Source organism: Hyperolius riggenbachi, chromosome 2, assembly GCF_040937935.1.
Source record: "Hyperolius riggenbachi isolate aHypRig1 chromosome 2, aHypRig1.pri, whole genome shotgun sequence".
Taxonomy (NCBI): Eukaryota; Metazoa; Chordata; class Amphibia; order Anura; family Hyperoliidae; genus Hyperolius; species Hyperolius riggenbachi.
Genome location: NC_090647.1, coordinates 281,761,146 through 281,887,921, shown reverse-complemented (window position 1 = coordinate 281,887,921; position 126,776 = coordinate 281,761,146). Strand labels below are relative to the sequence as shown.

Genomic DNA, 126,776 nt, shown 5'->3' with positions numbered 1-126,776 from the left:
AGTGGTAATTCCTATTACGTCCTATGGCTGTGCGTCGTGCACCCAAATCTCCTGCGCCATTTTTGCCTGACTCAAATGTAGCCCTTCATGAGCTTCATTCAGTAATTTTTTTCTCTCAATGCAGGGTTACTTTACACTAGCTTACAGAGGTGGCCATCTAAGAACAATGGTGATTAAATTGTTAACCCTTGGCAAAAAGCTCACACATTTGCCACCACATGTATTTCAGTTAGAACAGGGGTCTCAAACTCAATTTACCTGGGGGCCGCAGGAGGCAAAGTCAGGATGAGGCTGGGCCGCATAAGGAATTTCACAAAATACTGAAGCAAACTATTTTGCCTATTTTACTTATAGTTCGCTTCAGTGCTCCCATTACAAGTAATCCGCCGTGTCCCAGCCGCAAAACAAGGGCTGCAGAGCCCCCAAATCGCCCGGGGGGCAATCCGCCGGCATTTCCTGTAGGGGCAGAGCTGCTCCTGACGTCAATCGCGGCACATCGCCGCCTCTCCCCGCCCCTCTCTGTGAAGGAAGCGTGAGAGGGGCGGGCAGAGGCGGTGATGCACCGCGATTGACGTCAGGAGGGGCAGAGCTGAAGCTGAAAGCTCTGCCCCTTCCAGGAAATGCCGGCGGATTGCCCCCAGGCGATTTGGGGGCTCTGCAGCCCTCGTTTAGTGGCGGGGATGCGGCAGATTACTTGGGAGCACTGAAGCGAACTATAAGGAAGCTTTTGCCGGCGCGGGCCACAAAATATTGTATCGAGGGCCGCAAATGACCCGCGGGCCGCGAGTTTGAGCAGTTATGAGAGTTTGAGAGGGAAATGCCTCTCAAACTCTCATAACTGCTCACTGCTGCCTGGCAACTGCTCACTGCTGCCTGGTAACTGCTTGCTGAGCACACAGTTCAACTGTACGTGGAAATGAGCCCTAACTGCGATTTTGACACTTATAACAATGTCTGAGACACTTATTATCTTGCTCAGACTTTTGCAAAAATACAGTACAGTAGTCTTTTCAGTGGCAGGAATATATATTTTAAAAAAAAAAGAAATAAAAAAAAGTTGCCAGGCACAAGGTCTGGCAGCGCAGGAGCGCCTGCAGAGGTCGGGGGCCCTGGGGCAATTGCTCCCTTTGCATCTATGGCAGCGCCAGCCCTGCATAGTCACCCACCCCAATTAGCGGACAAGGTGGTATCAGCAAAGAATAGAAAAGCTGGGTTTGATAATAGGAAGTCCTAAACAATAATCCAAGCCTTATCAAGCTGGAGTTTTCACATAATACTTGAAGTGACGTGTGACATGATGAGATAGACATGGGTATGTACAGTGGCAAGCACACTAATAACTATGCTGTGTTCCTTTTTTTCTTTCTCTGCCCGAAAAAGTTAAATATCACGTATGTAATTGGCTGACTCAGACAGTAAGTGACTACAACTATAAAACACTTTCCTAGCAGAAAATGGCTTCTGAGAGCAGGAAAGAGATAAAAAGGTTCAATGGTTCATAGATTTTAGCTCTGGCGTACTTCAATGAATGAGTCATTGATCAAAAACAATTTTTAAAAAAGTCATTTTTAGGAGAAGTAAGATAGATACAATCGTTTATTTTCGCTTCAGGTGTCCTTTAACCGCTTCAGGACCATAGGCTTAAACCCTCCTAGTGACCAGGCTATCTTTTACAATTCAGGCCACTGCAGTTTTAAGGCCTCGCTGCAGGGCCGTACAACTCAGCACACAAGTGATTCCCCCACCCCTTTTCTGCCCACCAAACAGAGATTTCTGTTGGTGGGCTCTGATTGCTCCTGATATATATATATATATATATATATATATATATATATATATATATATATATATATATATATATATATATCTATATATATATATATATATATATATATATATATATATATATATATCTATATCTATCTATCTATTTATTTATTCCCCTGCCAGCCAGTGACAGCGATCGGCTGTCATAGGCATCAGCCTATGAGAGCCGATCGGTCTTGTGCCTCTCCAGGGGACGGCCGAGTGTCACGGCTGTCCCCAATACAACGCTGCCGTAGATCGCAGCACTGTACAATGTAAATAGGCACGTTCTCCTGCAAAACACGCCCCCAGGACTTTATGCCAATTGGCGTTAGGCGGTCCTGGGGGTCCAATTGGCATGAGGCGGTCGGCAAGAAGTTGATACACCTGGGGCCATATGTAATTCACTTTTCCACCTGAGTTTTCTCCTAGATGATATTTTCACAATTTGTAAATCAATTGCCTTTTAAACCACCAGCAAGCAAACTAATATTCAAAATAATTTTGACAGTACTTTTTCACCTGCTTTTTGGTACTTTTTCCATTGCAAAGTGCTAAAAAGTTATTTTAAATTGAAGATGAAAAATTATCTCCTAGGAGAGAACCCCAGGGCCCATATACAATAAAGTTTTTTGCCTGAGTTTTCTCCAACGTGATATTTTTAAACTTGTCAATAAAATGCCTTTCAACCCATCAGAAATCAAGAAAATAGTCAAAATAATTTTGATAGTATTTTTGTACTTACTTCTCTCAGTACTTTTTCAGTTGAAAAGTGCTGGAGAGTTATTTTAAATAGAACATGAAAAAGATCTCCTAGGAGAAAACTCAGGAGAAAAAGTTAATTGCATATTAATACCACCAGCAAGCAAGAAAACACTGAAAATAATTATGATAGTAATTTTTCACCAACTTTTGGGTACTTTTTTTCTTTTTAAATGCTTAAAATTTATATTATAGAGAATATGAAAATAACCTAGGAGAAAAGGTGATTTGCGTATAAGCCCTGGACGGTGTTCAGACAGTATGGAAAAGACCTTTTGCTCGTTATAATCTTCATAAACAAGGCAACAGAAGGGGAAAGGGCTGCAGTTCCCACAAGTTGCCACCAGATGGTGCTTTTGAACTTCGTGATGTAAGAAAGTACTCTGTGAGGAAACCAATGAGCTGTGTTTTCAACAAATATCACTTTACAAAACCTAAATACCACTTATTGTAAATACATATATATTCAATAGTTGTGTACAAATTCTTTTTAAACAATGCTTTATGGTTTTAAGTAACATACTTATTCAGGATTATTTATATGAGTTATAATTTTTAACACTGATTGTATATCAGCTGATTTGTGACAGTCAGCTTGATCCTGTGCTTAATAAAGGCCCATTTCCATTACATGCAGTGTGGTGCGGCTTCATAGCTAGCTGCATCGCACAGCGGGTGGCCTGAAACCAATGCACAGCAATGGAACAGTTTCCATTGTGTGCATTGTGTGCAGAGCGATCCGAGAATCTGCAACATACTGCAGATTCTTGCACATCCGCATCCGCCCGCCATCCCCTCCATACACTTCCGCATCTCCCAATGCGGAAGTGACGCAAACAGCAGCAGAAGTGATGCGGCTAGGTAGCCGCACTCGCATCACTTCCATAGGCAAACGCAGGGGTGGGGATTACAGCTGCCCAGAATCCCCCCTCAGACCAGGGTTGGTGCAGTGTCTGGGGAAAGGCACAAGTTGAGACACCAGGATATCTGCAGGCATCCTGCAGCTGACAGTCCTGGCCCCTTTCTGTCCCTGCTATAGTTGACTTTGGATGGAGCAGCAGTGTGTGTACAGAACATGGAGCAGCTCTTGGGAACTTAACAGTCAGGTATAAGCACATGTGCCTTGCTGTGTGAATGCTTCACTTTCCCATTCATTACCATTGTCGGCTGTCCTCATTATCTGTATCCAAACTGCTCCTGATCAATCCAGTTGTCGATCGGTAGCAGATTGAACATTTCGGAAATGTCAGATCCTGCTGTCAGTCAGATGGGATTATGTGTACCCAGCATGATGTCCTACCATATTATTACACTGTATTGTGCGCAGCTGAGGTAGACCATTCATGAATCCTCCCCTTGAAAATCCTCGGTTTGCCCCTGACTTCATAGTGGAAATGGGCCCTTAATAAGTACAAAAAAAAAAGAAAAAAATACAAACAGCTTGTTAAAAGATCAGGTGACAATAAACAATCAGGTAACACTGGGACTACAGAATTTATACTAAAAAAGGGTTTTGTTTTTGGGCGATGATACCAGTGGCCAGTAACAATACGATTCTTTGCACAATTCTCCAGTTCGAGATAGTCACCAGTCTTTGAGATGAACATTGTTCTGTATTGATTTGCCTATTAGCTTAAATAAAGGAAACTATTCCTTAAAAGGGAACTGTAGTAAGAGGTATACGGAGGCTGCCATATTTATTTCCTTTTAATCAATACCAGTTGCCTGGCAGCCCTGCTGGTCTATTTCTCTGCAGAAGTATCTGAATAATACCAGAAACAAGCATCCAGCTGGTCTTGTCAGATCTGACTTTAAAGTGATACTTAAGTCTACAAAAAAAATGACTTTTACTCACCTGGGGCTCTCCTCAGCCCCCTGCAGCTGAACGGTGCCCTCGCCGAGTACCTCCGATGCGCCTGGTCTCGCCGGCGGCCACTTCCGGTTTGGCCGTCACCGGCCGACAGGCTGGGAACGCAGCTGATTATCTGCGTCCCCGGCCGCAATGGCGTTATAGAGGGCGCTATTGCGGCCGGGAACGCGGGTAATCAGCCGCGTTCCCAGCCTGTCGGCCGGTGACGGCCAAACCGGAAGTGGCCGCTGGCGAGACCAGGCGCATCGGAGGGACACGGCGAGGGCACCGTTCAGCTGCAGGCGGCTGAGGGGAGCCCCAGGTGAGTAAAAGTCATTTTTTTTGTAGACTTAAGGTTTCCTTTAAAGTCTGAAACACCTGATCTGCTGCATGCTTGTTCAGGGGCTATGGCTAATAGTATTAGAGGCAGAGGATCAGCAAGGCTGCCAGGCAACTGGTATTGCTTAAAAGGAAAGAAACATGGCAGCCTCCATATACCTCTCTCTTCAGTTCCCCTTTAAGAGATTTCCTGCTGGCCACCTAAACCATAGTAGCTCCAAACTTGCCACTTTTTTCCACTTTTATTTATTCTGTATCAATCTCACCGCAACGCTAAAGACAGCCTTCGGGGACTACCACAGCAATGTGTGGTAATCTACCTTCTGGCTGCAGGCCAAGCAGGAAATGAGGCTTTCTAGTTCTCACTTCCTGTGGCTGAAATTTGCACGGAAGTGTATTAAAAATATGCTTCTGCGCTGCAACATGAACGCCAAAAAAAACCAACCTGTCACTATAGACTTGCAGGACTTCCGATTGCTGCATATGTAGCCCAACTACGTGCTGTTGCCCGTGTATCAAATTAATGAATTCCAGTGGATCGCACCACACCAGGTATGAAATGCCACAGACTTTTATTGGTGTAGTGTTACCCTGTGGCAAAACAGGGTAACGCAACGCTTGGGTGTGAAAGGGGCCTAAATGTTCCCAATTTCTTTTTTTTTCGTACCTGAATGAAACAGATAGTATGTCACACTGAAATGGCTGCTGTGCAGACATCAGAGTTAAAAGAGGGAGGGTTCTAAATATTATTTCTACCACACATACAATTAATCTTCTCATTAATTTATGTTCAGTCCAGGGTTACTAGTAACTTAGAAAGTCAGAGAAAGCCACTCCAAGCACAAAGCATTTCTGCTGTCCAACTGATGCTTAATGGATGCTCAAATGCATATTAACAGTTGTATAAATGCTATGATCAAATGTGGAAACCACACAAGCAGTTGGTGCTGGCTGTTGTCATGTGACAGAGGTGCTGGCTGGAGATCCATGTGATTGGACCCCAGAATTCACATGACCTTTCGCCTTCAGTTTACCAGAAGGTATGTGGGAGACTCTGAAGTCAGAAGAAAGGTCTATAGTCTGATGAGGCTAAAAAGAAGTTTTTGGTCTATACATGTTTCAATCTAGGCTGGATCTGGCAATTACCGGTAATCTATCACTCCTCTTTAAGAAAACATTCAGGTGTTAAACCATCAGTGTATCACCACCTTGCTCCACTCACTCTCTCTTTCACACTGGGGCTTTAAATTGCACGGTACGCATGTGAAGCAATGCATTTAATTGTAATGCGACGTTATATGGTAGCGCACAGCATGACTTGCATCCTGATACACACGGTGCGTTCCCGCACCTGATGCGCCGCTCGATTCCCAGCCGCTCGATTATTTCCTAGCATTTCCAAGCGCATTTCGATGATTGTTAGGTCTCTCATGTAAAGTATGCCAAATCGACCTAACGATCCATCGAAACGCAAATCGGACATGCCGGAAATAATCGAGCGGGCGCAAATTGGCGGGAATCCAGCGACGCAACAAGTGCGGGAACGCACCGTGTGTATCCAGCATAACGGATTCCATCACAATGCACCGCTAACACGCTGATGTAAAAGTACCATTACAATATAACTGCATCACGTAAGCAATGTGATTATATTGTCTGATGCAACGCATTAAGACACCCCTGTGTGACTGATGTATTCACTCCAGTATATCCAATCAATAAACTTCCAGTCAGTTTTGGACACTTTATTAAAGTAGACCCAAATAAAAAATACAAGATTTCAGAAATAAAATCTATTTTCTAAATTATAATAATAAATAGCATGTCAGAATTCTAGCGGTTTTATTTATGCAGGAAAAGATGTCATATGTATATGTGTTAAGTTTTAATGTTCTATGCAAAATTTCATCTTAAAGTGAAAAGTTTAGAGTACTTTATATTGCTCTGTGACATAGCATATTCCAGGCTGTGAGGCCTATAAGATTATTCTAGTTACAAAAAGTTAGAGCATTCTTGTTTATGCTAGTGCGTGGCCTTGATATTTAAAGAGGCTTCTGTGTGAAGACAGAAAAGCAAGTTAAACTTACATTACTGCAGTAATTATAAATGCACATAATTATTACACACAGATATTATTAATCTAAATATAAATGATCAATACAGACCCTTTAACCTCCCTGCCGTTACAAAAAATTGCTGCGCACGGCAGGGAGGGTGTTTTTTGGCATTTTTTTTTTGTTTAGCATGTAGCTAGCCTAGCGCTAGCTACATGCTTCCCCCCTCCCTGCGGCGTCCCCCCGAATGCGCCGATCGCCGCCGGCGCATTTACCCATCCGGAAATCCCGTTCTGAACGGGATTTCCAGGAGGGCTTCCCCCGTCGCCATGGCGACGAGCGCGATGACGTCATCGACGTCGTGACGTCAGAGGGAGTCCCGAACCACCCCTCGACGCTGCCTGGCACTGATTGGCCAGGCAGCGCACGGGTCTCGGGGGGGCACCCTCTGATGCGGCGGGTTGCGGCGAATCGGCGCGGAGCGGCGGCGATCGTAAGTTACACGCAGCTAGCAAAGTGCTAGCTGCGTGTAACAAAAAAAAAATTATGCAAATCGGCCCAGCAGGGCCTGAGGAATCCTCCGCGGCAGGTTACCCCGAGCTGAGCTCGGGATAACCGGCAGGGAGGTTAAAGAAAGAAATAGTTATTGTTAAACCCTATATAATAGAATCTATTACTTTAAAATATATTTAAAAGCTAGTGATGATTTGGGTCTGTGAAACCTTCTTGTGAGATTGTTTTAGTTTTAGAAGATGTTGACATGTTTCTTAGCTTGAAGGCCAAAGCCAGCAAAACATTTCCCAGACAGAGAAAGTCAAAACATGGAAGATATAAAATATAAAACAAGGGGTTTTCCCAATTAGTTAAACATGACTCCATGATGCCACCACATTATTAATACTGTTTGTTATTTGTTATGAAAGGCTGACCTCTGCCGGTTGAAATTAGATATTTTTTTCAGCCTTTTTTTCAGCTGCATGATGACAAATATAAAAGATTTTACATTTATTGGAGGAACCCCTCCCTTCCTTTCATATTGCCGGGACAGAATCCGGCAAACTGGTGGAGTAGCAATACAAACACAATAAAAATAAAGAAGTGTAGTTCCACGGTCTAGTACAAATTCCATATGAATAAATACAGGGCTTTAAATGAACAATTTGGTCTTATTCTTCTTAAAAATTTCTTCAAAATTGCGGACACACATGTAAACACAATTTCGGATTCCAAATCACAAAAACGACTGCCCGTCTCTTGCTTTTCCTGGACTTGCTATGGTGTCCAGGATCCGTGGGTGATTACCAGTCTTTGATTCTATACAGATTGCGGTCTCATATCGTGTGAGGGTCGACAGTTGATGTGTGTGTATACTGCGTGCCTCTGAGGAAGCGGTCTTTGACCGTGAAACACGTGTCAGGCAGTCGTTTTTGTGATCTGGAATCCGAAATTGTGTTTACATGTGTCCGCAATCTTGAAGAAATTTTGAAGAAGAATAAAAGACCAAATTGTTAATTTAAAGCCCCGTATTTATTCATATGGAATTTAAACTGGTGAAGTAGATGGTGTCTGGCAAAGGAGAGAATTGCTAATGGCTGCCACCTGTATAACCCTAGTTATGAAAAAAGAAGGGTGAAAAGTATGCACTGAAATGTTCATAGGCTTAAAGGAGTGTTTATCTTTGTATGTGTCAGAGAGGTGCAACTAAATGTTTTTTTATTTAAAAAATGTTTGGTTTGGGTCCGCTTTTAGTAATTTTTCCTTTGAGCAGTTGGGAGGAAGAGCAGCATAGTGTTGCATGAAGCAATATATCACTAGCATGGGCAGTAGTCCTTTAAGGCTACTTTTGCAGGTCCGATCAATGTGTGACTAATGAAATGCTGCAGCTGCTGTGTCAATATTTATTATTTCTAAGCTGCATACCTTTTCATAAAATGTGGAATTATTAGTAGCCCTCTGACTGTCCCTAATGGGCACCTCAACACTGTGATATATGTTATCATCGCCAGCAAGAAGCATGTGAGAGGATTCTCTACAGTAGCCCTGATAGACCTATAATGGTAGAATCAATTGAGCATAATACATTCCTGATCAACCCTACTTGTCAGTCACAAAATGGCACGTCTGTTCTGACTCCATCTGCATCTCTATACCACAACTAGTTTTGTGCAATTAGGGACCTTCCACACAAAAGGCTCATCTACACGTGTAGATGAGGCTGCGATCCGGCGGCTCGATTAGCCACCGGCGCCTCTTCCGCGTGCCCGCCGCGTCCCCGCATTCGATTCCCCACTCGTCCCCGCCAGCGCCGCTTATCTTCCGCTCGATTCCCTGCCATTGTCCCCTCGCGGGGAACGAGCAGGGAATCGGCGGTGGGGAGATCCATCCTGTCGGATCTTATCAATCGAGCCGCATCAGCAGCTCGATTGATGAGGAACATCGCGGCCGCATCTACGCGTGTAGATGCGGCTTAAGTCTGTTGTGTCGCAATATAAAATACTATCACACTGCGATGCAGTGATATTTCTATGGGGTTTTCACATCTGGGGCTTTATTCACTAAACTGTGATAGCTGAAATATCACACCTTATCAAAGATAACACCTTATGAAAAGATACCGCACCTTATCAAAGATATCACACCTTATCAAAGTTAACATGCCTTATCAGAGTAGCATAACGAGTGCTACGAACGTATGCCTGCTAATTGGCAATGGCACTCGTCCTGCCCTGAGCCCCTGCGGGTTCGTAGCACTTGCTATGCTACTCTGATAAGACGCGTTAACTTTGATAAGGTGTGATATCTTTGATAAGGTGTGATATCTTTTCATAAGGTGTAATATTTGAGTTATCACGGTTCAGTGAATCAAGCCCCTAGTACAGTGGGTTCAGACACAGTAATGCACAGCATTACTAAATTATTACATATTATTATTACATATTATATTATAACATTATCACAGGACATGTGAGTTTACGGTGGGACTGATTCATACTTCATTTGTACTATATAGTCGCACTGCAATGCTACATTTCGGCTATGTTGCGTTTTGATGAGAATACAACTTCCACAGTGTGAAAGGGCCCTTAAAAATGTGACGACCGCGTCAAGCCGATGTGCGTGATCGCGGCGCCAGGTCCAGAACTGCCTAACGCCAATTGGCACCATGTCCTGGGGCGGGGTTTTGCAGGAGATCACGCGCGCATTTCCTTTTGAATGATGGAGCTCCGCTCCGTCATCAGTCTCCCAGCGGCAATCGCCGCTGGGAGACTGTTAGACGCGTCTAATAACACTATACAGTGCTGCAATCTAAGGCGGGGAGGCAAGAGGATGATCGGCTGTCATAGGCTGATGTCTATGACAGAAGATCGCGCTGATTGGCTGACGGGGGGAGGGTAGTATATTAAAAAAAAAAAAAAAACATCCCGGGAGTGATTACAGCCCACCAACAGAAATCTCTGTTGGTGGGCAGAAAAGGGGAGATCACTTGTGTGCTGAGTTGTACAGCCCTGCAGCGAGGCCTAAGGCTAGTTACACACCGGGACGTTGCGTTATAGTGGACGTTATGGTCGCATAACGTCCCCTAACACAACGCCTGCCGGTGTTGGTAGAGGACGTTGAGTGAGCCGCGTTAAGCGGCTCTTTCCGCATTAGGGCAGTGAGAGTGGTGCTGATTGGCCGGCGGGACCACGTGATGCGGAGTGAAACACTCCGCATCACGTGGTACCGCCAGCCAATCAGCAGCCACCAGTGCAGTGCATATTGAGTAGCCATGTGCGCGGCTACGTAGCGGCCTCTCCCCGCCCCAACACTGAGCATGTGCAAACAGTCGAACGCGGCTTAAGCCGCTGGAACGCTATAGTATGCTGCACGTTCTGAAGAACATGCAGCGTTACATGTAACGCAACGTGGGCAGTCCCCATTGACTTTGTATTGCTGAGTTGGGGAGCGTTACAGGCTGCACTAACGTGCGCCTGTAACGTCCCTGTGTGGAAGCAGCCTTAAAGGAGTTGTCAGGGAAAATGGACACAATGAGGTTTACTCACTTGGGGCTTTCTCCAGCCCCTTGCAGCCGACTGTCCCATGCCGACCTCTCCGCTAACCGCACGGTGCAGAGGCCCACCGCGGGGTCGGCCTTACTGCGCCTGTGCGAACCGCCGCCGTCAATCATCGCCACGTGGTCCGTGGCGCACTGCACAGACGCAGAACGTTCTGCGTCTGTGCAGTGCGCCGCCGACCACGTGGCGATGATTGACAGTGGCGGTTTGCACAGGCGCAAAAAGGCCGACCCCACGGTCGACCTTTGCACCGTGCACGGAGACCGGGACCGTGGTGGGGAGCAGAGAGGTCGGCGTGGGACAGTCAGCTGCAAGGGGCTAGAGAAAGCCCCAGGTGAGTAAACCTCATTTTGTCCATTTTCCCGGTCAACTCATTCAAAGCTGCAGTGGCCTATATGGTAAAAAATGGCCTGGTCTCTAGGGGGGTGTAAGCATGTGGTCCTCAAGAGGTTAATGTAACATTATCTATGTAAAAGCAATACAAATCTGTAATAAAGAAAACAGACATTTCGCAGTATTCACATTTTATTAAGAGCCAAATAAAATTATATGCATATAGAAGTCTAATTAAAATATTTAATCTTCTTGAAACCACAAAAGTTTTTTTTCTGTTTTTTTTTTATTTATTTACATAAAGCAAAAGCTCACAAGAAATGCAAGAGTCCGCTACAGCCCCTCCCCACTGACATAAGTATAATAATGAGTAATCTGCAGAATCTACAGACTAGCTTCACAAATGACCTATGCTAATATAGCAGGTATGTATTGGTATATATTGGACACTGCTAAGAACCACAATGAGAAAAATCTGCAGTGGATAGGAAAATACTGATGATTCCCCAAGTGGAAAATATGAATCTTAAGGATATGTACTGTACTAAACAGGAACTATAGACAAATGAATAATGAATGAATCCATCAACTTAGACCAAATCATACTTTTAAAATGTCTTGTGCAGTTGCTTGTAAACCGTATGTATATATTTAGGTAAACCTGTATGCAGGTGATCTATCCAACAGTACTACTTACTATCAGCAGGCACCATATGGTGTTAATGACCTACCTCTATAATCGCTGTGTGCCTGCACTCCAGTTCCTTAAAGTGTACCAGAGCTTGTGAAAAGAAAAAGTGTTATACATACCTGGGGCTTCCTCCAGCCCCACAAGCTCTGATCTCTCCCACGCCGCCTTCCTCCGCTGTCTGCAGCTCCGGGAACCTGGTCCCGTCACGTCAGCCAGTCTACGCAGAAGTGCGCCCTCTACGTATAATATGAAACGCATAATGCAAACCGCGCACTTCTCTTACATCAGACTGGCCCAGACTGACAGAAGTGACGGGACCCGGTTCCCGAAGCTACAGACAGCGGAGGAAGGCGGTGTGGGAGCGATCAGAGCTTATGGGGCTGGAGGAAGCCCCAGGTATGTATAAATCTTTACTTTTCACAAGCTCTGGTACACTTTAAGGCTTGGTTCCCATCGCGATTGCTTTTCTAAGTGCTTGAGATTTTAAAAGCTCTTGCTAATATTATCCTTTGTGTGTTCTCACTCGAGCAATGTGATTTTTTTACAAAATCCCCCATAACTTTATATTAGCAAGAGCTTTTAAAATCACTGCTTCCTAAAGGTTAACAGGCTAACCTGTCTCTGGGTTGTAGTATGCACTGGCCGCCTGCACAACACAATAACTGAACCTTTTATGGGCCTAGTTACAAAAAGTGGTGATTAGAGGATCTTTCCTTTTTTGCTATCCACAAATTCTAATTTCCACTTTTATAACATAACATTTATATATCAAAAAAAAAAAAGTTGAGAAAAGTTTTTTTCTCCAGAGATGAGCCATTGGATAGGAGAGAATTTAGCATTAATAAGTCATCAGAAGCCTAATTCACTTGCATTCAAAAATGACTAACTATTGGCTGTCCACTTACAGATCGCCTCTTCATATACATACTGTTATTGGCAAAGTGCTAATAATGGCAAAAGTGGCAAACAGGTATTTGAAAGAAACACCTTTGTTTTCCATTATTCCATATGCAGACCATCAGTATTAACGTTGGGCCCTTAGAAAGTAGCAATCAGGTTTGGTGTCACTTTAGAAATGTGGCAATTGGCACAAAAGTGCATTTGAATAGTAAATCATATTAAAAGTGATCATGATGAAGAGACACATTTAGCTGATAACCACTTTTACAAACAGTACAGTCTGGAAAAAATGCCATTTAAAAAAATAATGGTATTTTTCTGCTGAACAGGAAGTTTTCCTCCTTTTAAATGGTCCCTTTAGTAATTTGCACTGTTGTACGGCATGAGAGCACAAGGGATGTTTTGCACTAACAAACAGGAAGCTCAAGTCTTTATAGCAATTGCTGCTTGACAGGAGGGCGCTTGATAATGCGGATAGTAGAATATTAGTAATTCTACTGATATTCTACTATTGCCTGACCTATCTTATCTCAAGCACTAAGTACCTCCCTCCCAACACAAACAGTGGTGTGGGTTACAGCTCCATAATAGCCCTATCACTTACCCCATTGATATTTGGAGTTTGGCTACACAGTAGCTCAACTCCATGCACCGCTTTCTGACTCCCACCCCCAATATCAGGGGTTGGACTACTTGAACCCCTGGCATCACTTAGACCAACTTTTTGCTATTTGGAGTTCGGCTACATGGTAGTCAAACTCTGTGCACTGCTGTCGCAATCTGGAGTTTGGCTATATAGGGCCGCTGGATGCTCCCAATGATGTTAGCTGGAATCCAGCAATACAATAGCCTAACCCGGTGCCCATATTATACACTGGACACTGCTTTAACCACAATTAACATTGTCACCCAAATTACCAGCCTACCGCAGGCTTCTGAATTCACCGCAAAAGTAGTAATTGCCTTCAAGTTTGCTTTAAAGTATACCTGTTATGAGAGAAACATGGCTACTCCTGATTTATTAAGGTTCTTTTGGGCCGAAGACCACTTAAGAATACTAGAGATCCTGTAGAACTGGCCTGGGTCTTGCCGAAATCACCTGTGAGTCTGCAGCCTTCACTTGGGTTATAATATGCAATTTTAAGAGTAGGTGAAACATGAGTGAAGTTAGTGGTTTTGCGATTTATTTACATGCACTTATCCACTGTGCACACTGTTTTATTTTCATAAATTTAGGTCATCTTAGACTTATTCTCACTGTGAAGGCATGGACAATATTGCAAACGCACAAGCACTTATTTACTATCCTTGTTTAAGCAACTCCACTGCTACCACCTCATCATCTTATATAGTTACTGTATGTTGTTCACCAGTCTCCAATTAAGAAACAACGTGGGTAATTCAAGCTCTGACTTTATGGAGTTTGTATATTTCCGTGTTTACATAGTTTCCCCCATAAACCAGGTGTACATTGCCAGGAAGAGGAGTGGTACCTACAGACCACATTCATGTTTGTAACTAGGCGTCTTAAACTGCGAGTTCCTTTGGCACAAGGGACAGATGTAAATAACTACACTCTGTAAAGCAGTTCAGTGTTCTATGAATACAGGAAATAATACTTCCCAGACCATTGTACTGGTCTAGTAACTGAGTATCATAAATACTCATCAGCCTCTGCACATCAGCTTCCATTGCAAAGGGGAAGTGCCTGCACTAGCTGCTTGAAGGCGAGAGGGAAGGTAGAAAGCTGGAATTATGAACTCATTTAGTCCCTGACATTTCCTTGTATAGTTAAAACAATTAGGTTGCATTACAAACTGCAACCAATCAAGCAATAAAAGCAATGTTCTGACTTTCTAAGGTCCTTGTGAGTACATACATTAATCCTTGGATGTCTATGCATCTGAGGAACACCTGTGTCCAGGGATGTACTTTAAACACCGCCTCAAACAACTAAGTTTATTTCTAGTCCTCCAACCGCCTTTATACATTACTGAACGTGTAATGCTCACTCACTGAATGTGTGATTTCACTTTTATTTAAAAATTCCTTTAAAACCATTTTCTCACTAAGTGTTATGTTCTAGTTTCCATGACATTCTCTAATAATAGGTGTATCTGCTTTATATTCACATTTTGACTCCTTTAACATACTATAAGAATTAATGAACGGTGTCTTTCTGCACAGTTCTCATTACACATGGTCCTCATTTGTACTTTGCATTTGCATTATTTATATAACACATTTTCACTGCATTCAATGGTAATTTCCACATGCAGGTGAATTTTGAGGTCTGCTTACACTAGTTCAACAGTGCTTACTAACACAGGTCAAAGTACAGATCTGATGGTAGAAAGAGTCCCTGTAATAGATCTATGCAGGGCACTAAAACATAACATACACAGGCACAAATACTGCCTGTAGACACAGAGGTTAGTTATGCATCTGTTGCTATGGAGAAGGGACAACAACTGGCATACAAAAGGAGCGACTTCCAGCAGGCTGGGTAAGGAGAACAATGTGCTCGGGTTGTCAGACATTTCTATCACTAAAGATCCGGCCTGCCGCATCTTTTAGTGAGGTTGGGGCCTCCCATACACATGCTAGATCTTTGCTTGGGAAAGCTGCTCCAGCAGGTAAAATGAAGAAGAAAAATGAATAGGTAACAGACAGAGCCACTGCTACAGGCAACTCCTCACTTTCCCCATATGCAAGCATCCTCAGTAATGATGGCCATGTCTAGGAGAACCAACGGAGAAGCATGTGATCTGTTTGATCAGCTGATAGATTTGCTAAGCTCTGATTTGCTGTGATCACACCCTGCTTTAGCACATGATCTTAACACATGATCTTGACTAGCAAATCAGAGACTTACATATCTATAACCCAACCAAACTGATCACACTTCTCCATGACATCTCAGACATAACCATCACTAATCCTCGCTGCACATGCATAACTAATGTAAATAAAACAAAATGGTTGATATAACACTGTGTTGTTTTAAATATGTGTTAACTATACATGTGTAAAATGGGAATGGCTGTAAATCCTTGCAATTCATCTTTTTCTTATCTATGCAAGAGCAGTATTTTACTCTAAAGGGGCCCATACACTGGTCGATTTCTGCCATCGATCGATGGCTGATTCAACCGCTCTGATCAAATTGGCTAGAAATCGATGCAGCAGGAAGCATGATCAATCGATTTAATCAATCGGTCCGGATGGAAAATCTAGGTCGATCGGCTGCTGGCAGCAGATTGATGGCCCATAGAGTTGCATTGGATCGAATAGTGCAATAATGCATTTTGATCGATTTTTAATAGATTTAATTCTGAACTCTACTGGAAATCTGTTCCTAGTGTGTGGCACACATCTGATAGATTCCTGTCAGATTCAACCTGACAGGAATCTATCTGATGGTCTAATCTGTAGCAAATCTAAGTGTATGGTCACCTTAAGTGACTGGGGCCATGGGCTCACCTTAAAACCTAAAGCAGGTAGCATAACATAAAAAAAGTCTTACAACTCCTTGTTGATTCAATTGTTATCCTCCTAACTGCCATAGAACCAAAGTAATGTCATCTGTATGAAAATCTGTTTCCCATCCTGGTCAAAGCAGCCATCTTACATAATAATGAAATAGCCATGTTAAAGTGCAACACAGCAATTTTCCTGAATGCACATCTATTGGTTTATACAGAAGCTCTCTAATAAAAATCATCCCCTATTTCCTTCAGTCAGTGATAAAACAGCAATCTATCCCTTGAGAGACCACTGTGGCATAAACCACATACACACATACATATACAGACTGTTGACCAGCAGATATCAGAAGTCAATACCTTGAGTGACAGTACCAGGTTGAGACTGTACAGATGTTTTGCTAGCCAGGAGGCTAATAAAGTATCTGTTACTGGAGGAGAAGAGACAATACGTGGTGCATGATGGAAAACAATGCACTCAAGGGTGTTTGGAGCCTTGCTTAAGATACACCATGCTGGATCTTTAAGCAATGTCAGGGGCCGCTGCACACAAGCTAGATACCAGCTAATATTCCAACCCGAGGCAGTCTGCCCCAGCCGAGTTTTATGTAATGTGCGTATGTAGCTTTAGAGAGGCACACTGATAAGGCTCCAAATAAAGAATCCTCTATAATAAAACCCGTGTCCGTGCGTGTGCCTCCTGTCTCTGTGTAGCGCTGTCCGTGCTTTTAGCTACTGCGCATGTGCGCAGCACGGACCCAGAGACAGGAGGCCGGGGACGGGGCCAGGGAGCCGAGCGGGCGGCGTGTGAGCGGGCGGCCAGGTGTGCGGCGTGCGAGCGGGCGGCCGGATGCGCGGTGGGTGAGCGGGGGCGGGCGTGCGTAGCAGCGATAGGCGGGCGCGCACCCAGAAACACAGACCTAGAGCCCGTTTTTAAACGGGCTTAGGTCTACTAGTGTAAAAATAAACCTATTAACCCTGTCTGACAAGAAGCTTGTTATGGAACTTAAGGCCCATACACACGTCGGATTTTAGCGAACGACCCGTCGTTTGAACGTTCCGTCGTTCGGACGTTTTCGCGTCAAATCCGACGTGTACACAGACTATCGTTCGGGTGATAAGACTGGTTACCAGCGATCCGCCCGGCGGATCGTTGGTAACCAGTCTTATCACCCGAACGATAGTCTGTACACACGTCGGATTTGACGCGAAAACGTCCGAACGACGGAACGTTCAAACGACGGGTCGTTCGCTAAAATCCGACGTGTGTATGGGTTTTTATAATCCTGTGGCTAATCTACTGGAGAAATTCTAATAGTAGCTCTGCTTGAAAAAGTCTGGGTCCTCTGGCAAGTAGGGCACCAAGGGATCCAGGTGCAATGAAATTGATGTACGATTTATCACAGGTATTTGCAGCCATCACAAGGCAGTGCACATTAGCCAGTTCTTGCTAAGTAGATCATGCTTAGCAAAGTGATAGGACTGAGCCACTGGAAGTCCTCGTAGTCCAGTTTCAAAGGTAAAAAAATGGTGGGTGTAGGCAGCAGACTACATACAGGTTTGTGCAAGAAAGCAGTATTAGGACCATAAAAAATACCAACAAAGGGACAAGACTAGCTGCTCAATTTAAAAAAAAAAAAAGAATGAAAATTGAGTAGGTAGTTGCCATTGCATTTGCTTGAAAGCATTTTTGGCTGTGGTTTTTTGTTTATTAAATCTGTTCAATATTATGTAAACTATGAGTAAACAAACCCCATGCAGAGAAAAATATATAAGCTACCAATGCATACTTTCTCCCCAGAAATACTAGTTCCCCAGTTCTCAACCTAGTTCAGTTATCCAAACGCAACAATAAACAAGACAAATTGTCAGAGACAATCATATATTTTACTGTAATGCAAGGTTGCTGGGAAAGGTAGTAATCTTCCTAGTTTGGGTGTCATATAACACCTAAATGACCTGCCCACCAGCTGCAGTCAGAGGGGAGTCATGGGCATATCTGGCCCATGAAACGGGTATTTAGTCCAGCACTTTGCCTCAGTACACCATTTCTATTCACCCTACTTCCTATTACAATTTGCCATGTTCAGGGTTAGGTTTAAAGTGCTCTAAAGTGCAATCCCAGATACCCATTATATCATTTGCATATTGCTTCCTTCCCCCACACAAAGGTGCAAAGTGCCCATTTGCCAAAAATAATAAAGCCCAAATGTCTTTTAGTTGCCTGAAACTATTGGTTGTGTTACCTGTGTACAGGTTTTTCAAATCACTGAATATACTGTAGCTACCAAGGGAAGGTCCCGACTAATAGCATATAGGTGACTGCAGAATGTGATCCAACCCAAGTGTCCAGTCCAAAATGATTCATACCCTTCACAAACTGTCACAGTCTGTGGGAACATTTTTATACCACTCCAAAAAGTCCAAGCTGTTCTAAAGCATCCTAATTACCCTGCTTAATTGGAAACAGCTGTTTCAATCAACTCAAAAGGTAAAGAAACAGCATCTATCTGCAGTTGGTTTGTGGACAGTTATTGCTAAGACAAAGGAGCTCAGTGAGGACCTGCGGCTATGCATTGTGGCTGCTTACAAGTCAGGAAAGGGCTACAAGGCCATTTCTAAATGTTTTCAAGTTCCAGTGGCTACAGTGCAAAGTATTATTAAAAACAAGATGTTCCACACTCTGGAAAATTTCAGAGGACGTGGTCAGAAGGCAAAAATGACATCTGCTCACGAGGAGGATAGTGAGAGAGGTGAAAAAGAATCCAAGGTCACCACCAATGCCATCCTGGCAAATGTGGTGAATCTGGGCTCTGCTGGTGGCAATGTCTCAAGGCAGATAATCCAACGGACACTGCACACTGCTGGATTCCATGGATGCAGACCAAAGAGAAGATCAATTCTCCAGATAAAGCACACAAAAGCTCGCTTGGCCTTTGCAAATGCTCATCTGGACAAAGAAGACAACTTCGGGTTGCCTACAACCCTAAGAACACCATCCCCACTGTCACACATGGTGGTGGGAACCTAATGTTTTGGGGGTGTTTTCCAGCCAATGGACCAGGGAACCTAATCACAGTAAAACGGCACCATGAAAAAAGAGCAATACATGAAGATTCTCAACGACAACATCAGGCAGTCTGCAGAGAAACTTTGCCTTGGACATTTCAGCATGACAAAGACCCAAAACACTCAGCAAAGTGGCGAAGAAATGGTAAACAGACAACAACATTAACGTTTTGGTGTCCTGACTTGAATCCAATTGAGAATCTGTGAAGGGAGCTAAAGATCAGGGTGATGGCAAGACCCTCCAACCTGAAAGATTTGGAACTCATTGCTAAAGATGAAAGGGCAAAAATACCTGTGAAGACATGCAAAAAGCTGGTCTGCAATTATAGGAAGCGTTTGATTGCTGTAATAGCCAACAAAGGCTTTTCTATTAATTATTGAGAATGGTATGACTAATTTTGGACTGGACACTTTTTGCTCAAATGTAAAAAAACCTGAGAAATGTGTTTTTTCCCCCACAATAATGTATCTTGTACATCGTCTTATTATTGTTTGGGAGACACCTATGTAATTTCCCATCCAAAAATGACTTGCTGGTTGAATAAAAGTAACTGTAAGTCAAAATTTGCCAGGGGTATGAATAATTATGGGCAGCACTGTATATGAGCTTTCTCAGCAGTCGGGAATAGTGAAAACCAGCCCTGCTGCCTTTAAATATGTGTTTCTCTGATCTGCTCATTCAAAAGCTATAGTTGGAAGCAATAGTTAGGTTCTGAGTATTACATAGGAGTTGCGTGCAGCAGATTTTTGCAACCATCATCTAAACAGTTACATCTCATAATTAAGTATGGTCAGTGAGATGCTAATAATTCAGAGTTCATTTCCTGCAAATATATGCAGCTTGGAAATGGGCCAATCAAAAGCCACGTTTGATTGGTCTACTTCCAAGCTGTGCAGAAAATGTACATACAATTTGCACCAACTTAAAACCAACATGGCAGCCAGGTAAGAAGCAATTCTTAAAGCTAAGCATTGGCAGCCTACATAAATCTCTTGGAACAACCGTCCAATGGATGCAAACTACAAAAATGTTTTGAACAAATTTAAGAAAAAAATAAATTACATATGGTATCAATTTTTTTTTTAGAATTCAGAAAAAAATATTAGATAGTTAAACGACAAACCTTAGGAAGGAGAAGAGTATTCATGTATGTGTACCATGTCATTAAAATCCTAGGTCATCGAATATCTCTGCAAATTAATTTACAACATTACATGACACTGCAACTCGAAGACATCAGCACCATGACAACTGTTCTTTGTACATGGGCATTTCATAGGGTACTTATTATTTGACCTGCCAACTTTATACAAAATGAGAAGAATCTAAGGGCCAACTTACTATATGCAGAATAGATGGTGCCATTTTAAACATATAAAACAGTTTACAGTTTTGTTTCTTGTAATCAGTGCAAAACGAGAACGTTTCTGCAATATCCTTGCTATTTTATGGACTCGTTTCCGCAAACACTTTGCCAGCTGTGTGCCCCATGCACTGGTAAGTGTTAACTACAGTGATCTAGTTTTTAAACCCAAAAAGGGAAATTGTGTGCGGCACACCACAGCAACCGGGTTTCAGCAGCTTTGAATAGGCAAACTAATGAAGACCAGTTTCACATTGGAAGCTAATGGTATCAGCACACAATTGATCTTTGTATTATGTTCTTAAACAGTCCAGTAAAGACAGAATCTATTGCCAGGTGGTATACAGCAATGGATGAAGTCACTGTCTGAACATGAACAGATACACTGAAATAACTAGGTATTCCACGGAACTATAATCACGACGAACAAAAGGTGTATTAAAACATGAGAATGTCGGCAAGACATGAAATATTTAGCAGCTGGGGACAGGAAATCGTAAGGTAGAGGGAAGACGTGTTTCTGGATCCTCCATCTTGTGAAACTCAGTAAAGTTCCTCAGCTGCATTATCTCTCTGTCACAACAACACAGTCCATACTCTTCCTGCACTTTATCGTCGGGAAAAACGATTTTTAAAAGCTTTTATTGTCTTGGCCATCATTGGAGCAACTTCTGAAAAACAAAAGATAGACACACGTGATGCATTTAACAAATAAATAACAAAGATGAAATAGTTTATTTAGTAGTTCTTTTAAGCTGCCATTGCTTGAATAAACCTGAAACAGCAGTAAAATGGCTCCCTTGTACCTAACCACTTACAAGCAGTGTTTATACCCACAGTTTTATTGTGTCCTACCACTAAGCACAAGGAGACAGCTATTTCCCCTGTGAGACCAAGGAATGGCATGCATAGACCAATCAGAGGAAAGTCTAATGACTGGGTGAGGAGATACCTCTAGTACAAGCTTATCATGGATGAACAATGGTTGTGAGCCTATTAGGGCTCTTTTACACTGAATCAGTTGGTATGTGTTAGTGTGCATTAGTACGCGTTAGTGCGCGTTTTTTCCATAGCAGTGCATTGGGAAGAAGATTTCAGTTAAAACGCGTTAAGTGTGAAAGGTGCCATAGGAAAACATGGGACTTACTTTGAAAATCAGTTTTCTTTCCGTTTTAACTGAGTGCAACTGATTAAGTGTAAAAGGGCCCTTACCGTCTCAAACCACTCATACATAACAAACCATCGCCTTATGCGTCCAAAAACAATACTACCCGCTTACTTGATTTTCAGTTTTATGGCTACTATGAGAGGCCTTATTTCGCATTTTGGATATCTTGCAAGTCAATCCATATCAAAGCTTTGTTGAACATATGCAAGAAACAGTTTGAACACCAAGTAGTCTTTAAAGGGAACCAGAGAGGAATGCATTGTTAAAATAGAAAAAGATTTTATACATACCTGGGGCTTCTTCCAGCCCCATAAGCCTGGATCGCTCCCACGCCGCCATCCTCCGCTTCCTGGATCCGCCGGTACCCGGCCTGTCACTTCCAGCGGACGTGGCCAATTGTCCGCTTCACAGGGGCTCCCCCCATACCCGTACGCATGCGGCTGCGCAGTAGTCAGCCACACGCGTAACTGTATGGAGGGAGCCCCCTGTGATGCGGAGAATTGGCCGCGTCCGCCGGTCGACTGGCGGTAATGACGGGACCTCTTATCGGCAGATCCAGGCAGCGGAGGACAACTGCATGGAAGCGATCCGTGCGTATGGGGCTGGAGGAAGTCCCAGGTATGTATAAAAGCTTTTCTTGATCCTCTCTGGTTCTCTTTAAAGGATATCTATAAATAGCCAAGTGTTATAAAATTACAATGTACAAATAATGTCTAAGTATTATGTAATAGCTGTCTAAGCATTTTTCTATGTTTCTTGTTAAAGAGAGTCTGAAGCGAGAATAAATCTCGCTTCAGACCTCATAGATAGCAGGGGCATGTGTGCTAAACGGGGGTCCCTTCCCTTCTGTCAGCGCGTATCTCTGCCTCTCCCCCACCCCTCTCAGTCTTCCTTCACTGAGAGGGGCGAGGGAGAGGCGGCGAGGCGCCGCTGATAGACGCGACTGGAGGCAGGGCTGCAGCCGTTAGCCCTGCCTCCAGGAGCGACCAAGTCTGTGACCAAGTGTTGCAGTGGGGGGTTTGGGGGTGAAGGGACCCCCGTTTAGCGGCGCGATAGCGGCGGTTTAGCAGGGGCACACATGCCCCTGCTAACTATGAGCTCTGAAGCGAGATTTATTCTCGCTTCAGAGTCTCTTTAAGTATCAAAGCCAAAAGCTCTTCTTTGCTGTGTGTAAGTTTTAGCTGCATTGGAACGATCCATTAGCAGAGGGGAGAGTCTGTGTTTTATGTGAAAGGTGACAACACAGCCAGTGCCAGTCCCTGCGTCTCTAAGATGACTGCAGTGTATTTTTCTTTAACAGTAAACAACTTTAGTGTGAAAATTCTGCTTTGTTATCTTCTCCAAAGTTGTTTAACCACTTCCGTACTGAAGGTTTTTCACCTTCTGTACCAGAGCAATTTTCACTTTTCAGTGCTCCTTCCATTAATTCGCTAATAACTTTATCACTACTAATCACCACAACACAATCGATATCTTGTTTTTTTTCGCCACCAATTAGGCTTTCTTTGGGTGGTACATTTTGCTAAGAATTATTTTATTGTAAATGCATTTTAACAGGAAAATTATGAAACAAACAGAAAAAAATCATTATTTCTTAGTTTCTGGCTGTTATAGTTTTAAAATAATACATGCTATCATAATAAAAACCCACACATTTAATTTGCCAATTTGTCCAATTTATTGCAACGTTTAAAATATTTCCCTAGTACAATTTATGGTGCCAATATTTAATTTGGAAATAAAGGTGCAAGTTTTCAGTTTTGCGTCCATCACTAATTACAAGCCCATATTTTAGAAATTCACTGTAATATACCCTCTTGACATACATATTAAAAAAGTTACCTATGGGAGAGTATGGGAGGTCAGGAGTTAATTTTAATGTGATATATGTGCATTTTATTTTAAAAAAAATGTATGTAGGTCTAATTTTACTATTTAGCCACAAGATGTCTTCGCACATCACTCTCCCGAGTGTACATTAAAGAGACACTGAAACAAAAAAAAAATTCTGATATAATGATTTGTATGTGTAGTACAGTGACGAAATAAAACAATAAGAGCAGAGATATAAGTCTAATATTGTTTCCAGTACAGGAAAGAGTTGAACTCCAGTTGTTATCTATGCAAAAGAGCCATTGAGCTCTACGACTTTCAAAGTCGCAGAGAGCTCTGTCTTCTGAAGCTTATTATCTCAAGTGTCTGTGACTATTTTTTTTTCCCTGCAGAGGACAGTTCAAAAGTTCACTAGCCTGCTCTGTAAAAACATTTAGAATGCCGAGTAGTGTGTAAACTGCAAATATTAGAGAATGATGCAATGTTATGAAAAAAAAACCCATATAACTGAAAATAAAAATATGAGACTATTGTACTACACAACCAATTCATTAGATCATATTTTTTTTTCCGCTTGTGTCTCTTTCAGTATGCAAACTGGACGTAATGCGTGGACGTGTTACTTCCGTAATTACAATGACCGCAGGCATCTCATTGATGCTGGCGATCAATTAATGGGAACTGCATGTGAGTACCCACGCAGGAGCGAGCAGTAATAGACGCATATCTACGGCCTTGTGCAGGAACTGAAGTCCTGTGGGACATAGATATACTGCCGCAAACGGCATAAGTAGTTAAAGGACAACTGTAATGAGAGCAATATGGAGGCTGCCATATTTATGTCCTTTTAACCCTCCTGGCGGTTTGCAAAAAAATCGCCAGGGGGCAGCAAATCTTTTTTTTTAAATTTTTTTTTTTTTTTTTCATGTAGCGAGACAAAGTCTCGCTACATGATAGCCGCTGCTCAGCGGCATTCCCCCAGCCCCTCCGATCGCCGCCGGCGATCGGAGATCCCGTTCAAAGAACGGGATCTCCCGGAGGGCTTCCCCCGTCGCCATGGCGACGGGGCGGGATGACGTCACCGACGTCATCGACGTCGTGACGTCAAAGGGGATTCCGATCCACCCCATAGAGCCGCCTGGCACTGATTGGTCAGGCAGCGCACGGGGTCTGGGGGGGGGGGCGGCTGCGGCGCGACGGATAGCGGCGGATCGGCGGGTAGCGGCGGCGATCGGGCACTGCACGCAGCTAGCAAAGTGCTAGCTGCGTGCAGCAAAAAAAAAATTATGCAAATCGGCCCAGCGGGGCCTGAGCGGTGCCTTCCGGCGGCTTACCCCGAGCTCAGCTCGGGCTTACCGCCAGGAAGGTTAAACAATACCAATTATTGTCAGAGTAACAAAATTAGCTGCATGCTTGTTTCTGGTGTGATTCAGACACTACTGCAGCCAAACAGATCAGCAGTACAGCCAGGCAACTGGTATTGTTAAACCACCTCAGGACCATAGGCTTACACCTCCTAGTGACCAGGCTATTTTTTTTTACAATTTAGGGCTCTGCAGCTTTAAGAGCTCACTGCAGAGCCATACAACCATGCACACTTATGAATCATCATATGAGAGACGAGCGCTCTTGTGCCTCCCCAGGGGACAGCCGAGTGACACGGCTGTCCCCAGTACAGTGCTGCTGTAGATCACAGCTCTGTACAATATAAATGATGATCCCCTGCAATCTCTGCCCTCAGGACTTAACGCCAATTGGCATACGCGGTCCTAGGGGAGCAGCCGCGTTCACACCTATCGGAGAGATGCGGTCGTTAAGAAGTTAAAAGGAAATAAATATGGCAGCCTCCATAGCCTTCTCTTTACAGTTTTCCTTTAAAGGGACTCCGAGCAGTGCAGAAACAATGGAAAGATGCATATCATTTTAAAGCTCTCTTTCTCCTCTTTCCAATGATATATAAACCGCCGCCCTACGCCTTTTAGTTTTCGCTATTTTCGCGATTGAAATTGCCGCGGCCGCGATTTCAATCGCGAAAATAAAGAAATCCAAAAGGCATAGGGCAACGATTTAGGTGTCGCCAGAAAGAGGAGAAAGAGAGCTTTAAAATGATATCCATCTTTCCATAGTTACTTGTATTACACAGGACGACTTTTTCTGCTGAATGGAGCTGCTGACACTGGGGAAAGTGTCGTCCTGTGTAATACAATGTAACAACAGAAAGATGGATATCATTTTAAAGCTCTCTCTCTCCTCTTTCTGGCGACACCTAAATCGTCGCCCTACGCCTTTTAGTTTTCTTTATTTTCGTGATTGAAATCGCGGCCGCGGCAATTTCAATCGCGAAAATAGCGAAAACTAAAAGGCGTAGGGCGGCGGTTTATATATCATTGGAAAGAGGAGAAAGAGAGCTTTAAAATGATATGCATATTTCCATAGTTTCTGCACTGCTCGGAGTCCCTTTAAAGTAAACCTGATCAGAAAAAAAACTTTTGAGATAATTAATTGTATGAAGAACAAAAATCTAATTTTTATTTTCAGTCTAAGGGCTTCATCTTTAAGACTGCATTTTAAACAATAGCCATTATTATTATTATTATTTATTGTATTTATAAAGCGCCAACATATTACGCAGCGCTGGACATTAATTTAGGTTACAGACAATATTTAGGGGTGACAAACAGCCATGACAGTATGATATAAAATCTGCTACGTTATGCTGCAAAACAAATAGAAATAATGACCCTTTGAACTATTTAGCAGTAAAACCTCATCAGCTGGGTTTTTCCAGCCACATAAAACAATTTTGCCTTCAATGTACTTTTCACAGCTGACACCTGGCTGAATATGCAACCCCTCCAAATAATGTACCAGGGAAACAACATTGCAATGCGTAGTCCTAGGGACAGCCCTTTCTAAGTATGGTATAAAGTATACTTTATTCACTAAAAGCCAAATGGTATGGTCACCAAAGTAAAAGAATGTAGTGCTGAAATAAGTATCATCCAGCAACTGCTACCATCACATCTGGAGGGGTCTTTGCTGATCCCCACCTCCTCCGTTTGTCATATGAGTAGGGGTGTAGCTATCACCCACAAATAACACTGTGTTTTATATACACAAAAACAGTTAACAGTACAGCTTTGCGATATACGGGTACACTGTACTTCACGCGGCTCAATAAAGCAACGGTAAAGAAAAGACCACCCACTGGTATGTTATGCAGGTGATTAGCCTTAACACCCTCCACATGTGATCGTAGCAGTTGCTGGATGATACTTATGTTCAGGCATGGGCTTTCAAGTAGTTTACTACTCGAAATCGGAATTCAAATGAAGTCTAATGACTTCACCTGTGACTGCGGGATGGGGGGTTAACTTACCCAGAAGTCTTTGGGGACGTCTGTGTTTCATTATGCGTCATAGGCGTAATGAAAGCCGTGTTCCAAGACTCACTTCTGCGCTTCCTCCTTTCGGCTTGAAAGAGAAAGCACGGTAGTAGTGAGTCTTGGAACGTGGCTTTCCGTACGCCTATGACACGTAATGCAACTCAGACATCCCTGAAGACTTCAGGGTAAGTTAACCTCCCCCACCCCACGGTCACAGGAGAAGTCATAAGACTTCATTTGAATTCCGATTTTGAGTTGTAAACTACTCAAAAGCCCATCCCTGCTTATGTCGGCACTGCATTCTTCTACAGTTTCACTTACCTGGGGCTACTGCCAGCCCCCTGTAGCCGACCTGACATACTGTTCTTCCATTCCGATGCAGCAGATCACTTTCACTTAGCGCAGTGAGTGTCCACTGCACCTGCCCGGCCCTGGCAGCGCGCATCCTCATTCACGTGCTCGTCGTCAGGATCATACTGCACCGAGAGATTTTAACGTACTGCGCCGGACAATCCTGGCCATGAAGATACGCATGGCCAGGGCGCAGTGGAGGTCAATTTAGAAGTCGGCTTCCACTACGAGAAGAAAAGTGAGCCACAGCGGGTCGGCTGCAGTTTGCTGGCAGAAGCCCCAGGTAAGTGAAATTTTTTTTTCAGTTCCACTCTAAGTTTTTAGTGAATAAAGTATACTTTATATTGTTCTTAGATAAGGCTTGTCCTCAGGACTAAGGCTTCAATTCATCAAAGGCTGTACGATAAAAAATAAATAGAAAAAAAAAAGTCCTTAACCACCCTGGCGTTCTGATTAAATCGCCAGGGTGGCTGCGGGAGGGTTTTTTTTAAATAAAAAAAAAACTATTTCATGCAGCCAACTGAAAGTTGGCTGCATGAAAGCCCACTAGAGGGCGCTCCGGAGGCGTTCTTCCGATCGCCTCCGGCGCCCAGAATAAACAAGGAAGGCCGCAATGAGCGGCCTTCCTTGTTTTGCTTAGATCGTCGCCATAGCGACGAGCGGAGTGACGTCATCGACGTCAGCCGACGTCCTGACGTCAGCCGCCTCCGATCCAGCCCTTAGCGCTGGCCGGAACTTTTTGTTCCGGCTACGCTGGGCTCAGGCGGCTGGGGGGACCCTCTTTCGCCGCTGCTCGCGGCGAATCGCCGCAGAGCGGCGGCGATCAGGCAGCACACGCGGCTGGCAAAATGCCGGCTGCGTGTGCTGCTTTTTATTTCACAAAAATCGGCCCAGCAGGGCCTGAGCGGCAGCCTCTGGCGGTGTTGGACGAGCTGAGCTCGTCCAGACCGCTCAGCAGGTTAAAGCTAATGTAACCCCAGGTTTAAAAAAAAAAAAAAATGGCAGATACTCACCTAAGGAGAGGGAAGGCTCAGTCCTAATGAGCCATCCCTCTCCTCTCCCAGGGCCCCCGGTACTGCGCTGGCTCCTCCGTTCTCATCCCACGCCGAGGGGACTTCGGAAGTCTTCGGGAGCCGAGTCCTCCCAAAGACAGGCGGCGCACACGCGAGTGCGTCATAGAGGGGGCGCGCGCGTGCGCAGTGTAGAGAGGCCTGTCTTCTGGAGCACTTGGGCTCCCGAAGCATTTCCGAAGCCTCCCTTCGGCTGGGAGACAGCGGTATTTGACCGAAACTGTCGAATACCGCTACGGGGGAGCCAGGACAGCAGCGGGCACCGGGAGAGGGAGTGCTCTATGGGACCCAGAGCTTCCCTCTCCTTAGGTGAGTATCTGACTTTTTTTAAAAAACGGTTCCCATTAGCTTTAAAATACCATATTCGGTATTTTAGTCTTTTTTGCTAATTGATCAATATTTTCACAGGTACTGAAGAAGTTCGGTAATTTACCGAAGCCCATTGACAAAAACCTGTTCAGTAAAAGCAGATAAGACTCTGTTATATGCTGTTCTTTGTGCAGAGACAGCATTACAATAGTAAGAGGCCTCCCAACATTACTTTAGATGTACATGCTTGTTATACTGCCTCTGCTCGCTTTGAATCTGTCTATTAGTCTTTTTAATATTTCATTTAATAGCCACAGCTTAGATGATCTTCCAGGAGACTTTAACCACTTCACCACTGAGGGGTTTTACCCCTTGAACACCAGAGCAATTTTCACCTTTCAGCGCTCCTTCCATTCATTCGTCTATAACTTTATTATTACTTATCTCAATGAAATGAACTATATCTTTTTCCGCCACCAATTAGGCTTTCTTTAGGTGGGACATTATGCCAAGAATTATTGTATTCTAAATGTGTTTTAATGGGAAAATAGGAAAACATGTGGGAAAAAATTATTATTTTTCAGTTTTCGGCCATTATAGTTTTTGAATAATGCATGCTACTGTAGTTAAAACCCATGAAATGTATTTGCCCATTTGTCCCGGTTATAAAACAGTTTAAATTATGTCCCTATCACAATGTATGGCACCAATATTTTATTTGGAAATAAAGGTGCATTTTTTTCAGTTTTGCATCCATCCCTAATTACAAGCCCGTAGTTTATAAAGTAACAGTAGTATACCCTCTTGACATAAATATTTAAGAAGTTCAATCCCTAAGGTAACTATTCATGTTTTTTTATATATATATTTTATATATATATAATTTCTTATTTTTTTTAATTACAAAAAAAAAAAATGGGGAGTGTGGGAGGTAATTAGTTAATTTATTGTGGAAAACTAATGTATTTGTATATGTAAAATGCTTTAGGGTGTAGTTTTACTATTTGACCACAAGATGGCCACAGTGAGTTTGTTTACATGCGACCTGTAAGCGTCCGGAAGGACGCTTACAGGAAGCAGTACGAGGCTGGGAACATCACAATGATCGCGCTGTTTCTAATAGAAGCAGCGGATCATGGCGGGGTCTTAGATAAACAAACGGGAATGGATTTTCCCGTTCATTGATCTCCGGGCAAGCAGGCGGTGGCGTGCATGAGCGGCGGGAGCGCGGAAGGTACAGATTTCTCCGTCCCTTGGTTTTTTAGGGGGGAAAAAAGGGTCAGAGAAATTCGTACCACGAGGGGTAAAGTGGTTAAACATGCCCTGGTTAGGAGATTTCCCCACTAGTTCCTCTGCATCTTTAAACAGGAACTTAATGGGTTAAACTGCTGAAGGGCTTCAGGGGAAATCTGTTTTGTTCCGTGTTCTCTCTGCTCACTGCCCTGGGGGGTAGAAAAGTTTGTCTCTCAAGAAGCCTGCAGATCCTATCAACGGGAATTGCAGGGGACAAGTGCTGTTTCTATTGGCTCCCTGCTCCTGCCACTCATGGGGATATCCAGACGGAAGGCATTCAAAGCTGGTTTCCGACAGAGGAGAGCAACTGTTACTGATCAAACATGTTACAGTGTTTTACCGCATGCTGTAAATTGTATTTGTGTTGTCACAGCTGATAGCAACTTACTCTTGATTTGTGGTTTACGTGGGTCATGATGTCCAGAGTGAGTGGTGCTTGGTGGAGTTACTGTACAGCTGGTGCTTGGACCTTCATATGAATGTGGCTCTTCAGGGGATAAATGGTTACTGCTGCTGCTGCTACTGACTGGTGTAAATGGCTTAATCCTATATTGAGATAAATATGTCAGTGTAATCAACTGAAATGTTCACTGTAAAATACATATCTTATCAGGTAACTTAACAGAATAATGTCTAAAAAGAACCTCAATGCTTTATGCTGATACCTGATCTTTTCATTTACTGCTGCTGCTCCTGTTCCAAACTTTTCTTGTCTTCTGCGAACATCTCTTGGGGGTTTCACTGCTGTATTTACAAATGCCATTTTTGCTTGTCTAACTGTATTAAAAAGAACAGGAAATGTTTTACAGCAACTTAAACTGCTAAATTTGTCAGGCAGTAATATTAACGCTGGGCCGATGCACACCTGAACCATGTTATTAGGCTGCACCAGTAGATTTAGGTCATGCCAAGTTTGTATTTCAAATCAAATTTAGTGTTACTAAACTGAAAAATATAGCTGCAACCTAGCAGAAGGTTTCGGACCAGGTTAGAAATAAAGCAATAGAGCAAATATCTAAAGCTTCGGTTACCTTTAACTAAGGACAGCAGCGGTCACCTGCTAAATTACAGCACAACGTGCTGTTTAGATGTTTTCACGCTGTACACATCTGAATTGAAAACAAGTTATTAAAAATTCCACCTCTCCTTGTTTAATCAAAATAAAATCAAAAAGACCATTTCCCACCTCATGAGCACTACAATCCCACAAGGTCAATAACATTTGGGGGGGGGGGGGGGGGGGTACTGTGCAAAAAGGAGGCAGCAATGTTATGGACAATAGCTCATTCCCACTTCAGGATCCAAAAGGAGGTGGCAATAACTAGACCGAACAGGGGGTATGAAAGCTGAAGTTCCCTTTGACAATAAACAGGCAAGATTAAACCATAAATTGGGGTGAGGACATATGCTCCCCTCTACACCATGTTACCCTGTTATGTATTTCCTGGGGAAAGAAAACAAGACCCGGATCAATAGCTCCAGACAGCCTATAATGCTGGGCCTAGATTCAACTGAAGAGGGATTGTCAGCCATGAAATCAAATTCCATCTACCCACTGCTCTGTGTTCATTTTGCAGCCTGGAACCTCGCCATGCATCACAAACACTCCTATCTATTCAGAAATAAAGAGAAGGACACCGAGAGCCCAATATATCACGTAGTACGTCTTGATACCAGTTTACTCTCAAACCAGCGTTACCAAAAAGGCACCCACTGCAATAGCAGGTGGGGAGATTAGACCTGACCCCACTCAGGTTAAGAAGTCGCTCTCTGTAGATCGGAAAGATGGGGCAACACCCCCCCCCCCCCCCACCAAGGGTGGACTAGTCAATATACTAGGATGTATAACAGAGGCGCCAACGTAGTATAAAAACGTTTAAAAACAGTTTAAAAGAGGAGGTAGTGGTGGACTTACCTCCTCCAGGAAGACACCAAAACTTGTTGGTTTATGGTAAACATCAATTTATTCACAATACTCCAAAAGTGCAACCCGTTTTGCAGGTTTGTTCCCACTTCATCAGGCAATAACAACGGAGTAATAGCATATAGGGTCAGTAGAAAAGCCAAGTACTTCTGTCTTTTTAAACTGTTCTTATACTACATTGGCGCCTCTGTTACACATCCTAGTAAATCTATTCAGAAAAGTTTCTTCTGTAATAAATCTCATCTGTCAGCCTGGTTCTATTTGGTACATTGTGGCCAAGAAGGAAGCTTGTCATCACCCCTCCAACGTTCCAGCTCCTCACTGATTGGCTAAGGGCAGTTCAGTGTGACATGAGGCTGGAATCTGATCTTGCTGTGCTCACATGTTTACAAAGCAAGCGAGCTAGTGCAGATTCTGGGGGGGGGGGGGGGGGGGGGGGACAAATAAGGGAGGAAATAACATCAGGATGGGCTTCATTAAGAGGGAACCAGAATGGCAAATGCCAGGAACAATTATCTTTATATACTATATAAAATTCACAATTCAATCAAAGCTTGGACAGTACAATACATCTGTTATGTAAGTAGAACAAGTAGATTATCTGCTTATATATGTGTTCTTTTTCCTGGCATAGTATGGCTGACCCTGCTGATTTAACCACTTGAGGAGCGTGGTGTTAATCCCCCTAGTGACAAGGCCATTTTTTACCAAATAGGCCAATGCAGCTTTAAGGCTGCAGGGCCGCACAACTCAGCACACAAGTAATCCCCCCCCCCTTTTCTCCCCACCAACAGAGCTCTCTGTTAGTGGGGTCTGATCGCTCCCCCAATGTTTATTTTCTTTCCATAAATATTTGATTTTTTTTTTCTCTTCATAAATTTGCTTATTTTTTTTAATTTATTTTATATCCCTCTCGCCACCAGCCAATCAGCGTGATCGGCTTCATGCCTATGACAGCCGATCACTTTTGTGCCTGCCAGGGGGACAGCCGTTTCACACGGCTGTCCCCGGTATAGCACTGCTGTAGATCGCAGTGCTGTACAATGTTAAAAGACGGTGGCGATTGCCGCTGGGGGACTGAAGGCGGAATGGAGCTCCGCCTTCCAAATAGAGATGCATGCACATCAGTGCGCCGCCCTCTCCTGCAATCACCATTCCAGGCCATTCACGCCAATCAGCGTGGAGTGGGCCTGGGGCTGCCGCCGCGTTCACGCCTGTTGGCGTGAAGCGGTCGGCAAGCAGTCAAAGAGGATATCTATCAGTACCTAAACCGCCTCCTGCAGCCTTTTCTATACACCATTAGCTCTTATCTAGCTGACACGCTGGATGTGCTCAAAGTGCTACAGGGATCTCCGTGAGTACAGGTGCCAATCAATGTATCAGCCTGTACAGATGCATATAAAACGTTGGGGATCACAACTATACACTGGATAGTAAGGCTGTGGCCTTCGATTTGGGATTTGAGCCTTTGACCAGGGTTAGAATCCCAGTTCAAGCCAATATGTAAAACAGTAAGGAGTATTTGGCAATGACTCCCTGATGATCCTGGTAGCACGTTGAATCCGTCAGGAAAAAAGTGTGATATAAATGTTCTGCGTCTTGTCTTGTCAATAAACCTTTAAAATGCGAAAGTAAAGAGAACTTACTTGGCAATATGGCTACAATTACTGTGCACAGAATAAAACTATTTTTGTGGCTTTTTCCCAACTTCCTCAGGTCACACAGTGCCAAAATGTCGAGCAAAATAAGCAGGAGCTGGCTTGTTTGGCTAGATATTCTGGCAGTGCATGATGCGTACTTTCCCATTTGAAATGTTTGCACTGATCAAAAATTTTACCTTTTGGTTTGTTTGCATGAGATGAGCGAATGTTCTCAGTCAAGGCTTGCAGTCTCCTTTCTCTGGCATCTTGTAGACGAAGGTAAAGTTCCCTCCATGACTCGTACTCCGCTGGAGACTCTTTTTTGAAGTCTCGCTGACAATGGTTCTTCCATAACAAGTCTGTGTCTTCCACTAAAACCTATGACGAAACCAGTTAGGTGAAGGCATTTGTCAATCGAGGTTGTGGCAAAAATCAGGCATTTGTATAGAGAAAATCATGCTGCTTGTCAATCAAGTATGTTCAGGAGCATATTCTAGCTGTAATAGCTGGCAGCTGCACTTTGTGAGAGCCCCAGCACTCCGGGACTCATCCACTACACGACTGGCCTCTGTCACCCACATGACGAGCCTCTGCACTGGTCTCCCAGGGTCAGGAGCCCAATGGTGCAGTATCATTTTTTAAGAGTTGGTATATAACAATGTAAGCGTTATACTCACCAGGGTAGGATGCAACAATCTGCAACCACATTCAGGCCTACGAGAAAATAACCGTTCCCTCTCGGTATTCCAAGTCCACTGAGCATGCTCTGGTCAGTCACACTCCTTGGATTTTGTTGCATACACTAGTGCTTGCAATGTGAAACCCCAAAGGGTTAGGCTAATTTAAAGCGGAATATAACCCAGAATTTCTTCTTTGCTCTAAAAGATTATTTACAGCATATAATATACTAACACAATATTTTTTTTTTTAAGTAAAACAGCATTCAAAGGATTACATCACAGGGCTGACTCTTTCTTCTGCAGGGAGAACCCGCATCCCAACTGCTTATAATCTTATCTTGTGTACAAATTCTTTACTTGATACATTTATGTAAACATTCTCTGGCTGTGCAGGACTTCAGCTGCTGAGTGCTGAAGTGAAAAACAGATCAGAAATAACTGCTGGCAGCATTTACAGCAGAACGACAACAGTTATAAATAAAATGCACCGGCAGCTTTCAAAGTAAATTAACTGAACTTTGGGAAGTTATAATATCTAAATGAATATTAATACTTGTGCACAAAAGCAAATATGATAATTGTATGGGTTATAAAAAGTAGGAAAACACATTTTTGTTGAAAATTTTGTCAGAGTTTTAAACCGCTTTAAGATTGTTGTAGATGCCCTAATAATTCAATTAATAGATTGGTATATCTCGGAGTGTATGGATCTTACCTCCTTAAGGACAAACCACAAAGGTAAGTGTACATTTTATTCATGCACACAACACAGACAAAGCATTTTATGGGTACTGGCCCGCTTCCTCAGGTCAATACAAAAGTGCCTTAGCAGCAGTATAGCACAGATGTGAGCGCCTAACTTAGAGAGGTACTCACGTTCGTGTTATACTGCAGCTAAGGCACTTTTTGCACCCGTTAAACGCTTTGTCTGTCTTATGTGCACGAATAAAAAAAGTACTCTTACCTTTGTGGTTTGTCCTTAAGAAGGTAAGAGCCATACACTCCAAGATATACCAACCTGTTATTAGAATTATTAGGGCACCTCCAACAGAGTACCTGTATAAAAATACATAGATCTGTACATCAATCCTGAAAGAAGGACAAATGATGAGAGACAGAGGAATCTGGATCATAAAGAAGGAGTATTCCTCAGAAAAAGGGAAAGTTGGGAGCTATGGTTGAACGGGCTGCACTCCAAGGCACTGCAACCACTCTGCATATCCTGCACTACTTATGACCAACGGGATATCAGGTAAGGTGGCCGCACAGTTACCGCCTTCTCCAAAGTAGCTCGTTCACCAGGTTTGAAGGAGCTAATATAAAAGCTCTGCCTGGATCCAGCAGTGATTTCAGCCACATTAAAAAATAAAAGCCCATGCTTCTAATTTGCAGCTAGACAGCATCACATCAGTAGACTACTCTGATAGCCTTGGTGAGCCGAGCAATAGAGGAAGATGCTGGAGACCCACACTGGGTGACATTTTCACCAAGACATTATGGAACAGATCTGGAGAGACTAGATTTGCAGCACTTCAACATTTATCTCCCTCAGCTGAACTTAGTATACCCCAAGGGATATTAGATTGATTTTTCTTCTTATCCGGAAGCTGAAAATTTTACATATACAGAAGCCTAAAAATATCCACTAAAACATATACACTAAAACATATACACCTATTGAGCTAAAACTATGGGGCAAGTGAGCACACCAAAACAGAATACTAAACAACCTGATAATTTAATGTCATACTCCCAGAAAAGCATTCCTGCTGTTTTGCAGCCCTAGTGTGGCAACTTGAGCAAATATGGTGCCAGTTATGCAACAAGTTAGATGAATCCAAAAAGCTTCCCAAGAGAAGATTGCCTGGATCCAAACGGCACTTGTAACCTATTGTGATGTTAGCATGATGCATTGGAGTCCCGATGCACGTAGACAACTATACTAAAGGCAAAGTCTTTAGAAAAGAATCATATTTTTAACTCTAGATTACACCTGTTCTTTGAAGGGTGGAGGGAGTGCATATTAAGACTATATTTCTCTAAGTTTATCTAGTTATCATATACCGCTAGTTCATTATATTAGGAGTCGAGTCTCCTACCGCGTATGGTTTGTAGTCTAAGCTCTGATTATTCTCAGCTTTGTAATTTATTTAGTAGAGGTAATATAACAGTCTCTCTTGTTTCTGCCTACAATGGGCTTAATTGTTAAAGTTGGAATGAATTAAGTGGACAGTGTTCCGACTGAGGTTGAGTCAAGACACTCTAGTGATATAACACAGACATACTAACAACAAAGCCACTCTACATGTAAAAACACTCACATGATTATACTCTTCAATTCGGTACAGCTGCTCTGGGGTACACTTTTCTAACACTGGTTCAAGCACTGAATACGGTACTCCTCCTACTTCATAGATAGCTGAAAAGGAAAAGTATAAACATAAACTTGCATCCACTGTGGGATCAAATTCATCCTACTTACTAGCAACGTGAAACAGAATAGCTGGTTGTTACTTCTAATTTATTTAAAAATAAAACTTTTTTATGATCTGCAAAATTTCTGTTCCCCAGACTTTGATAATGAGCATTAGCAAAATGGCAACTCATGTACTCCTTTAATGCTCCAGTATAGTGTATAATGTGTGCAGTGTGCCTCCAGTACTTACAGTCTATGTTATTAGCCAGAACACGAATACACTGTTCATAAAGGGACATCATCTTGGGCAAGTAGGCAGTCTTAGATCCAGAGTACACCAGCATTTTGGAGTTAAATCTACGACCAGTGAATCCAGCACCTTCATCTTCCTCTTGAAAGGATAAAAGTGGAGCTGGAGGAAACACCAAAAACTAGTTAGAATGAACTAATACATCTGAAAAACAAATTCATCTGCATTTATATAATGTTGTTACCTTTCCTTTTGAGAGGAGAAAACTGAACAGGTTCAATTGAAGGAAGTGGACGATAATTAGGCTGGATTGCAGGAAGTGGAATGTCGGGTAAGACAGGAACCTCATCTAGCTGGATAACGGTAACACACACAAAAAAAAATCAATGTTCTTGCAATTCAGTATCATAAAATGATACATTAAAATATCAGCATAAGCTAAAATACGTACATTTACAGGATTCTGCTATTCAACCAAAAAATGGTTACTTGTGACTCTCTACCTGTCAATCTATAACTCACAAGACACTCTGCCCTGCAGATGAATATAGATGCTAAAGGCTGCATAGCATGGAGTCCATGAACACATATGGTCAGTATTCTACTACTGGATTTTTCGTACGGATAAAATGAGAACTGCAGTATCACATTTCCAAATGATTAAAAGCTGATGAGTGACCGAGTCTGTCACGGAATAGCCGTGAGAAACGCAGGTGAATCTAGAGAATTCACAGTCGCTTTCCTGCTCGCTCCCTGTCGGATCTGAGCAGTCGTGCAAGCGATCCGACAATGACATTTTTGTGTTGTTCTAAATCCAGAGATCTGTTCCCCTGTGAGCCAAAGCAGTCTCCCTCTGCCTAGGAACAGCTGGGGGATTTGTCTTAACTGAGTAAGAGCCTGGGGGGAGGTGTTAATTAGCTTGGACATATTCCCTGTGGAAGGCAGAATAACATGGAGGCATGAATTCCCCTTTCTGTTCTGGGAACCAGGTGACACCTAGATGTTAATTAGCCAGCAAAGAGCCCACTCTGCCTTTTGGGAAAAGAAGGATGAGCTCACAGCAGGGGGCTATTCAAAAACCTGCTTTGCCCTAGACTGGCCGGAGCCATATAGGCAGAATAAGAAAGCATGGAGTTTAGGATTTTGAGCATGTTTAAGCAATACCGTTCAGGTGAGAAACGTGAAAGTTATATCATTCTGCTGGTCCGGATCTTGTGAGTATTTTGATATTAAATTTGGGCCACTGGCATAACCAGAACTCTGGGAATTCCACAGTTTTTTAACCGGGCATGCAAACATGCCCAAGTTTGATATCATATTAATCGGTAGGTTCTAGGGATCGAGAATATGTAATTATTATTTGTGTGCCGGCCGCGCAGGTCTGTCTAGAGAAGTGTCAGGGTTATGAGGGCTTGTGGAGGGACCTGCCCCAGATGTGATTACCATAGTCCGGCCTGGGGGCCGACTCTGGAAGCCCGCCTCTGAACTCAGCTCCATTAAAAGTGAATGAGCTGCCCGGGCAAATTAGTCCTCCCATTCCATCTTCCTGAGAGCATGCTGCCAGCCAGAGGACACATGATTGGCGGCCATCTTGTCTGAATTGAAACAAAGGACATCCTCCATTTTGTTTGGATTTTAAAACTTGCTGAACTTTGAATGTATCTCTGGAACAAAGAACTTTGCAGAACTTGAAACCGTTTTGCTTGGACTTTATGATTCTTCCCACAAAAGGACATATTTCCACAAACCCTAAGTATTTTCTCCCTTTTATTTTTTTATACTGGCTATTACTGTTTTAATAATTGTTGATTTTAATAATTATCTGTATATATTATTTATATTGCTTTCAATAAACCGACGCTATCGTCAGTTGTTGTTCTAGCTACCCTACTATTCAGCACGCACACAACTGAACCAGACCTCTGAAGAGACGTTACTATTGGTTGTTTTTGGCTAGACAGAATACAGCGTGTTTTAACTCGCAGGATCAGTCAGGCAGTCGGGTCCACGGGCCCCTACCCGTGGTGGTGGCAGTTATACCCTGAATCGTGTGTGAGTTGTAATTACCCATATCTCACAGGCTCCCTTCTGGTTTGTCTGCGGTTTGTCCCAACGGTTCCTGCGCATTGACTGCGACCAGAGTTCGCACGATCCGTGCGCTGGCACCGTTTGGAAGGCCATTTGCGGTCTGACCACCAGGGCTCCTGTGACAGTGTTAGGCAGCGGTTGGGACCTGTGTTGTGCTGAAAAGTATCTAAGATAGCGCTAGCGCTATCCAGAAACGAACTAATTCGTTGGTGTAGCTGGAAGGCAATATATTTTTTATATATACAGAGAGACTGTGTAGCCAGTACCCCTCCCCAAAAGTTTTATTTTATTTGGCATGGAAATGTCCGGGAACTACAAGCTCATGGCCGTATCAGACCTGGAAAATCTTTGTCAGCTGCGGGGCATTGACACCCTTCACAAGAACAAACAGGACATGGTAAATGACTTGTTTCAATGGGATACCCAGCAACCGCGGGGGCTGGACGTGTCTGCTGAGGTAGACGCCGACCCATCTGACTCAAATGGAGGGGAACCAGAGACTGAGAATCCTGACCGTACAGAGGTTGTGCATCCTGAGGGCCCTGCATTAACAGTTACACAGGAGGCTGTCAGTGTGGTCCCCAATCCCAGAGTTTCTGAAAGTACTCGCCCGGAACTGGCCAGTACGGGACTGTCCATGGGTGCTGACCCGGTAATGCAGCAGGCATTACGAAAGCTGATGGAGACTGACCTGGAAAAGTACATGCAGTACATGGAAGCCCGTGAGGAGCGGGAACGCCAATCTGCAGAACGCAAGGCTGCTGCTGCAGAACACCACGCGGAGAGGGATGCCGCTGAGCGAGAACGGGAGTGCCAACGACAGCATGAGCTAAAACAGGCCAGCCGGAGTTCTTCGCCCAGCCTCCCTGCTGAAGGAGCTGCACCACCCGTAAGTGCAAAATTAAAATTCGCTAATATTGAGAAAGATACAGACATTGACTTGTTTTTGCGGTCTTTTGAAAAGGCCTGCCGTCAGTATCGTCTGTCTCAAGACCAGTGGGCCAGACATCTGACACCTTTGCTGCACTACAAAGCGCTTGATGCTTTCGCAGAATTGCCTATGGAGAAAGATAATGATTATGCCGCTATAAAAGACGCTATCATTACTAAGTACCAGCTGACGCCAGAAGCCTATCGCAAAAAGTTCAGAGCCTGGCAGAAAAAGTCTTCTGATTCGTACCGAGATGTGGTCAGCAGCTTGCTCACCACACTCCGCCAGTGGACTCTAGGCCTCACCAAAGGGTCTTATGGCGTCCTGGAGGACTTGATAGTCCTCGAACAATTTCTGAACATTTGCCCTGCTGATGTACGACAGTTTGTGTTAGAGCGCAAGCCGGCGTCAGCAACTGTCGCTGCAGACCTTGCTGAGACTTTTGCGACTACCCGGGTGCCTGATGCACGCAGAACCGCACCATCCAGCTGGAGGGGAGGTCAGTCCAATACCTCGGCAGACTCTCCTGCCCCTGTGAGCCATCAGCCACAGAGGCCACTCAGCGCAGCTGCTGCACCCAGGCCTGCAGCCCCTGGAGAGGTCACCTGTCACTACTGCCGCCAGCCCGGACACATGAAATTCGACTGTCCGGAGCGGAGACAGACACCACCAGCACCTGCAGCACCTGTACCTCACCCACAGCAGAGGCAACCAGCCAGCGAACCACAGCCTGGATCATCAGATTTTGTCCTGTTTGCCCGCGGAAAGGAAATCCGCGACCGAACCGACCAGCAGCAACTTGTTAGAGTGAACGATAAAGTTGTCACCGGATTCCGGGACACCGGAGCTGACATCACGTTAGTTCACTCACACCTTGTGCCAAAGGAGAGCATCAGCTCCAGCCGATCCCTTGCCCTTACTGGAGTAGAGGGCACCCTTTTTCACATAGCCCACGCGAGAGTGAAGCTGGATTGGGGAGGAGGGGTCCAAGAAAGGGTTGTTGGGGTTGTGAAGGATCTCTCAGTCCCTGTGTTGCTGGGGACTGATTTGGGCAAGCTTGTGTCCTACTACGAACCTGCCACGACAGCCTTGTCGCTCACGGAAGGAGACGGACTCTCCACCCACCACCAGGTACTTTATACACTTGGGGGAGCACCAGGGGGAGGTGGGTCGAATGTGCCCAGTTCAAGGGTACCCGGTTCAATAGTGCCTGCTTCAAAGGCACCTGAGTTTGATGTACAGACTGTCTGTTGTGATTATGATGTAACTGTACCTGAGTTTACTGTACAACCTGTCTGTAATGAAAAAATGTCTATACCTGTCAATGTCATTAATGCATGCAACGATGATTTGAGTAATGCCCGTCTGTGCCCTTCTGAAGGTGTACCTGTGCTAGCAGTACCGCTCAGAACCCGAGCTCAGAACAGGTGGAGGGGGTTCCGGCCTCCTCCCCCTCCTCTGACCGCAGGGACGAGACCTTTCAGCCGCTGGCCTCGTGTGACATGAGCAAGTTGGCTGAAACTGACAGCGTCCTCACAGCAGTACTACAAAGCGACCCAAGCCTGGAGGTGTTCTAAATCCAGAGATCTGTTCCCGTGAGCCAAAGCAGTCTCCCTCTGCCTAGGAACAGCTGGGGGATTTGTCTTAACTGAGTAAGAGCCTGGGGGGAGGTGTTAATTAGCTTGGACATATTCCCTGTGGAAGGCAGAATAACATGGAGGCATGAATTCCCCTTTCTGTTCTGGGAACCAGGTGACACCTAGATGTTAATTAGCCAGCAAAGAGCCCACTCTGCCTTTTGGGAAAAGACAGGATGAGCTCACAGCAGGGGGCTATTCAAAAACCTGCTTTGCCCTAGACTGGCCGGAGCCATATAGGCAGAATAAGAAAGCATGGAGTTTAGGATTTTGAGCATGTTTAAGCAATACCGTTCAGGTGAGAAATGTGAAAGTTATATCATTCTGCTGGTCCGGATCTTGTGAGTATTTTGATATTAAATTTGGGCCACTGGAATAACCAGAACTCTGGGAATTCCACCATTTTTTAACCGGGCATGCAAACATGCCCAAGTTTGATATCATATTAATCGGTAGGTTCTAGGGATCGAGAATATGTAATTATTATTTGTGTGCCGGCCGCGCAGGTCTGTCTAGAGAAGTGTCAGGGTTATGAGGGCTTGTAGAGGCCCCTGCCCCAGATGTGATTACCATAGTCCGGCCTGGGGGCCGACCCTGGAAGCCCGCCTCTGAACTCAGCTCCATTAAAAGTGAATGAGCTGCCCGGGCAAATTAGTCCTCCCATTCCATCTTCCTGAGAGCATGCTGCCAGCCAGAGGACACATGGTTGGCGGCCATCTTGTCTGAATTGAAACAAAGGACATCCTCCATTTTGTTTGGATTTTAAAACTTGCTGAACTTTGAATGTATCTCTGGAACAAAGAACTTTGCAGAACTTGAAACCGTTTTGCTTGGACTTTATGATTCTTCCCACAAAAGGACATATTTCCACAAACCCTAAGTATTTTCTCCCTTTTACTTTTTTATACTGGCTACTACTGTTTTAATAATTGTTGATTTTAATAATTGTCTGTATATATTAATTATTTATATTGCTTTCAATAAACCGACGCTATCGTCAGTTGTTGTTCTAGCTACCCTACTATTCAGCACGCACACAACTGAACCAGACCTCTGAAGAGACGTTACTATTGGTTGTTTTTGGCTAGACAGAATACAGCGTGTTTTAACCGTTTTTATTCGCAGGATCAGTCAGGCAGTCGGGTCCACGGGCTTCTACCCGTGGTGGTGGCAGTTATACCCTGAATCGTGTGTGAGTTGTAATTACCCACATCTCACAGGCTCCCTTCTGGTTTGTCTGCGGTTTGTCCCAACGGTTCCTGCGCATTGACTGCGACCAGAGTTCGCACGATCCGTGCGCTGGCACCGTTTGGAAGGCCATTTGCGGTCTGACCACCAGGGCTCCTGTGACAGAGTCTATTAAGAATCCACCCAACACAGTTTGTAGCTTGTAGCTTACATATATAAACATAAGACAACATGATTTAAGTTGTGAAATCCAATCACTACAGTCAATTCCTCATCTCATGGCTTAGGATAGATAGTATTTATTTCATGCATTGTTAAAATATCTCATGTAATGCTGAAATTAATAAAAGTCACTAACGAAAAGTGTGCACACTTGGTCTATTCCTATTTACATTGTTGCATTCCTATAACTCATGTACAGCACAGGCATAATTGACTGAACATGAAACATTTTACTACACTAAAAATAAAATAACTATTAGGGAGCACTCAGTATAATACAGATTCCTTTATTGATTAAAAAAAATCACTTTCTATGGGTTTATGTAACTCTTAATAGATATTCAACCATCTATTTCACATGTGTACCCATTCATTCCTTCATTCATAATACCTTTCATGCAAAATGAGCCCCTGGTGTCCCCTTTTAGGTAGAAAAAATGATGGAAAATGCAATGGATATATATAAAAAATTCCTTTCTAAAAAAAACCTGGAAAAGAAAACGCAACAACATCTATTGCACTTCACTCTTCAGATACATAAAAGTCCCCCTCGTATCCTATTAGGGTTAATTATTCCTGTATCCTAGTCCACAAGCATTATTTAGCTATTGTGCAATATTCTGTTCAAAACACACCTCCATCAGGGAGGATGCTGCACTTGTTACTTAAAGATCTTTAAAGCATATAAAGACCTTTAAAGCGTATCCGAGATGAAAAACGAACAAGTAACTTGTCTATATATATTATCTAAAGTTTAGATGGTTTAGAGGTAGTGTATAAAGAATAAAGGCCATGCTGAGAATCCCCATGAAGAGAATAATTAGTCCATAGCACTACTACTGTAAGCAACAGCAACAGAGGAGAAAAGTAATTTATAGCTCATTTTACACTGGAAGAAACATTATTTCTTATTTGCATGTGTTCACATGTATTTTAAATGGTCCTTTAAAACATTAATTAACTTACTATAATGGAACCTGTCTATTAAAGGATGGGAGATATTAGGCAGGAATTAAACAGTCAGATCTTGAAGGTGATGTTTCGTAAGGAGGGGAATTGGGCAAAGGTAGTACTCTCAATAAATTTGTCAAGAGCCAAATTATGAAGGTTATATGACTGGGTCAGAGCATCTCCAAACCAACAGGTTTACAAAGACTTCCCAATATGTAGTGGTTAATACCTAGCAAAAGGAGGAAGGACAACTGTTGAGTTTGTGACAGGGTCATTGGCGCTCAAGGGTCACTGATACATGCAAGAAGCACCAGCCTGGCCCAATCCCACAGAAGAGTTACGGTTAAGGAAGGACCAAAAGAAGCATGGGAGATATATATCAAGCATGCGCATCGCTAGGGGCTTAGGCCCAGTAATTTTTTGGGAGTGCTCCGGATATGGGGGTTCAGTGTGCCCACGGAGCTGGCAGTGGTCTGGATGTTCGGGGGTCAGCAGCGTCCCTGCTATTGCCATGGCTGCAGCGTGCAGAGGATGGATGCTTCAAGCCAATGGGAGTCACATGGGGCCAGGCAGCCAATGTGGGAGGAGAACCTCTCCTGCCATGTGCAGCTCCTTATTTGAATGTAAAACCTCCATTTCAGCTGGAGCTGTGATGCTGCTTCCATGGCTTTTCTGTCATCTCTTCCCTCTGCTGTAACATTGGACACCCCCCCCCCCCCCCGCAAAGAGACACAGATCCCGGGAAGAGGACACCGGCCAGAGAGGAGCTTCCTGCTGGAGGGACATTCAGCATGCACAGGCAGACTGCTGTGCTGAATCCTGTGTACATCCCACATGCCTGGAGGTAAAACTGTCCCCCCCTACCATCTTGAGCTGTCCCCCTCTCTGTTTTTCTATGCCTTCCTTCCTTCTTGTACCCCCCTCTGTTTTCATACCCTCCCTTCTTTTGCTCCCCATTTTCATATACCTCCTCCATTTTGTGCTCTCCCCCTTCCCTCTTGTGCTCTCTCTCCCTCTCTTTTCTCTCATATCTTCCACTTCTCCCCTTCACTCTCCAGGAGCTTATCTACAGTCCTCCAGGCCCCATAGCAACAATTTTCTTATCCCTACCATAGCCATACTGTAATGTCCTACCATATTATTAATATGTACTTATATAGCCCTGACATCTCCTGCAGCACTTTACAGAGTACATAGTCAAGTTACTGACTATCCTCAGAGGAGCTCACAATCTAATCCTACCATAGTCTAATGTCCTACCATATTATTATTATGTATTTACACTCACCTAAAGGATTATTAGGAACACCTGTTCAATTTCTCATTAATGCAATTATCTAATCAACCAATCACATGGCAATTGCTTCAATGCATTTAGGGGTGTGGTCCTGGTCAAGACAATCTCCTGAACTCCAAACTGAATGTCAGAATGGGAAAAAAAAGGTGATTAAAGAGAGTCTGAAGCGAGAATAAATCTCGCTTCAGACCTCATAGATAGCAGGGGCACGTGTGCCCCTGCTAAACCGCCGCTATCCCGCGGCTTAACGGGGGTCCCTGATCCCCCAAATCCCCTCGTTTCAGCGGGGGAGCGCTTCCTGGTTGGGGCAGGGCTAACCGCCGCAGCCCTGCCCCACGCGCGTCTGTCAACGCGTATCTCCGCCTCTCCCCCGCCCCTCTCAGTCTTCCTTCACTGAGAGGGGCGGGGGGCGGGGGAGAGGCGGCGATGCGCCGCTGATAGACGTGACTTGAGGCAGGGCTGCAGCCGTTAGCCCTGCCTCCAGGAGCGACCAAGTCTGCGACCAAGTGTCGCATTTGGGGGTGAAGGGACCCCCGTTTAGCGGCGCTATAGCGGCGGTTTAGCAGGGGCTATGAGCTCTGAAGCGAGATTTATTTTCGCTTCAGAGTCTCTTTAAAGCAATTTGCCGGTCTGAGTATTTCACAATCTGCTCAGTTACTGGGCTTTTGATGCACAACCATTTCTAGGGTTTACAAAAAATGGTGTGAAAAAGGAAAAACATCCAGTATGCGGCAGTCCTGTGGGCGAAAAATGCCTTGTTGATGCTAGAGGTCAGAGGAGAATGGGCCGACAGATTCAAGCTGATAGAAGAGCAACGTTGACTGAAATAACCACTAGTTACAACCCAGGTATGCAGCAAGGAATTTGTGAAGCCACAACACGCACTACCTTGAGGCTGTGGGCTACAATAGCAGAAGACCCCACCGGGTACCACTCATCTCCACTACAAATAGGTAAAAGAGGCTACAATTTGCACGAGCTCACCAAAATTCACCAGTTGAAGACTGGAAAAATGTTGCCTGGTCTGATGAGTCTCGATAGTCAGAATTTGGCGTAAACAGAATGAGAACATGGATCCATCATGCCTTGTTACCACTGTGCAGGCGGGTGGTGGTGGTGTAATGGTGTGGGGGATGTTTTCTTGGCACACTTTAGGCCCCTTAGTGCCAATTGGGAATAGTTTAAATGCCACGGGCTACTTGCGCATTGTTTCTGACCATGTCCATCCCTTCATGACCACCATGTACCCATCCTTTGATTGCTACTTCAAGCAGGATAATGCACCATGTCACAAAGCTTGAATCATTTCAAAATGGTTTCTTGAACATGACAATAGGTTTACTGTAGTAAAATGGCCCCCACAGTCACCAGATCTCAACCCAATAGAGCACCTTTGGGATGTGGTGGAACGGTAGCTTCGTGCCCTGGATGTGCATCCCACAAATCTCCATCAGCTGCAAGATGCTATCCTATTAACATGGGCCAACATTTCTAAAGAATGCTTTCAGCACTTTGTTGAATCAATGCCACGTAGAATGAAGGCAGTTCTGAAGGCAAAAGGGGGTCAAACACCGTATTAATATGGTGTTCCTAATAATCCTTTAGGTGAGTGTATATAGCACTGGCATCTTCTGCAGCACTTTAAAGAGTACATAGTCATGTCACTGACTGTCCTCTGTGGAGCTCACAATCTAATCCTACCATTGTCATAGTCTTCTGCTGGGCATACACGGTACGTTTTGTACCGTGTAATCGAGCCGCTGATGGCTCGATTGATAATTTCCGGCGTGTCCGATGCCCCGCCGGATCGGTTCCGCGCTCGATACCGGCGGACAGGACAAAAGAATAAACGAGCGGAAGATAAGAAGCCACCCGCGGGGACGTGCTGGAATCGAGCCAGATGCTCGATTACACGGTACAAAATGTACCGTGCATGCCCAGCATAATATCCTACCACATTATTACTTTGTATTTCTATAGCACTGACATCCTCTGCAGCACTTTACAGAGTACATAGCCATGTCACAGACTGTGCTCAGAATCTAATCCCTACCATAGTCATAGTCTTATACCCTACCTTATTATTATTATTATTATTATGTATTAATATAGCACAGACATCCTCTGCAGCACGCTGCTGTTAGGCGGTGACTGGTGATAGTGGGCCGTGGGTGGTAAAATGTACAAATCTGACCCTGCTGCTGGTGGGCACTTGTGGATCCTTACATAGCATGCCAGTCAGCCCTGAGCGCAGAATCAACGCCAGGCCAGCATCACTGCAGCATAACTGCCAGCCAGGTTAGCACAATATTACCACCAGCCAGGCCTCAGCATCACTGCCAGCCATGCCACCATAGCATCACCACCGCAGGCCAGTCGAGGATAAGACAGAAGCCATGTGAGAGGACTATTCCTAAATATGTGAAATGCTGTGTATTTATGGTATTTAAGTTACACCACTGCTAAGTTCATGTACACTTGATCCCACCCATGACCCTGCACACCTCCCGCTACAAGGTCATGGCCACGGTCAGCTGATCCTACGTGGAAAAGATCAAGTAAATATGTTGAATGCCACACAACTCCCACAAAATGGTCCTCACAGTGAGTGTAGGTTAACAGCAAACCATGACTGTATGCTATGAACTTGAAACAGTTGTTAAATGATGCCCTAAGTTCACATTGAACAGTCAGGACTAATATAGTAGGATATCTGATTGATAAATGTGTACAGGTAATCCCCAGTTAATGATCGAGATAGGGATTATAGGTTTGTTCTTAACCTGAATCTGTTCTTAAAGAAAACCTGAACTGAAAATTTAAATCAAAATAAGCATACACAAGTCATACTTACCTTCCATGTAGTCTACTCCTCAGTGTCTTTCTCCTGTCCCACGTCCTGTTTGTTCACTGCGATCAAGGGAATTTTCCGTCCTCCATTTTGAAAATGGGCATTACCCATAACAGCTTTCTGGTCAGCACACAGTTAAACTGTAACATTGCCCACTTGGGCCATAGGGAAAAATGGACATTACCTGGTACATCAGTTTTCCTCTCAGCTATAACTGACAGCAACTGATATTTTACTGACAGCAACTGATATATTTCAGATCTGACAAAATATTGTCAGAAGTGGAAGGGATTATTGTCAGAAGAAAATGGTGCGCTTCTGAGAGGAACTGATGGCAAGGTAACTATGTAATGTTCATTTGAAGTTACCTCATGTGTTTATTTTAAATATTTTTACTCAGTACAGGTTCTCTTTAAGTCGAAACACTGTGTCATCTCTGTCCACTGTACCTTCTGTGTCACCTCTGGTCCCCCATGCCTTCAGTCTCCCCCTCTGTCCCCGTGTGCTCAGTGTACTTCAGAAAAATGTCATTTTACCGGTTTAAAAAACATTTTTGTTGCTTGATTTTTTTTTTCATTTTATTAAAAAAACACTACACTTTTTTGGGAAAAAAAATTCACTTGTTCCCACAGAATAACATTTCACATTTTCAGGCCATTCGTATTGTCAGACATTCATAAGTTGGGGACTACCTATACTTTTTGGGCTCGTTTCCACTAGTGCGGCGTGCGTCTGCGAGACGCACGCCGGCACTGAGCGGGTGGGCGGGATCGCAGGCAAATCCCATCAGCTGTGCCATGCACGGCTATGGGATTCGCATCCTCCGCTGCGAATTCTGCAGGGGGCTCCGGCCGAATCGCTACAGCAAGCGATTCCGCCGGCGGCGCCATTCTCCCCTATGGCAGAGTTTCCCCGTGCGATTCATGTGCGGGGAAACTCTGCGGAATTGCGGCGGTTTCCGGCCTAGTGGAAACGGGCCCTCACAGGCAAATCAAAGTAGAACAGCAATATTGTAACATTAATGATCTCACCTTGCTGAAAATGGTTGATGTGGCTTCTTTTTTGCTCCTTTTGTCAGATTCTGACTTAGATTTGTGTTTGGAAACCTCTTTTCTCTCTGATTTGCTCTCACTCTTTTTGTTGTTCTTCTTTTCAGGTACGCTTGCTACCGGCTTTGGAGCTGGTTTCTTCCTTTTGACCTGGTTCTGGTCATAACTCAGATAAGATTCAAAAGACATAGTTGGTTTCTCATATACATCTTCCAAGTCAGGGTCTACTGGAGGAAGGGAGAGTTTGATCGATTTTTTTTCAGTTGCCTCTGTTTCTCCTGGTTTTATTTTAGCTTTTTTTTTCTCTGGTTTGTCCCTGTGTGAGGACTCTTGATCTTTTTCCGATGGTTTTCGTCTCTCTGAGGACGGCATATCTATTTTAGATTTGTCGGATTTAAGTTTGTCATGATGTTTTTGTTTTTTAGTTTCTAATGCATTTTCTAGTTCACTTTTTGAAACATTGTGCCTGTGTTTTTCCTTTTTATGGGAGTGCTCTCTGTTCTCTGGAGGAGAAAGCTTCTCCCGGCTGCTTCCAGAATAGCTTGGAAAATCCTCGGTTTCCTTTGAGGACATTTTGTCTTTCCTTTTTTCTGTGTTATGAGCTTTAGTCTCAGATCTGTGTTTTTCTTTATGGGATGACTTCTGCTCTTTGCTAAGCTTGTGGAGGCTTCTGTCCCTGGATATACTTGGTGGGCTATAAGTAGGTGTAGGAGAATATCCTCTGCCGTCTTCAGAATCCCCATTATCTGAAAATTGCTCTTTTCCGGATTCTCCATAGGACCTATAACTCTCTTCAAGCTCATCTTCATATTCAATATGGTCTTCCTCAGGTGATGGAGATCTAAGCCTTTTTCTAAAACTGCTTTTATCGTGCTCATGCTCCTCGGGTTCGTTGGTTCTACATGGACAAATATACAGGAAAGTAGAAATAAAACACTGGTCTGGTTGTAGAAACCTACATAACATTGCAGCAGCTACCAGTTATTTCTATATAAAATCTTTCTTACTTTGGGATCTCCTGTGGGACTAATTTCTTCCATTGTGCAACCAAGTTTTTGGCTAGTTCTCCTACCACTTCATGCTTTCGCAATGCATTAACCGTCTTGCCTATTCCAGTGTCCTACATTTAAAAAAAAATATATACATACACGTATGTTATATTACTCAGCTCAAACATTGGCTTTTTCATGATACATATAAAAGTGTAAAGTTTGCTGTGGATAAAAACAAAGCAGAGTATGGTTTATTATCTTTACATTAAACTATTTTCTCCTTGAATTCACTGGGGGACATAGTATGACTGCTGTGCTATAAGGCCAGAAGGCTGGACACTATGAAAAAATAGCTGCTTCCTGCTGCAGATTAAAAGTCTATACATAGAGCAATGAAAGAAAAAAAAAAAAGACACCCAAATGGGAAAACACTAATAAGTCAGTGGTGAAGTATATATAAAAGAATTGGTCTCCCAATGAAGAAGACAACCATTATAGGGTACTGTATATACTCTCAGAAATGCCCATATGCAATATTTTCCATAAAAAAATAATAATCTGGAAATATGTGTGACCCTAAGATGAGCTCAGCCCCAATGCCTTGCTCTTGCCCCCATGCAGAGCATGCATTGGACGCATGAATTAGCTGCAGAGCACGTTGAAAGCATGCCTGTATCAATAGTTACCTATCCAGCAACAGTGTCCCTTACAGTTTAGAATGCTAGAGCTCTGGAGTTTGCCGCCGTGTGACCGCAGTGAAGCCCTGGAGCACATGGGGGAAGATAAAACCTGTAGGTGAGATTTAGGCTACTTACACACTAAGACGTTGCGTTTTAGGGGACGTTATGGTCGCATAACGTGCCCCTAATGCAACGCATGGTGGTGCGGGAGAGGACGTTCGAGTGAGCCGCGTTAGGCGGCTCTATCCACATAAGGTCTCCCAGAGTGGCGCTGATTGGCCGGCGGGACCACGTGATGCGGAGCCAGACACTCCGCATCACGTGGTCCCGCCGGCCAATCAGCGGCCGCCAGTGCAGTGCATATTAAGTAGCCATGTGCGCGGCTACTGTAGCGGCATCTCCCCGCCTCCTCTCCGCCCCCCACTGAGCATGTGCAAACAGTCTAACGAACGCACAGCATGCTGCACTCTCACTACAACGTGCAGCGTTACATGTAATGCAACGTGGGCAGTGTGAACAGCCCACTTGTGTTACATTGCTGTGCGTTGGAGGAGCGTTACAGGCTGTACTAACGTGCACCTGTAACGTCCCACTGTGAAAGCAGCCTTAAAGGACCACTCCCTCGAATCACTTAATTTTCAGCTACCCCAAAGGTGGTCCTTTAAGGATGGCTCCCGAAACCAGGAGATGTAACTATGGTTACAGGCACACTTTCATTGTGCACTTAGCAAGAGGCCCCCCTGTATTCTTGCCTTCATATGTGAATAAGACAATCTTTAACTTTTGGCTTAATTTTCTGGGAGAAAAAAAAAGGTCAGGTAGTCTAAGAGGATGAGACCAAAACAACGTCATTATTTCAAAACACTATAGGCTTGATTCACAAAGCGGTGCTAACAGTTAGCACCCTGGTGAAAAGCCCTTTATCACGCCTAAACTCAGTTTAGGTGTGGTAAGTTTAGGCATGATAAGTTTAGGCATGATAAGTTTAAGCACCAACTGCTAGCTAGCAAAGTCTGGTGCACTTCGCATAGAGTTTAATGGCGCTGCTTTGCGAGCGGGACTTTGCGCACGATCTAAACTTATCTAAACTTATCACGCCTAAACTGGCTTTTCACCAGCGTGGTACAATGGTTATGGCGTGCTAACTGGGTTAGCACCGCTTTGTGAATCAAGCCCTATGTTTCTAAGGAGCCTACATATTCTTTGGTAATCAATGGCAGAATGGGGACTCCTCTACCCTTGTCAGTGCTTAAAGGGGCACTATGGCGAAAAACTGTAAAAATGTGCAAACATATACAAATAAGAAATACATTTTTTCCAGAGTAAAATGAGCCATAAATTACCTTTCTCCCATGTTGCTGTCCCTTACAGTAGGTAGTAGAAATCTGACAGAAGTGACAGGTTTTGAACTAGTCCATCTCTTCATGGGGGGATTCATTTATTTTCAAAAGCACTTAGTGAATGGCAGTTGCTCTGTCCAACTGCCAAAAAACTGTAGGGAGCAGGGAAGCTGGCCAGCATCATTGTTTAAATCCTTTTTAGGGAATATCTTTATAAAGATTAAAAGCCTTGCTGAGAATCCCCTATGAAGATATGGACTAGTCCAAAACCTGTCGCTTCTGTCAGATTTCTACTACCTACTGTAAGTGACAGCAACATAGAAGAAAAGTAATTTATGGCTCATTTTACTCTGGAAAAACGTACTTATTTGTTTATGTTTGCACATATTTAAAATTTTACAATTTTTCGCCATAGTGCCCTTTTAATGGAGGATGCCACTGTGCACAACATATCTCTGTAAATGGACAATTGTGTGTTGAAAAAAAATTAAAAAAAATCTAATTTGCAGAGATATTTCTTCCACCCAGCATGGGTATGTTTAAAAATACACCCCAAAACACATTATACTACTTCTCCTGAGTACGGCGATACCACTTGGGTGTGACACTTTTTTTTGCAGCCTAGGTGCGCTAAGGGGCCCAAAGTCCTATGAGCACCTGTAGGCTTTACAGGGGTGCTTACAATTTAGCACCCCCAAAATGCCAGGACAGTAAACACACCCCACAAATGACCCCATTTTGGAAAGTAGACATCCCAAAGTATTCAGCGAGGGGCATGGTGAGTCCGTGGCAGATTTCATTTTTTTTTTTTTGTCACAAGTTAGCAGAAATGAAAACTTTTTTTAATTTTTTTTTTGTCACAAAGTGTCATTTTCCACTAACTTGTGACAAAAAAATTAAATCTTCTATGAACTCACCATGCCTCTCAGTGAATACTTTGGGATGTCTTCTTTCCAAAATGGGGTCATTTGGGGGGTATTTATACTATCCTGGAATTCTAGCACCTCATGAAACATGACAGGTGCTCAGAAAAGTCATAGATGCTTCAAAATGGGAAAATTCTCTTTTTGCACCGTACTTTGTAAACGCTATAACTTTTACCAAAACCAATAAATATACACTTATTGGATTTTTTTTTTATCAAAGACATGTAGCACAATAAATTTGGACAAAAATGTATATAGAAATTTTACTTTATTTGAAAAATGTCAGCACAGAAAATTAAATATTTTTATTTATTTTTTACAAAATTCATGTCTTTTTTGATGAATATAATAAAAAATAAAAAAATCACAGCAGCAATCAAATAGCACCAAAAGAAAGCTGTATTAGTGACAAGAAAAGGAGGGAAAATTCATTTAGATAGTTGGTTGTATGACCGAGCAATAAACCGTTAAAGCTGCAGTGGTCTGAATGGAAAAAAAGTGTCTGGTCCTTAAGGGGTTTTATGACTGCAGTCCTTAAGTGGTTAAAGGACCTCTGTCACGAAAATCTTAAAATGTAAAATATATGTAAACTTATACAATTAAGAAGTAAGTTTCTTCCAGAGTAAAATGAGCCATAAATTACTTTTCTCCTATGTTGCTGTCACTTACAGTAGGTAGTCGAGATCTGACAGAACTGACAGGTTTTGGACTAGCCCATCTTCTCATGGGAGGTTCACAGGGTTTTCTTTATTTTCAAAATGCAGTTAGTGAATGGCAGTTGCTCCGTCCAACTGCCAAAAAAAGTGTATGGTAAGCAGGGAGGCTAGTCTGCATCTTTGTATAAATCTTTTTCAGGGAGTGTCTTTATAAAGTATAAAGGCCATGCTGAGAATCCCCTATGGAGAGATGGACTAGCATAAACCTGTCGGTAATGTAAGATTTCTACTACTCACTGTAAGTGACAGCAACATAGGAGAGAATTAATGTATGGGTTTTTTTACTCAGGAAGAAATGTGCTTCTTATTTGTATGTGTTTTAAATTTACCTCTTTAAAGGATACCACAGCCCAAAGGCTGTGGTAAAATCAAAGTTGCAATGTGGAGGGAAAGAAAGATACATACTTACCGCTTCCCTCGTTCCCTGCCGATGGGTCCCGCTCATCTGTTACAGCTCCCGGTACCGACCCGACTCTCCTGACCCTTCACCCGGACATACTGTGCTGCGCATGCGCAGTATGTCACTATACTCTTCGCTTCTGCCGTCGCATCGTGACGGCAGAAGTACGGACACTCCCCCGCCTCCTCCTCTCCCAGCGTGTGCGCTCCAATCTAAAGCTAGCGTGACATGCTAGCTGGAGTTCGCACTGGGACAATCGATGTGGAGAGAGCGGAGGGGGGAATAAGTTAAAAAAAAAACACACTGCCGGCTGGAGGGAGCGAGTGAGTGGGCGGGCGAGTGGGCGGGCAGGCAGCGAGTGGGCGGCGAGCAGGCAGCGGCAGTACAGCCCAAGCATTCTGTACATAGATGCAATGACATCTATGGTACAGCAAGAAAATTATCCCCACATTTATCTCTGCATATGTGCATGTATATACATGTGTGTATATACACACACATGTATATACATGCACATATGCAGAGATAAATGTGGGGATAATTTTCTTGCTGTACCATAGATGTCATTGCATCTATGTACAGAATGCTTGGGCTGTACTGCCGCTGCCTGCTCGCCGCCCACTCGCTGCCTGCCCGCCCACTCGCCCGCCCACTCACTCGCTCCCTTCCTCACTCGCTCCCTCCCTCCAGCCGGCAGTGTGTTTTTTTTTAACTTATTCCGCTCTCTCCACATCGATTGTCCCAGTGTGAACTCCAGCTAGCATGTCACGCTAGCTTTAGATTGGAGCGCACACGCTGGGAGAGGAGGAGGCGGGGGAGTGTCCGTACTTCTGCCGTCACGATGCGACGGCAGAAGCGAAGAGTATAGTGACATACTGCGCATGCGCAGCACAGTATGTCCGGGTGAAGGGTCAGGAGAGTCGGGTCGGTACCGGGAGCTGTAACAGATGAGCGGGACCCATCGGCAGGGAACGAGGGAAGCAGTAAGTATGTATCTTTCTTTCCCTCCACATTGCAACTTTGATTTTACCACAGCCTTTGGGCTGTGGTATCCTTTAAGGAAAACAATGAAGCCTGGTAGGAAGGGGTCAAACTGTTGTTTAAACTAGTAACTAAAATACAACTATGGTGAATAATAGTTTCTGTTTTAAAACTTAAATAAAAGTTAATGGGTATCTGGTGATTTTTGATGAGTCAGCACTGTGTTCAATTCACAAAGGATGTTTTATGCAAAAGCCTTTATTTCCGCCTGATTCACATTCACCATTTGGTAAATTTACCCTTTGATAAATATCAACTATCTAAATTGTTTTCAAGAGATAACTATCAAATAAGTAATGTATGATAATTTCAATTCACAAAAACATAACATAAAAAAAAATTCATCACATTGTCCAGTCGCAGCTAATTGTATCCTGTTAGTCAGAGGGCACTTAGCAGAAGTGATCAGAAATAAGTAGTCAGTGAGGAGATAGGAGGGGGCAGCAGCCAGACTCTGCTTGTGTGCACAGAGCTCACCTCCCTCCTGTGCTGCTGAGATATTACCTCTTTATGGCTAGTCCTCCAGCTCAACAGTATTCTCTTTCTGACAAAACTTAGCTGTAATGCTGGATACACACGGTTTGTTCCCGCGCTTGATTCCCGTCAATGCGCCGCTCGATTCGGTTCGATGGATCGTTAGGTCGATTTGCCATACTTTACATGGCAATCGACCTAAAAATCATGGGAGATGCGCTCGGAAATGTTCGGGAATAATCGATTCGTCGGGAATCGAGCGGCGCGTTCGATGCGGGAACGAACCGTGTGTATTCAGCATTAGACTGAGGGGGGAGGGATCAGAAACAGACTGACAAGTATGAATTCACATGAACTGACAAGTAATCCAGTCCCCACACATTTATGATGTACTAAAGTGAACTGGAAAACTGTCCTATGGTCTGAAAGAAAACTGAAATTCTTTTATGGAAATCATGGATCTCGCTTCTTCCAGCCTTAAAAGGAGAATCATTCAGCTTGTCATTAGTGCACAGTTAAAAATACAGAATTTGTGATTGTATGGGGGAGCATTAATGCAAATGAGCAGCTTTCACATCTAGGAAGCAGAGCTGTGGAGTCGGGGCAATTTTGGGTAGTTTGAAGTTTCATAAACAGAGGAGTCAAGAATCGGATGATCTTTGTACCAAATGCACAGCCCTGGTAAGTATTAGACTAAGGAGTCGGAGCTATTATGGGTACCTGAACTTGGAGTTGGAGTCGGTGGTTTTATAAAATGAGGAGTCGGAGTTTGAGTTGGATGATTTGTGTACCCACTCCACAGCCCTGCTGGGAAGGCACCATTAAAGGAGTTTAATTAAAAAAACAACCATACTATACCGTAATGAAGTAGTGAGAATAGTAATGATTCAAGATAAAGTTAAAAAATAATGTGTTTTGCCATCCTGTGCCCTCGTAGTCACTCACTGCTGCTTCAGTCCCCCGCTGGGGGAATTTACGCATTGAACCAGTAATGCGTAAAAATGTATGTGTTAATGTTCCTGCACTAGCGGGAATGCGTAAAAATGTACGCAATGCGGCCCGCCGACCTCCGAGGTCGGGAAGCTGCCAGCAGGGGACTGGAGCAGCAGTGAGTGACTACGAGGGCACAGGATGGCTGCATGGGGCTGGTAGAAGCCCCAGGTAAGTGAAACTCGTTTTTTTTATTTTGCTTGAACCTTCCCTTTAAAATGTATAAATTGAAAATGAAGTCCAATGGCAAGTCTTCTTACCGACAGACTGTGTATGAGTATATTCTGGCCAAAGAGGAGGAAACATGCAGGCATTTATGACAAGAAGAGATCCCTTTTAGTCAGCAGAATCATGGTTGCATCATCCAAACTGAATCTTTGGCTCCCCTCATGTGTTTTAAATTACTTAGAACCATGTATACAATACAGTAACATTAATAAAATTGTGTAATAAAAAAACAGTACTGAATGTTTTATACAGGAAGACAACTTTGCATCTCTGAAACATTGTAACTAGAGTGGTTTGTAAGTAGGGGACTATCTGTATATAGTGTATATACTGTATGTGATGTTATCTTATAACTGTTCAAACAGAATACATCCATATCAAAGGCTCATAAATCTAAGGGAGTAGTACCACTTATCTATAATTTTTTCAGGAAATAACAGAACAGAAGCAGCTTTTGTCAAATTATGCAACCTCCTGTAGGCATGGCATATAACATATTATGCAATTCTATAAAGCATGGCATTTTCAGAATGTACAATCATGGTAGCCTTACCACCAGTATATTAAAAGTAATGGGCAACTCTGCTAATCTCCTCAGGGTCTTCAGAAGCTGCAGAAGAAAAACACAGAAGTAAATGTTACACATGTTGGGATATCATCACTAATTAAAACAGCAATAGAGAAGAACAGGGGCAAACGCAGGATTTTTAAGGGGCGGATTCCTGAAAGGTCCAGAAGCACTTATGTCCTCGAGTGCTTCTGAATACAGGTGGCTCCATACTGCCTATTCACAAAAGTGCGCTGGCGTATTACGGAGCTGCCTATCTTTGGAAGTACTCAAAGACACGAGTGTTTCTGAGGGCTTCTGGTAGCAGCAAATTTGAACGGGGGACAGCGCTGGCACAACTCCCCGAGAGAGGAACGGGAGATAGACTTAGTTTGGACAATTCAGTGGAATATGCCACGTAGCGTCACATAGCGCAAGCAATACCCATATGATGCAGGGATATATGCATCTGCGGAAGATGGCGGCGCTATATAAATACTAAATAATATTAATTTGCCTCACCAGGATTGCACTTTTATTTAGCTTTCCTGTATGACAAGAAGACACAGCCAGCTCTAGGGGAAGAGGGAAACAAAGGTGAATGAAGGAGGCTGGTGCACACCAAGAGGGCTTCTGAGCGTTTTTCAAATCAACAGTGATTTGAAAAGCGCTTGGCTAATGTTACCCTATGACAGTGTTCTCACAGCAGCGTTGTGATTTTTTCAAAATCACAAGTATACTGCATGTAGCATTTTTTTGAGCAATTCATTCAGAAATCACTCTGAAAATCATTTCACAAAATTGCACTCACTAATTGCTAGCAATTGCTATTGTGATTTTGGCGTGCATTAGCCCAGTAAGAGGAGGAGTGGAGAGAGACTGAGAATAGCCTGAGATGGAGCAGAGAGCTTATCTGTATTGCAGTCCCACATCACACTGAGGCTACTTGCCTGTAATAGGACTCATGTCCCTGCCAGTCTCTCACACAAGTCAGAAAGCAGCCCTCCTGGAGTCTTGGGACTGTCAAAAACTTTTCACCTTGTTTAACACCTTATCCACACATGCAGTCATTATAACAATGAGGAGAGACCAGACAGATGTTTGTTCACGGACCCTCCAGGCAAGCTCTGCATCATGCTGTGTATATTTACCAGCTTGCCTGCCCTCTAATTGCACTTTTTACAGCTAGCCTAGTGTTTCACCTGAATACACCAGACACAAATCTCTGAATGAAAGGCTGTCTGGGGGGAGATTGCCCCCCTTCCAGCCAGCACTAGGGGAAGGAGGAAAACAATGGTGAATGCAGAGTATCTGTATTGCAGTCCCACATCACACAGGCTACTTGCATGTAATGTGTCTCCTGTCCCTGCCAGCCATATCCAAAAAAGCTTTGTTGGCAGGACCAAATACATTTAGCATTGCCAAAGCAAAAACAAAACATTAACAACATAGTGGGGGGGATTGTGGGAATAGGGGAATGATATAGGTATACCGTCCATAGGGGTGTGGAGGATGTAAGGGATGGTCAGCCTCTCACACAAGCTGCAGGCAGCCCTCCTGGAGTTTAGGGCCTGTCAAAACTTTTCAACCTGTGAAATACCTTTTGTAGCTGTCTACATGCAGTCTTTACAATAGTGAAAGAGCTGAGTTTTTCTCACAGTCCCTGCAGGAGGCAAGCCTTTACCAGCTTACCCGCTTCAGCGATTTCAGGGAATTTTTTTTAAAGGTACAGGAGTCTCAGGGGGGTGTTCCATACATCCGGAAGCCCCATCTGAATACGCCAGTGAAGAAGATTACATAGCGATCTAGTATGAAAAAGCCACATTCATCAAGTTCAACCTCTCCAGTCTAAGGCTCCCTGCACACTGCAAATCCGTTTTCTGATTCTGATTCTGTTTCCGATTTTCAATTACGATTTTACCTGCATACATTCAACTGAAAAACGGATCAAAAAACCCAGCATACAGTAAAGATTAAAAATCTGAATCGGAAGTGGAGGTAAAAACCAAGGCTGTGGAGTCGGTCCAAAAATCCACCGACTCCGACTCCTCAGTTTAGGATTCCACCGACTCGACTCCTCGACTCCGACTCCTCTAATTCGCATATTACAATTTTGTTGATTAACAGTATGTAACGTGACATTCGTCTCTTAACTGCCAATGCTTAGGAATTTTACAAGACAACTAAAGTGAGAAGGATATGTAGACTACTATATTTATTCCCTTTAGACTAAAACTAGTCCTTAGTAAGAGTACTTGTAAAAGGTACAGACCGGAACAAAGAACATCTATCAGGCCCTAGGCAATGTAACTGTGGGTACATGTAAGAATGATGTGCAGGTACTCTGCAGGGGAAGGAGGGGATTCTTCCTCTATTACACATTCTTCATGCACAATCTGAACCAGGTTTATGGGTGATAGACAACACCTCTGTGTTCAATGTGCACAACATTCTCAGTGGATTCGCTGCAGCTCTGTGGAGAGTGCAAATGTAGAGTATAGTACTACTGTGTACCAAAGTAAACCTGAGACAGATAAAATTAAAGTTTTATACATACCTGGGGCTTCCTCCAGCCCCCTTCAGGCTAGTCAGTCCCTCGCTGTCCTCCTTCGCCACCTGGATCTTCTGCTATGAGTCCAGGTACTTGAGCTAGTCTGGTGTAGTGCGCATGCACACACTCTGCTGCTGGGGGCATACTACACCTGCGCAGCACTATTGCGCAGGTGCAGAATGCTCCTGGCTGTGGAAGCGGCACATAGCCAGACTGCTCTGACTGGCTGAATTACCGGGACTCATAACAGAAGATCCAGGTGGTGGAGGTGGACAGCGAGGGACTGATTAGCCTGAAGGGGGCTGGAGGAAGCCCCAGGTATGTATAACACTCTTCTTTTCATCCGTCTCAGGTACCCTTTAATTTGTAGTCACCAAACCAAACTTTAACAACATATCAAATTATTTGATTTCATGAGCAAAGAGAGTGCATAAATTTGCATAAACCAGCATCAATGCAGAATTATTTCCATCTCATTGACCATCTCTATTAGTGACACGGCTACACATCAGGCTTTATTCTTACAGCATAGACATTATTTAGTATATATAAGAGATTCCTGTGTACACATCATATATACTGTACAGTCACAATCAGATATGTAAATCTGACTTTAAAAATACGGGGACTGCTTTATTGAAGCAGCACAAGTAACTCATTTTGATTGGTTTATTTCATTTTTGTGGACTGAGAACAGCTACTACTGTATATATACATTATTTTTAATTACTATTATCTGAGAAATAAAACATTTTATCATATTTTCTATTTTAATTACAGTTACAAATTCATTAGGAGTTGGAGTCGGAGTATTTTTTCCCGACTCCGACTCCAGGCACCCAAAATTGCTCTGACTCCGACTCCACAGCCCTGGTAAAAACCGATTAAAAAGCGGAATCGGAAATGCATGCCGTGTGCAAGAGGCCTAACGGCGGTAATACACTGGTCGATGTGGCCAACAGACAGATGCCTCTTCTATCATTATCTGATAAACGAGGGATCTTTCTGGCGGAATCCCTCCACACACACAGTGCACAGGTTTTCAACAGATTTCAGCATGAAGCATTGTTCGGAAACAGATTAGACATGCTGGAAGTTTTCAATCGATTGAACAGTCAATCTGACAGAAAATTTGCATTATGTTCAAAAGCCTTAAAGTGCTTATCACGCTGGCTGATGAGTTGGCCTATAAAAAAAATTGGTCTATACACACAGGGGTCAAATCCCCCAGTTTCACCTTATTTGGGATCAGTGGAAAAAACGTAAATAAACTCCAGCCTTTTAATCTAATATGCCTACTTCACCATTGCATGTCAGTGACGTGACACTTTATATCCTAAATTGCGGTTATACAACAGCACCTGCAATTTATGAGTCACTCACTGTCATACTCTAAAGCTGGCCATACACTGGCCCGATTTGCCGCCGTTTCGACAGCAGATTCGATCACTGGGCGCTAAACGCACCCGCCGATCCGATTTCCTCCCGAAATCGGATCGGTCTGTCGATCGCGCCGTGTGGGAAATTACAGTCGATCGCCCGCGGGTAGGAAGCGCGTCGCTAGCGGCGGCCGATCCGATACAGGTATACATTACCTGACGCTGGCTCCCGGGCATCTTCTCCGCGCTGCACCGCTCTGTTCCTGCTTCCATCCCAGCGTACATTAACTTCCTGTGTCACTCCAGTGACCAGGAAGTTCAAATAGAGGGCGCTCTATCTGAACTTCCTGGTCACGGAGTGACACAGTGTACGCCGGGATGCGGTGCAGGATGCTGGGATGTGGTGCAGCGCAGAGAAGAGGACCCGGAGCCAGCTTCAGGTAATGTATACGGGGGGGGGGGGGGGGGGGGGGGGGGGGAGGGTTTCAGGCTGAAATCGATTCACAATCTGTTTGCAGTAAAGGCAGCCATACGATCCCTCTCTGATCTGATTCGATCAGATAGGGATCTATCAGTTGGTCGATCTAATGGCTAATCGACCAGTGTATGGCTACCTTAAGTGATATTTCTCCCTTACTGCTTCCTATTGTACTTAAAACTGCATCTGACAGGTTTACTCACTCCTTCATGCTATACTTTGTTGTTATTAATGAAAATGCCTTACCTGTTGACATTTCTTGGTATGTAGAATTTGAGTGTTAGATATGTGGCCTCTATACTTGGTCTGTGCCTATGTTTACATTTATAACTGCTCCTTTTATTAATTATTCTTCTTGTGATTGCAGTACTTGCCTGTACATGTATTATATGCTTAATAAACTTTATTGGTAAAAAAAGAAAAAGTGCTTATCACGCTAGCAAATGCTTTTTATAAACATCAATGTGATTGTGAAGTTTTTGCCATATCTGTAGCCATTTGTATTTATGTCTCCCTGTCCTGCTCCATACCATTTGAATACAAATACAGTAAATGAGGTATACTAATAGCAATAAGGATGATAAGTGAATATAAACCTCAAAAATGTAACTCCTTTCCGACCGCCTAACGCAGATAGGCGTCGGGAAGGTGGCAGCCCCAGGACCACCTAACGCCAAAAGGCATCAAGTCCTGGGTCGGGGTTTTGCAGGGGATCCGCTCTAACATCAGTCTACCAGCAACGATCGCCAACTATTCACATTGTGCAGCGCTGCGATCTATGGCAGCGCTCTACTGGGGACTGCCGTGTCACTTGGCTGTCCCCTGGGGAGGCTCAGAGAGCTCTCATAGGCTGATGTCTATGAGAGCTGATCACTGTGATTGGCTGGTGGGAGGAGGGAGGGATTAGAGAAAAATGTAAAGAAAATTATAGAAATTTAATAAAAATGTAATCATAATTAAATTAATAGTAATAAAAAAAAACAAGCTGCAGCAACGATCAGAGCCCACCAACCGAAAGCTGTGTTGGTGGGCAGAAGGGGAGGGGGGAATTCATTTGTGTGCTCGGTCTCAGGGGAAAGAAAGAAAGAAAGAAAGAAAGAAAGAAAGAAAGAAAGAAAGAAAGAAAGAAAGAAAGAAAGGGTACAAGAAGGTGGCCATATACTGTACCTTTTTCAGATGGCCATGCATAATTCTTTTGTAATTTATAAAAAACATCTGGCAATGGACTCTCATTCTTCACATACCAGCGAGAACTGATAACATCTCTCTTTTATGAATTGGGCCATACATCACAGAGCACAGACCAACGGGATCCAGAAGAGGTAATGAGACTTTGCAACAAACATTTCCAGCCCCACTGCCCCCTAACCCTGGAAAACACTACCCCCAAAGAAAGTGTAAAGTGTGTGTCATGCCCGTCACAACCAGGACTATGTGACTTCTTTGCAATTCTGTAAAAGTTGTCAGAGATATAAATAACAAAAGATTAAAAAAAAAATACAAAGAGTAAATTGTTAAATTCTTGTCACTAACTGTCCCTCTCAGTTTCACAATCCCTACAAAAGTTAACCTACCAATATGTTTTTGGGACAAAAAAAAGGGAACCCCATACAGAAACCGAAAACATACAAACTCGATGCACATAATTTCTTTGCAAGAATTGAACTTGTACCCTGGGGTGATATAAAGCTTAGGTCTATATTGCTTAAAGAAAAGAAAAAAAAGAAAATTAGTAATAATATCAAACATTTTACAAAATAATAAATTTTAAAATAAAAGTTTGAGAAAAATGTTCAACCCCCCCCCATCCCCCCGGAAGAAGCCGGCAAAACTGTTGGGAGCCGCACTCTCTTGGGATGCCATGCCGCCCTACTACCTCATTGTGGAACAAGGATGTATAATGACTCTCACCATCCAGTCGGTCGTGCCGCTTGTGGTTGCATACTCAGGCCGACACTGCAATTCCCTGTGTCCCTGGCTAAACACCCTAAGGGCTGGAACCCACTAAAGCGATTTTTTGAGCGTTTAGGGAGCGAATCAAAGTGCTAGCGATTTCCCTAAACGCTCAGCTAATGTCAATGGATGGGCCAAATTCCACTGTAGCGATTGCGATTAGCAAAATTGCAAACACAAGACATGCAGCATTTTTGAGCGTTAGCGGTTTGAGTTAGCGTTTCTGCAATATAAAGTATATAAACGCCGGCATAATCGCTCATGAATCTCTATACAGATTAATTTTGCTAGCGTTTTTAAAATTACTGCACACTGCCAAAAAAATTAAATGAAAGGACCAATCAGAATCAAAAACGCTAATCGCAAATCGTTACACACTCACTGGCAAAACACTTACACTTTTTAAAATCGCTACCAAAATAGTGAAAACACTCATGAAATTGCGTACAAAACGCGCTTTGTAGTGGGTTCCAGGCCTTACTGTGGATTCCTCGCACCATCTAGCTGCCTGAAACAATCCACTTAAACAGATGGGCCATTCTGTGCGCCCTCTACAGCTACTACAGTACTGATCTAGACAATTCATCTTATGATCTGCGGGACTCTGGTGGGACAGTTACATAGTTATTTGGGTTGAAAAAAGACATACGTCCATCGAGTTCAACCAGAGAACAAAGTACAACACCAGACTGCTCCCTCACATATCCCTGTTGATCCAGAGGAAGGCGAAAAACCCTTACAAGGTATGGTCCAATTAGCCCCAAAAGGGAAAAAATTCCTTCCCGACTTCAGATGGCAATCAGATAAAATCCCTGGTTTAACATCATTAGGCATTACCTAGTAATTGTAGCCATGGATGTCTTTCAACGCAAGGAAAGCATCTAAGCCCCCTTTAAATGCAGGTATAGAGTTTGCCATAACGACTTCCTGTGGCAATGCATTCCACATCTTAATCACTCTTACTGTAAAGAACCCTTTCCTAAATAAATGCTAAAACGTTTTTCCTCCATGCGCAGATCATGTCCTCTAGTCCTTTGAGAAGGCCTAGGGACAAAAAGCTCATCCGCCAAGCTTTTCTATTGCCCTCTGATGTATTTATACGTTAATTAGATCCCGTCTAAGGCGTCTTTTCTCTAGACTAAATAAACCCAGTTTATCTAACCCTTCTTGGTAAGTGAGGCCTTCCATCCCACGTATCAATTTTGTAGCTCGTCTCTGCACCTGCTCTAAAGCTGCAATATCTTTCCTGTAATGTGGTGCCCAGAACTGAATTCCATATTCCAGAAGTGGCCTTACTAGAGAGTTAAACGGGGGCAATATTATGCTAGCATCTCAAGTTTTTATTTCCCTTTTAATGCATCCCAAAATTTTGTTAGTTTTAGCTGCAGTGGCTTGGCATTGAGTGCGATTATTTAACTTGTTGTCGATGAGTACTCCTAAGTCCTTCTCCAAGTTTGATGTCCCCAACTGTATCCCATTTATTTTGTATGGTGCTAGACCATTGGTACGACCAAAATGCATGACTTTACATTTTTCAACATTGAATTTCATCTGCCATTTATGTGCCCATATAGCCATCCTATCCAGATCCTGTTGCAATATGTCCCCATCTTCCTGAGAGTTGATGATTCTGCACAATTTTCCTATCATCTGCAAAAATAGCAACATTGCTCACTACTGCATCTACTAGGTCATTAATAAATAAATTGAAGAGCACTGAACCCAGTACATACCCCTGTGGGACCCCACTGCTAAGTCTCCCATTTTGAGTATGATCCATTGACCACAGCTCTTTTTTTTTCTGTGCATTAGCCAGTTCCCTATCCATGCACACAGACTCTTCCCTAGTCCTTGCATCCTCAACTTTTGCACCAGACTTTTGTGGGGAACAGTGTTGAAGGCCTTTGCAAAGTCCAAGTATATCACATCTACAGCATTCCCAATATCCACATTAGCGTTCACTACCTCATAAAAGCTGAGCATGTTAGTCAAACAGGACCTGTCTTTAGCGAACCCATGTTAATGCTGAGAAATAAGATTGTTTTCTACTATGACGTCATGTATAGTATCTTTTAGTAACCCCTCAAATAGTTTGCATAGAACTGATGTTAAGCTTACAGGTCTATATTTTCCTGGATCTGATTTTTTGCCCTTCCTAAATAATGGGAAAACGTGGGCTGTACGCCAATCCACTTGGACAGTTGAAAGAGAGTCACAAAAGATAATATAAAGGGGTTTATCTATAACTGAACTTAATTCCCTTAGGACCCGAGGATGCATGCCACCTGGGCCAGGTGCCTTGTCTATGTTTAATTTATTTACTCTTGCCTTTATTTCTTCCTGCGTTAAGTATTTAATATTACAGTTGGAAGATTGAGACTCTTCTGCCTCTGTAATTTGCAACCGTGATGTTTCCCTTGTGAAGACAGAAGCAAAGAAAGCATTTAATAACTTCGCCGTACCTTGGTCATCCACCATTGAGTTCCTACCCTCATCCTTTAGGGGTCCAATACAGTCAACCTTTTTTTTTTTTTTTTTTTTTAGAGTTGATGTACTTGTAAAAGTTTTTGGGGATTAGATTTGATACCCCTAGCGATTATATTTTCAGCTTCAATCTTTGCCAGCCTAATTCCTTTTTTACAATTTTTATTGCACTCCTTATAAATGTTTAATGCAGCCTCGGTCCCCTCCTGTTTTAGGACCTTATAGGCATTCTTTTTCCTCTTCATTTTATCTCTAACCTTTCTATTCATCCATAGAGGCCTTTTTTTATTCCTAGATATTTTGTTTCCATATGGGATACACATACTTCAATATTGATTGAGAGTAAGTTTAAAAGCTTGCCATTTCCCTTCAGTGTCCACCCCTTGTAGTACATTATCCCAGTTCACCAAACTTAGTGCCTGCCTGAGTTGATTGAACTTTGCTTTTCTAAAATTCATAGTTTTAGTGGTCCCGCTGCCCCGTGGCCTATCAGTCACCAGATCAAACGTTATGTTGTGATCACTATTTCCCAAATGTTCTTGAACCTGCACATTTGATACATTATCTGGTCTATTAGAAATGATCTTGCCAATTTCATATGCACATGCAGTGCTCATGTATTTATTACCTGCTGCTGAACTGTGGTGACTAACTTTGTTCTGCTACTTGTCTGCATATTGCAGTGTAGCTCCTGCTTTGCTTCAAAGGCTAATAACACACTGAGCTTGTTGAATGGAGTCTGCATTTGGTAGCAATATTGCTTCAAGCAAACACAAGATCAGTGTTCTCCCCAGGCTCTTTGGGGAGCACCCGGCTAATTTTGGTGAGAGCTCGGCTGTCATCGGCCTGCCTCCTCCTATGCGATAAGCACCGACCCTGTATTCTCCCGTGTCACCCACCCAGCTACTTTTTCATGCCACCCGGCTCGAAAAAAATTTCCAGGGAGAACACTGAAGATCCCTGAAAGCTATGCTATTGCCTGGATTCTAGGTCTCCCAGGACTTTAAACTTGTTTGGCAGATTGGTCATTATGGTGTGCATGAGAGATTTGCTGTGTTTATGGTGGGGTGGCCCTCCCATGCGCTTTTATTTTCTAATTTTTTTTATAGTTATTTTTTGATACTAATAAATTATTTTCAATATAAGTTTTAGGCTTTTCGAACAGTTAATATACGATACCTATTGTGATACACAAGGTGGACAACTTTTTCCACATCCACTCCCTGGTATTTAAAATGTCAGGAAAACTACACATCTCTCCGGCAGCTGCTGGAGAGATACGTAGAGGGTGGAATGCTCTTGCGCAGACTGGCCGCGACTGGCTGAAGTTACGGGACCCGGTATCAAAAGAGGGAGAAGACTGAGGACAGCAGTCTGGGAGTGATCCATGCGCATGGGGCTGGAGAAAGCACCAGGTATGTATAATACAATAACATTTCTATAGCGCTTTTCTCCCATAGGACTCAAAGCGCTTAGGCTCTCGCAGTTTCAGTAATTGGTAGTAGGATGAAGTATTCACACAACAAAAGTTACCGTATATTTCTGCAAATGCCAAACTGAACAGGTGGGTTTTCAGTCTGGATTTAAACACGTCCAGGGATGGAGCTGTCCTGATCTATTGAGGTAAGGCGTTCCAAAACGTAGGGGCAGCATGACAGAAGGCTCTGGGACCAAAAGTTTCAAAGTGGACTCTGGGTATGACTAGATTATTAGAACCTGTGGATCTGAGAATGCGGGGAATGCTACACAGCTGCAACGTATCTTTCATGTATCCAGGGCCCAGATTATTCAGGGATTTAAATGTCAGTAGGCCAATCTTGAATAGGACCCTGCATTCTATAGGTAGCCAGTGAAGGGAGTGCATGACTGGCGTTATGTGGCAGTGACTGGGTTGGTTGGTTAGCAGTCTGGCAGCAGTATTCTGTATCAGCTGTAGGCGGTACAAAACCTTTTTTGGAAGGCCAGTGTAGAGAGCATTGCAGTAGTCCAGTCGGGAGGTAATGAAGCATGAACTAAAGTTGGTAGATCTTCTGGGGGGCATGAGGTGCTTGATTTTTGCGATGTTCTTAAAGGGATACTGTAAGAGGGTCGGGGGAAAATGAGTTGAACTTACCCGTGGCTTCTAATGGTCCCTTGCAGATATCCTGTGCCCGCGCAGCCACTCAACGATGCTCCAGCCCCGCCTCCAGGTCACTTCTGGAATTTCAGACTTTAAAGTCTGAAAACCACTGTGCCTGCGTTGCCGTGTCCTCGCTCCTGCTGATGTCACCAGGAGCGTACTGCGCAGGCACGGACCATACTGGGCCTGTGAAGTACGCTCCTGGTGACATCAGCGGGAGATAGGACACGGCAACGCAGGCACAGTGGTTTTCAGACTTTAAAGTCTGAAATTCCAGAAGTGAACTGGAGGGCCGGAGCACCTGTGAGTGGCTGCACGGGCACAGGATGTCTGCGGGGGACCATTAGACGCCACGGATAAGTTCAACTCATTTTCCCCCGACCCCCTACAGTATTCCTTTAAGGTGAAAATAGGATTATTTCACCACAGCAGAGATGCGAGTTCTGAGGTTTAAATCCCCATCAATTAGAACTCCCAGGCTACGCACATGATCAGAGCTGCGTAGATCCGTGCCTCCAATTCCCAGTGGTGAAGACTGCAAAGTTAAGTTGTTTTGTTGTCACGTGCTGCCATCCGATCAGAAGGACTTCAGTTTTGTCTGCATTCAGTTTCAGCCAGTTGTCATTCATCCATTGCTGTAGTTCACCTAAGCAGGCGTTTATAGTTAGAGTCGGGTCTGTCACACCAGGCTTGAAGGAAAGATATAGTTGGGTGTCGTCTGCATAGCAGTGGTATGTCAGGCCATGTTTTTGGATTAGTTTTCCAAGCGGTAACATGTAAATCGTGAAAAGCAGGGCAGAGAGGATTGAGCCCTGGGGCACCCCATACTTAAGAGGTACAGGTGTGGACAGGAAGGGCCCCATAGACACTTTTTGGGTTCTGCCACTCAAGAAGGATTGGAACCACTGAAGAACTATGCCATCAATGCCACAGTATTCCTGTAGCCCGTTTATCAAGATGTCATGGTCAACTGTATCAAAGGCTGCAGAAAAGTCTAGGTCTATAAATCTTTTAGTTAGACCTGTCTCTGGCACACTTTAAAGGACCACTATTGCAAAACTTAAATAAAAAAATAAAAGAAAAAGAAAATTTATACTGAAGAGAACGCTAGTAGAAACCTAGTAGAAGGGATCGTGAAGGGTTAAGAATTAGTTAAAACTAAATCACCCTGCTGTTCACACATTCATGACAGCGCGAATGTGAGAGGAGCTTACCAACGGAGGCTGTACTCCGGGCTGCGTGTATATGCCTGGCTAAACTTATGAGACAGTTTTACTACTAGTTGAAATGCAAGTTAAAGCAGTTAAAACCTGACAGAACCGACAGGTTTTGGACTCATCCATCTCTTAGGACCCGTTTCCATTACATGCGGGGGAATGCGGCTACATAGTCGCATCGCGGCGCAGGTGTCCTGAAACCATTGCACAGCAATGGAATAGTTTTCATTGCATGCATAGCGTGGAGCGTTCCGAGAATCTGCAGCATGCTGCAGATTCAAGCACAGCGGCATCTGCCCGCCGTCCCCTCCATGCACTTCCGCATCTTCGATGTGGAAGTAACGCGAATGGCAGTGGAAGTGATGCGATGCGACGAGGTAGCAGCATTCACATTGCTTCAGCAATGGGAAAGGGCCCTTAATGGGGGTTTCTCAGGATTTTCTTTTCCTGAACAGTTTACCCTTCCTGGCAGTAAAAGCCACGCAGGAGGATTTCTCAGGCTCTGCTGGGCAGATTTGCATAATTTTTTTTTGCTACACGCAGCTAGCACTTTGCTCGCTCTGTGTGCACACCGATCGCTGCCGCTCCGATTCGCCGCTACCCGCCGCGCCGCCCCCCCCAGACCCCTTGCGCAGCCTGGCCTATCAGCGGCAGGCAGCGCTGAGGGGTGGATCGGTACTCCTGAGGGGTGAACGGGATTTCCTGATCGGAGCAGGTGGGGGGATGCCGCTGCACATCGACTATCATGTAGCGAGCCCTTGGCTCGCTACATGATTTAAAAAAATAAAAAGAAAAGAAAAAACTGCTGCGCTGCCCCCTGGCAGTTTTTAATAGACTGCCAGGAGGGTAACTACCAAAATAGTAAGATACCAGCCAGCTTCCCTAACTCACTTGAACACTATTTTGTCAGTTAGACTTTGCAAGTGCCATTTAGGAAATGCCTGGAAATAACTCATGAGGAGACGGACTAGTCCAAATCCAGTCGATTCTGTCAGATTTTAACTGCTTACTTTTTTCGCTGTAAAATACGTAAGCAGAAAAGAGTAAGCAGTTAAAATGAATGTATGCAGTTAAAATAAAGCAAAAAAATGTAAGCAGTTAAAATGACCGACAGGTTTTGGGCCAGTCCACCTCCTCATGGGGCTTCTCAGGGTTTTGTTTTTAAAGTGGACCTGAACTCTTGCACAGGACAGAGGGAAAGCGTAGAGAAATGCACCCTGAATGTATTTAGAGAGTTTAGCCTGTTTAATTACTCCTCATTTGTGTCTAATCACAAGTTGTAATTTGATCCTTCCTTTTGCCACGACTACCTATGGCAGATAAGCCCATTTGAAAGCACAGGCTGTAAACAACATGTCTGCTTCAGTTAGTACTTCAGTTAATACTTCCAACCAGCACTTCCCAGACACCTGACGCACCAGTAAGCACAAACTAAATGTGCCAGTCGGCACCAACCAGCACCTGCCAAACGCATGTCTGCACCTGCTAAGTATGCTAGTCAGAACAAGAACCTACCACATAACTACCAGCACCTGTTAAATATTATAAAAAAGTAACAACGCAGATATACTCTTCTCCTTAGATGTGTATCTCTCCACTTCTCCACCTGTATGCACTCAGTGTGCAAACAGAATAAATAGGGATACTGTTTATACAGTGGAGTATATGTGTTCTCTTTAATACTGGATAAAAGGCAATACAGGCAATTCGAGATAGGGCACTTACTTCAAGAGGGTCCCAATCCACTTAGGACCCTCCCTGGCTAGTTGCGCTTCCCACCCAATGTGGTACTAGAGGCCCCTCCACTCGATCCTGTGTCCGTGCTGCCCACTCCTGTCCCGACTAGTTTCGGCTATTGCCGTCCTCAGGGGATAAGGTTTATCCCCTAAGGACGGCAATAGCCGAAACTGGTCGGGACAGGAGCGGGCAGCACGGACACAGGATCGAGTGGAGGGGCCTCTAGTACCACATTGGGTGGGAAGCACAACTAGCCAGGGAGGGTCCTAAGTGGATTGGGACCCTCTTGAAGTAAGTGCCCTATCTCGAATTGCCTGTATTGCCTTTTATCCAGTATTAAAGAGAACACATATACTCCACTGAAAGTATCCCTGTTTATTCTGTTCGCACACTGAGTGCATACAAGTGGAGAGATACACATCTAAGGAGAAGAGTATATCTGCGCTGTGTTACTTTTATAATATTGACTTTCTGGATGTGAGATTTCATCCTCCACACAGCAGCAACCTACTCCAATTCCATTTGGGGCGCCACGGTTTATATCTTGAAAAGCACCTGTTAAATGTTCCATCCAGAACCAACAAGTACCTTTTAAAAGGGTCAGCTAGCACCAATTAAATGTGCCAGTCAGCACTAGCATACATCTGCTAAATGTGACACTCAGCACCAGCATACACCTGCTAGGCAACAACCAACACATTCTGCATCTAAGATGGTGGAAAAGAGGGCCATCAGAGCATCTTCTGTGGACAGGTTAAGGTAGAAAACAATGGCCATCAACTGTCCCTTTTAAAATCAGAAACTTATTTCGCAAAGTACGACTGGGTTGTGCCCTGAATTGGGTTTGGCAAGTACAGGGCTAGTGTGAAACAGGACATACAATACAATCCATACAGTACATACAATACATACAATACAAAATGAAGATATAGATACAGCAATTTGAACAGGTCATTAAAACATTTGACCCTAAAATGTTGTACAGTGTGCTGCAGCAGCGCAGTCAGGTGCTACCAGTATCCGCTTGTCAGGGGAGGTTCATCGAGAGTTCATTGAGTTCAGAGAATTTACAGCTGAGGGGAAAAAGTTGTTCCTGTGTCTTGTGGTCTTGGTGTAGATGGACCAGAATGTCCAGCTCAAGGGAAGCCGACTGAAGAAGCGGAATCCCGGGTGAGACGGATCATTTGCTATCCTCAGAGCTCTGGAGCGCAGTTTTGAGTTGAAGATTTGATCTAGTGAGGAAAGTGATTTCCCAATGATTTTCTGCTGATTTGATGACCCTCTGTAGATTGTGTCTGTTGCTGGTGGAGCAGTCAGCATACCAGAACAGGATGGAGGAGCAGAGGACAGATTCAATTGTGGCTGTGTAGAAGCTCGTCAGAAGCTCCCAGGCCATACCGAACTTCATCAGTTGGCGTAGGAAAAATAGGCTCTGCTGGGATTTTCTTTGCGTGGAGGTTGTGTTGGCTTTCCAAGTGAGGTCCTTGGAGATTGTCGTGCCTAAGAGGCGTGCGCATGGAACGCTTTCAACTTCCGTGCCATCAATGCTGATTGGTGGAGAGTGCGAGCGTGCTTTCTAAAGTCAACAACCATCTCTACCATTTTTGCGGTGTTGAGGACCAGGACGTTCCCCTTACACCAGTTGCAGATTCTGTCAACCTGGTGGCGGTACTCCTGCTCATTCCCGGAGATGAGGCCAACTATGGTGGGGTCATCACTTGATAACTTTGACAGAGTTTGCAGTGGAACTGCAGTTGTTTGTTTATAGGGAAGAGAATAGGAACGGAGACAATACACATCCTTGAGGGGCCCCCGTGTTGATGGTCCTTGTTTGCGAGTCGATAGTGCCCAGCTTGACTGTCTTAGATCTGTTACTTAGGAAGTCCGTAAGCCACAGGCGAAGGGTAGGGTGGATCTTGAGGGCAGCAAGAATCTTTTGAAGTATTTGGGGGCTGATGGTGTTAAACGCCGAGCTAAAGTCAAGTAGGTGGATCCTGGCGTAGGAGTCTGGTCTATCCAGGTGTTCATTTACAAGCTCCAGGCAGATGTTTATGGCGTCGTCAGTGGACCTGTTCACTCTATACGCAAACTGGAATGGATCCAACAGGGCCTCAGTGGATAGTTTGAGGGGCAAAACCATGCTTTCAAGGGCTTTTGTGATAACAGATGTGAGAGCCACCGGCCTGAAGTTGTTGAGGTCAGAGACACCCTGTTTTTTGGGGACAGGGATGATGGTGGACCTCTTGAAGCAAGCGGGGACCTTGCGTTCCTGAATGGATTTGGTGAAGATGGGAGGACAGTATAGGAGCAAGCTGCTGTGCGCAAGTTTTCAGACAGGCTGGTGACACTCTGTCTGGGCCTGAGGCTTTCCTTGCATTTATCCTTGACAGGCGCTGCCAGACATCACCCTCGTTCATAGTCAGAGGGGGTAGGCTTGGATGCGGGACAACTAAATCAGAGGAGGGAGCAGCAGGCTCTGGGGATCTTGCTGGTAGCGCCTGGTTCTCAAATCTGCAATAGAACTCACTGAGGCCCTTGGAGAGCTCGGTGCTGGGACTTGCATGCTGTTGGGGGGGGGGGGGGGGGGTCCAGAGTGTTAGGGTTCCTTGTGATACATTTCTGAGTAAGAACAGAGGTGTTGGGGGACCAGGCGGGGGGAGTGGGCCTTGAAGGTCGTGGCAGCCTTAAGCCCCTTCCAGACAGCCCGTGTGTCTCTCAAGAAGAGGTTCTGTTGCAGTTTTTCCACATAGTTCTTTTTGGCGGACCTCAGTTCCCTATTGAGGGTGTTTTTTGCCCTCCTGTTGTCATCCTGGTTGCCAGACTTGTACGTCAATTCCTTGCTCCTGCGCAGTTGCCGTACTTTATTGGAGAACCATGGTTTGTCATTCAGGTAGTGTTTGCGGGTTTTTGTTGGTACACTCTGGTCCTCATAAAAGCTGATGTATGAAGATACAATGTCCGCCCACTCGTCTAAGTTCGATGCTTCCAGAGTCTTCCAGTCCATACAGTCGAAGCAGGCCTGAAGTTGTAATTTGGCATAATTTGACCATACTCTGCTGGAGTTTAGGACTGGTTTTGCAGTTTCCAGGTGTCGCCTGTAGGAGGGTATCAGGTGAATGACGCAGTGGTGGAATGGTGAAGCAGTGGTGGTGCTGCCCATGGGGTGGCCTTGTATGCATCTTTCAGGACCGTATAGCAGTGGTCCAGAGTGTAAGCGTTCCTTGTGGGGCAGGTGACATGCTGGTGGAAGCGCGGCAGCTCTTGGCAAACATTGCCCCTGTTGAAATCCCCCAAGATAATGAACGAGTCCGGGAGGGATGTCTCCCACTGTTGACAGCATCGCTGGACCCGCGCAGGGCCGTTTTGGTGACAGCATCAGGAGGAATGTACATACCAACAAGGACATAGGAGGAAAATTCTCTGGGTGAGTATATAGGTCTGCAGTTTACAAGAAGAAGTTCAAGATCCGGAGAACATTTCTGAGTAAGAGCAGAGGTGTTGGGGGACCAGACGGAAATTATGTAGAAGCAGATGCCGCCCCCTTTCCTTTTTCCGGAAAGTATGCTGTCCCAGTCTGCCCGGATGATACTGAAACCTGGGAGATGAAGGGCGTTGTCAGGGATGCCGTTGTGCAGCCACGTTTCTGTGAAGCAGAATACTGGGGTGTTGTTGCCAAGTTCTCTCTTGTTGCCGAGGAGCCGCATTTCGTGCAACTTGTTTGGGAGGGAGGGGACATTTGCCAGGAAGACCGAGGGGATGGCTGATCGCAGTCCTATCCTTCTTAGCCTCACACGGATGCCAGCTCGACAGCTCCTCCGTCGATGGCCTATGCGGGGAACTGACACAGGGGCAGTGATTTTTTTTGGACATGCCTCCAGACGGAGTCAAACAGGAGCCTTCACTCTGGGTGCAGGGCTGTGCTTGGTTCCCATTTTAGGAGCTGTGACCTGGTGTATTTGATACGTGGGGGGTAGAGTGGCATGAGTGAGGAGCCGCCTCACTGTCGCTGAGGCATAGTGCAATAATTGTTCAACAGTGCAACATACACCAACATCTGGCCACACAGTCCAACGTATGACCCCAGTGCAGTAACAGTGCAAAACAGTCCATATTGTGACCCCCTGCAGTAGGAATGCAACAATCCAAATTCAGGCCAACAAAATCACAGTTCATCGTATGACCCCGCTACAGTAACAGTGCTACACAGCCCTTTTGTAACGGTGCAACACAGTCCATATTGTGACATTGCTACTGCAACAATACGCCACAGACCATTTTGTGACCCTCCATGTGGTAGTAGCGCAGCACAGTCCTTTTTGTGACCCCCACCGTCAGTACTAGCGCAACACAGTGCATATTGTGACCCAGCCACAGTAACAGTGCCACACAGTTCAAATTATATGACCCCCCTGTAGTACCAAACAGTAGCAGCAGGAAAGACAAGGAGCATGTAGCATACGCCTAGAAGCCATCGAGTTCAAGTTGCCCTCAGCGGTGCAGATGGTGGGAGGCAGGGAAGCATGAAGGCAGCTCCCCAGTAACAGACATCAGCAGGTACAGTACAGAAAAGTAACCATTTGAGCATAAAGAGTTCCCAGTTTGCAAGAGACCAGGCCCAGCAGACAGGGCTCTCACCTGGTGAGTCCAGTCTGGCACACAGTATGCATTTTCCCATTAGATCAACAGGTTTGAATTGATAACTTCCGAAAGGTCCGATCCGATTTCCAATTGATTTTGTATACAAGTGATCAGAAACTCGATATAAAAAAAATAAAAAATTGGAAATCCGAGCAGATCTATAAAAAAAAAATGATCGATTAGACCCATTGATCTTAAGGGAAATTGCATGGTGTGCACAAGGTATAAGATATAGCATGCCAGATCATTAAGGCCTCTTTTCCACGGATTGTTGAACTGTGTGCTCAGCAAGCAGTTACCAGGCCGCAGTTGTGAGAGTTTGAGAGGCATTAAACTGCCTATCAACAGTCCGTGGAAAAAAGGCCTAAGTAAGATTGGTGGACCTCAGAGAACAACTGTACTAACACTAGATCCTCGACCAAGACAGCCCTTACCGACCACCTCAGCAGAGAGCACTATAGTGTAGTGTTGGCAAACATATGGCATGCATGCCAGAGGGGATGCTCAAAACACCTTGGCCCACATGCAATTCATTTTTCCTGCATTTTCTCCTAGGTGATATTTCCACATCTTGACATAAAATGCCTTTTAAACCACCAGCAAGCAAGAAAATACTCAAAATAATGACAGTTATTTGGGTTGAAAAAAAGACACGTCCATCGAGTTCAACCAGAAAAAGTACAACACCAGCCTGCTCCCTCACATATCCCTGTGTAGTACAATAATAGTACTTTTTTATTTGTAAAATCATTTAAAGTTATTTGAAAGAGATAAAAATTAACTTTTAGGCAATAACTCGGGAGTAAAAGTTAATTGCATATGAACCCTTATGTTGGTATGCATGTCATCAACCTAGCCAGCGCATAGGGATCAAGTGATAGGGGGTTTCACAGCAGGCCCACCTACAATGTTCCCACTGAAGTGCAGAGTAGTGAGCGGAGTGCAGGAGATAAGTGACATACCACCTCCACCTGCGGTGTATGGAGAGATGGCGATACATGGAAAAGTAGATTATCAGTGGAACCCTGGGAGGTATGCCACACCTCTCCTGCACTCTGTAACTCTGCATATGGGTAGAGGCATCAAATCTAGCTACCTATACTGATGGGGGACTACTGTCTACTTATACTGGAGGCCCATCTTTCTACCTTTAGGGCCCATTTCCACTATCGCGAATTCGCATAGCAATACAAGTGAATGGGACTGTTTCCACTTGTCAGGATTCCTTTGCGTTTTTCTGTGCAGAAAAAATTCGCATGGCAGAGCCATCAGAATTCGCATACCGCTATGCGAATCGCATACAATGTATTTAATAGGAAATTCGCATGAGGTTTGGGTATGCGAATTTTCATGCGAATTTGCATAGAAACAATGGAAAAGCACACCAGCACTGCCATGGTTAAATTCGCATACATCGTCATCCATGAAAATTCGCATGGATTCGCACCGCACAAGTGGAAATGCAGCCTGAGTGGGGGGCTAACTTCAGACTACCTATACTGGGGGAATACTTCTGGCTACTTATACTGGGGACCCTCTTTCTACCTTCACTGGGGAGGCAACCTATACTGGGGGCCCAACCACCTTACCTTTACTGGGTAGGCTACATATACTGGGGGGGGGGGGGGGGGGCTCTTCTGGCTACTTATATTGAGAGGGCTAGCTATACTGGGGGCCATTTGGGTATCTAGGGCTTCCTTATACTGGAGGGCTACCTCTAGCTACCTATGCATCATTATTCATGTGAAATTGCAGTGTTGGCAATTTGTGATAAATACATGGGTTTTGGGTTTCAGTTTTAACACTAGGTTTTAAAAAGGTTTGCCATCATTACTCTAGTGTGTGTACCAGCCTTTGGATCAGATCCTTAGTTCTCTTTCACATGGGCAGTTGACCTGTGTGCTCAGCCAGCATTTACCAGGCAGCAGTGAGCAGTTGTGAGAGGTTGATGGGCATTTCACTGCCTATCAACTGCTCCTGTGAAAGGGCCCTTATGCTTTCAGTGGCAAAACATTAGATTATTTCCTACGTATACAGCCTGTTGGAAGGTAGCTGGATTATGACAATTATTTACACTTTAAGTGCTAGTCTTCATTATTCTGTACAAAAGGCTACTACTAAAGTATTATCTCAACAAGTGTTTCAAGTTGTGAACTCGAGGTGAGAATGATAGGGAGGCTGTAATACTTATTTCCTTTTAAACAATACCAGTTGCCTGGTAATGCATCTTGGGAAAAGTAAACCAAAACTGGTGTGTGTTTTTACATGGCAGGGCAGCTGTAACCAACACCTCCAATATCATCTCATCGATTGGACTCCAGCTAGCTGACATCTCACTCCAATAAGCCCTAGATGTCATTATGCTACATACACACTTGAGATAAAAGTCTTTGGAAAAGGCAAGATCACAGACCAATTTTACCCCATTCCATGTAGTATATAAGCATACTCTACACAGTCTACACTCCCCATCAGATAAAATCTTTGCAAGATGCTGCACACAAAGATGCTGTACACACTCAAAAGATCATTATCTGCAAAAGATCTGTTCCTGCCTATACACACCTTGTTTAACAGGCAATCTGCAGATCAGATCCACCAGGATGGATTTTCAGATCTGCAGATGATTGCGAGATATGCAGATGAAGTCTGCTAAACAAGGTGTGTATGAGGATCTGCAGATCTCATAGACTATGAATGCATTTTGCAGGAAGAGATCTTTTGCAGATAATTATCTTTTGAATGTGTGCAGCATCTGTGTGTGCAGCATCTTGCAAAGATTTTAGCTGATGGGGAGTTCAGCTCCATAGAATAGTCTGTGTACAGTATGGCTCTCATACTACATGGAATGGGGTAAAATTGGTCTGTGATCTTGCCTTTTCCAAAAGACTTTTATCTCAAGTGTGTATGCAGCATTAGATGAAGATCAGGTCACATTTTATGACCAATTTGTGCAGAAGTTCATATAATTCCAAAGAGTTTAAATATTTTTTTCTTGCTACTGTATTGTTTTCATTTTGAGAAATAAAAGTTTACAGTAACACTATTTAGTCACATTCCATTTCATGGTACAAGTTCAGAACAACTGACAGGATCTAAACTTACCATCAGCCACTTCAGACCAGATTGGCTGGGATTTGTAAAGAGTGAATTATGACCGTATTCTGTCAGTACATTGGGTGAAGAATCTGCTTTATTTACTTACATCCAAGTGCCAGACTTCTTGTGGGACAATTTAACCACTTCTATGTAGTATAAGAACTTACCCTACACACTCTGTTCATAGTATTCAAAATATGCTGGCCCTTATTCTGCATGGAAGAGGTAAAATTGGCCAATCGTTGCCCAATCAAAAGTGAATGTGTGCACACAATCCTTTTCCACATCCAAATGACAGGTGGTTTAAGCCAAGGTTCCACTTGTGCCGACATGCGTTCCCAAAACAATACCACCACTTGTTGCAATGCAAGAATGCAATTTATTCATTTCATTGCAGCCTATTCATTTCAGCTGTAATATCACAACCAAATTTGCATGTGGGGAAACTGAAAGAAATAAAGATTCTGTCCCCTGCTGTCTCAAGAGGTCCACAATTGTACCAGTCCCCAAAAAGCCAGGCAGCACAGACCTTAACAACTTCAGACCCATGGCCCTAACACCCACTATCATGAAGGTTCTAGAACAGCTTGTCCTTGCTCACCTCAAATGCACCACCGATGTACTGCTTGACCCACTCAAATTCACATACAGGGCCAACAGGTCCATAGAGGATGCCATCAATGTCAGCCTGGCATACATAATGGAGCACCTCCACAAGCCCCACTTACGCCAGAATCCTGTTCCTGGACTTTAGCTCTGCCATCAACACGATCTGCCCGGGCGCCCTGATCTATAATCTGGTGCAGCTCGGTGTTGACCCCACACTATGCACATGAGTCAAGAGTTTCCTCACAAAACAGAACACAACAGGTCAAGCTTGGCAACTGCTCCTCCAGCATGAAATTCACCAATACAGGAGCACCTCAAGGGTGTGTACTGTCCCTGCTTCTATTCTCCATGTACACCAATAACTGTACCTCCTCTAGGGGCTCCGTTAAGGTCATCAAATTTGCATATGACACGACAATCATCGTTCTTATCGGCAGGAACGGAGAGCATGATTATCGTAGTGAAATAGAGAGAATCTGTAACTGTTGCAAGAACAATCACCTTGCCCTCAACACAACAAAGACTGTTGAGCTAATTGTTGATTTCAGGAAGAACCCTCCCACCAGTCAACATAGGAGGGACCTAAGTCTCTAGAGTACCATCTGTCTGGTTCCTTGGCACAACCTTACCCACTGACCTTAGATGGGGGCAAAAGACCATCAACATTAGGAGGAATAAGGCACAGCAGAGGCCATTTTTCCTAAAATTTGTTTGGTATGCCTCGTGAGCTGCTGATCCGCTTCTACACCACCACTACGGAGTCTATACTTTGCTCCTCAGTCATCGTCTGGTATGCTGGCACAACAGCCAGTGACAGACATAAGCTGCAAAGAATCATCAGGGACGCAGAAAAGATAAATCGGATCGCCTCTGCCACCTCTCGATCTCCTTCACACTGCTAGGATGAAGAAAAGGGCCTCCAGGATTTCATGTGACCCCTCTCATCCTAGCAACTGCTTCTTTGAGTTTCTCCCATCTGGCCAACGCTGCCGTACTATCCCATCCAAAACCACCAGGCGCAGGAACTCATTCTTCCCCCAGGCAGTTCTACTGCTCAATACCACTGACTTCTGACTCTTACCTCCTTGCCTGCACCCACCACACTTGACTCAGGTGTTTTTCTTGTGTTAATCTGACACACACTACTGCAAAGAGGTCACTGTATTGTCTTATTGCCAGAATGGTTATTTGCAAAACTGTAGCTGTAACATGTATAACGCTATTTGTTGATACTGTTAGTATGTGAAACTGTAGCCATAACGGTTAAATGTTGAGTATTTCTACCAAAGCCATGTGCACCACAAGCAATTCAGAGTATGGCACCACTGTAGTTGGCGAATAAACTTTTCTTGATTCGAAATAGACACATAGCCTTATGGTGCCCATACATGGTACAATTTTTTTTATCCAATCTTACCAATTCTATGTAATATAAGGCAACTGCCTATATTATCCTTTCAGTATATTCACTTAATTTACCCTTATACTACATAGAAATGGTAAGATTGGATGAAAAAAAATTGAACCATGTATGGGCACCATTAGGCCTCTTTTCCATGGACTGTTGACAGACAGTGAAATGCCTCTCAAACTCTCACAACTGCTCACTGCGGCCTGGTAACTGCTTGCTGAGCACACAGCTCAACAGTGGGTGGAAAAAAGGCCTTAGGCCAGAAACCCACGAGGGGTGATTTGTAATCGCTAGCGATTTGAAAAAGCTCTTGCTAATGCAATGCTATGGGGGATTTTTATAAAATCATATCGCTCAAGTGCGATCACACCCATAGCATTACATTAGCAAGAGCTTTCAAATTTGCAAAGCGCTCAGAAAAACGCTCCTAGTGGGTTTCTGGCCTTACAGTGGCTACAAGTAAAGCAAAGTACACACATCTTATCTTGACTGGCCAATTTTACCACCTATATGCAGTATGAGAGCATACCTACACGAGCTCTATTCACAAAACATCTCATAAATGACTTATCACCTAATTTATGAAAATAACCTTTCAACACATTTCCAAGCAAAATAATGACTCAAATTAAGTTGTTCCTGATTAACTTCATTCCAATATTACCTTTCTTACATTAAGTAACATAGATAGGTGAAAACAGAGGAAAACAGGTGAAAATGCTTTGTGAATCATGCTTAATCTGTTCAAAGTCAGTATTTAGACTCTGGTCATTTTTACTACTTCCATGTAGACCGGGATGTGTGTAGTGAGCTTAACCTTCCTGGCAAGCTGCGCAGGAGGTTCTCTCAGGCCCTGCTGGGCCGATTTGCTTATTTATTTTTTTTTCGCTGAACGCAGCTAGCACTTTGCTAGCTGCGTCAGCACACCGATCGCTGCCGGCCCGCACTCGATCGCCGCTATACGCTACGCCCCCCCCCCCCCCCCCCCCGAGTGCTGCCTGGCCAATCAGTGCCAGGCAGCACTGAGGGGTGGATCGTGACTCCCAAAGACGTCACGACGCCGGTGACGTCATCCCGCCCCGTCGCCATGGCGACGGGGGAAGCCCTCCAGGAAATCTCGTTCTTTGAACATGATTTCCTGATCGGAGATCGCCGAAGGCGATCAAAGCGGGCGGGGGGGATGCCGCTGAGCAGCAGCTATCATGTAGCGAGCCTTTGGGGGGGGGGGGGGGGGGGGTTTCTGGCCTTAACATATACACTAAATAACATCTATGCTGTAAGAATAAAGCCTGATGTGTAGCCGTGTCACTAATAGAGATGGTCAATGAGATGGAAATAATTCTGCGTTGATTCTGATTTATGCAAATGTACGCACTCTCTTTACTCATGAAATCAATTTGATATGTTAAAATTTGGTTTGGTGAGTACAAATTAAATGGTACCTGAGAAGGATGAAAAGAAAAGTTTTATACATACCTAGGACTTCTTCCAGCCCCCTTCAGGTTAATCAGTCCCTCGCTGTCCACCACCACCACCTGGATCTTCTGCTATGAGTCCTGGTAATTCAGCCAGTCAGCGCAGTCCGGCCGCATGCCGCTTCCACAGCCAGGAGCAGTCTGCACCTGCGCAATAGTGCTGCGCAGGTGTAGTACGCTCCTGGCGGCAGAGTGTGTGCATGCGCATTACGTCAGACTGCCTCAAGTACCTGGACTCACAGCAGAAGATCCAGGTGGTGGAAGAGGACAGCGAGGGACTGATTAACCTGAAGGGGGCTGGACAAAGCCCCAGGTATGTCTAAAATTTTATCTGTCTCAGGTTTACTTTGTTACACAGTAGTACTATACTCTACATATGCACTCTCCACAGAGCTGCAGGGAATCCACTAAGAATGTTGTGCACATTGAACACAGAGGTGTTGTCTATCACCCATAAACCTGGTTCAGATTGTGCATGAAGAATGTGTAATAGAGGAAAAATCTCCTTATTCCCCCTGCAGAGTTCCTGCACATCACTCTTACATGTACCCACAGTTACATTGCCTAGGGCCTGATAGAAGTTTTTGTTCTGGTCTGTACCTTTTACAAGTACTTTTACCAAGGACTAGTTTTAGTCTATGACTAAAGGGAATAAATATGGCAGTCTCCATATCCTCACTTCAGTTGCCTTTTAAAATTCCTAAGCGTTGGCAGTTAAGAGACAAATTTCAGGTTACATACTTTCAATCAACAAGATTGTAATATGCAAATTAGAGGAGTTGGAGGAATCCTAAACTGAGGAGTCGGAGTCTGTGGATTTTTGTACCGACTCCACAGCCCACAATATCAGTCATACAGCGCCCCCTGATGGTCTGTTTGTGAGAAGGAATAGATTTCTCATGTAAAAGGGAGTATCAGCTACTGATTGGGATAAAGTTCAATTCTTGGTCGGAGTTTCTCTTTAAGGCCTCTTTCACAGTAGGACATTGCGTTTTGATGGGACGTTTACGTCACAACGCAAATTACAACACAATGCCCCCTAAAAGTCGCACAGCAATACCAAGTCTATGCGACATTCACAGTGCACACGTTAGGATTGTGTGTAACGTGTAGAGTTATTAGAAAGTGCTGCATGCTGTGCGTTATACACGTTATTAGCTGCGTTGGACTGTTTGCACATGCTCAGTAATGACTTGGAAGCATACTTTTCATTGCCTGTATGCGACTATAACAGGCCATTAAGTTGTGTTGCGACTTTTGGGGGGCATTGAGTTGTAATTTGCTTTGCGACTTTAACGTTGCATCAAAACACAACGCCCTACTGAGAAAGAAGCCTAAAAGACACAGAAGCAAACCTCAAAGGCAGTAATGAAATTTTTAGTGCAACATTTTAGGATTTTTTTTCTGACAAGCTTGGTGCACACTTCATATTAGATTTGAAACAATAAAGGTTATTAGCTTTGGGTAGTCTTTCCATGTTGCTAAGGGGGTCTCTGCTATGCACAGTTGTACACACTCTAGACTTCTATACCACTTTTGGATTATTCTATTTTACTTAGTAAGGTCAGTTTTGGCTGTCACCTTTTGAGATACTAGGTGTACCAACTATGGCCATCATGCGACATTATACTCTTCAGTTTTCTCCCCAGAATTTTTTTCCAGCCGGGTGGTATGAAAAAATAGCCGGGTGGGTCGAGATGAGAGAATGAAGGACTGGCACTTCTCTGCTTATAGCAGAGGAGGGGGTGAGCAGATAACAGCCGGGTGGACCATCCGGCTAAAAGAGCCTGGGGAGAACCCTGCTCATTAGCCCTCTTCCCTTCCCTGCTTTATGAATGCTACTTTGGCTCGTAGTAGTACAATGTATTATTGTTTGAGACATATTGCAGTGGTGCATGGTTTTTAGAATTACTCTTTTGCCACTCAGAGGCTAGATGTATTGCTTATATGGACAGACATTTGCAATAATGACCACGGTAAATAGAAATTGCAACATTCTACTGCACGTCATCTTGTTCATAGAAGAAATTATCATGGTCAAGTGAATCAACTCAGAACAGTTGAAGAATTAAAGTGGACATACATCAGAAGATAATGGGCAGATTCAAAGACAAATTTATCTCTAATCAAATCTGATCAACCTCCCTAGGAGTTCAATTTCCCCAGGATTTCTGTGCAAAAAGTGAATTAACTTTCAAAACTTTTTTTTTACCTGTAACTTGCTAAAATGTGTCAAGCAAGGGTCTAGTATACAGTGCAGGATTGTATAGATGTTTATGCACATCAATACTGTTCACAGCATATTTTGAATTGACTTGTATAACTCAATACCGCCAGGGAGGTTAAAGATTAGTTTCTTTGTCAAAGCTGGCCATATACTGCAGGCCGATTCCCATACAATTTCACAATTTCAGCGTGAAATCTTCAGGAAATCGGCTGAGCCCACCACTGTCCACCCCCCCCCCCTCCCCATTGTGTGCATTCATACATTACTTGTCCTGTTTCACCCTCCACGCAGTATCCATGACAAGCGGTATGCGCCAGTGGCGTGCATGGAGACACCCGGAGGATACGGACACTGCGTGGAGGCTGACACAGGACAGGTAATGTATAAATGCACACATGGTGGCACACTTATACAGTAGGGGGGAAATGGCAGGGGTTTCGTCATTTGTTCCAAAATCAGCCACCATACTGCCGCACACCCGATCAACCAACTTCAGCCCAACATCTTGCATCAGGTGCGATAAACTAACTCGACCAATTTTAGCCCTACATTGGTCGCATCGTCTGTCGGGCCTGCACTTGGCAGCACAGATTTTCAACCAATTTGATAAATCGAATTGGTTGGTTGATCGGCCACCTGATGTATGGACACCTTTAGGGCTCTTTTCCACTATGAAACGCGAGCACATTTCAATTTCCACCATGCAATTGCGATACTATACTCAGTATAGTAGAGCTCAATCACATCTAAAACGCGGCAGGATGATTGCGCTTGGACCAAAATCGCAACACAGTCAGGTGGCACTAATGGACATTGCTGCTGCCATTTCCATTAGTATAATGTACCTTGCGTTTGGTGATCGGAATCAAATCGCAAGGTAGTGGGAAAAAGACCCCCAGGGTCCTTTCACAGACTACACATCACAAGGGGATTGCAACAGTAACAAAAGTCACATTGAGCATTAGATGTCCAATGCGAGTATACAGTTTAATGAAAGTATGCTTCACTGGCACTGTAGATGTGCATGTTGTGAGGTAAACTCCTAGGGACAGGTTTTCCGTTGATAACTACCCAAATTCGATTGCATTGATTGGGCTCAAATAGGACTAGGCAGAAGTCACAGAAAATTGCCTTGTGTGTACTAGGCTCAGCCACATAAGCACACAGGCAGAAAGAAGTTGTAACATCTACAAAACCTAAAATTAAAAGCCAAAAGGTATTAAACGGAATAGGGATTGAATCAAATTAGTTCTGTGCTTGTAATTCATCAACTACCACAAAAATGTTTAATTACATTTACATTAACCAACATGTCAATTTACACATTTGTAATAAATCCCTTATACGAGCTGTGCTGTAATTTCCATGAATGAGTTATAAGATTCCAATGTAAGCCGCTGCACGCAGAGTCTCAGTTGCCAAAAGCTTGTTGTGCTACAGATTTGTAAAAAGGCAACTAGCAAGACAACCGCGACCTTATGACGAAGGTAAGATTTAGTATATGGTTGGCTCAGCAGGCCTAAATGAATGGCCTCATGAGTGCCAAGCTTCCAATACTCCTTGCACACAGCTGTAGCGACACGCCAGAGTGCCAGCCTGACTCCATGCACCAAGCAGCCGCGCGGCACCTGCTCACACACCGCATCGCTCACACAAGCCGCCCATTCCTCTCACGCATTACACTGCCTTCACTCACTCGCATATATCGCTCACGTAAACTACCTTCTTCGGTTCAGCACTGGCCGACAGTCTGGATTGCAGCTTCCCCACAACTTCCACCACGGATTCCGCCATCTTTAGTGTTGGGAGACGCGCAACCGGAAGTTACTTTATTTCATTTCCACTAGCTTCTATCGCCATCTTGGTTAAGGTTACCGGATGTTAGATCCTTACGTGGCTATAAGCCAACCTCACACGCACGCGAGCGGCTGCCACCTTAACTACTGGCAAATATTCACTTTTATACATCTAACAATTGCACACGTGCAGCTTCACTCATCAAAACATGCCAATTAGCGTATCTACTGCGCATGTCTTCCCATTAAAACACCTATAGGTGAAACACTTGTGCCTTTACGGTACATCAGTTCAATAGTTTCCTTGGGGAAAGCACTGTCTTGGCAACAGTACACTGCGTTGGTGACAGAAATAGCATGAAGTGCTTTAAGACCCACAATTACCAGCTCCCACTTGCCCAGGTGGGAAGGAGGTTGCTATAGCGAGCAGAACTTAATTGTGCTTTATTCCCAAAGCATTGCTTAATAGAATACCTAAACAGCTCATGGTGACCCAAAATCATAAGAGTAAAAGACCTACTAAAAAGCAATGCTGAGAAACAGTGGCGTAGCTAAGGAGCTGTGGGCCCCGATGCAAGTTTTACAATGGGGCCCCCCAAGCACTCTATACATAACAATTGATACGTCGCACCAAAACCTGCCAATGGCAACTACAGTGTCAGAGGTGCAAGAAGGGGATGGGAAACAGTTTGTTAGTGATCACTACCATTCAAAGTATCTGTAGAAGTAATTATTACCAGCACAGGACCAATAGAGAGCTAATACTGTAGTTGAGAGAGGGCCCTTCGGGGCCCCTCTGGCCCAAGGGCCCCGATGCGGTGGCTACCTCTGCACCCCCTATTGCTACGCCCCTGCTAAGAAATACTTAGAATTACGCTAGAAAATAAGTGTGCTCACTCTTCAATATAACTCACCACTGCTAAAACTGATATTGCAAACATTTTTACAAACTGTAACACTTCTCTGGATACCTACCTCCCTGCTTTTACATTAAAGTCTCATTTTGTAGTTTGAAGGCCTTTTTCCTCTAGCCAGCCATCTCCATGACAGACACTGACATTTTACCATGAATCCATGTTGCTGGACCATGCATGGCTAAGAAAATTCAGACCCTTTGTCCAGATTGCTAAAGCTATGCTTCAAAATCTTTACATGCAAGTTTGTAAGCCACCTATTGAGTCAAACAACCTGAAGCAGGGATAAACTGCAGTATTTGTACTTACCTAGGACTTCCTCCAACCCCATGAGCTCTGAGGGCCCCTTCACTGTCCCCTCTGGCAGCTCCACTCAATTGTAATAGCTCCCCTCCCAGTATTCTGTCCAGCCACACACACCTCCCATTGCACTCCCATGCTCTGGAATGTTCAGCAACTGCACGGGAGCATGTCCTTGCCACGCAGAACCTAACCAGACAATGCTGGGAGCAATTACAACTTTACTGGGTTGCCAAGAAGGAAGACCGCAAAAGAGCCCACAGACCTCAGGGTGCTGGAGGAAACCCCAGGTAGAGTATACATACTAACATTACTCCTATCTCAGGTACCCTTAAAGGGGTTCTGTGGAGTAAAAAACAAAAACTGACACTTACCTGGGGATTCTATCAGCCCCCTGCAGCTGTCATGTCCCACACTGTGCTACGATACTCTATCCCCACCACCTGTCCACTTAGCCGTAAGACAACTGCGCAAGAGTGTGCGTGCTCACTCCCACTGCATCTCCAGGAGCTTATTGTGCCTTTGCAGTAAGCTCCTGGAGACATGAGCGAGCATTATTAGTCTAGAAAAATAATGGACCAGTGGATCGGAGGGCGCAGGACATGACAGCTGCAGGGGGGCAATAAAAGGCCCAAGTATCAGTTTTTGTTTTTAACAATCCACAGAACCCTTTTAAATAGGGTGAGATTCCAGATTCTTATTTGTGTGCATGAAATCGTAAAAAAAAGTCAGCCCTATGGTATCTATACACAGTACAATAAAAACATTTGGTTTCCTTTTTTGACCAAAAGAATCAAATGAAAGTTGAAGAATCTATTTTTTCAATCAACAGAACAATTATCCTTTTCTATAAAAATTGCAACATTGGAAAAGATCTTTATATTTGAACGAAATAAACTAAAATAAAAAAAAAATTGTACTATGTCTGGGCACCTTCAGTGAAAACAGTCCCCAAGGGCTGTTTTCCACCAGCTGTGCTCAATTCAATAAGAGCGCTCGTGTTTTTTTTTTGGCCTATTGAAAAGGTGCCAAGATTAGCATGTTAAATTGCAGTGCCCTTTTTGCACCAGTGCACTTCGTATCCCTACAGTGCAGGAAACCGCTGCAAGCTGTGTTTTCCATGCACTTGCAATACACTGCTATAACAGCCAATTGCAAGTGCTGCTAAAGCACAGAACAGTGCACAAAAAATAGTGATTGCAACACTGCATTCGCACTTTTAAGCAGAAAGAGCCCATAGGCTTTTTTTCAACTAGCTGCAATCCAATTCAAAAAGCATATCCAAGCTCTTTTGCAGATCATAGTAGCACAGGCATTTGACTTTTAAGGGAACTAGAGACGAGGGCAAGCCTAAAAATGGTAAAAGATAAGTGTTCTCCCCAGGCTCTTTTAGCCGGGTGCTCCACCCGGCTAGATTTTGTGACCACCCGGCTGTCATCGGCTCACCTCCTCACTCCCTCCTATGCTGTAAGCACAGTTGCCCTGCATTTTCAACTCTCCCCACCCGGCTACTTTTTCATGCCACCCGGCTACTTTTTCATGCCACCCGGCTGGAAAAAAATTCTGGGGAGAACACTGAAGAGGTTATACATACCTGGGGCTTCCTCTAGCTCCATAAGCCTGGATCGCTCCCACGCCGGGTACCGTCACTTCCGCCAGACGCGACCAGTTGTAAGCATGCACAGGGGCTCCCTCCGGATTTGTACGTGTGCGCCTGCGTAGTACAGAGGGAACGCACTACGCTTGCGTTGACTGGCCCAAAGTACAGGACCCGGTACCGGCAGACAGATGCAGCGGAGGATGGCGGTGTGGGAGCGATCCAGGCTTATGGAGCTGGAGAAAGCGTCAGGTATGTATAAATCTATCGTCATCTCGTTCTCTTTTAAGTTTAAAAGATACATCAAGGGGGTTTACTTACCTGCTGCTTCCTCCAGCCCCGGCAGCCTCCCTGTAGCTCTGCTCCCAGCCGGTGTCCCCTCTGCTGCAGAAGTTGACCCCGCCAGGTTGGCATCTTCTGTACCTGTGCAAGCCCACCGCTCACATAGCCTGAAGCATTCTGCTCAGGTGCAGAAGTATTGCACAGAATGCTCCCAGCCATGGAAGCGCAGCCTCACACAGAAGATGCCGACCTGGTGAGGTCAGCATCTACAACGGAGGGGACATCTGCTAAGGGACAGACAAGCTGGAGGAAGCCCCAAGTAGATTTTTTCCCTAACCCCAGATGTATCCTTTAAAATCATGGTGCTAATTTTCCCTTAGCGCAATTCAAAAGCTTCATGGCACAATCGTGGCAAATGAAAATAGCAGGTTGCACAAATGCAGCACAATTGCACTTCCAAGTGGAAACTGTCGCGTAGTGGTTAGAGATGCCAAGTACAACCCAGTCAGAAGGCTAGACTGTAGTCTCAAAGTAAGCCTGCCCATGGCATTTTCATGTTCTACATTAGTGCATACACAATAAACAACGACAATCATTTTCGTAAGGAATTTTTATTTTTTTTTATAAATTGAAGCAGCTCACTTTCCAGGAAGAATGATTCCATCGTACTGAAAGAGAAAATGAAATATAAGTTAATAAAAGCATTTTCAGCACCAGTATCACTGCACAACATATCATTCCACTCTAAACTGATACACCAGAATGCCACACAGTATTAAACTACAGCATACATATAACTGAACTCCAGACTTTTAAATAAAGCTGAAAGATTTGAAACAGCCCAACAAGTTAGCTTCTACACAACCAGCATTTGCAGCTGTGCCCTCACCACAGACAAAGCCCTTCCTATACTGAGACATTTGCTGGTCAAAGAGCCATTGTATGAATATCTACAAGCATCCAACTATGGTCTAAGTAGTAGATTTATGGATGCAGTGTACTCCCCCAATGTACCAAAAAGATCCAGAGTACCAGATCCAATGTCTGGTATACACCAGGCAATATACCATCAGACCAGTGGGTCAAATTGATAATTTCCAACAGGTCCGATCAATTTGCCGATCACTTCTACAGAAAAGATGGTAAACTTGATTGGAAATACAGAATGGACAATCAACATGGACCTGTCAGAAATGCCATTTGACCCAATGATCTGACAGAAAATTGCTTGGTTTGCATCAGGCTGGTACACATCCAATTTTACCACTTGTAGTACAAGAGCTTATCTACACAATCTGTTCATAGTATTCAGTCTTTTGGCCCTCAAACTACATGGAGTGGTAAAATTGGTTAATAGCTGACCAATCAAAATTGGATGTGTATGCACCTTAAAGGGGCCCATACACTGGTCAATTTTAGCTAGCGATCGATGGCCGATTTGACCGTTTTGATCAAATCGACTAGAACTCTATGCAGCAGAAAGAGTGATCGATCGGCAGAACAATTGATTTCCGGACAATTTCGATCGATTTGATCGTTCGGTCCGGAAAATCTGTGTCGATTGGCTGCTGGCAGCCGATCGATGGCCCACAGGGTTGCATTGGATCGAATGGTGCAACAATGCATTTCGATCGAATTTCAATAGATTTCATTCTGAAATCTATTTAAATTCAATTCGTACACCAGATACATTCCTGTCAGATTCGACCTGATAGGCATCTGACAGAAATCTGATGGTCAAATCTGCTGCAAATCTATAAGTGTATGGGCACCTTTAGATAAATTGTCCCTTTAACTGCACACAGGAAACCATTCTATTGTGTGCATGCCATCAATCCTTTAACAGAATGCATTACCTGGTATGTCTGTACAGTACTCAAACTGTTGCTCCAGTGATTGAGTTCCAATCTCTAGGGGCTAGTCAACATGCACATGCATGCATGATCAGACCATTTTGGGCATTGAGCAACCAGAGCTGTGGAGTCGGAGTCAAAGTCAGAGCAATTTTGGGTACCTGGAGTCAGAGGTTTCATAAACTGAGTCAGATGTTTTTGTACCTACTCCACAGCCCTGGGAGAAAAACATACCAGTTTGCATAGGGGTTTATCTACTAATATATGTGGGGGGTTGAGATAGTATGGCCGACAGCTCTAAGCAAGTAGTTTTAATGTTTTGCTCTACCTTAACTGTTTAGATTGAGTAGGCAAAAGTTACACATTTTTTAAGTTGCCATAGTTCCATTTTTGTTTACACTACAAGGTGATTAAAGTGGGATTGTCACCATAAAAATCAAATTTCAACAGCAACTGGTCTGAGTATAATAAGTGATAAAGATGCTAATCCTGCATTCAAAACTTTCTGCTGCTATGGTTTGGAGTCACATACAGGAACATTGGTCATTTAGTAGTCAGTGCCAAACAGTAGCATGATGGGAGTTTTTATCTAGAATATATTCCTCTTCCATTTCCCTGCCTAGTTGCTTATCTGAAACACGATCCCCTGCTCACTAGTGTTTACAAACAAGGCTGAGGGGACTCAGCGATTGAAGGAGAAAAAAAAAAAGGGCAGAAATGACATCAGGATTTAGCCTAAACTGTGGGAAAAAAAGACATGGTTCCCACCAGGAACAGAATGCTCTTCATTTACTATATACAATTCACTGAAATCAAAACATGGACAGTACAATACATGTGTTAAGTAGATAAAGTATTTGTCCACTTTTCCCTGGCATAGTATGACTAATCCTACTGCTTTAAAAAGGACCGGCAAGGATAAACTGCAACCAGGACTGGACACATGTTACTTTGGATAGTACTTCAGGCACTGTTCCAGCAAGCCCTCTAAATACCAGTTTCATTAATTTATGCTATTTCAGGGTACAAAGAGGATCATTTATAGAGTAAAAGCAACCATATACCTACATAAGAGTTTCAATTCTCGATTAGCAAGTGCCAAATGCAGCAGCCAGTCACAAGTACTGTACATCACTAAAACATATTGAAGCTCCTATTTGGGCTTATGTTGCTTTGAAAGGTTATACCAAATTAGGGCTATACAAATCTTATATAAAGATAGCTTCCTTGAAGACTATCTTGAATGTCTGGTGGTGCCATCCCCTGCCCAGTTTACAGAACTTGGTTTTTGGCATGTACTGTGGCCCTGCAGGATTTCAAGGTCTAGTGCAATTTAGAATTTCAAATGCACCGGCCTGCTCACCAACACCACAAAGCACATATTCCCCACTAGACAAAAATACTCTGCTGCAGATTAGTTTGAAAACAAACTTGTCACACTTTACCATTTACCAAGCATAAGTGTGATTACACATTCAATTTTAATTGGCCAATCACTGACCAATTTTCCAAGTAGCATAATGGCCATCAGTTTTTGAATACTAGCAACAGATTGGCCTCAATTCTGGTAGGGTTAACAAATTACCTCATGTGAGGTAATTTACCTTATGAGGTAATGAAATTTAGCAATTCTTGTAGGTTTTGTAGTCACATTTTACCTCATGATGTAAATTTTAAAGAGAACCCAAGGTGTGTTTAAAGAAGGTTATCTGCATATCTGCATACAGAGGCTGGATCTGCCTATACAGCCCAGCCTCTGTTGCTATCCCAAACCCCCCTAAGGTCCCCCTGCACTCTGCAAACCCTCATAAATCACAGCCGTGCTGTGAGGCTGTGTTTACATCTTTAGTGTCAGTCTCCGCTGCTCCCCTGCCTCCTGCATAGCTCCAGTCCCTGCCCCCGTCCCTTCCCTCCAATCAGTGGGGAGGGAAGTGACGCAGGCAGGGACCAGAGTTCTGCAGGAGGCGGGGAGAGCAGCAGACTGACACTATAGAGATAAACACAGCCAGCTCTGACAAGCTGTGTGTCAGCAGCGTGGCTGTGATTTATGAGGGATTGCAGAGTGCAGGGGGACCTTAGGGGGGTTTGGGATAGCAACAGAGGCTGGGCTGTATAGGCAGATTCAGCCTCTGTATACAGATAACATTCTTCAAACCCACCTCGGGTTCTCTTTAAGGTAATTCATGAGGTAATTTACCGAAAATAGCCACTCATGGAAATTAGGGGCATGGTCGCACATAATTTACTTATCAGTTTAAGACCCACCGCTACCTGAAGTCAATTTTTTTTAATACATTTTGCAGTTTAGTGGAGTTCTTATTGCTGTTTTAGGGTTGTTCCTATTCAGGCTGTGTAATAGAAAATAGAAATAAAACTCCAAATATTTACAGGATTTCTATAGGGATGCCTACAAATATACTTTATAGGTTTCTACACAATCAAATACACCTCCCCCCCCCCCTCCCAAGAAAAAACCCACATCTCTCCCAAAGACTATCCTAACTTATGAAAGACACTCATGGTTTATGTCAAAATGGAGGAGGGGGAGGGAAGAACACCCCTCACATGGTATTTTACCTACAAAAAAATATTTACCTACATAACTACCAGAATTGAGGCCATTGTGTAGGCAAGTTTTCATATTACATAGAGGTGGTAAAATTGGCTAAATTCTGATGCGTGCACCAGACTTAAAACTGCACTGTCTACAGCAGGGATGCCAAACCATCACAAATGGGGACAAAATCTACAGCATAGTCTCAAGCAAAGTTGTTTAATAAGACTTAACATCTATTGAACTCTTAAACTATGTGGCATAGCCATAGTGACCCTACATGGAGAAGGGCTGTTCAGGTGGATGAGGCCCTGTTCCCTCCATCCTCTGCAGAGTAGCAGTTTACCTGTTCTAATACTGTGTTGGGGTTCCTCTGTTCTTCCTGATAACCACTTGTTCTATGCTGCATGCCTCCAGCTCCCACTGCATGTCACTGATTGAAGAAGTGGGGGGGTTCAGAATGCAGAGGGTTGATTGAGGTGTGTAGGTGTGTGTTTTACCAGCCACATGGGGATTTGGATCTAAGGAGGGGGCCCCATGCCAATTTCTCAGGGGCAGTTGCTTCACCCCCAAACTGGTATGGTTTCAATGAGAAACACTTACTGGTGTGCTCCTCTGGATGGCAAGGCAGTGCGGTCATTTTACTGTTTACAATTCGGCACATCTGAAGCTCTGGAGGGCCACAAAATGGCTAGGAGGGCCAAATTCGGCCTGCGGGCCTTGAGTTAGACACCTGTTAACTACAGCGTTGTGCCTCCAGTGATACAATTAGAAATCCTAGGTTTTAAAGCAAACCTGAATGTAGAAGTATTAAAAATTTTATTTATTGTATTTATAAAGCGCCAACATATTATGCAGCACTATAAATTAAATTACACCATCACCTTGCTTCCCAGGTGTCCAACTCCAGTACTTGAGGGCCATATCCATACCAGTGCTTAGGATGGACTGAGAAATGGAGAAAGATTCTACTTGCTGAACCACACCTTTCTTGATTCAGTGCCATCGATTCGTTTGAGCTGTGCCAAAAATGTGCAAGGACCTCAGCCCTTGAGGACTGTAGTTCCCACGTGGCTGTGATTGACAGCGCCGATCGCGCAGGCGCAGTACAGAGCGACCTCCAGGTCGCTCTGACGTCATCGCCGGGGACCGGGTCGGCGCTCCAGCGAACGGCTGAGAGCAGAGATGTGCGAGGGAGGTCCTGGGAGCTTGGGGCTGGAGGAAGCCCCCAGTAAGTAGCATTTATTTTATTAAAATTGCCCGGATAACTCCTTTAATATCAAATCCAATGTTTTCCTATTTACCACAGGGTGTTGAGCTTGTTCAATTAAATCTGCATTTTTTGCGGAAGGAAGAAGTTTGAGATACGGGTCCACTTGCAATTCACTTTCTCCTGCGTTTTCTCCTAGGTGCCATTTTAAAATTTGTTGATGTAAACTATCACCAGCAAGAAAATATGCAATAGTTTTGACAGCACTTTTTCACCTACTTTTTTTGTACTTTTTCAATTTCAAAGTGCAGTAAAGTTATTCTAAACCAAAGATGAAACATTCTCTAAATCTTGCTTTTTCCAAGTCTTACCAAACAAACAAAAACCACTGTCTAGTTACCTTCTGCTGGAACCAACGCATAGCCTCCTCTTTTCCAATACGATGCTTTGCACCAATTACTCCAGTCTTGCGCTTTTTGTCGGCAATGCTGAAGCCTGGGCGGCCAAGAACCTGTGGGATAAACAAAAATTGCAAACAAATCTAAGTCATGCAACAGTAAAAGTGTACCTTACTAATGGAGTGGCATGGTGCATGGTTCCTATAAGGAGTTCTGTGCCCAAGCAAAGTCCAAATTCCACATTAATAGCTTGGTAGAATACAGTTGTGGATCCTGTGCACTTTTCCACTACCCATGATTACGTCATATAGCCCCCGGAGCAGAGTGCAATGAGAATACACTTTTTGAAGCAGATCGCAGCGAGTGGAAAAGTGCCCTAAAAATGTAAAGTCTTCGTATAGCTTTAGGAATCTGTAGCTACGCAACCACAAAAGTGCCATTTTCTTTACAGAACAGTCATTTTCAAAACAAATTTTTAAATAAACCGTTAGCTTGCAGCCTATGCTTGATGATTCTATAGTCTAGAAGGGTTGTAAAAAGTGTGACAGATTGTTCATATTCTACAGGTACAAACTGTTCAAGACTGCAAATGTAATGTGACAATATGGAGGCAAGAATTTCAGTCCCGGAAATAATTCACAGCATCAGCTTCATAAAACAGGAAACCTAGATATCTATTGGGATCCTGCAGAAATTGGCTACCATGTATATAGGCTGCAGCTACATCAGAAAGATGTAGAATTCAAAATGGCTCCATCATTTTAATAGCCAAGATGAAGTGATTTCTGGCTCTTAAAGGAGCATGGAAGGCAGATAGGATTGTAGGTAGTAGATTGTGAGACCCTCAGAGGGACAGCAACAAGAAAATATACCCTGTACAGCGCTGAGTAATAAGTAGACAGCAATCATGGGGGAGAGGAAAAGGAAAATAGAAAGACTGCTACTTAAAGGACTGAAGAGCGGATGTGGAAGCTGCCATATGGATTTCATTTTAATACCAGTTGCCCGGCTATCCTGCTAATCCTCTGCCTCTAACGTTTACCAATAGACCCTGAACAAGCATATGCAGAACAGTTTGACATTGTCAGATCTGACAACCAATTGCCATTAGAGTAGGCCTTGTTTAGTCTTAAAGCCCTAGGAAGGTAACTAGACCGGATAGATAGATAGATAGATAGATATACATACTTCCAGGCTTAAGAGATTTATATTCGGTAACAGTAATGCAACATTTTGGAAAGTATCCCTTATGAAAGCCTGAGCTTATTAAGAGTAGTAGTAGCAGCCTTTAATGCCTCTTGACCCATACATTAACATTACACCCTTATGGTTCATACACTTGAGATTAAAGTCTTTGGAAAAGGCACGATCACAGACCAATTTTACCCCCTTCCATGTAGTATGAGAGCCATACTCTATACAGTCTATTCTATGGAGCTGCACTCCCCATCAAATAAAATCTTTGCAGGATGCTGCACACAAAGATGCTGTACACATTCAAAAGATCATCATCTGCAAAAGATCTGTTCCTGTAAAAGATCCGTTCCTGCAAAATGCATTCATAGTCTATGATATCTGCAGATCATCATACACACTTGGTTTAACAGACCATCATCTGCAGATCAGATCCACCAGGATGGATTTTCAGATCTGCAGATGATTGCCAGATATGCAGATGAAGTCTGCTAAACCAAGTGTGTATGATCTGCAGATATAGACTATGAATGCATTTTGCAGGAATGGATCATTTGCAGGAACAGATCTTTTGCAGATAATGATCTTTTGAGTGTGTACGGGCATCTTTGTGTGCAGCATCTTGCAAAGATTTTATCTGATGGGGAGTTCAGCTCCATAGAATAGACTGTAGAGTATGGCTCTCATACTACATGGAATGGGGTAAAATTGGTCTGATCTTGCCTTTTCCAAAGACTTTTATCTCAAGTGTGTATGAAGCATTTGGTGTATATGTTACGGCCAGAACCCGAAGTTTGGCCAGAACTAGAAGTGGCCGGCCACTTCGGGTTCTGGCCGGCCAATGCGCGAACTGGCCGCTGCGCTGCGGCCAATGTGAGAAATGAAACAATTCCTGTAAGGTTTAATGTGATGTTGTGGCCGCAGCGCAGCAGGGCAAAATGTATCACACATCTTTACTTTATTCAATGGCATTAAGCCACCCGGCTTTTTCCTCTGCCTCTCTCTCCTCCCCCCCCCCCCCCCGCCTCTCTCTCTCCTCTTTATGGGCACAGCCGGGCGGGGACACGCGTGTCCCTCCGGAGTCGTTCGTCGCGGCAGGGGGATCCTGCCGTTCTTGCAGAGCGGGTGCTGGCAGAAGCAATGTCTGCAGCCTCCCCGCTCTGCTCTCCTGCCGCGAGGAACGACTCTCCTGGACACGCGTGTCCCCGCCCGGCTGTGCCCATAAGAGAAGGGGGGAGAGAGAGGCGGGGGGGGGGGGGGGGAGGAGAGAGAGGCAGAGGAAAAAGCCGGGCGGCTTAATGCCATTGAATAAAGTAAAGATGTGTGATACATTTTGCCCTGCTGCGCTGCGGCCACAACATCACATTAAACCTTACAGGAATTGTTTCATTTCTCACATTAGCCGCAGCGCAGCGGCCAGTTCGCGCATTGGCCGGCCAGAACCCGAAGTGGCCGGCCACTTCTAGTTCTGGCCAAACTTCGGGTTCTGGCCGTAACATATATACATTTCCAAGCATTTCCTACAGTTTGCAATCTAAATTGCATATTAGGTTTTATATACAGTTTTCTTAAAGCAAGATTGTCACCATAAAAATCTAATTTCAACAGCAACTTGTCAGTGTTTTAAGTGATAAAGCTGATAATCCTACATTTAAAAAAAACAAAAAAAAAAAACTTTCTGCTGTTATGGTTTGAAGTCATCACATACTTTAGGAGCACTGGCCTTTTAAGTGCCATTGCCAAACCGTCACATGCATTTTATCTATAATATATCCCTCCTCTTCCCTTTAGTTCCCCCTAATGACATAAGTGCATAAGTGCAATTCCTAATATATAGACCTCAGTGGTAGTGTCTTAACCACTTCACTGAGGGGGTTTTACCCCTAAAGCACCAGAGCAATTTTCACCTTTCATCGCTCCTTCCGTTCATCTATAACTATCATTACTTATCACAATTAAATGAACTATATCTTGTTTTTTCCACCACCAATTAGGCTTGCTTTAGGTGGGACATTATGCCAATTTTATTCTAAATATGTTTTAATGGGAAAATAGGAAAAATTTGGGAAAAAAATCTTCAGTTTTCAGCCATTATAGTTTTTAAATGCATGCTACTGTAATTAAAACCCATGAAATGTATTTGCCCATTTGTCCCGGTTATAAAACCGTTTAAATTATGTCCCTATCACAATGTTTGGTGCCAATATTTTATTTGGAAATAAAGGTGTTTTTTTTAGTTTTGCGTCCATCCCCAATTACAAGCCCATAATTTATATAGTAACAGTGTTGTACCCTCCTGACAAATATTTAAAAAGTTCAGTCCCGTATGTATTTTTTTTAATTACAAAAAAAATGGGGAGTGTGGGAGGTAATGAGTTAATTTTTTGTGTACAAGTAATGTATTTGTGTGCGAAAAATGCTTTAGGGTGTAGTTTTACTATTTGGCCACAAGATGGCAACAGTAACTTTTTGTTTAATGCGACCTCTAAGAGTCCTTCCGGACGCTTGGAGGAAGTACTAGGAGGCTGGGAAAGTTTTTTTTTCACAATGATCGCGCTGCTTATCGGAGAAGCAGCGGATCACTGCGGGGCTTAGATCAACGAACGGGAATGGATTTTCCCGTTCATTGATCTCCGGGCGAGCGGCCGGCGGCGTTTATGAGCGGGAGTGCGCGCTAGAGCGAGCGGGAGCGTGGAAAATACGGATTTCTCCGTCACTGGGGGTGAAAGGATGGAAAAAGGGACGGAGAAATTCGTACGGGCGGGGGTAAAGTGGTTAAAGACTCTGGGAGGAGGGCAGGTAAATGAATATACAATTTGCAAGAGAAGAAGAAATTTTAGGATGTTAAAGGTAAAAGATGGAAACTGCCTAGAATTTGCTTTTTCTTTATAAAATTCACAGGAATAATGTAGACCGTGCAAAACATGTTATGCAAGTAGAACTAGTATTCATCTACTTGTATAGGTTTTTTATTTCTAGGTTAGCATGGGTGTCCCTTGTTCTTTAAAGAACACAAATTTGTGATAGGTTATTAGATTTTAAAAAGGCTAGATTACCCTGCAGTACACATACCCCATGTTGAGACCCTACAGTCTAATGCAGGGCTTTTCAACCCTGTCCTCCAACAGTACATGTTTTGCAGAAAACCACAAACATTTACAGGTGAAGTAATTAGTGTCTCAGCAAAGCTGATTAACTGCCTCTAGATTTCCACAAAACATGCACTGTTGGTGGTACTTTAGGACAGGGTTAAAAAAAGCCCTGGTCTAATGCAATAAGCTTTGCGCAGTGTCTTTCTTGCAAGACTGCTTGGGGGAAAAAAAAAAAAAAAGCCATCACTCATGCACTACAAGTTACATACCACATAGAAATCCAGCCCATAGATTCCAATGCTTGGATCATATTTGATGCCCAAATCAATATGCTCTTGAATGCCAAAACCAAAGTTTCCTGTTTCAGAGAAGTTATTCTTCCGCAGTTCATATTCTCTGACCTGCAAACAAAAAAAAAACAAAAAATAATGGAGGTCACATAATTAACAGTCATAAATGGCTACAAATACCTACAAGATGTTACCAATTACAGCAACTGACATTTAGCATCTCGGGTAACAAAAAACCCAGTAACAAGAGAGTTGGTGAAGGAGATGGAAATAATTCCAAGTTGATACAAGATTATGCAAAGGTTTTGAATACATGTTTTTGCAACTTAAAAATGGGCTAATCAAATCCCACCAATGTGGAATCAGAATGGTCCATTTTTCAAGCTGCATAAATTTGCAAAATTCTGCATCAACTCAGATTTGCTCCATCGTCCCAACTAAGGATGCGCAATATGCAAGTTTCTCCTTGCATTCAAGCTAATGTGAACCCTTATTTAAATAAAAAAAAAAAAAGTCAGATACTCCCCTAAGGAGAGGGAATGCACGGTCCTAATGAGCCTTCCCGTTCACATCCCCCGCCGAGGGGACTTCGGAAGTCTTCGGGGGCCGAGTCCTCTCAAAGACAGGCAGCTCCATACTGCGCACGCGCGAGTGCGTCATTGAGGGCGCATGCGCAGTGTAGAGCGGTCCAGTCTTTGAAGCACTCAGGCCTCCGAAGCCTCCCTTCGGCCGGGAAACAGCGGTATTTGACCGAAACTGTCGAATACCGCTACAGGGGAGCCAGCGCAACAGTGGGGACCGGGAGAGGGGATGCTCTATGGGACCCAGAGCCTCCCTCTGGTGAGTATCTGACTTACAGTTCGGTTCCCATTCACTTTAAGGTTTCTAGTCAATATTAAACATTCTGGACTTTTACTATGGTCACAGCCTGCGAGCCTCCGATCGCGGCTCGCAGGCTAAATGTAAACACGCAGGGAAGAAATCCCCGCTGTATACATCATACGGCGCTGCTGTCCTCTTGGAGGCTTCACCAAAGGAAAACTTTAGTAAAGGGCAACTATTTCACACCAACGCAGAAAGGTAACTTGCTCTAACCTAAACCCTTTATGGTCCAGAGTAAATTGTGAAAAAAAAACCAAAGGATTTACCAGATACAATAAACATTACAATAACCAAAGTCCTAGACATGATGAACTACACAGGTTTCATTTCTTAGGATTTAATGCCCGAATTACCTTGAGACCTTTCTCTAAAATCTCCTCTGCTTTAGCGCCCCGAACAGTACAGTGAACTGCAATTTTCTCATTTCTCCTGATTCCAAAAGATCTGACGGTGTAACGAGCTAGAAAGGGATTGAAAAATAGACACATGAACAAAACATTTTGATCTCCAGTTAAGCTAGGAACACTGGATTTCTATCACCCTAGGTCAGGGGTTCTCAAACTGGGTGCCACAGCACCCTGGTGCGCCTAGGGCACCTTTCAGGGGTGCCTCGGCATGCATCCCCATCCTTTATGTAATATCAGATAATGCACCCACGCATTGACATACAATGTGGCTGCATTGCCTGCTAGTTAACCTTTAGTCCCTGCAACCATGGTTGAAGTTGAACATGAGAGGAATCATGGTGCCTAATAAGCATCACTAGCTACTTGGAGTGGGTCATGGCCTGATAAGGGTCATAACAGCATTTCGGTAGTTTTTTCCGAGGGATGCCTTGAAAAAAAAAATTTCAAAGCCATCAAGGGTGCCTTCACCCAAAAAAGTTTGGTAACCACTGCCCTAGGTGATCGATGGGGAATAATTTCAGGTGAAAAATCAGCCCAAGTACAGGGTGTCACAATATGAATGGCATCTATAAGGTGATCCAGCAAGTTAAATTTCATTAGAGCTGCAACAATTCCCTTGTAATTTTTGCTGGGGGATGTGTCCACAGAACAAGCTGCTCAAGCCTTGCCCACATAACTAATGAGAAACAAGAGCAGGTGATTTAAAACTCACATGAGTAATATTAGCCCATCAAATTAGGGAGCTTAGTGAAGGCTGATCCCACATCTTTCTCACACTTTACTGGAATATTTAGGGAATTGATAAAAAGAAAACTTTGCAAAGTAAAATTTATGGAAAAGTAGTAGAAAATTCTTTAATTCTAGCCACACACTTGAAAATTGCCACCTGATGTGGCAAAACGACTGACCCCTCTAATTGAATTACATCACAGGAATCAATTCCTACCACACATGGGTACTGAGGATTCAGCAGAAAATGTTAAAGATGAAGCCTCAGCATTGTACTGTCCCATGCAATGCTATGGCCCACTGAATTGCCTGCTGCTCCTGCCCCTGCCAATTTTTTATTCCGTCAAATTAATTTTAGGTCACAATTCAACTGATTCAGTGATCAAATCTGCTGGGAACTTAACAGGAAAAATCTTTTAGCCACCCTCAAAAAATAGAAAAAATTACTGCATTCATACAAATCTCAATTTACCTTTGGAAAAGACAGGTGTCTGCCCAGTGAGCTGCTCCAGCACTTTGGCTGCCCGGGTCAGTCTGTCACCACTCTCACCAACACAGATATTGAGGCAGAGTTTGCGGATTCTCAGCTCACGCATAGGGTTTTCCTTCTCTGATTTGTCCTAGGGGAGGGGGGATTAAAAAAAAAATTTTGTTACTGAAACTACAGATGAATAAAAGTGCTTACTGGAGCGCCAACTCACCCTACTGGATTGCCATTTGGCAATAAAAAAAAAAAAAAAAAAAAAAAAAAAAAGAGGACTGCATGAAATTTGAAAGTAATTCCATAGTTCCTCAATCATTGCAAAGAACCTTTGGTAAAGTTATTTACCCAGAGATCTATATACAATGTATAGACAGAACTGACCACACCCCTTTTTCTCTTCACTCCCATGCTGTAGTGATAATCAGATTCAAATAATTGCAAGTTGATGTAAGTCTACAATTTTAACTAAAATGTATGCAGTTTGAAAACAGACCACAAGCAGATTCTCTATTTGGCTGCACATAGGCCATGGACAGCCTACATACATTAACATTCTGTAAATGCATTTGCTGAAAGAACTGCAATAGCCCTGATAGAATTTCACTTAACCTCCCTAGCGGAAATGACGAAAACATGCTGAAATCTGTATGGACGAGTCAGGCTCGCCCATGCTGCCAGGGAGATTTCTAGCTGCTCTGCGCAGCTGGCTCCACTTTTTTCTGCTTTTAGGAGCTTCCTTGGGACTGATGGATGGCTGTCAGCACATTGTGGCTACCCATAGTGTGCCAACCTGCATCTATCAGTCCCAGGAAAGCCCACAGAGCCAGCAGAGCAGCTACAAGCTGGTGGCCGGTAGCATTCCTGATCCCCCCCTCCCTTCACTGATCATCCATCCCGATCCCCCCCCTTTGCTGTAACTAAATTGTTACCCCACAGCATTTCTGATCCTCCGATGCCCCCTGGCCTCTTGTGCCCCTGGTGCTGCTGTAAATAGAGAAGCGGGATAATTACTCACCATAGGCTCTCTCCAACGATGATCAACGATTCTTCTCCGCGTGCAGCTTTGGGCTACTGTGTACAGTACTGGTGATGCGGCTGATGAAGTAATCAGCCGCATCTGATACTGTATACAGTAGCTAGAAGCTGCACGCTGAGAAGAATCAGCGATCATCGCTGGAGAGCGCCTGTGGTGTGGCAGTGCTGGATTACCGGGACGGAGGATGCAGAATGCCTCATTAGGAACCAAAGGAATCCCCCTCCTGAGGTACACATTTCCCACAGGGGTTTGTTAAAAGTTCAGTATAATCTTCAAAGAAAAAAAAAATATTTTTAGTTTGAGCTGATACAAATGCTGCAACAAATCAGCACTGTTATTACTTCCTGCTTTTATGGAAGCAGACATTTTTAATGTAAGTGAAGCCTCCAAAAATACTTTTTCTTCTTCAGTCCTCTTCAGCATTAATGCCATAGATGAAACACCACATCCCCATGGCTGAAAGGTCAATACCCACAAAATGCCTAGGGCAAATTTTGGGGCTCCTTCCATGTAAAGGCAGAGCTGTGTGCATTAGCTCTGCCTCTACCTGCGTCCATCTGTGCAGATCTCCACCTCTACCCCGCCCTTCAGTCTTCTTTCACTGAGGGGTGGGGAGAGGCGGCAATCAGCGCAGTTTGATGCTAATGGAGGCAGAGCTACAGCGCTAAGCTCTGCCTTCCCCAGGCAGCAAAATCCACGACCTGGAAAGTAGTGGATTTTTGCCCCAGGATTTTGGGGGTAAAAATTGAGTGTTCAGCCACAGGGATGCAAAGTTTCATCTATTAGAATAAATCCAAAGAGGACTAATGTACAAACAGTTTTTTTGGAGGCTTCAGACTAACATCCTGTGCTTTTTTTATATTAGCTTATCTTCCGTAGCAGTCAGGTGACAGAGGAGATAAATTACAACGTGTGATTAGACAAATGAGGGGGAATTAGACAGGCTAAACTCTTTAAATACATACAGGGTGTATATGTTATCTTTTTGCCCTGTGCAAGAGTTCAGGTCCACGTTAAAAATCAACCAAAGCTTGACACATTCCAAGAGCAAGATAGCCATCTTTTGTTAAAGTGAACCTTAACTGAGGGATATGGATGTTTCCGTTTAAACAATACCAGTTGCTTATCAGTCCTGCTGATCTCTTTGGATGTAGCAGTGGCTGAATCACACACCTGAAACAAGCATGCAGCTAATCCAGTCTGACTTCAGTCAGAGCATTTGATCTGCATGCTTGAGGGGCTGTGGCTAAAAGTATTAGAGACACAGGATCAGCAGGTGAGTCTGGCAACTGGTATTTTAAAAGGAGAAATCCATATTCTTAGTTTAGGTTCCCTTTAAAGCAACCCTGAATCGACTGACGAAAAATGTTTTTACTCCTCTACAGACAGGAAACTCTGGACTCCACATAGCCCTCAAAGCTTTCTCTCCATGTCCATGTTACCCACTCAGGTTTGCCAACTTTGGGAGTCTTCAGAAGCACTCACATCCCCGAGTGCACATCTTTACTCATGCGTGTGAAACACTGATTCGCTAGTTATTAAAAGTACTCCGGGACAGTACTTCTGAAAGCAGTCTGAGGAGGGCTGAAGATGCATTTGACCTGGAGGTTGAATGATTTTACCGGGGACGGAGAGAGGACAGAGAAGGTTCTATGAGACCAAGAGCATACCCTGCCCATAGGGGGACAACTTTAACCACCTTAGCGGTATAGACGAGTTCAGCTCGTCCATTACCGCCAGAGGGTGCCGCTCAGGCCCTGCTGGGCCGATTTTGACCAAATAAAAAGCAGCACACGCAGCCGGCACTTTGCCAGCCGCGTGTGCTGCCTGATCGCCGCCGCCCTGCGGCGATCCGCCGTGAGCAGCGGCGAAAGAGGGTCCCCCCAGCCGCCTGAGCCCTGCGCAGCCGGAACAAATAGTTCCGGCCAGCGCTAAGGGCTGGATCGGAGGCGGCAGACGTCAGGACGTCGGCTGACGTCCATGTCGTCACTTCGCTCGGCGCCATGGCGACGAAGTAAGCAAAACACGGAAGGCCGCTCATTGCGGCCTTCCGTGTTACTTTTGGCCGCCGGAGGCGAGCAGAAGAACGCCTCCGGAGCGCCATCTATTGGGCTTTCATGCAGCCAACTTTCAGTTGGCTGCATGAAATAGTTTTTTTTAATTAAAAAAAACCCCTCCCGCAGCCGCCCTGGCGATCTTAATAGAACGCCAGGGTGGTTAATACATAGCACTGTTGGCACATCAGGTTTCCTTTAAAGATTAGATGGCATACAAATCCTAGCAACACGTTCTCAACCATCTAGCATGTCTACACAGCTCCCAAACCTCTCAATGTGTTGGCAAACACTACACCTCTCAGGTAGTCTTTGGCAAGCAAAGGCCAAAGGAATGGTTCTATTCATCCCACCCTCTTCCCTACTCCATGGCAACAGAACACATTTTCAGCTTGTAGGCTAGCAACACATCTGCAGATTCTGGACCAACATGTCGCATGAGGGATCGCGCTTAAGTGTTTGAGGATTAAAGCCCTGTACACATTTAATGATCATTGCAGCTGCATTTCAGGGCATTGAACAGTGCTCAAAAATGCAATTATGCTATAGCCATTCATTGAGCACAGCAGAATGGAGAGGGGGAGAGATGAAGTTTGAAAAGTTTCTTGAGGCACTTGTTGATCTCTTCCAATGTTGTGGTAAATTCTCTTTGTATACAACAGGGCTGTGGAGTTGAAGTCGAGGCAATTTTGGGCACCCGGAGTCATTGATTTCATAAACTGAGGAGTCGGGAGCCGGATGATTTTTGTACAAAATCCACAGCCCTGTTAAGTATTATACTAAGGAGTCGGAGCCATTTGGGGTACTAGGAGTTGGAGTTTCATAAACTAAGGAAGCGGAAATTTTTTGTGCTGACTCCACAGGCCTGGTATACAAGGCTTAATTTATAATTTCAGCTAGTACCTGTAGTTGAGAGACTAGCTCCAGAACTCTTAAGAGAAATGCTAAAGCTCCAATTGCTGTAATTTTTATTTTTAATTATTGACGTGGTATGGAACCAAACAAGCTTCACTTCCTACTTCCTGTCGGGACAGGAAGTGATGCAGTTAATAGATTGGGACACCATGCAATTTCCCATCAAAAAGGGAGTCAGATAGGCAATTCAGTCAGCTCCGATTTCTGATCACTTTCATGCAAATGATCAGAAAAAACAATCGAAAATAAGGTCATACCTGTTGGAATTTACTCGACCCATCTATCTGACAGGAAATTGCACAGTGTGTACCAGCAATAGAGACATTCCAACCCTGTACCACAAATTAACTTCACCCTGGAATTTGGGATTTAATTGACCATATATCTAATGAAGGCTGCACAAATAGCAAACCGATAAAAGTGAAGTGGGGTAGTCTTTGAGGAGTGCACTGCTTTGAACAACATTAAACATTTCGCTTTCACACTATCCATGCTGACAGATGTAATAGGACTATTGATTTCTTGAACTGCAACATATTGCAAAGTTTATTAATATAATCAGGTAATTAGTTAAAGCAGACTCCATACAACCACCTACTTGAAACAGAAAAAGGTAGCCTGCATACACAGCCCAAGTCAAAAGTCACATCTTTCCAAACCTACCAGTTGAGCTGACCACAGGGTCAAACGCAACAGCAATATACAGGGACCTGCAAGACTAGCAGCAGATGGACAGGTCTGGTCATGTCCAGTCACATGGGAAAATATATATAAAAGAAAGAGGTACCATACTTAACCAATATATTTCTAGTCATTTAACTATACAAAACATTCCATCACATTGCAACCTTACCAGTTACAAATTTACCACACACATTTGAATCGACTATAAAGAACCAGTCACTTCCACGTCTCTTGCCAGTAAACCATAGGAAACCAGGACACAAACGACCAATCAAAAATACAGAAACACCGCATTACTGTAACAAGAAAACCCTATACATAGCTACAGAACCGTACACCCTGCCGGCAAAGGCGAACAAGGCTCTTGTCCCCGAAACCGCAGCCCTCGCGCTACTATCCAGGCAATAATGTGGGTGCCTGTGAGCCTGCAAACAGCACTCTGTGGTGACACAATGCCCGAACCCCACAGATAGCCGCACGGAACGGATTGCAGCGGATTGTGTTGGCCGAAATCCTCAAGTAACTTCACTCACCGCCATGTTGGGAGATGGGAAGAGATCGCGAGATTTTAGATTTCGCCTTTTATACTAGGCTGCAGCGAGATGTGACGTATAACGTGGTTCTTTCCCATCAGTATCGCGTTCCGCGTGACCTACGGAAGCTCAGAAGCGCCTGGCGAGCGGCGGAGTTCGCATACTATACAGTTTTTACATTTATTATGGGAAGATATGACAGTGCTTGACAATGTTGACCATCATGCTATTGTCTAATGTCTATATAACTTATAGTTTGGAAATAAGTATAGCCAAACTTTATGCTCTTCCACGTTGGAGAATAAACGTGTCTCATCTGCTTTTAGGTAGCCATTATTATAAAAGGACAACATTTGTTTATTTTCTTAAAGAGACACTGAAGCGAAAAAAAAAATATGATATAGTGAATTGGTTGTGTACTATGAATAATTACTAGAAGATTAGCAGCAAAGAAAATATTCTCATACTTTTATTTTCAGGTATATAGTGTTTTTTCTAACATTGCATCATTCTATAATATGTGCACATTACACAACACTCAGCATTAGAGTGACCAGACGTCCCGGATTGCCCGGGACACGTCCCGGATTCGGGGTCCGCTGTCCCAGGCTGCATGAGGTCCCGGGAAACGTCCCGCTTTCAGCAGTGGGACGTCCCGGCCTCGGGACTCTGGCCACTCTATCCTTATGATCTGGCAGCGGCGTCTATAGACGCCATGCCAGTTCATTGCCCGCAGCCCCGCTCCAGCCTCCTCTTCCGATGTCTGTTCCGACACCGGCAGGCGAGCAGGGCTACGGCAAGATGGCTGCCGAAGCCCTGTACTGGAGACTATTTGTCTCCAGTACAGGGCTTCGGGCGCCATCTTGCCGTAGCCCTGCTCTGCCTGGCTGTCAGCGCGGGAGACTTCAGGAGGTAGGTGGTCCCGGGAGCAGCGCGCCAGAGACCGGAGACTTCTGCCAGGTGAGTAAATGCTTTCTTTTCCAGGTGAAATGTTTGCCCGCGTTGCGCTTCTTTTCCAGGTGAAATGTTCGCCCGCATTGCGTTTCTTTTCCAGGTGAAAAGTTTGCCCGCATTGCGTTTCTTTTCCAGGTGAAATGTTTGCCCGCATTGCGTTTCTTTTCTGGTGAAATGTTTGCCCGCATTGCGTTTCTTTTCTGGTGAAATGTTTGCCCGCATTGCGTTTCTTTTCTGGTGAAATGTTTGCCCGCATTGCGTTAATTTTCTGGTGAAATGTTTGCCCGCATTGCGTTTCTTTTCTGGTGAAATGTTTGCCCGCATTGCGTTAATTTTCTGGTGAAATGTTTGCCCGCATTGCGTTTCTTTTCTGGTGAAATGTTTGCCCGCATTGCGTTTTTTTTTCCTGGTGAAATGTTTGCCCGCATTGCGATTCTTTTCTGGTGAAATGTTTGCCCGCATTGCGTTTCTTTTCTGGTGAAATGTTTGCCTGCATTGCGTTTTTTTTTCCAGGTAAAATGTTTGCCCGCATTGCGTTTCTTTTCTGGTGAAATGTTTGCCCACATTGCGTTTCTTTTCTGGTGAAATGTTTGCCCGCATTGCGTTTCTTTTCTGGTGAAATGTTTGCCCGCATTGCGTTTCTTTTCTGGTGAAATGTTTGCCTGCATTGCGTTTCTTTTCTGGTGAAATGTTTGCCTGCATTGCGTTTCTTTTCTGGTGAAATGTTTGCCCGCATTGCGTTTCTTTTCTGGTGAAATGTTTGCCCACATTGCGTTAATTTTTTGGTGAAATGTTTTCCCGCATTGCGTTTCTTTTCTGGTGAAATGTTTGCCCGCATTGCGTTTTTTTTCCAGGTGAAATGTTTGCCCGCATTGCGTTTCTTTTCTGGTGAAATGTTTTCCCGCATTTCGTTCCTTTTCTGGTGAAATGTTTGCCCGCATTGCGTTTCTTTTCTGATGAAATGTTTGCCTGCATTGCGTTTCTTTTCTGGTGAAATGTTTGCCCGAATTGCGTTTCTTTTCTGGTGAAATGTTTGCCTGCATTGCGTTTCTTTTCTGGTGAAATGTTTGCCCGCATTGCGTTTCTTTTCTGGTGAAATGTTTGCCTGCATTGCGTTTCTTTTCTGGTTAAATGTTTGCCCGCATTGCGTTTCTTTTCTGGTGAAATGTTTGCCTGCAATGCGTTTCTTTTCTGGTGAAATGTTTGCCTGCATTGCGTTTCTTTTCTGGTGAAATGTTTGCCCGCATTGCGTTAATTTTCTGGTGAAATGTTAGCCCGCATTGCATTTATTTTGTACTGACATGTTTGCCCGCATTGCGTTTATTTTGTGCTGACATGTTGCCCATTGCGTTTATTTTCTGGTGTCCAGGGTAACTGTTACTGCATTTATTATTTAATGGTCATAGGTGGCTATGTTTGCTGCTTTGTGGTTACGGTATACTATTAGCATCACACAGTTTCTGCACACCCATGATGCAAAGTCTCGTTTGTCCACATCATGGCGTAAACACTGCTTTCTTATGCCTCGCTGTTACATCATTACGTTAGCTCCGCCCATACAAGGGCATGGCCATGCCCATTTTTCGCCACGGCGTGCTGCGCGCGCCACAGCCCCCTCCCCAGTCTTTGTCGCTGTGCGCTCCTCAGTCCTCCCCACTTTTCGCCCCCCTCCCCGTCCTAGGTTGGACCCACAAAAATCTGGTCACTCTACTCAGCATTCAAAATGAGTCTTTCAGAGCAGTCTGTGAAGTAATGACTTCTCCTCTAGCAGAGGAAACGTGAATAGTCCAGGAACAGTTAAGATAATAAAAGTCAGATAACAGCCCTCTCCATGACTAAAGCTAAATACACACGGGGGGGAAATTGTCCCCCGTTGCATGTGTGCACGTGAACAGGGAGCGACAGCTCCCTGCCAGCGACAGCTGTCCACACGTCTCGCCAGAAAGGCAGAGACGCGGCGGAAGCTGTTTGTGAATGGAGCATCCCCCGGCCGGATGCTCCATTCACTTGCGTAGGTCTCCTGTCGCTATCCCACGTACACACACGGGAGTAGCAACAGTTCCGGCGAGGTTGCGGCGACAGCTGTAGCCGGCGATTGAACATGTCAATCGCCTGGCGACAGCTCCGACGGGCGACGGTTCGGGGCGCGCGCGTAATACACACGGGGGAACTGTCGCCGCAACACGCGCGTGCCACGTGGTTGCGGCGACGGCGACGGCCGTCCCCCGTGAGTATGGACCTTTACTTAGTCGGAGAGCTTAATGGCTTGTTTGCATAGAGATAACAACTGGAGTTTCTCAACTCTTCCTGTACTGGAAACAATTACACTGATGTATCTGATCTTAATGTTTTATTTCTTAGCTGTGCTACACATACAAATCATAATATCATCATTTTTTTTCCGCTTCAGTGTCTCTTTGAGGGCTCGTTTCCACTATCGCGAATCTGCATGCGTCCAACGCATGCAGATCCGCACATGTAATACAAGTGGATGGGCCTGTTTCCACTGTAGCGTTGTTGAGGTGCGTTTTTTTCAGCGTGAAAAAAACGCACAAAAGAGCCAACGATTTCGCCTGCGTCGGGAATCCGTGCGAATCGCCGCTAATGTATTTAATAGTAAAAACGCATGCGTTTGTTACATGCGTTTTTACCCGCGATTTCGCGTGCGATTTCGCACCTTTTTCAATTTTATTTAGCCCTGGCAGTGTCATGGTTAATTTCGCATGGCACCCTGCCATGCGAAATCGCAGGCGAAATCGCGGGTAAAAACGCATGTGGAAACGCATCCGCATGCGTTTTTACAAGCGTCGGAATGCGGCCGAAATCGCGTCGCAACAGTGGGAACGAGCCCTAAACCTGCATTAAATTAGCTGAATACTTTGAAAGTATGTATGGATAAAATGGGTGTTAATTATGGCATTCCTACTATTTGCATTTTACTGTATTTGTGATCTGTAGGTTTGTTGAATTCCTGTTTTAGGGTTCGTTCACATCTAGGGCGTTTTCGGCATTTTTTCAAGTGCAGGCAATTTTCAAAATCGCTGTAAAAATGCTTGTGCAGTGATTCCCTATGAGAGAGTTCACATCTGAGCAGGGGCGTAGCTAGAAATGACTGGGCCCCATAGCAAATTTTTTGTATGGGCCCCCCCCCCCCCCCCCCCGCCATCCCCACCCCCCATTTCACCATAAAATAATCGTAAAGAGGGCAGCATTTCACCATAAATTAATCGTAAAGAGAGCAGCATTACACCATAAATTAATCCAGGGCTGTGGAGTCGGTACAACAATCTTCCGACTCCAACTCCGACTCCTCAGTTTATGAAACCACGACTCCAACTCCGAGTACTCAAAATGGCTCCGACTCCTCGACTCCGACTCCTTAGTCTAATACTTAACAGGGCTGTGGATTTTGTACAGAAATCATCCGACTCCGACGTTTATGAAATCAACGACTCCGACTCCGGGTGCCCAAAATTCCCCCGTCTCCGACCTTGACTGCGACTCTACAGCACTGAATTACCGTAATCATAAAGAGAGCAGCATTTCACCATAAATTAATCGTAAAAAGAGCAGCATTTCACCATAAATTAATCATAAAGATAGCAGCATTTCACCATAAAATATTTGTAAAGAGAGCAGCATTTCACCAGAAATTAATCGTTATGCGGGGAGCATTCACCAGAAAATATTTGTTATGTGGGGAGCATCCACCAGACAATAATCGCTATGTATGGGGAGCATTCACCAGACAATCGCTCACTATGGGGGGGGGGCATTCACCAGACAATAATCGCTATGTGAGGGGAGTATTCACCAGACAATCGCTCGCTATGGGGGGGGGGGGCATTCACCAGACAATAATCGCTATGGGGGGGCATTCACTAGACAATAATCGCTATGGGGGGGACCATTCGCCAGACAATAATCGCTATGGGGGGGACCATTCGCCAGACAATAATCGCTATGGGGGGGACCATTCGCCAGACAATAATCGCTATGTGGGGGGAGCATTCACCAGACAATAATCGCTATGTGGGGGGAGCATTCACCAGACAATCGCTCGCTATGGGGGGGGCCATTCACCAGACAATAATCACTATGGGGGGCCATTCACCAGACAATAATCGCTATGGGGGGGACCATTCGCCAGACAATAATCGCTATGTGGGGGGAGCATTCACCAGACAATCGCTCGCTATGGGGGGGGCATTCGCCAGACAATAATCGCTATGTGGGGGGAGCAGTCACCAATCGCTCGCTATGGGGGGGGGGAGGGGGGGGCATTCACCAGACAATAATCGCTATGTGGGGGGAGCATTCTCCAGACAATAATCACTATGTGGGGGCAGCAGCCAGCACCTCTCTGTCTCCCCATCCCCCCCCCCCCCCCCCCATAGCAGCCAGCACCTCTTTGTCTCCCACAGCAGCCAGCACCTCTCTGTCTCCCCCATCCCAACCCCTCCCACACACACACACACAGAGCAGCCAGCACCTCTCCCTCCCCCCCACAGCAGCCAGTACTTCTCTCCCCCATCTCCCCCCCCCCCTCACACACACACACACAGCAGCCAGCACCTCTCTCTCTCCCCCATCCACCCCACAGCAGCCAGCACTTCTCTCCCCCATCCCCCCACACACACAGCACCTCTCTCTCCCTCATCCCCCCCACAGCAGCCAGCACTTCTCTCCCCCCCCCCCCCCACAGCAGCCAGCACTTCTCTCCCCCCCCCCCCCACACACACACACACAGCAGCAGCCAGCACCTCTCTCTCTCCCCCATCCACCCCACAGAAGCCAGCACTTCTTTCCCCCCATCCCCCCACACACACACACAGCACTTCTCTCCCCCCATCCCCCCCCACACACACACAGCACCTCTCTCTCTCTCCCCCATACCCCCCACAGCAGTCAGCACTTCTCTTTTTCCCCCATCCCCCCCACACACAGCAGACAGCAAGTCCCCCGGCCAGGCCATTCCCCAGCACCCACCCACCTCCGACCGTGCTCCACAGCAGCCAGCAGCACATGTATTAATTTACTTGCAGGCAGCTTGCGTGGGACGGTCACGATGGGGTCGGGTTGGGTCGCTCCGCTCTCCTCCGCTCTGGCCTCCTCCAGTCCAGGCACAGCACCCTGAGCAGTCCGCTCCCTCCCTCGCACGCGCGTAGGACGTCACTCCTCCTTCTCCCTGGCTGGCCGGCCCGGAAGCCGGAACTATAGAGTAACTGTCGGGCCGGCCGCCAGGAGTATCGTTGCGCCCAAGTAGTCCCCCTCCTCACAGACAGCTTATCAGTGGAGGGGGACCGGGGAGGGGGGCCCGCAGCTCTAAAATTATCGTGGGGGGGTCGGGTGGGGTGGGGGCCCCCGGACACGGCCGACATAAAAAAATGTACGGGCAGGCGGGCCCCCTGTGGCGTAGGGCCCCGTAGCAACGCTATGGTTGCTATACTTATTGCTACGCCACTGCATCTGAGCGGTTTGTTTCCGATCTGCTCAGCAAAGCAGTGCCTGTACCATTTTTAAGGCAATTTTGCCTCAATGGAAGGTATAGGAAAAACGCTCACAGAATCGCTTTGTGCAGCAATTGCATTCACGATTTGAAGAATAAATACATTGAATTTATTATTTTCCGGGTCAAAGAGTTCACTTCCTGACTTGTGTCAGGGAATGAATTAAAAAATCGCAGGGTGAGCCGTTTTACAGCTTTAACCTGGGTCCAAATCTCCCGGCGGCTTAACCTGGGTGGGAGAAATATCTCTGTAAATGACAATTTTTTGATTCTTTTTTTTACACACAATTGTCCATTTACAGAGATATTGCTCCCACCCAGCATGGGTATGTGTAAAAATACACCCCAAAACACATTATACTACTTCTCCTGAGCACGGCGATACCACATGTGTGACAATTTTTTGCAGCCTAGGTGCGCTAAGGGGCCCAAAGTCCTATGAGTACCTTTAGGATTTCACAGGTCATTTTGAGGCATTTGGTTTCTAGACTACTCCTAAGGCCTCGTTCACATCTGCTGCGCTGAAAAACGTGTTAAAGCGCATGGTAAAAAACGCATGCGCTTGTGCGCGCTTTAGTCCGCGTTTCTATGCGTTGCGCTGCGCTTCTTTAAAGCACATTTTGCTTACTGTAGCAGCAGCAGTTGTCAATAAAACTTTGTTTTTGTATGTAAATGTATTTTTTTCTCCAATTAGGGGTAAAAAACGCATGCGCTTCTATGCGCTTGTACGCGCTTCTATGCGCTAAAAAAGCGGACCCATTCACTTGCATTGCTGTGCGCTTTACAGCTCAGCGCACAGAAATGCATGCAACACTACGTTTCTGTAACGCTGCTCAGCGCAGCGCATAGATGTGAACCAGCTACATTTAGTTACATGGAAAAATGAATACCTTGCTGATCGCACAGGGCAGTGCGCTGTGGAAAGCGCACAGAAACGGCCCTGATGTGAACGAGGCCTTACGGTTTAGGACCCCTAAAATGCCAGGGCAGTATAGGAACACCACAAGTGACCCCATTTTAGAAAGAAGACAACCCAAGGTATTCCGTTAGGTGTATAGTGAGTTCATAGAAGATTTTATTTTTGTCACAAGTTAGTGGAAATTGATTTTTATTGTTTTTTTTTTTTCACAAAGTGTCATTTTCCACTAACTTGTGACAAAAAATAAAATCTTCTATGAACTCGTCATACACCTAACGGAATACCTTGGGGTGTCTTCTTTCTAAAATGGGGTCAGTTGTGGGGTTCCTATACTGCCCTGGCATTTTAGGGGCCCAAAACCGTGAGGAGTAGTCTGGAAACCAAATGCCTCAAAATGACTGTTCAGGGGTATAAGCATCTGCAAATATTGATGACAGGTGGTCTATGAGGGGCTGAATTTTTTGGAACTGGTCATAAGCAGGATGGCCTCTTAGATAACAGGTTGTATTGGCACTGAAGTGCAGGAAGCGCAGGATGTTCTCAAATCGTGACCTGGACATGGCAGCAGAGAACATGGGCATGTGGTGTATTGGGTGTGTAGACCAATAAGACCGCAATACATTCTTTCTGACTAGACCCATGTTAAGGAGAAGGCCCCAAAAAATTTTACGTTCGGAACTTGGAGTGGTTTCCACCGAAAAGGCTGGGCATGGTAGCTTCTTAGATTGGCGGTTGCGTATTGTGTGTCATAACGGTTGGTCTCAGACACAATTAAGTCGTAGAGACAAGCAGTGACCAGGAAAAAAAATTCTGTCACTGCGGCGGGCGGGTGAGGGTTTGGCTGGGTGATCAGAAGCCCGCAGGGGGCAGATTAGGGCCTGATCTGATGGATAGGAGTGCTAGGGGGTGACAGGTGGTGACAGGAGGTGATTGATGGGTGTCTCAGGGGGTGAAAAGAGGGGAGAATAGATGCAATCAATGCACTGGGGAGGTGATCAAAAGGGGGTCTGAGGGGGATCTGAGGGTTTGGCCAAGTGATCAGGAGCCCACACGGGGCAAATTAGGGCCTGATCTGATGGATAGTTGTGCTAGAGGGTGACAGGAGGTGATTGATGGGTGTCTCAGGGTGTGATTAGAGGGGGGAATAGATGCAAGCAATGCACTGGGGAGGTGATCAGGGGGAGTCTGAGGGCGATCTGAGGATGTGGGCGGGTAATTGGGTGCCCGCAAAGGGCAGATCTGATGGGTAGCAGTGACAGGGGGTGATTGATGGGTGATTAGAGGGGAGAACAGATGTAAATAATGCACTGGGGAGGTGCTCAGGGGGGGGGGTCTGAGGGCAATCTGAGGGTGTGGGCAGGTGTTTGGGTGCCCAGAGGGGGCAGATTATGGTCTGATCTGATGGGTAGCAGTGACGGGGTGACGGGGCGATTGATAGGTGATCAGGGTGTGATTAGAGGGGAGAATAGATGCAAGCAATGCACTGGCGAGGTGATGGGGGGGGGGGGAGTCTGAGGGCGATCTGAGGGTGTGGGCGGGCGATTGGGTGCCTGCAAGGGGCAGATGAGGGTCTGATCTGATGGGTAGCAGTGACAGGGGGTGATTGATGGGTGATCAGTGGGTGATTAGAGGGGAGAACAGATGTAAATAATGCACTGGGGAGGTGATTAAGGGGGGGGGGGTCTGAGGGTAATCTGAGGGTGTGGGCGGGTGTTTGGGTGCCCGCAAGGGGCAGATTAGGGTCTGATCTGATGGGTAGCAGTGACAGGTGGTGACAGGGGGTGATGGGGTGATTGATAGGTGATCAGGGTGTGATTAAAGGAGAGAATAGATGCAAGCAATGCACTGGCGAGGTGATCGGGGGGGGTCTGAGGGCGATCTGAGGGTGTGGGCGGGTCATTGGGTGCCCGCAAGGGGCAGATTAGGTTCTGATCTGATGGGTAGCAGTGACGGGGTGATTGATGGGTGATCAGTGGGGAGAACAGATGTAAACAATGCACTTGGGAGGTGATCTGAGGGCACGGGCGGGTGATCAGGTGCCCGCAAGGGGCAGGTTAGGGTCTGATCTGATGGGTGGCAGTGACAGGTGGTTACAGGGGTTGATTGATGGGTGCTTGACAGGTGATCAGTGGGTGATTACAGGGGAGAATAGATGTATACAGTACACGGGGGGGGGGGGGTCTGGGGAGGATCTGAGGGTGTGGGGGGGGGTGATCAGGAGCCCCCAGGGGGCAGTTTAGGACCTGATCTAAAACATAGCGTTGACAGATAGTGACAGGGGGTGATTGATGAGTGATTAGTGCAAACAGTGGTCTGAGGGGGTGATCTGGGGGGGTCTGAGGGGTGCTGTGGGCGATCAGGGGGCAGGATCAGTGTGTTTTGTGATTACTAGAGGGGCTGCCTCCTGCCCTAGTGGTCCCTCGATCACTGGGACCACCAGGGCAGGAGGCAGCCTGTATAATACACTTTGTATACATTACAAAGTGTATTATACACTTTGTATGCGGCAGATCGGGGGTTAACAGCCCGCCGGCACTTGTAAACAGCCGGCGGGTTGATGTCTCAGATGGGCGAAGCCTAATGCTGGCGTATGCGCACGCGATCCCCGGCTACTTAGTGCACCAGGAGCCGACGCCTATGGGCGTTTGGCGGTCCTGGGCGTGCCACTTTGCCGACGCCCATAGGTAGTGGGCGGTCGGCAAGTGGTTAATCATATGTATACAAGTGAAGCACGTTGGTGGAGGCGCCTAAAAGTATATTATAGTAACAGCTAGATAATTTTACTCATAAAATTGGATAAAAATAAGTAAATAAAAATATATATGGTATGATGAGGAGGTCTCTTACCTCCAAAGAAGACTCACGTGGGTAGAAAAAGGAGTCTTTATTAAAATAACGGTTATACTGTAGACAGCGCGTTTCACGGGACTCAGCCCGCTTCCTCAGGTCAATAAAACAGATAACCTAAAATAAAACATTTGTTTACAGCAATTTGCTAATAAAATAAAAACAAAACTCTGCACGACTAAGTTATCTCCACCTTTTTCTTGTTATGCTATCACTGAAATATCTTCCATCATATAAGATTACTAGACCTTCATTTTACAATACTTTCCTGACAAAATCATATATTAATATACTTGCTAAGTGGTAAAATAACACCCTGTTCACTTCATATAACCAAGTTTTTCATATGGCATCACAATAAAATATAACACCTGATAACATCTGCAATTAGCATTACGCAGGAAGAATAGTACATACAGCTATATTCATCTTAGCTTAAAAAGTAAAAAGTTCCTATTATCCTTACTGTTTCTGACTTGCAAAAAAAAAAAAAAAAAAAAAAAGCAAAGCCCCGTTAATATGCCAGCAAGCTAGGTGTATAGTCAGTAACCACAAACGAAAGTTTGAAGCCTGTGGAGTGCCTTTTTCTACCGTGTTGCAGTGTACAGACAGCAGGAGTGGTGGACCTGCAGGAAAAGAGCACCGGCAAGTGCTGCCTAATCCAGGTAGCCACGACTGAATTTTCAAGGTGAATATTGAATTGAAAAGCAATAAAAGCAAGCCATGTAAATATATCAGCAGGCTATGTGTATAATCAGTAGCATGCATATAACTATAGACACATTATGCATGTCAGAAAAAAACATTACATATGTCAGTGACATGCATAATGTGTCTATAGTTATATGCATGCTACTGATTATACACATAGCCTGCTGATATGTCTACAGCAGTGGCGTACCTAGGGCATTTGACACCCGGTGCTGGGTATTAAAAGACACCCCCCCCAAAAAAAAAATGGGCGTGGCTATAAATTGCGGCGCACAAAGCGCGCTGTGGTGGAAAAATGGGCATGGCCATGACCAGATGAGGGCGGAGCTAACTAATTTAAAGTGAACCCGGGATAGGAGTGATATGGAGGCTGTACCCCCAGGAGGGGGAAGCAGGGCTAGATGGAGGAGCTGTAGAGGCAGCGGTGGGGAGGGGGGACATATCCCCCCCTCCCTCACCTGGGACCCCTCCTTCTGCCTCTCTCTTCCCCCTCCAGAATAGCGGCCCCAGTATAGCTAGTATAGTTGCCCCCAAAATACCTAGTATAGTTGCCCTTAGTGTAGGTAATATAGTTGCCCCCAGTATAGCTGCCCCCAGTATAGCTAGTACAGTTGCCCCCAGTGTAGCTAGTTGCCCCCAATGAAGTTAGTATAGTTGTCCCAGTATAGCTAGTATGGTCGCCCCAGCCAGTATAGCTAGTGTAGTTGCCCCCAGACAGTATAGCTAGTATAGTTGCCCCCAGCCAGTACAGCTAGTATAGTTGCCCCCAGCCAGTACAGCTAGTATAGTTGCCCCCAGCCAGTATAGCTAGTATAGTTGCCCCCCAGCCAGGATAGCTGCCCCCAGTATAGCTAGTATAGTTGCCCCAGCCAGTATAGCTAGTATAGTTTGGTTGCCCCCAGTATAGCTAGTATAGTTTAGTTGCCCCCAGTATAGCTGGTATAGTTTAGTTGCCCCCAGTATGGCTAGTATAGTTGCCCCCAGTAAGCTAGTATAGTTGCCCCCAGTATGGCTAGTATAGTTGCCCCCAGTATGGCTAGTATAGTTGCCCCCAGTATGGCTAGTATAGTTGCCCCCAGTATAGCTGGTATAGTTGCCCCCAGTATGGCTAGTATAGTTGCCCCCAGTAAGCTAGTATAGTTGCCCCCTGTGTAGGTGCCCCAGGAGGGGGAAGCAGGGCTAGATGGAGGGGCTGTGGAGGTAGTGGTGGGGAGATCCAAGTGTCATGACGTTACAGGTCTCCGCCTCCAATGCCGCCCACTGTGCTTCCGCTAATCAGGAAGCACAGTGGGCGGCATTGAAGACGGAGACCTGTAACGTCATCATGACGCTGCGCTCCACGCTTGGAACGCGGAAATCAAGTAAGTAATTGTCCATACGCCCAGGGGTGAGAGCCTGGGGTGCCTGGCACCTGGGTGCAAGATTTTCTCTGGCGCCTATGGGAGTGGTTAAATTAACCGCGCCCAACCACATAACCACACCCATGTCCTGCCTCATCACACCCACACCTTCCACCTCTTTACGCATGCATGCGATACTCCATTCCTACCCCTCTTCCATGGGCTTGCTCCTGGCTGGCTTTGGCTGCCTGCGAGTCTCTGGACTGATTCAGGCTGAGAGGCTCTGCAAGTGCGACACAGTCACACACTGCGTATTTATGGCTGCCTGCGGCCACCCTACTCTCGCTCGCTATCGTCGGCTCCTCCCCCCGCCAAGCCCAAGTGTGAGGTGGGCTGCCTGTATCTTTCCCGTTGCGCCACACAGCCTGCCAGTGTTGCCAACCTTTCACGTTATTTTTTACTGACAAATACCTAAAAATTTACGGACAAAAGATTATTTTTACTGACAAAATTTCCCCACTAAATGCACATAAGAGACAGCGTTTCACCAGTAAATGCACGTAATGACAGACAGCCTTTCACCAGTAAATGCGCATAATAAGAAGCCGCTTTTCACCAGTAAATGCACATAATAAGAGACCGCTTTTCACCAGTAAATGCACATAATAGGAGACCGCTTTTCACCAGTAAATGCACATAATAAGAGACCGCTTTTCACCAGTAAATGCACATAATAAGAGACCGCTTTTCACCAGTAAATGCACATAATAAGAAACCGCTTTTCACCAGTAAATGCACATAATAAGAGACCACTTTTCACCAGTAAATGCACATAATAAGAAACCGCTTTTCACCAGTAAATGCACATAATAAGAAACCGTTTTTCACCAGTAAATGCACATAATAAGAGACAGCTTTTCACCAGCAAATGCACATAATAAGAGACAGCTTTTCGCCAGTAAATGCACATAATGACAAACAGCCAGTGTCCCCAGTATATGTAGCCAGCCTGGACCCCCTTTAGGTAGTGAGTGACAGGGACCCCCTTTAGGTAGTGAGTGACAGGGAGCCCTTTAGGTAGTGAGTGACAGGGAGCCCTTTAGGTAGTGAGTGACAGGTGCCCCCAGGCTAGGTAGGTAGTGAGTGACAGGGACCCCCCAGTGAGTGACAGGTGCCCCCAGGCTAGCTAGGTAGTGAGTGACAGGGACCCCCCAGTGAGTGACAGGTGCCCCCAGGCTAGCTAGGTAGTGAGTGACAGGGACCCCCAGTGAGTGACAGGTGCCCCCAGGCTAGCTAGGTAGTGAGTGACAGGGACCCCCAGTGAGTGACAGGTGCCCCCAGGCTAGGTAGGTAGTGAGTGACAGGGACCCCCCAGTGAGTGACAGGTGCCCCCAGGCTAGCTAGGTAGAGAGTGACAGGGACCCCCAGTGAGTGACAGGTGCCCCCAGGCTAGCTAGGCAGTGAGTGACAGGTGCCCCCAGGCTAGGTAGGTAGTGAGTGACAGGTGCCCCCAGTGAGTGACAGGTGCCCCCAGGCTAGGTAGGTAGTGAGTGGCAGGGACTCCCAGTGAGTGACAGGTGCCCCCAGGCTAGGTAGGTAGTGAGTGACAGGTGCCCCCAGTGAGTTACAGGTGCCCCCAGGCTAGGTAGGTAGTGAGTGACAGGGACCCCCAGTGAGTGACAGGTGCCCCCAGGCTAGGTAGGTAGTGAGTGACAGGTGCCCCCAGGCTAGGTAGGTAGTGAGTGACAGGGACCCCCAGTAAGTGACAGGTGCCCCCAGGCTAGGTAGGTAGTGAGTGACAGGGACCCTCAGTGAGTGACAGGTGCCCCCAGGCTAGGTAGGTAGTGGGTGACAGGGACCCCCAGTAAGTGACAGGTGCCCCCAGGCTAGGTAGGTAGTGAGTGACAGGGACCCCCAGGCTAGGTAGGTAGTGAGTGACAGGGACCCCCAGTAAGTGACAGGTGCCCCCAGGCTAGGTAAGTAGTGAGTGACAGGGACCCCCAGTGAGTGACAGGTGCCCCCATGCTAGGTAGGTAGTGAGTGACAGGGACCCCCAGTGAGTGACAGGTGCCCCCAGGCTAGGTAGGTAGTGGGTGACAGGGACCCCCAGTAAGTGACAGGTGCCCCCAGGCTAGGTAGGTAGTGAGTGACAGGGACCCCCAGTGAGTGACAGGTGCCCCCAGGCTAGGTAGGTAGTGAGTGACAGGGACCCCCAGTGAGTGACAGGTGCCCCCAGGCTAGGTAAGTAGTGAGTGACAGGGACCCCCAGTGAGTGACAGGTGCCCCCAGGCTAGGTAGGTAGTGAGAGACAGGTGCCCCCAGTGAGTGACAGGTGCCCCCAGGCTAGGTAGGTAGTGGGTGACAGGTGCCCCCAGGCTAGGTAGGTAGTGAGTGACAGGTGCCCCCAGTGAGTGACAGGTGCCCCCAGGCTAGGTAGGTAGTGAGTGACAGGGACCCCCAGTGAGTGACAGGTGCCCCCAGGCTAGGTAGGTAGTGAGTGACAGGTGCCCCCAGTGAGTGACAGGTGCCCCCAGGCTAGGTAGGTAGTGGGTGACAGGGACCCCCAGTGAGTGACAGGTGCCCCCAGGCTAGGTAGGTAGTGAGTGACAGGTGCCCCCAGTGAGTGACAGGTGCCCCCAGGCTAGGTAGGTAGTGAGTGACAGGGACCCCCAGTGAGTGACAGGTGCCCCCAGGCTAGGTAGGTAGTGAGTGACAGGGACCCCAGTGAGTGACAGGTGCCCCCAGGCTAGGTAGAGGGTGAGTGACAGGGACCCCTCACCTTCCAGCAGCAGCAGACCTCTCTATCAGTGGACGACCCTTAGAGCGGGCGGCGGGCGCACCGCTATGCGGAAGTGATGTCACTTCCGCATGAGCGGTGTCCGCTAGGTCCTAGCGCCGGCGCCCGTCTATCTGGTCGCCCGCTGATGAGGTCTGATGCTGCAGGCGGCCAGGGGGAGAGAGCGGCGACCGAGGGGGAGGCAGAGGGCACCGGTGAAGACCAGACTGGGGGCAAGCACAGCCCGGCGCCTGGGTGCAATGCACCCACACCACAGCACTCGCCCAGGCGCGGCCCTGCCTCCGGCCGCCCCGCACTTATCGCCGCTTTCCTGGAGGGGGAGAGAGAGGCAGAAGGAGGGGTCCCAGGTGAGGGAGGGGGGGATATTTCCCCCCTCCCCACCGCTGCCTCCACAGCCTCTCCTTCTAGCCCTGCTTCCCCCTCTGATTGTGCTGCTGTGGGGGGTCGTGGCGACACCCCCCTGGGTGTCTGACACCCGGTGCGCCCCGCCCCCCTGCGCTCTATTGTAGGGACGCCACTGGTCCACAGGGCTTGCTTTTATTGCTTGCTGTGATGCCATATGAAAAACTTGGTTATATATGCATGTTACTGACTATACACATAGCTTGCTGGCATATTAAAGCGGAATATAACCCTGCATTTCAACTTTGCTCTAAAACATTATTTACAGTATATTATATGCAACCAGCATTTTTTTTTTACTAGACCAGCATTGGGAGGGTTACACAGGGCTTTAAAGTTCCTTTAGATTTCTGCAGACGCATCCGAAGCTGAAAAGAGATACATTTTGTTTACATAAATGTATCTAAGTGTTGAATGTGACTCATCTCTCTGACTGAGAAGGAGCTTGGAGGACTGCCAAAGAGTGTGTAAACATTTCTCAATAGTTACATTTCACTAAATAGAATGTATCTATCTGAACTTCTGCATATCTCTCCACGGAACTTTAAACCTCTGTGTTTAACCCTTCCAATGCTGGTCTAGTAAAAAAAAATGCTTTTTGCATATAATATGCTGTAAATAATATTTTAGAGCAAAGTTGAAATGCAGGGTTATATTCCGCTTTAACGGGGCTTTGCTTTTTTTTTTTTTTTTTTTTTTGCAAGTCAGAAACAGTAAGGATAATAGGAACTTTTTACTTTTTAACCACTTGAGGACCTAGGGCTTTCTACCCCTTAAGGACCGGCCACTTTTTTTCCATTCAGACCACTGCAGCTTTCACGGTTTATTGCTCGCTCATACAACCTACCACCTAAATGAATTTTGGCTCCTTTTCTTGTCACTAATAAAGCTTTCTTTTGGTGCTATTTGATTGCTCCTGCGATTTTTACTTTTTATTATATTCATCAAAAAAGACATGAATTTTGGCAAAAAAATGATTTTTTTAACTTTCTGTGCTGACATTTTTCAAATAAAGTAAAATTTCTGTATACATGCAGTGTGAAAAATGTGGACAAACATGTTTTTGATTAAAAAAAACCCATTCAGTGTATATTTATTGGTTTGGGTAAAAGTTATAGCGTTTACAAACTATGGTGCAAAAAGTGAATTTTCCCATTTTCAAGCATCTCTGACTTTTCTGACCCCCTGTCATGTTTCATGAGGGGCTAGAATTCCAGGATAGTATAAATACCCCCCAAATGACCCCATTTTGGAAAGAAGACATCCCAAAGTATTCACTGAGAGGCATAGTGAGTTCATAGAAGATATTATTTTTTGTCACAAGTAAGCGGAAAATTACACTTTGTGAGAAAAAAAAAAAAAAAAGTTTCCATTTCTTCTAACTTGCGACAAAAAAAAATGAAATCTGCCACGGACTCACCATGCCCCTCTCTGAATACCTTGAAGGGTCTACTTTCCAAAATGGGGTCATTTGTGGGGTGTGTTTACTGTCCTGACATTTTGGGGGGTGCTAAATTGTAAGCACCCCTGTAAAGCCTAAAGGTGCTCATTGGACTTTGGACCCCTTAGCGCAGTTAGGCTGCAAAAAAGTGCCACACATGTGGTATTGCCGTACTCAGGAGAAGTAGTATAATGTGTTTTGGGGTGTATTTTTACACATACCCATGCTGGGTGGGAGAAATATCTCTGTAAATGACAATTTGTTAATTTTTTTTACACACAATTGTTCATTTACAGAGATCTTTCTCCCACTCAGCATGGGTATGTGTAAAAATACACCACAAAACACATTATACTACTTCTCCTGAGTACGGCAATACCACATGTGTGGCATTTTTTTGCACCCTAACTGCGCTAAAGGGCCCAAAGTCCAATGAGTACCTTTAGGATTTCACAGGTCATTTTGAGAAATTTCGTTTCAAGACTACTCCTCACGGTTTAGGGCCCCTAAAATGCCAGGGCAGTATAGGAACCCCACAAATGACCCCATTTTAGAAAGAAGACACCCCAAGGTATTCCGTTAGGAGTATGGTGAGTTCATAGAAGATTTTATTTTTTGTCAAAAGTTAGCGGAAAATGACACTTTGTGAAAAAACACAATTAAAATCAATTTCCGCTAACTTGTGACAAAAAATAAAATCTTCTATGAACTCGCCATACTACTAACGGAATACCTTGGGGTGTCTTCTTTCTAAAATGGGGTCATTTGTGGGGTTCCTATACTGCCCTGGCATTTAAGGGGACCTAAACCGTGAGGAGTAGTCTTGAAACGAAATTTCTCAAAATGACCTTTGAAATCCTAAAGGTACTCATTGGACTTTGGGCCCTTTAGCGCAGTTAGGGTGCAAAAAAGTGCCACACATGTGGTATCGCCGTACTCGGGAGAAGTAGTACAATGTGTTTTGGGGTGTATTTTTACACATACCCATGCTGGGTGGGAGAAATAACTCTGTAAATGGACAATTGTGTGTAAAAAAATCAAAAGATTGTCATTTACAGAGGTATTTCTCCCACCCAGCATGGGTATGTGTAAAAATACACCCCAAAACACATTATACTACTTCTCCCGAGTACGGCAATACCACATGTGTGGCACTTTTTTGCACCCTAACTGCGCTAAAGGGCCCAAAGTCCAATGAGTACCTTTAGGATTTCACAGGTCATTTTTGTTTCAAGACTACTCCTCACGGTTTAGGGCCCCTAAAATGCCAGGGCAGTATAGGAACCCCACTAATGACCCCATTTTACAAAGAAGACACCCCAAGGTATTCCGTTAGGAGTATGGTGAGTTCATAGAAGATTTTATTTTTTGCCACAAGTTAGCGGAAATTGATTTGAATTGTTTTTCTTCACAAAGTGTCATATTCCGCTAACTTGTGACAAAAAATAAAATCTTCTATGAACTCCCCATACTCCTAACGGAATACCTTTGGGTGTCTCCTTTCTAGAATGGGGTCATTTGTGGGGTTCCTATACTGCCCTGGCATTTTAGGGGCCCTAAACCGCGAGGAGTAGTCTTGAAACTAAATGTCGCAAAATGACCTGTGAAATCCTAAAGGTACTCATTGGACTTTGGGCCCCTTAGCGCACTTAGGGTGTAAAAAAGTGCCACACATGTGGTATCGCCGTACTCAGGAGAAGT

At 44.8% G+C, this 126,776-nt stretch overlaps 2 protein-coding genes across 2 annotated transcripts; both read right to left on the bottom strand.

The window, feature by feature from the left end:
• Positions 1-17,531: 17,531 nt before the first annotated feature.
• ELOA (elongin A) lies at positions 17,532-86,804 on the bottom strand. Its single transcript, XM_068268800.1, has 11 exons — positions 86,674-86,804; positions 57,581-57,637; positions 50,248-50,360; positions 49,223-50,138; positions 37,271-37,379; positions 37,027-37,188; positions 36,682-36,779; positions 33,878-34,058; positions 30,782-30,893; positions 30,505-30,662; positions 17,532-21,378 (listed from the first exon to the last, which is right to left on the bottom strand). Exons 1-11 carry the CDS (start codon positions 86,743-86,745, stop codon positions 21,317-21,319), a joined length of 2,040 nt encoding a protein of 679 aa, XP_068124901.1. The 5' UTR covers positions 86,746-86,804; the 3' UTR covers positions 17,532-21,316.
• A 3,631-nt stretch (positions 86,805-90,435) lies between these two features.
• RPL11 (ribosomal protein L11) lies at positions 90,436-108,247 on the bottom strand. The gene is made up of 6 exons (XM_068268797.1): positions 108,156-108,247; positions 102,922-103,069; positions 101,667-101,773; positions 100,411-100,542; positions 95,858-95,968; positions 90,436-90,508 (listed from the first exon to the last, which is right to left on the bottom strand). Exons 1-6 carry the CDS (start codon positions 108,159-108,161, stop codon positions 90,479-90,481), a joined length of 534 nt encoding a protein of 177 aa, XP_068124898.1. The 5' UTR covers positions 108,162-108,247; the 3' UTR covers positions 90,436-90,478.
• Between the last annotated feature and the right edge of the window lie 18,529 nt (positions 108,248-126,776).

Bases quoted from the DNA above. Each gene is read 5' to 3' on its own strand.
- RPL11 (XM_068268797.1), bottom strand. The intron at 95,969-100,410 runs GTATGTAACTTG...TTTATCCCACAG, and splicing joins ATGGGCTGGATTTCTATGTG to GTTCTTGGCCGCCCAGGCTT. The intron at 90,509-95,857 runs GTAACTAGACAG...TTTCTCTTTCAG, and splicing joins TGCGTTGGTTCCAGCAGAAG to TACGATGGAATCATTCTTCC.
- ELOA (XM_068268800.1), bottom strand. From the start codon at position 86,745: ATGGCGGAATCCGTGGTGGAAGTTGTGGGGAAGCTGCAATCCAGACTG. The intron at 50,139-50,247 runs GTAAGAAAGATT...TTGTCCATGTAG, and splicing joins GTCCCACAGGAGATCCCAAA to AACCAACGAACCCGAGGAGC. The intron at 36,780-37,026 runs GTAAGTACTGGA...TTTCCTTTTCAG, and splicing joins TCTGGCTAATAACATAGACT to CTATCTATGAAGTAGGAGGA.